The sequence below is a fragment of the Podarcis muralis genome, chromosome 10 (assembly GCF_964188315.1).
Source record: "Podarcis muralis chromosome 10, rPodMur119.hap1.1, whole genome shotgun sequence".
NCBI classification, from domain to species: domain Eukaryota; kingdom Metazoa; phylum Chordata; class Lepidosauria; order Squamata; family Lacertidae; genus Podarcis; species Podarcis muralis.
In genome coordinates this window covers 54,330,605-54,452,752 of record NC_135664.1, presented here as the reverse complement: position 1 = coordinate 54,452,752, position 122,148 = coordinate 54,330,605, and the positions used below count along the sequence as shown (strand labels likewise).

At 44.3% G+C, this 122,148-nt stretch overlaps 3 protein-coding genes across 6 annotated transcripts; 2 read left to right on the top strand and 1 right to left on the bottom strand.

Annotated features, from left to right (window-relative positions):
- Window positions 1-5,725: 5,725 nt before the first annotated feature.
- LOC114605619 (cystine/glutamate transporter-like) lies at window positions 5,726-30,126 on the top strand. Of its 2 annotated transcripts, none has more exons than XM_077935054.1 (14): window positions 5,726-5,882; window positions 8,056-8,132; window positions 13,979-14,282; window positions 18,916-19,042; window positions 19,514-19,629; window positions 19,790-19,915; window positions 20,383-20,482; window positions 20,571-20,615; window positions 21,166-21,289; window positions 22,840-22,943; window positions 23,233-23,329; window positions 23,767-23,916; window positions 25,767-25,941; window positions 27,134-30,126. In XM_077935054.1, exons 3-14 carry the CDS (start codon window positions 14,087-14,089, stop codon window positions 27,196-27,198), a joined length of 1,425 nt encoding a protein of 474 aa, XP_077791180.1. In that variant the 5' UTR covers window positions 5,726-5,882; window positions 8,056-8,132; window positions 13,979-14,086; the 3' UTR covers window positions 27,199-30,126. The 2 variants fall into 2 exon arrangements, with proteins under 2 accessions (XP_077791180.1, XP_028602878.2); XM_028747045.2 differs by lacking the exon at window positions 5,726-5,882 and adding an exon at window positions 7,292-7,440.
- A 2,009-nt stretch (window positions 30,127-32,135) lies between these two features.
- Window positions 32,136-42,402, top strand: LOC114605620 (protein mono-ADP-ribosyltransferase PARP12-like). 3 transcript variants are annotated; one of them, XM_028747048.2, is made up of 8 exons: window positions 32,136-32,433; window positions 35,101-35,321; window positions 35,670-35,790; window positions 37,109-37,205; window positions 37,911-37,989; window positions 38,560-38,690; window positions 41,139-41,290; window positions 41,966-42,402. In XM_028747048.2, exons 2-8 carry the CDS (start codon window positions 35,238-35,240, stop codon window positions 42,244-42,246), a joined length of 945 nt encoding a protein of 314 aa, XP_028602881.2. In that variant the 5' UTR covers window positions 32,136-32,433; window positions 35,101-35,237; the 3' UTR covers window positions 42,247-42,402. The 3 variants fall into 3 exon arrangements, with proteins under 3 accessions (XP_028602881.2, XP_077791181.1, XP_028602880.2); XM_077935055.1 differs by having other exon boundaries at window positions 37,908-37,989; window positions 38,560-38,679; window positions 41,143-41,290; XM_028747047.2 differs by having other exon boundaries at window positions 32,137-32,433; window positions 37,908-37,989.
- Window positions 42,403-43,142: 740 nt separating this feature from the next.
- On the bottom strand, window positions 43,143-86,734 carry AKR1D1 (aldo-keto reductase family 1 member D1). The gene is made up of 9 exons (XM_028746416.2): window positions 86,245-86,734; window positions 60,080-60,247; window positions 53,017-53,133; window positions 51,519-51,596; window positions 50,796-50,918; window positions 48,105-48,214; window positions 47,445-47,610; window positions 45,642-45,724; window positions 43,143-43,521 (listed from the first exon to the last, which is right to left on the bottom strand). The coding sequence occupies exons 1-9, from the start codon at window positions 86,341-86,343 to the stop codon at window positions 43,479-43,481; spliced, it is 987 nt and encodes a 328-aa protein (XP_028602249.1). The 5' UTR covers window positions 86,344-86,734; the 3' UTR covers window positions 43,143-43,478.
- Between the last annotated feature and the right edge of the window lie 35,414 nt (window positions 86,735-122,148).

The window sequence follows — 122,148 nt, the reverse complement described above, 5'->3', positions numbered from 1 at the left end:
TAGCATGCGTAGCCGCTAATGGGGTTATTGGTCCTCAAGCAATTTAATCCTTTATTAAACCCAATTAGCATCAGTGGCCTCCTGTGGCAGAAAATTCCACCGTCTGCATATCATGCAGGTTTCATGCCTGCGCCGTGTGCTCAAACAAAAAGCAACAAAGAAGGCTCGAAGTCCAGAGGCGGAGAAGGAGTCCCAAAATAAATACAGAGAGGGAGAGGGGCCTGCTGGGAATATGGATGTCTAAGCCCATCAGAGAACTGGGACACAGTTACTCTAGTTGCCAAGAGAGTGTTTACTCTCCCAAAGTTGACTCCTGAAACACGGCAAAGGCAGACAAAATGTCTGTCTCATCCATTGCCTCAGTGATAAAATGCAGGCCTTATGTACAAAGCAAGACAATAAAACAAAAACACATCAGGTCTAATAGGGCCGCGTTCATAGACCTTTTAGATGACTGGAGTTAAATGGGCCGGCCCTATCATTAGGCAGAGTGAGATGGTCAGATCAAGTAGCTGGCTCTGGGTGACATGAAGAGGCGGAAAAGCATTAGCTTTTCGATTTGTTGTTATCACATGGTGAAAATTAGTTGTACTCAGAGTGGACACACTGAAATGAATGAAGGTAAGCAACCACTCCTGTTCTTACTGCCAGAAATTCAGAGAGGTACTTGCAAAATGCTCTGATTCAGGCGCCAAAATAACACTATAATGATTGCTATATTATGAATTTTATACCAAGCAGAAAAAGACAAAATATCAAAACATTCCTGCATTGCAGGGAGTTGGACTTGATGACTGGGGTTCCTTCCAATTCCACGATTCTATGATAATAAAAAACCTCCTTGTTGCCTCCTATGCCAACCAGGTGAATGCAGCCAATTCAGAATACAGCCTTCTACAATTAACCACAATGGCTAAATGATGTCTGTTTTTAACTTTAGAATGGGTTTTATTGTATGGTTTTAAAGATTTATTGCTGTAAACCTCTTCGCTATGACACAGTGGTATGCAATTTTTAAAATATAAATAAATATACACAGATAATAGTTTGAAAGATAGACAAATAAACATGCAAAAGGTTCCAGACAGGTGCATAAAAAGCTGTTAGGTGTATATACCCCAGCATGTGAGCATCATTGCTGATGTGAGGCAGTATGTACAAACACTTTGGGCATCATGCCTTTGGGTGTGGGTAATGCATTTGTTCTACCACAGGCATGGAAAGGGCTGTAGCCTAGTGGCAGAGCATCTGCTTGGCATGCAGATGATCCCAGGTTCAATCCCCAGTATCTCCAGGTAGCCTGTCTGAAACTCTGGAAAAATACTGGCAGTCAGCATAGTAATAGTGAGCTGGATGGACTCAGTAAAAGGCAGCTTCTTCTCTCCCTGCGTTGGGCCAGTATTAAAAAAGGAAAGAGAATTTCCGGATGCCAAGATCCAAATTTGGGGCAAGTACTGTTAGGTGACTGTTGTCTTTGTCCATGGAAGTGAGAGCTGGACCATAAAGAAGGCTGATCGCCGAAGAATTGATGCTTTTGAATGGAGGAGACTCTTGAGAGTCCCATGGACTGCAAGAAGATCAAACCTCTCCATTCTTAAGGAAATCAGCCCTGAGTGCTCACTGGAAGGACAGGTCCTGAAGCTGAGGCTCCAATACTTTGGCCACCTCATGAGAAGAGAAGACTCCCTGGAAAAGACCCGGATGTGAGGGCGATCTGGCTGCGACATCTGTCACCCCATTGATCTCCAGGGTTGATTCGGCTGATCTGGCTGGCTAGGCGGGTGTCCCCTTCCTCCCTCACCGCTCCATGTGCGTCCCTCCCGAAGCTGCGCGCTTGGTGGAAGAGGACGACCATCCCAGATAGAAGGAGTGTACCATTCTTCGGTCAAGGGTATACGATAGCTGCGCTCCCCTGCTAGAACCTCCAAACGAGAAGAGAAGACTCCCTGGAAAAGACCCTGATGTTGGGAAAGATGGAGGGCACAAGGAGAAGGGGACGACAGAGGACGAGATGGCTGGACAGTGTTCTCGAAGCTACCAGCATGAGTTTGACCAAACTGGGGGAGGCAGTGGAAGACAGGAGTACCTGGCATGCTCTGGTCCATGGGGTCACGAAGAGTTGGACACGACTAAACGACTAAACAACAACAACACTCTTAGGTGAGAAAACCCCAGCAAAATGTTTAAAATCACAAGATATGTAGCAAAGCAAAGTGTGGAAATAAAAGTTGCTATACCTTTAAAAATGCCCTTCCAAGACCACATGTTTGTTAAGTTAAAAATGGTTTACTTACAAACTCTCCAAAGGTCATATTCATGTGCTTTGCCATGCAGCATTCAGAAAAAGTTGCACAGGTAGTAAAACTTAACTTAGTTCCTAGATTATTGGTACAGGAGCTCAAGAGTTGCTAGCAGGAGCCATGCAGTTGAGCTGGAGCTTTTCAGGCAGATTGGAGGGAACTATGGCCTTGATTACCTATTTTCAGGTAGATTGGAGGGAAGTGACATAGCTAAGCCTGGCTCGATAGTTTACTCTATTGTATTAACCCCTTCATGCATGAATTAGACTGCTTTATCCCTTAATTACTTTCCTCCTTTACCTTCTGTCTTTGTATCAGATTTCTTAATATAACAAACAGTTGGGACCATGTGAATTAGATACAGAAACAAATCTGGTTAATCAAATAATGATTTTTTTTCAGGTGATGAAACGGGGAGAATATTGTTAAGAACATAAAAAGAGCACTGCTGGATCAGACCAAAGGCCAGAATTTTGTTCCCACAGTGGTGAACCAGATGCCTATGGGAAGCCCACAAGAAGCAGATGAGGCTGTTGAGTATAATTTACTTAATTGACACTGAAATGAAAATGCATGTGTCTTGATGAAGGTTTAAAATGGAAAATGGCTAAATGTGTATTGCTATTACTGGGGGTTTTTCACAGTAGGTTTCTAAAGGACTCTGAGCTGTAACTAGTTAATGATTAGCTGTTTATTGTTTCCCTACTCTATGCTGAGAGTAAACCTTAGATCAGGTGACAAAGGTACTGAGTTGCAAACTCGCCATCTTGAAACCTGTGGTGTTTTTAAGTCTTCCTCGCCACAGGGAACAGAAAACGTACACATGGCTTTCAAGGAAAAGATCTCTAGAAAAATGGATGTAGTTGAAGAGAGAGAGAGACCTTTGCTTATTGGTTTGTTTGGATTATTTCATATTTTCTAAGATGCCGAGCCTGTGCTGGACAGCACAATACATTTTGGTTTTATCTTTGATGCTTATGTTCTGCTTTTAAAGAGTTCTGCAAGTAAAAGTCTGACTAATATTTTTATGGGCCCAAACAATGGTTTCTTCCCAAAGGAGTCAGTTCTTATGCTTCCAGTTGCTTCAAACTGTGCAGTACAGTGGTACCTCAGGTTACATACGCTTCAGGTTACATACGCTTCAGGTTACAGAGTCCGCTAACCCAGAAATATTACCTCAGGTTAAGAACTTTGCTTCAGGATGAGAACAGAAATCACGCGGCGGCAGTGTGAGGTCCCATTAGCTAAAGTGGTGCTTCAGGTTAAGTACAGTTTCAGGTTAAGAATGGACCTCCAGAATGAATTAAGTATTTAACCCGAGGTACCACTGTATTGATATCTGCAACATAGGCCAATACAGTTGTTGCTTTCCGGCAACTGATATCCAGAGCCATACCACCTCCAATACCGGAAGCAAGATTATAGAACAAACATTGAAATGTTTTCAGTTCATTTCATGCTGTTCTGTATTATATAAGATGTTTCTGCTTTGCAGATTTTATAACCCTCGGGGTGAAGGATTTGAGGAGAGGCCAGGGTTGAAATCTAAATAGAAAGGTGTTTTGTGTTTTTTTTATTAAAAAAAGTCCTTCTGACCTTCTGACCACGATCTAGTTATCTGGGGAAGGTTGTTTCCAGAATGGGAAAGACAACTCTTGCATTCTTTAAACAAAATTTAACTGAAGAGACCTTTCACATTTGCACACAAATACCCCAAATAGATGTGTTATTGATTTCCCCCTCCCCTCTTCTCGGTCCATGTCCCAAAGGCCTGAAACTTTGTTTGCCTTTTGGTAAAGAATCTGGACTTCCCCCAGAGAGTTTATTGGCAAATTATAAATCTGTCAGGCTCTTCTGCTCCAAATAATAATAATAAAAGGAATTGAGTCCAACTACATATTGCAGAGTTATGTGTGTCTTACCCCCATTTTAAAAAACTGAAAAGCAGTCTATTAGGCTACCATGGGGAGGGAGAAGGATTTTTTAAAAACAAAAACAAAAAACCATTGCCTTTTCTGCCATTTGTTTGCTTAAAATCACCCCACCCCACCCTCACAATCTGCTTTCCCACATGCATGGAACAGTTACGGGGTTCTCTGTATCTTTTTCCCTCACAAAGAGAAAAACTGTTGGGTGGAGGGGAAGGGGTTAAGCAGGACCTCGCTTCCCGCTCTTTTCCTTTCCAAAGCAGCCTTAGAGGCTGCTTTTCAATTTATTTATTTTTTAAAAAACCACATACAACAGAAACTTACAAAATTGTGTGTAGCAAGAAATAGCCATGGCATATATGTATACTGGCAAATCCTGCAACAAGAATTCCACCATGAAATTCCCTCTCTCTCCTATCCCCCAATTGCACAATGCACATAACAACAGTGTCTCATACAGAATGTAAACATGAATTGAAAGTGGAGACACAGTATGTACTTTTATGTGTTTGTTTGTTACACAAGGAAGCCTTTAATAAAAACTACGGTAATTAAAGTTTGGTACCACCCTTCATCCGTAGATCTCAGGGCAGTTCAAAACACCTTGACCACTGGCCAGGGCCGTCTTTACCCGGGGGTGCAGGGGGTGCTGTGTACCTGGGCGCTGAACTCGGGGGGGGGGGGGGCAAATGCATACTGGTCCCTCTTGATCTGTGGCCCCTCTCCTCTGTTGCTCTCGATTCCCCCTCCCCCAAAAAAGCTCAACAACTCCCCCCCCCCAAAGGGAGTGGATCTTTGCACCCTGGCAGCGCATATGCTAAAGACAGCTCTGCCACTGACCTAAGCAAAGACATCAAAACGGTGCACCTTACATGAGCTATTCCTCACAAATAAAAGCATGCACAGTGAGAGAAAAGAACATTGTCGTAGATGCTGTCCTAAGAAGTCAAAGCGACAGGTACTAAGAGCCATAATCATTGCAGAATCCAGCAAGGCAGGGCCAGACAGAGCTGAGGAGAGCAATCAAATGGGCATTAATTTGACAAGCAACTGACTTTCAACCCAGCCACCTCCGAAGCCAGGGCGGGAGAACCTCCAGCCTGTGGGCCATATTTAGCCTGCTAAGACTCTCCATTTGGCCTCCCAAATGGGACCTCAACATGTGCCATTCACAATAGCTGACCTTTGGTGACGAATGATTACAGTCCTCATACTGATCTGGTCTTCAGTTTTTTAGGTATTTTCTTCAGAAAATTAAAGAGATCGTTGTTTTCTTTTGAGATGAGATTGAGGCAGGGGGGGGAAAGTTAAGTCATTGTAGCAAGGCGACAGCAGAGGGAAATGATAGGTGCTAGAAGGGAATTATTCTAGACCCACGTAGCTGGCAACGCTGCTGCATGTTGCTAACTAATTTCATGGCTCTTTGCCTCAATTTCATCACCTATCAATCAAACGAGAAAATAGTATTTATCTATCCTTCACAAAGCTCCGTTCGTTAATGTTTGTGAAGTTCTCTGAAGGATGAATGCTCCGCAGTGCAGGGCAGAAAAGCGATAGTTTTCTGGGAAACAACGGGGACAAAGAACTTCATTAGTTTAAAAAACCAAGTGCGGGGGGGAAAACTGGTATTTTGGTTGTAACCTGGTGGTGTCAGGTAAGTGGAGGTGTTTTCAGTCTTGCTTTCTTTGGGGTTTCTCTTCCCGTTGCTGTGAATAATACAGCATGGACGCAGTTAGAGACAGTGTAACAGTGCTTGGTTAAACTATGGAACTCACTTCTTCAGGAGGAAGCAATAGCCATCAACTTGGGTGAGACAAAGTCAGGAAGGATGAGGTTGCCAATGGCTACTAGCCATGATGGCTGTGCTCTACATTATTATTATTATTATTATTATTATTATTATTATTATTATTAATAATAATAATACCCTGCCCATCTGGCTGAGTATCCCCAGCCACTCTGGGCGGCTTCCAAAAAAGTATTAAAATACAGTAGTCTGTTAAACATTAAAGGCTTCCCTAAAAAGGGCTGCCTTCAGGTGTCTTCTAAAAGTCTGGTTGTAGTTCTTCTCTTTGACATCTGGTGGGAGGGCATTCCACAGGGCAGGTGCCACTACTGAGAAGGCCCTCTGCCTGGTTCCCTGTAACCTGGCTTCTCGCAGTGAGGGAACCGCCAGAAGGCCCTCGGCGCTGGATCTCAGTGTCCGGGTAGAACAATGGGGGTGGAGATGCTCCTTCAGGTATACTGGACTGAGGCTGTTCAGGGCTTTAAAGGTCAGCACCAACACTTTGAATTGTGCTCGGACACGTACTGGGATACTAAATACCAGTTGCTGGAAATCACAGGAGAGGAAGGGTTCTCTTGTGATCAAATCCTTCTCCCTGGTTTCCCAAGGCATCTGGTGGACCATTGTGAAAACAGGCTGCTGGACTAGATGAGATGTGGGCCTGATCTGGCAGGCTTTTCTTATTTTCCTGTGTTCCCAGAACATGGCAATCGGAGATAGACTGCCTCTGAATATGGAGGCTGTATATAGAGCTTTCCTTTGTAAATTTCGCCAGTTCTCTCTTTAAAAAAAGGAAGGTAATTTATGCGAATGGACATCACACCTCTTGTAGGCATATGAATTCCTTGTGGCAAGCGTGATGTTTGAAGTAGGATGTCCTGGAAAAACCCCACAATTGTTATATAAACTGCTTTTAATAAAAAACTGAATAAATGAAAGGACTTTGCAAGCAACCTTTCAGCCCCTTGGAAATGTAAATGCATCTTTGCACATTGTACTCCGCGCTCAAAGCAAAACTGCATCAGTGCTACTTCTGCTGGTTTAAGGTTTTCTGATTTGAGGCCATGCCTTTGGTGAAGAGAAATGGCAGCAAGCTGATCAAAGCTGGGCATCGCATAACAACAGTCAGGGAGGTGCTAAAATAAATAAAAAACAGTGATAATAATTGTTACATAACTTTTCAGAGGGTCACAAAAGAAAATGTGTTCTCTCAACCACAATCTGTGCTTACGGCTTTATATAAAAAATAAAAAATGAATAGCAGCTGAGCTGAGAGACCAACAGCAGAAAGGCAGCCAGTAGTGATCTCTTCAGAGGAGGAGTTTTGCTCTGAGGGAGAATTAAGGGACTGAGCCAAGTGAGTTAGTGCCTCTCCGCTGGATGTTACTCATAGACACCTACCTTGGAGCTGGGTCTGCAGCAATATGTGAGTGGTTTAAAATATATCTGAGATTACTGAATAAATTACCTTCAGGTCCAAAGCAGTTAAGGGGAGCCACTATGCTGGAGTTGATAGAGAGCTGGAAAGAGACCAGGGTTGCCAACTTTTCCTCACTGGCTCCTGCTCCTCAACCTTTAATTTACCGCACAATAAATGTTTATATTCATACCACGAAGAGCTCCACATGCTGATTTCTGAAAATCAAGCTGCTGTAAAAAACAACAACAACAGAACAGGTTTGACAACATGCATTTAATTGCCTTATTATTAAATTTGGAATTGGGGGGGAAAAGCTGAGGAGCAAACTACTTTTCCCCCTCCCGGTCAGCTGGCAATCCTAGCCAGGAAAGTCATTCATCAGCACACATATTCACATGCGATATTACAAATGTACACTTCTAATTAAGCCTCTCTGTACTCAGTAGAGTTTTTACTTTTGAGTAAACATGCATGAGATCAGAATGTATGGGATTTTGCTTCGTTTCAAATACATCCTCTCAAAACATTGTGAATGCTGTATAGGAAGCTGATGAGATTTTTGGTGTGTGTTTTTAAGAAACATTGTTTTTAGTCAATATAGATTTCTCGTTTGCTTTACAGATGTGGAAAAAGCAAAAGCTGTTGAACTGTTATTTGTGAAAACTTCATGAAAGTCGCTGCAGACAGAACATTCCAGGGTAAGCAAGAAATCAAGTGAATGAAATACAGTATTTAAAACAAAGCAAGGGCAAGACAAAGTAAGTCAAGTTATTATCCGTTATCAAGTTAATAATAATAATAATAATAAATGACAATATATTTAAATGGTGACTTGTCCCTTCGTTTGAGGAGTCTCATGTAATAATGGCACCAAATATTATGGTCGATCATTATTTCAGTATTTCCACATCTTTCACAATCCAAGAATGAGTTAATAGGACAAACGTTAAAAATGAGCGCAAGTGCTTATCTATGCTGAAATCGGGACAAGAAATTTTATTTATTTACTCATTTATTGCAGTTGTATACCGCCCTATACCCGTAGGTCTCAGGGCAGTTCACAGAACAAAATCAAATTGTAAAACCACAAAATATATAATCAAAATAAAAACAACAACCCAATAACATCCCTGCCCCCCGGTAAAGAAATGCACTTTAAAGGGAAAGGTAGACAGCTGGTGAAGTGCGCAGAGCTTGCATGTCTAGATGACAGGGTGAAAATGAAGACTGCAAAATACTCATTGTTTGCAAATGCTTTACAAACTTGGCCTTGAAGGTGGCTGGCAGGGAGCTCACATGACTTCCTTTAGACTAACTCCACACCCAGCAATTGCTTTCATACAGACAGCATGCTTGCACCAAAGATTCATTGCTGCCACACTTGTGTTTTCCGCAACAAACACCCCCATTGTGAACGGCAGATACGTGACCTGTGTGCTCACCCCTGGGAGCTCAGGGGGATCACAGCTCCCCAAAATAGCCACAGAGGGATGTTTTAGGGGCTGCCTTTGCGGAGTCCAGGGAAGCATGGGCGCAGCTAGGGGGGGGCAATCCTGCCCGTGCAGGATTCACCAGAGCTGAAATGGTTAAAGGGACAAGAATTTCTGGGAAAGCTGTTGCCTGCTCAAACTTTGGAACCCTGCAGGGGGACGCTTTGCTTTATTTTTGTTTTCTCCGATCCAGCTAAGAAAACAGTTTGTGCGATGAGGCAAAGTCTCTCGTTTTGACCCCGGGACTTGTCCTAGCGAGTGAAAAGAACTCGCTCCCCACCCTCACCAGGTCACCAACAAAGAGGAAGGTCATGAGGTTCATCAGGGAATGGCGCAGCTCTTCTGGAACATCTGGAACATCTGCTCATAGCTTCTTGAAGAAGCGACGGTGCTAAGCTAGCAGAATGCCCAAGTTTTGCAGACTTCCGCAAACTTCAAGGAGTGACTGTCAGATATTTGGAGTATGAAGGCCAGGAGCTTGGGATTCCACAGTACCTTGAGTTAGGCTGCTTTCTTCCTAGAAAGAGGGAGCAGGTTGCTACAGTGCAGAGCTTTAGTAACCTCTTTGAGCCTTCTGGCTCCAGAATGCTGGTAGAAACCCTGTATGGCAAAGGGTAGCCAATGTGGGGCCCTCTAGATGTTGTTGGACTAGAACTCACATCATGCCTGACCACTGGTCATGTGTTGGCTGGAATGGATGGGGGTTGGGTTCAACCACATCTGGAAAGCGCCATTTTGGTTACTCTTGCTGTAGGGAGACTGATGGTGTGGGCAAAATATTCTCATTACAACCCGTCTCCCCAAGGAGAGTTGGGGCATGGCAGTGTATCTCCTTGATCATTTTGGATGCCCTTTTCTGAACCTTTTCCAACTCCTTTTTGAAGCGAGGCGACCAGAGCTCTACACAATATTCCAAATGCATGCAAGGCAGATGCTCTACCACTGAGTTATGGCCTTTCTTCTGTACTTATATGAGGGATCCCAGTGGTCACTCCCTTTTCTAGACCTCCCAGTATGTTTCCTGAGAAGCTTTCTTTGTCTTTAAGGAACACTTGTCCACCATTAATTATAATCTGAAGTGAGGAACTCCAGATAATCTTCAAGGTAACCCCAAACATAGAAACCACTGCACTATCCAGCTAGTCACAGAACTGTAGAGTTGGCAGGGACCACAAGGATCATCTAGTCGAACCCGCTGCAAATGCAGAAATCTTTTTGCCCAATGTGGGACTTGAACGCCCAACCCTGAGATCTCATGCTCTACCAACTGAGCTGCTCAATGATTGTTAGCGCGTCTGTTCTCAGCTACTCTTACTGTTCAACAGCTCTGGAATCTGACTTATCTGCAGGGCCTAAAGCTCTTGCATTCCTCACTTGCTTTTCTCGGAGAGATTTTTTTATTTCCCTTCGGTTCCTCGCTAAGTTTAAAGAAGGCTCAACTGCAACTTAGTGTTCTGCCTACCGTATTTTCACCAACAGGCATTTGGGGGTCTAAATGAGAAGATATTTTCAGTATCATTCCATGGGACCAATCCTGCTTCATCAACACATTATTATGGGGCTCCTTTAACTTTGGGGTAAGTTTCTTCTCATATTTATGCACGGTTGCCCATGGGTGCTGTGGGGGGCTCAAGCCATACTATGTCTTTTGCACTGGGACTTAGATCTCTTGCCTTTTCCTCTCCCCTTAAAAAAACAACAACGAAGAACTCTCTCAAAGCTTTTCACAGCCAGCTGGGTCTGCTGCAAAGCACAGAGCTGGTAAGATTCCAGCCACCCGCCATCTTGATTTGTGGAGGCCCAATCCAGATACAGTGGAGAGGCAAAGTCCCTCACCCCCGTCCCTCTGAAAGCCACCTAAAATTCACATAAAGCACACTATGTAAACTTTATGTAGATTTGTGTCACAGGCCTATGTCCTGAGTGTTTTAAGTACATACCATTGCTCCTGGCTGTTGCCATGTTTGGCAAGTGTTTGACACAAATAGTAGATGTTCATGAGATGTCAACAAACCATTAGAAGCTTCTTTTGTATTGTTGACAGAAATCGGATCACAATATCTGTGGAACGGGCACTTTTACATAGGGCTTTTTCCCCCAGCCAGAACTCATTGGAACTCTGTTCTGGCACCTCTCAGGTGGGCGCCATTGCCATTATAAGAAAAAAAGGGAGGGGGCCATGGTGAGTTCCAGCACCTCCTTTTCTAGAAAAATAGCACTGATTTCACAAGTGCCACATAACATTCATTCAGCACTTGTGAGAAATTGACGTTTCAGTGCAGCACTACCAAATCTCTGGAACTCCCTGCCTATTGATACTGCCTTTCAATGCCTGCTAAAACCTGTTTGGTCTCGGCAAACCTACCCAAACCTGTATTTTTATTGCAGATATTTGTTTTTGAAGCTGTTAACAGCAGTTTCCTTTCCTGAGGGCCCCTCCTCACCTGGAGCTGGCCCTGCCTGTGACTGCGTGTGTATTTAATAGCTCTGTTCACAGAAGTCAAAACTGACATATTTTCGGTTCCGTTTATGTCAGTGACCTAGAGTTCTATCAAATTCTGCCTTTTTGCTTATGCTTCAGACTTCAGCTTGGGCAATGGAACGTCTCCTCCTTCTCCACTGCAACTCCCCCACCCCAACACTCTCAAAATGTGCTCCAGGGGGCTGGGGGTCCCTTTGGATCAGGTTTGGGGGGGCAGGATAGGGGGAGTCCCATTGCATGAGCTGATCAGCCTTTGCGCAGTGTTGGATATAACTTCTAGTAAAGCCTGTGCTTAATCTTTCCCATTGCATACCCTCCAACATTTCTCCAATGAAAATAGGGGTGCCCTATTCAATAATAATATAATTATAATTATATGCCATTCATCTGACAGGGTTGCCCTAGCCACTGTAAGTGGCTGTCTTTAGATGTCTTCTAAAGGTTGTATGGTTACTTATCTCCTTGGCTCAGGGATCGCATAACTCTGTACCCTCCAACATTTCTGATCAAAATAGGGACGTCCTAAGGAAAAGTGGGACATTCTTCTTCTTCTTCTTCTTCTTCTTCTTCTTCTTCTTCTTCTTCTTCTTCTTCTTCTTCTTCTTCTTCTTCTTCTGTTTGAGTTTGATACACTCTCTGTTTCTGTCCCATCCACTCTGTAAGATTTCTCCATAACATATCTTTTTTGCCTATTAAAATTCCATCTGACTCTTCAACAAAAAGGGCAATTTCGTAGAATGAAAGAGATCTGAGTCAACAGTCAACACATTGTAGGAAACAAAAACGAGCTTTGTAAATATTTCCTTTATTCCAAACACATGCAGAGTGCAGCTGTGAGGATTAACATACTTGCACTTTAATCTGTTACGTAGAGCAACTCAGCTTCAAAGCCAAGATGCTTTACCTTCCCAGTGGACCGTGCTGTGACTAGAGGAGAGGTAACATTTCCCCCTAAGACACAAGGCTGTTTTGCACAACATGGTACGATTCCTTACCATTCATACAGTCTTGCTGAACCATAGTTCCGCTTCCTGTGTTGTGCGACCCAAGAAAACTCTTTGGATTACTTCCTGATTTCCAAACGTTTCTGGATGAGTGATGTTGAGACTAACCAGGACTGGTCCGAGTCATTTTGCTTCCTGGGCCAAAGGGCAAGATCCACAGATTGAGGAGCACACAGGGTAGGCTTGGAGTACCCCTCTGCCAAGATCTACACAAGCCTGGGGCTTATGTGGCTCTTCCAATGACGGAATTAGAGTCAACAGCAAAGCTCAACAACTTTCTTTTTAATAGTACTTTTTGTGTCTGGATTTTTACTTCTTGGAATATGGCGACCCTACATCAGAGCCCATATAGAACTGGAGTCAGAAGGCGCTTCCTCTTGGCTCAGGGAACCAAGTGCCTTCCTCCTATTACGAGTATGATTAGACTAATGTTCATGAAAATAGCAATAAGTGTTGAGGGGTTACTAGTATCAATTATTATTTTCTACCTCCAGGGGGTTGGACTAGATGACCCCTGGGTTCCCTCCCAACTCTACAATGCCATGATTATTTCATTTTGTTTTATTGCTGCAACAGTTGCAAGCATTAGGAAACACAGTGGTCCTAACCCAGCACAGAGCTGATTTCTATGGGCTTCAGTGTGCTGGACTGTGTCTCCAGAATGGCACTCATCAATTTATTGACTACAGCTATCATGCCTAATCTTACAAGTTACTTCATTATAAATGAAGGGGAGCAGAAAATCAACTTTTTTTAAAAAAAGAAAAAAGATAAATAGGCTTCCTTTATTACTTTCCGGAGTTCTATATACAGAGAGACTGAAAGAGGAAGCAATACTTCTTATTAACTGTGACATCCATTCAGCTTTGATGAATGGATATATTGGCTGCGTCCTTTCCTATTCATAGTGGTACATAATGAGAATGAATTACTGGCTGATAATTTGATGTATAAATATTGCATTTAAATGTGTTAATGTATTGAGTTGGTGTTGTTTTTTTTAAAGAATTGGCACACACACAAGATGTGAGCTGTAACATTTTAACCAACAATAAGCTAGAAACAAATACTTTACGTGTGCAATGGTCCCCCAGCCACCTGGTGCTCGGGTAGTTTACAAAGCACCATAAAAATGTTTGCGGTGCTTAATGTGCAGTAATTTTAAAAGCATATGCATGTGCTTAAACACATGTTTAAAGGGAAATGGGGCAGGGCGGAGAAGGAACACTAATGTTTAAAACACCCGGAGGATACAATTTGTTTCCAGGTGAGGAAGAAAGAGGGATAACTGGAGGGGAAGGGCTAGGACAGTCCCACGCCTGAGAGCCCGGCGAGCTGTTGCCAGTTAATGTAGACAATACTGAGCTAGGGAGGCTCATCATCCACTCATTTTTAGAACTGGGTGGGTGAAAGGGTTAAGCATCCTCCGTGGCAGATAATCCCCCTGAAAGTGGTGCTCTGCTCCCACATTAATACAAATATAGGTTTGAGAGCTGTGTGCTTGCTTCACAACATCCTGTCCCAACTTCTAAGGGTCTCTTTGAAAACCCTCTTCTTTCTTTTTAAAGATAGGGCTGATTTGAGGGATCAGGAAGAACCTCTACGGTGATTCAAGTCACACCTCCGCACCACAAATCTTTGACACCTGAAGGCTCTTCCAGAGGACCGCACAGGCCATGGGGAAATCTAAGAAGAACGAGGAGGCTGTCTTTCTGAGGAAGAAGATCACCCTCTTGAGAGCTTTCTCGCTCCTCATAGGGAGCATGGTAGGCAGCGGAATATTCATCTCTCCCCAAGGGGTGCTGAAGAACTCCGGCAACGTGGGCCTCTCCTTAGTCGTCTGGTTTGCCTGTGGGATCCTCTCTATGTTTGGTGCGTGGTGAGTTTCTTTCCTCTCTTTTTCAGCTCTCAGAGGATGAGAAATCCTATTGGGACTGTGTTTCACCCCATCACTTAAGGAATTGGTAGCTGCAGTAATGAAATCAGTATTGGCCCAGGATCCAGAACTGAGACAGCATTCTGACTCAATGTTGTTGTTTTTAATATACAGTGGTACCTCGGGTTACAGAAGCTTTAGGTTACAGATGCTTCAGGTTACAGACTCCACTAACCCTGAAATAGTACCTCAGGTTAAGAACTTTACCTCAGGATGAGAACAGAAATTGTGCAGCGGCAGCGGGAGGCCCCATTAGCTAAAGTGGTACCTCAGGTTAAGAACTGTTTCAGGTTAAGAATGGACCTCCAGAACGAATTAAGTTCTTAACCCAAGGTACCACTGTATATATAAAAAAGAATTTCTGTTATAGAAAATAAAGGAGCAAAAGAAAGAGAGAGAGAAAGTTGAAAAATATAATAAAAAGATATAGTACATTATATATAATCAGTAACATTTCCATACATTATTATACAGTAGAACCTTGGTTCCCAAACTTAATCCGTTCCTGGAGTCTGTTTGATTCCCGAAACAGTTTGGGAACCAAGGCACGGCTTGTGATTGGCTGCAGCAACTTCCTGCAGCCAATCAGAATCCATGCCAGGTGTTCGGTTTCCAAAGAACGTTTGAAAACTGGAACAATTACTTGCGGTTTTCATTTGTATGGGAGCCAGAACGTTCCGCTCCCAAGGCCAAGGTTCCACTGTATATGTAATATAAATAATAATATTGTCATAATACATATATGCAGTATAAACTCTTTCCAAATGTCAATATTATTGTCCAAACAAGGTCTGCATCAATAAGCAATTCGTTCATATGTTGCGAGTGTTGTCTTGTCACCAGCCCATCGATTAAAGGGGACCATATCTTTATTCTTCCAGTTCAGTGTTTCCCAAACTGGGGCCTCCAGCTGTTTTTGAACTACAACTCCCATCATCCCTAGCTAGCAAGAACAGTGGTCAGGGATGATGGAAGCTGTAGTCCAAAAACAGTCCAGAGACCCAAGTTTGGGAAGCTCTGTTCCAGTTCATCAGTACCAGTCTCTTGCCCATAGAATCCACTTTTGTTGCCCAGTTGCATCCTGACTCGTGGTTAAAGGAGGAGAGACAATAACATAAGAAGCTGCCTCATACTGAGCGAGACCAGTAGTCCATCCAGTTCAGTATTGTCCACACTGACTGGCAGCAACTCTCCAGGAATTCAGGCAGGGGTCTCTCCCAACCCTACCTGGAGCTGCCTGGGACTGAACCTGGGACCTTCTGTTGGCAAGGCAATTGCTCTGCCCCTGAGCTATGCCCTTTTCTGTACACACTCCAATCCTGTCCTATCTGTTTTCTGAGATGTACTTGGGCACCTGATGTAACTGAGCAGCCCCTGGTCCCGTGACACCTCCATTGCACCTGCAATGCTGTGAGCCTTTGTTTCTGCCTTGAACTTGGAGCAGGCGCTCCCAAAGCCACATGGGGTTAATGTGTAACTAATCCGAATTAGGATCTTATCAGAAGAACCCTGTGAAAGAGGCACCCCACCCCCATTGCATGATGAAACTGGGAAGGCCATTTCGAAGCCCTTGACCCATAAGATTCCCAAACAGCAGCCTTCCTAACAGGCTCTTGTATCTCAGGCTCCTAACATCCTGGATAGCTCAGTCGGTAGAGCATGAGACTCTTCATTTCAGGGTTGTGGGTTTGAGCCCCAGGTTGGGCAAAAGATTCCTTCATTGCAGGGGGTTGGACTAGATGAGCCTTGTGGACCCAACTCTACAGTTCTATGAATCTTACGTATTTCAGCGTAACTCTCCCACCTGGGAAGTCTAAGAGGGGCATGTACCCTCTCCACTTCAAGTCCCATAACCCATGTGATACTTACACAGCAAGGGGGAGGAAACTGTGATTCTCCAGCTATTGCCCGACAACAACTCCCATCAGCTCTGGACCTTTGGCCATGCTGGCTGGGCTGAGAGGAGTTTTAGTCCCACAACAACTGGAGGGCCATGGGTCCCCCATTCCTGCTACAGGGCAATGTCGTTTCTGTGGGATCTTTTAATTACATAACCACACCAGTCAGCTCAAATGTCCCTAGTATCTGCCACCTTAGCTGAAGATGCCAAGGACTGAACATAGGACCTCTGTCTTCAGAATGCGTGCCTGTGTACATACCATACATTTAAAGCATATTTAAATCACATGGCTTCCCCCCTCCCCCGAATCATGGGAACTTTCGTTCTGTGAGGGGATAAACAACAGTTCCGAGGATTTCTGTGGGGGGAGGGGATTGATGTGCTTTGAATGTGCTTTAAATACAGTGGTACCTCGGGTTAGGTACTTAATTCATTCCGGAGGTCTGTTCTTAACCTGAAACTGTTCTTAACCTGAAGCACCACTTTAGCTAATGGGGCCTCCTGCTGCTGCCCGCCGCTGCACGATTTCTGTTCTCAACCTGAAGCAAAGTTCTTAACCTGAGGTACTATTTCTGGGTTAGCAGAGTATGTAACCTGAAGCGTATGTAACCCGAGGTACCACTATATGATTTGTACACAGCCGTGGCCTCTCTCATAGCTGTCAACTTTTCCCTTTTCTTGCGAGGAATCCTATTCAGAATAAGGGAATTTCCCTTAAAAAAGGGGAAACGTTGACAGCTATGGCCCCTCTTCTGCAAAAGGGAATATAAATGGCCTCAGTCCTGTATACCTGAAGGAGTGTCTCCACCCCCATCGTTCTGCCCGGACACTGAGATCCAGCGCCGAGGGCCTTCTGGCAGTTCCCTCATTGTGAGAAGCCAGGTTACAGGAAACCAGGCAGAGGGCCTTCTCGGTAGTGGCGCCTGCCCTGTGGAACGCACTCCCATCAGATGTCAAGGAAATAAACAACTATTTGACTTTAAAAAGACAACTGAATGCAGCCCTGTTTAGGGAAATTTTTAATGTCTGATGCTGTGTTGTTTTTAGTATTCAGTTGGAAGCCGCCCAGAGTGGCTGGGGAAACCTAGCCAGATGGGCGGGGTATAAATAATAAATTATTATAATAAATTATTATTATTATAACATATTTATTTTACATTTTCACCCAACCCTTCCCAAATAACATATGCATATGGTTCTTATCCTGCCCATTCGATCCTCACAACAATTCTGTGAGGTAGTTTGACCTGAGACAGAGAGTGATTGGACCAAGTCACCCAGCAAACTTCTGGTAAAGCCAGTTCTAGTCCAACACACTAACCACGGCATCACACACAACCTGTGTGGAAAATTGCTCACAAAAAAAAAAAGAGAGTAGATAGTCATGCTGGTGTTTTGCAAAAAGAAACAAACAAACAAAAACAAAAAAACACCCTACCCAGTGGCTTTTTAACAGCACTTTTTCACCAAAGAGAACTGAGAGTAAACCATGAGAGCCAAAATGGAGCCCTCCTCCCATCTGCCCCACAAGAAATTGGAAGCGAAGGCTACAATCATATACTTAATTTCCAGGGTCTCAGTGGGGCTTACTTTTCAATAGACATATATAGAATTACCCTGTAAAAAATCCCAAAAACAATCAACTTTCAATGGAAGTGTTCTCCAATGATAAATACAGGGGCTTGTGATTCTGTCTGAATGGCCTCAAAACATGAGTTTGCCAGCTGAAGTTTAGGATAAAAATAACCCAGGCTAAAATCTAAGAAAGCTGTTTTTTGACCATATGGTTCCATTGTGGGTGCACATATGGAGTCATCATGGATTTTTCACAGCCTCCAGGTTCAAGTTCAGGTTGTCAATATGGATCATTCCTAATGTCATAATTTCCATGGGTGAGTGAAATGGTTGCACAAACACTTCATGCAGATATGGGTCATTCTGGTTCCCCTAGTTTCAGTAGCTCTCTGACACTCTGAAGGCTGCAATCCTTAGCAGATGTACTAGGGAGGGAAAATGCCAAAGAGTCTTGTGGCACCTTGAAGATGAACGGGTTTTTATGATTGCCTTTGCCAACTAATAATAATAATTTTATTATTACGGTCAAAGACCAGTTCAAAAATGTATGAGGAATGACTCTTCACCACTGCAGTAATTAGGGGTGACTAGGGAGCAAGGTCCTTTGAACTCAACAGAACTTACGTCTGAATAAAAAGGGTTTAGGGGCACTTGAAGTGAAACCTCAGAATGACAGCTCTCTCTGTGCATCTTCTACTGATACACAGAGATAGTGGTGGGAACATAGGAAGCGGTCTTAAACTGCGTCAGACCATTGGCCCATCTCGGGGCTGGATTAAGCATTAAGCAAAATAAGTCTGTGCTTAGGGCATCAAGGGAAGGGCTCACCACAGAAATCTTCCGTTTGCTGGATTTTTAACATTAACGGTCACAAATGAAGCAGGGACTTGAACCCCTGTTTAAAGTCTAGTGCCTTATCCACTACAGAAGGCTTTGCAATCTGGGTGACTCTAAGTGAGGATTTTCACGAGGGTCCTATTTTTCTCTGTCATGGACACAACCTCACAGGATACCAATAGCCCATCAATGCGTGAAGTGAAGGAAAACTCTTTAGGATGGTTTGCTTACACTCTTTCCTACCTGAACACTTCCAGGTGCTCTGTGTTATGCGGAACTTGGCACCCGGATCACAAAGTCTGGAGCCCATTACATCTATATCTTGGAGACCCTGGGCCCTCTGCCAGGGTTCTTGTTCCTATGGGCAGAATACTTTGCTATAAGGTAAGCTTTTCCATCTGCAACCTGCTATAAACTTAAAGGTGAGCTCGGAATGCTTCGAACCATGTGGCGCAGTTGTGTATATAATCTATGCCTTTAAATGTCAGTGAGAGAAACTGCGCATGTAAGAAGCAGATATTAAAGGCAGTCCAGGCAAATGGCCGTCTAATATTTCTGGGTGAATGGCAGCTGTTCATAAATAACTGAAGTCTGTGTCCTGCCTTTCTCTGAGTTGTGTCAGCTTGGCCCATCAGGAATAGCAGCCCAGATGAACTAGGCCAGGGGCAGATAACTCTTTTCAGCCCTAGAGACATATTCCCTCCTGAGCGATTTCCAGGGGACACAGAAAACAGTTTAAATAAGCCAACTGCCCAGTTTCCTTGACTTTGCAGGAATGTGGCATCTTTGCATGGAAAAAATAAGAGTTTTCGTGAGCTCTTGTCACAGAATGCATAAGCCAGTTTTCCTTTCCAGGCCAGCCAACAGTGCAGTTGTTGCACTGGCATTTGGACGCTACATCCTGGACCCCTTTTTCGCACCCTGTGGCGCTCCACTTCTGGCTGTGAAACTTGTTGCTCTTCTTGGCTACTGTAAGTACAAAGCAGGAACTGTGCCCCATTTATTTCCTTGGGATGCGATTCAGTCAAATCAATGGGAGTCTTATTATTAATTTCATATTCTGAATTCATCCGCTGAACTAGATAGTCCCAGCGTGCAGGTCAAATGCCTTTTTTACCCTCTCCAATCCAGACATTGTCCTAATCCTGAACTCTTGGAGTGTCAGCTGGAGTGCCAGGCTTCTGACCTTCTTGTCCATCGTCAAGTTGCTAGCTCTCACTCTCATCATCGTCCCAGGAATGATACTTTTAGCTCAAGGTAATGCATTATTCTCATTGTTATTAGCTATAAAACATCACCACCATCAAAATGCAAGGACTTGCCTCCAGAAAATATTATAGCCTCCATATATTCTGCCCTGAGGGCTGCCTCCCCCCACACTTGAGTGACAACAGTGGTCAGAGTCTGAAGTTGGGTGGGTGGGTATAAGAAACAGGGCCTTTCCATTTGTGGCACCTGCTTTGCAGAATGTCATCCCTAAGGAAGTCTGCTAAGAGCTCAGGCGGAATGTTTCCTGCCCCCTATTACATCCTAACTGATCTTTTAAAGTGGAAATTGCATGGGTTGAACGTGGAGACTTTTCTGCATCCAAAGTATATGATCTACTCTTGAACCATATCTCAAAGATGTATATGGTAAAACGAAGCCTGTTTACATGCTCATCTATCTTAGGAACGTGGCTATGTTTATCATACTTTGCTTTCTAACTGTATGGTTTTCTTTAGGCCATACAGAAAATTTCCAGGATGCTTTCAATGCTCAGACCCTCGCTTTGGACAAGCTTCCTTTGGCTTTTTATGCAGGGATGTTTGCCTATTCAGGATGGTATGCATAAACGACATACATTTTTAAGACAGTCACTTATAAACTGTTAGGGCCACTGAAATCTGTTCCATTCCCTCCCACGATGCAGGTTTCAAACTAGTTTTGTGCGAGAAGAACTAGTGAAGCCAGAGCGGTGAGTCAAAAGACCAGTTTAAAAAGATCTGTATTTGACCCTGCTTAATGATTTCTGTGCCTAGGACTTGCTGATCGTATGGTCGGCGGTTCGAATCCCCGCGGCGGGGTGAGCTCCCGTCGTTCGGTCCCAGCTCCTGCCCACCTAGCACTTTGAAAGCACCCCTAAGTGCAAGTAGATAAATAGGGACCGCTTTCTAGCAGGAAGGTAATGGCGTTTCTGTGCGCTGCGCTGGTGCTGGCTCACCAGAGCAGCTTCGTCACGCTGGCCACGTGACCCGGAAGTGTCTGCGGACAGCGCTGGCTCCTGGCCTCTTAAGCGAGATGGGCGTGCAACCCCAGAGTCGGTCACGACTGGCCCGTACGGGCAGGGGTACCTTTACCTTTAATGTTTTTCTGAAGTTGTTTTGAATAGGGATGGATTATTCCATAGGCTAACAAGGCACAGGCTTCATATATATAATAAAATAACAATACAATGAAATTTTGCATTTACATGGGAACAGTTGTCTGACGATCCTTTTCTCTCCCCCTCCCCATTTTGTTTGTAGAAATATCCCTCTGGCAGTGATTGTGTCTGTGATCACTGTGATTGTGGGTTATATGCTTACTAATGTTTCCTATTACACGGTACTGACAGCAGCAGATGTTCTGGCCTCCCAGGCAGTAGCTGTGGTGAGTCGAAAGCCAATGTTGTAGTTAATATCAGATTAATTTCCCTTCTTCCCCAAGAGGGTTCAGTTTTCAGTAGATGGAGGGGAGAGGATTGGAATGTAAGACAGTGGCAATTAAATTCAGCCTCTGCAGAATGAGGAGTTGTTTGGTCATCGAGATGTCTCAGAAGAGCAAACCATTGTATGTGTGCCACCCCAGTCTCTGAGCAGTGCGAGATTCCCAGGGTTCTAGGGTTCAGTTTCCTTGGAATGAGGGTCAGCAGAGACCGTGGTGTCTTTATGATAGAGAGTTTATTTACACATATAGACAACCTGAGACTATGATGGAGCAGCTCACAGCATTAACAGCCCAACATACAAACAGGCATTATTTTAGGGGGAATTGCTTTGCAGAAATGTATATATTAGGCAAAACTGCGAGGAACACATCTATTAGGAGAAATTTGCATTAAAATGCTGGTGAATTTCCAGGAGGACTTCTATATATATCTATAAAAGAATTCTCAAAGGAATGTGTAAATGTGGAGAGCTGAATGTGTAAATGTGGAGAGCTCAAGTTTCCTGCTTGGCAGGGGATTGGACTCGATGTCCCTTGTGGTCTATTCCAACTCTATGATTCTATGAATAAGAGACTGAAAATTTGAGAAACTGGAATGGACCGATTCACCCATCCCCAGTTCAGTCCTTCATAAGCTGGGAGAAGAAGAAGAAGAAGAGTTTGGATTTGATATCCCGCCTTTCACTCCCCTTCAGGAGTCTCAAAGCGGCTAACAATCTCCTTTCCCTTCCTCCCCCACAACAAACACTCTGTGAGGTGAGTGGGGCTGAGAGACTTCAAAGAAATGTGACTGGCCCAAGGTCACCCAGCAGCTGCATGTGGAGGAGCGGAGACGCGAACCCGGTTACCCAGATTACGTGACTACCGCTCTTAACCACTACACCACACTGGAATCTGTGGCCCTTCAGATGTTGTTGGACTTCAGCTCCCAGCAGCCTTGCCTATTGGTGGTGCTGATGCAAGTCCCCTCACAGATCTACAGTTCCCTGAGAGATTTAAGAGTCAACCCCTCTTCCCAGGGAGCTCTGGGAATTGTAGCTCTGTGAATGGAATTAGGGTCTCCTAACAACTTTCATTGCCCTTTACAAACTACAGTTTCCAAGACTCTTTGGGGGAAGCCATGACTATTTATAGTGGCATGGTGATGCTTTAAATGTATGTCTCCAGCTGCTTTGGGACTACAGTTTCCATCCTCCCTGACCACTGGTATGATGGGAGCTGGAGTACAAAAGCTGCTGGAGACCCAAGTTTGGGAAAACCATAGTGCTGTTAGGGCCTTGTAATAATGTCTCTAAGCCTTTTGTAAAATGAATAAGACAAGAGAAAATCAGGGATTTGGGAGGCATGGAGAACAACAAGTAAATATGAAATCAGAATGAAACAGAGCTCTGTAGCATATCACGCCTGCTTTCACTGAAGGCCACTCAGTGGTTTTCCTTCACCAGTAATTATAAACCTCACATTTCTGAACACAAACATGCCTTTTCTTCCAGAGCTTTGCACACAAAGCTTGCCGGAGTGTTATCTCAATGGTGCCTATCTTGGTTTCCTTGTCTTGCTTTGGGACGATGAATGGGGGAATCTTTACATTTTCAAGGTCAGTGTCCTCTTTTTTTAATCTTGTTGAAGGATGAACTACATGCTACATATCAGGGCTGGGGGATATGTGACCCTCCAGTTGGTGCTGGAGTATAGCTCCCATCCCCCCCTGACCATTTGCTGTTCTGGCTGGGGCTGATGGGCGTTGTAGTCCAATAACATCTGGAGGGCCAAAGCATGAAACTGAGGAAGAGAACCCCAGCGCTGAGCATCTCTACTAGAGGTTCCCCACCTATGCAGACTAATTCATTGCCTTATTTCACTGCTTATTTATTTTCTCCTTCTAGGACCTTGTTTGTGGCTTCACGAGAAGGACAATGGCCTCCCCTCTTCTCCATGATCCATATTCAAAGACATACACCCCTACCAGCAGTCATGTTGATGGTAAGAATATGGGTTGACTCCATCCTAGTCATTCTTAGAGTAGACCAACTGAAATGTTTAAGATACCCATGAGTAATTTAAGGACTGTCAGTCTCAATGGGCCTACTCTAAAAGGCTGTGTACACATTACTGGCTTAAAATGCAGCTAGGTCATTCTTTTTCTCAATTCAGATTGAAGCTGGTTTTGGGGGGCAGGGGGCAGTATTTCCTAAGAAATATGGATTCTGGCTAACGTTTTGTGCACACTGCTTCCCACACCAGGAGTGGAAGCACACTGGGTGCACAGAAAATGGGAGTGTGTACACAAACTTGCAGTCTAGCAACATCTGAAAGGCCACAAGTTCCCCATCCCTGTTCTAGGTTTTCAGCTACGTCTGTGTGTTCAGTCTGAGATGGTGGTTTACTAAATCTATTTCACCTCCTTCTACACCCCTCAGTTCCCTTTGGTCACAGCCATGATCTGTGTGGGAGATATCTACCACCTGCTCAACTTCTTCAGCTTCTCCCGGTGGCTCTTCATAGGATTAGCCACCCTTGGGCTGATAGTTCACCGCTGCCGTCATCCTGAGATAACAAGCCCATTCAAGGTAAGGGTTTGCTGGCCTGTTTTCTCCCATGATTCTCCCTCTGTCGCTCTTCATTTTAGACCAGGTATGTACTTAGACCCATCTCTCTGTGCTAATAAGTAACAGTAAGTAGTTAAGAACTGGAGCTGTGAGCCAAGTGCTTCAGATCCCACTTCAGAGTATGCCCAACAAATATCACACCCATCAACAACTGATCGGAAACTGTGTTAAGTGGTTAAAAAGAAATAGGTGGCCTATGTTCAGCCCCCCAACTCAGACATTTTAAAAGGCAATTCATATAGCACTCCATATTTCAAAGAAACCTCTGAGCAGTTTAGAGCATCATACGGCATCTCTGAGCTGTTTATAGCATCTTGTGATCTCAAGCCAGGCACACTCCCTCTCAGCCTGACTGGGGGTTGTTGTGAGGATAAAATGGGGGGGGGGGGGCAGAATAGGGATGGAAGGATCTGCCAATTTTGCATCTCTCGGTTTCTCATTTATACATTATTAAATTTAGTTTTCTGTGTTCTGCAGTAATTTGCATTAAAAAAACACACAAAACCTCATGAACATTCTTAGCATTTTAGGGCAATTTTCTCCTAAGAAGCCCATTTTTCGATGTACTTTTGCCTAATGTACACACTGTTGCAAGCTATTTCACATAATATAATGGATTTTTGTATGTCATTTCCCCCAATGTCTTCATTTAATGCGCACACTCCCCCAATATGTCCATTTCTGTACACATTGTTCGGAGAAAGTGTGAATTTGAGAGATTCTGCTTTAAATGCATACCGAACTGAATTTCTCCTCTGCCCCTGGGGAGGAGAGCTATGTATGCTGTCCTGTCTTCCTTGAAGGAAGGGTGGTGGGATACAAATAAACAACAAACATGAATTGCTTGTATGCTTAGAGAAGAAATATTCGCCCTACTTCCAAGGTGTCCCAGGGTGGATTTTCATTATCATTCTTTGGGTGACCAGATGAGAAAAGAGGACTCCTGTACCTTTAATAGCTGTATAGAAAAAGAAATGTCAGCAGGTGTCGCTTGCAAGAGAATCTACACCAGCTGAAGTTCCATCTTCTACGTCACTATTAAAGGTGCAAGAGCCCAGGATTCCTTTTTTCACCCGGCTACCTTATTTTCCATATTCAGGAATAACATGCTCTTGGTATGTCTTCATAGCCACTACCAAAAGCACTTCGGAAATGCGGGGTAATGCTTTGCTGTTTTTTTAGCCGCTCACAAAACTTGGAAGGAAAAAAACACCAAGAAGAAACCATACAAATTGAATTCGAGAAGACCAGTGCTTATAATATGTACATCTACTGCCGCCTTGTGGACATAAGCCAGAACCCTTATTTCCACACCTTTTAAAGCAAAAAGAATGCTTGCATGTCTCATTCATATGGAGCTTCTCTTCTCAAGACTTGGGTGCACAGATTAAGTACATGCAGCTTCTGTGCCCATCTGGAAATAATAATAATCCTTATGCAGATTATTATTAGGATGCATGGCAGAGGAGAGGAATTTTAAGCTTAAACTCCCAATTACCTTGTTTTCCTCTCAAGGATGTCCCTGTAGAACTCAGGACTTGGACCACACAGTGTGAGGGAAAGCTCTCAATCAGTGTGTTAGATTTCCCCCCACTCACCCAAAGAAACATTTTAATTAGAGTTCTAACAATTACATTCAGTCCTTTGCGTTGCGAATACCTCCAGGTTTATGCGTCTTTCTCTAGGAGCTTTCATTTCCCTCCAGTCCTCCTTTTGCTTCTCAAATGTTTTGAAACCTGCAAACTTCCTCAGCCTTTCAGGGCCCACTTGCAAAAGTAACTCCACTTTTGGAACTCTTTTTTCCTATCCAGGTTCCTCTCTTCGTTCCTGTCTCCTTTACAATCATTTGCCTTTTCACTGTAGCGATGTCTTTCTACTCGGACCCAATCAATATCAGCATTGGCTGTGCCATGGTCTTAAGTGGGTTTCCCGTTTACTATTTGTTCATCAACAGGCCAATGCCAAAGTGTTGCAGCGCCACATTCTGTGAGTAGAAACTGCTGGGTAATTTTGAATGATCATATTCAGTACGGTATTCTTTAAAGATCGCTGCATAGCCAGAGCTTGATCTGGCTGTCGAGAGCTGTATTCCCTCAGGAATGGGGGGGAGATTTATTATTGATTGGTTATCGATGCTTCTTGATTGTGTGTATTGGGGGGGGGGGGACGGACCCGCAAAGCAGCATACAGAAAAGAATAAAATATGAAACTATCAGTAAAAACAGTTACAGATATTTATAACATTCAAAAATAATTAAAAACAACGATAAGCTAAAAACAGATTAAAAGACACATCAACATTCTATAGCTGGGTAAACAAAAAATGTCATTCGGCAGGGAGTTCCAGTGTGTGGGTACTGACGCACTGAAATATGTGTCCTTACAAATGCGGAACGAGTATTATGGAGTACCCCTAACAGCTCCAGTTGTGTTTCCAATCCTTATTATGGAATGGAAAAACCCAATACTTTTTAAAAAATTCCAGTGGGGAAGGCATGGCTGCCGTGGTGTGTTTAATTTGCAGCTTCATTAATTATATTTTTGAGCTTTTTCAAGTTACCCAAGAAAATGCTCTGCTTTTTGAAGGGTTTTTTTTGTGTTTGTTTTTACAATGAAATCAATATTTTGAGTTCCTTTGATCAAAGGGGAATTGCAAGAAGCCCAAAGGGAAATGTTACTTGGGAAGGGGATGAGGAAAACCAAAGAGGAGCACCCTGTACAAGCAATTGAGATTCAAGCTACAAGCCTTATGGCAACTTCTAGAGAGGGAGAAATGGAATTGCAAACTTACCGTCCAATATTATGGAGGCATTTCCAAGTAGCCCTGTTTTGAGCAATCACATAATTATATTAATAATGATGCTAAGCATCCATAAAGTACTTCTGAGAGTTTAACATGCTTACATGTATTATGTCCTTGTAATCCTTACAATAACTTCTTAAGATAAGTCAGTATTAATATCCACGTGTTGCAGATAGGGGGCTGAGGAAGGGGTTCAAATCTGTCCATATTTAATTTGTGCCATTTTTGCTGCTTCTTTTTTTGTAACCCTAATTTCCATCCCATTCTGTTTCCACATTAATTTTTCCAATTTTGGAAGAAACATAATTCGTACTTTAGGAACACCAGAACATGAAAGACTTTTGCCCTTATACATCTAACCCCTTACTATTACAGATTCTCTTACACTGAAGCTTCAGATCCTCTTGAAGGTGGTGCAACAAGAAATCAGGACTTACTGAGAAGCATAACGAGAGCTGGAGGGGTGAACCAGAAGCCTGAACTTCAAAGCTCTGATTTTGCGGTGACTTCTCCTAGCTTATATTTAACGCCACCCTCACAACTCGGAGCGTGCCTGCATTGGAGCATCTTCTGCTTCCAGTTTGGTGTTTTCATACCAGATGGAGAGTTCCTGAAAAATCAAAGGCACAGGAAACCCTGTGCAGATGAGTCACACCTTTGACTGTGCAAGCAACAGCCCATGTGCATCCTGATATTGTCCTCATCTGCCATGCAGATGGGCACGAGAGCATCCGGTCCTTGAAGAAAGACTCCTAGAGATGTGTCTGTCTGAATGCATACGCAATCCCTAAATGCTGGCTGTGTAGAGGCAATAGCTATTTGTAGATGTTGAAGTGGTACTGCAGAGCTGTTAGTCATCAAGGTACACAGGCTCATTTTTAAAAATGTTTGATTTGAGCAGTGTGCCTTGACCAATGATAGTTTTTGATGTGCTCCAAGCACTCTGGAAAACTGAAATAAGCAGTGGCATAGCGTGGGTTGTCAGCACCCGGGGCAAGGCAAGTAATTTGCGCCCCCTAACCCGTGGATTTGCACCCCCTAACCCGTGGATTTGCGCCCCCTAACCTGTGGATTTGCCCTAACCCCAGATGTTGCGCCCGGTGCAGCCGCCTGCACCCCCCACGCTACGCCACTGGAAATAAGCCTTGCTGAAAAAGATGTGTGTGTGATTATAATGGGCATCTTTAGAATGGTAAAGAAGCCCTCCCCAAATCTGAAACTTCTTATTTTGTTTTGGGTATACACACACACACACACACACACACGTTATTACTGTTATTATTAATAGTGTGTAAAAGGACGGACACATATAATTCCAAGTGATCATATTGCCTGTTGCAAAGTGGGAGGGAGGAAATTTCCTTTTTGTGAAATTGACTAAACCAGATGCAGCTTTCAAGCCGCCAATTTCACACCTCTTTTGAAGTTCATAGTACTGGTAGAATTAAGAATATGGATATGATTACCGTATATTCTCACAGGTGATGCTTACTGCCTTCAGTTATCCTTGCTAATGTTTGATCAAGTCTAGTGCCATCACACCAGTTAGGGGGCTTTACCCCCATTGATCCTGAGAAATAATAGTCATTTGTGTATGGTGCATGTCTTTGCAAGATGGACTGAGAGCACGCTGTAAATGACACGTGCTTGTGTATTAACTAGTAACGGTAACATTAGTTTTGCAACACAGAATGCAACTTGAGAGGGTCACAAACCAAAACCCTGGATTCAGCAGCTGCAAGCATGAAAAATCAAAATCATATCAAATATAACACAGTCTGTACATGGATCCATGTAAAAGAGTGGAGGGGGAGGCTAAATAATGTATGTTTCAATTCATGTGATGCCATATACACCTATTTTATTGTCTTTAACATCCTCATCTCTTCTGCAACAATCCTGCCAAAAATTTGCTCCTCTTTATGCTTGCTATCAGCCATAGAAGGAAAGCCTTCATTGGCACCAATGGGAGCTTTCTTTCTTTCTTTCTGAAATATACTTGGAGTCGAGAGTGGATTTCATGCTCTTTATTCTGCTCATAGTGGTGAGGAGGAAAAATGGAAGTTCCCCCAGAATATCTGCTTTATAGACATTATTTACACAATGGGCCCCACGTGATTAGCTAATTCCGGGATTCACCTGTAGGCCAATCAGGTTGCAGATTCACTTCCACCTGAAGCTGGATTGGGTGGCTTCTGTGGACCAATCAGACTGCTGCATTCTGGACCCTATTGTTCTAGGACCAATCAGACTGCTGCATTCTGAATCCTATTGTTCTAGGACCAATCAGACTTCTGCCTTTTGAATCCTATTCAACTCAGTACATAACCCTTTCTTTCTTTCTTTCTTTCTTTCTTTCTTTCTTTCTTTCTTTCTTTCTTTCTTTCTTTCTTTCTTTTCCTTCCTTCCTTCCTTCCTTCCTTCCTTCCTTCCTTCCTTCCTTCCTTCCTTCCTTCCTTTCTTTCTTTCTTGTCTCCAGAACTTTTGAAGCAGATTTGAGGGCGCCCCAGGGTGCGGTTAGCTTGTGGGAGGAAAAGGAAGATGCAATCCCATTGCACTAGTGGAGGCCTCTTCTGTTTGTGCACTGGATAAAGCCCAGGTCACTTCCAGATGTCCTTTTCATTGGGCATTTTATCCTTATTTGTTTGCACAAAGTTTGCAGGGAGATCAGTCACCATTGGTTATTTATTGCACATTCATTCTGATTTGTGTGTGGGGAGGTTAGACGACATTGAATCAAGCAAATGTTATCCCTAGTGCATTTCCCCATCACATTCCTTATTGCAAAAAGTCTGATTTTGGGTGGGTTGGGGAGTGAGTTTGATGTCCAAGAACACCAAATAAGTTCTAACTGTGCAACCTGAATTAGCTGGTAGTGATGGAATCCCACCTGAAAAATGTTTCATACATATATGAAAATCTGACTGAGAGTGTTCCCAATGTGTATGATTGGCTGGTTTGAATGATTTAGCATCATGTAGCCAAATAGACAAGCAACTTTGAACTACTTTCTTATTTGTGGTTTTCTAAACTGTGTCTAGTAAGCTTCTTTCTATCAGCACTGAAGGCCTTAGCAGATAGTGATTAGGTAAACACTGACTGTACAGTCGTTGTTGAGATATAACATTTTGTATAAAATGGTAGACAATCACAGGAAATGTTGAACTTCCCATTTTAGTTTGCTAAAAGATGTGAAATGTTTTCTATGTTTTTGAGGGTAAAATTCCAACCTCATCCAAGTTCACAATGGAAACTTTCATATTAAAGTGACATTAGGTCCAAAATCTAAGGAGCATTTCTAAGCTTTTTATACACTCAGTGAACACCTAATTAAATGGTTTGAAATAAAGCACAGTTTTCAGAAGTTATTAATATATCTTTTTCTGGCCATCTTGCCTATATTATCATGGTAATGGAAGAGTTGAAGCGTTGGGTCAGAGCTGCTACCTTATGCATTATAACCAGACTTTAGGTGAAAGCGCTTGTAAATTGGAGGTAGACGTAGTTTGTACACCATCACTGTTGTCCAAACACACATACTTTTCTTTCTTGTGAAAGTTCAGGGTGGTGTGGGGAAGGGTTCTGCAAATATTTGATGTTCCAATTAGACTGGAGAAACCTAATTATAGGCTAATAATGTGACATCATTAACAAATAATAATAATAATAATAATTTATACCCCACCATCTAGCTGGGTTTCCCCAGCCACTCTGGGCGGCTCCCAATCGAATATTAAAAACACAATACCTCATTAAACATTAAAAACTTCCCTAAACATAACTCTGGGTTCAGCTGAGTCACAAGTTCCAAACCAAATTGGGGGAAACTGAGTGTTGGTTGAGTGAGATTGAGATGCTCTGCTGCTCTGCCTCAGGCAGCACAATATTTGGGGCTGTCCCTGGCATGGGAAGCAACTTTCCATTTCAGGGGGCAACATGTGACTATGTCTGCAAGCATATACACACTTTCCTGGGAGTAAGTCCCACTGAACTTAGTGGGGCTTGCTTATAAGTAGACATGTGTGGGACTTAGGGATGGGTGAATCTTGTCAGTAGGGCCGGGCAGTATCTAGTTTTCAACATTGTGATGTATCGCCAGGTAAACATCACAATATACCGAAACATCACAATGTCTGAAAGAAAAAGGGAGCTATGCAGAGGCATTGACTAGCTTCATGGTTTTCCCTGCATCGTGATTTTTGCCAGCGCCTGCTCTTGTAATTCGCTGCCCCTGCATGAGGCAGGAGAGAACTGAGCCGGCAGTTTTAACGGGGGCTGCAGGAATTGAGAGAAGCATTGGCTGACTTCACAGTTTCCCCCACATTCTGATTTTTGCATAGCACACACACATCATCATCACCATCATCATGATTCGTGATATATTGCCAGGTCAGAAATTATGAAACTGATATCATGATGTGGATTTCAAACCAGTTTAGGACAATATATTGATATATTGCCCAGCCCTGCATGACGGTTTTAATTTATCACTTTCCCAATCCTAAATTCTCACATTTCCACTTTGGTTTGCAAATTTTTATTTTATTTTTAAACCCTCATAAAAATCCATCAATGTCAATTTATCCTGCAATACACATTTTTATACTCAGTTTTGCCTATTATGCACACTTGTGCAAAGCAGTTTCCCTTGGCTTTAGCTCTGGAGGATACTGGGCAGATCTAGGATGCTGGAGAGGGGCGCTGGTGGCGCTGTGGTCTAAACCACTGAGCCTCTTGGGCTTGCTGATTGGAAGGTCGGCAGTTCGAATCCCCGCGACGGGGTGAGCTCCCGTTGCTCGGTCTCTGCTCCTGCCAACCTAGCAGTTCGAAAGTACGTCAAAGTGCAAGTAGATAAATAGGTACCGCTCCAGCGGGAAGGTAAACGGTGTTTCCGTGTGCTGCTCTGGTTTCGCCAGAAGCAGCTTAGTCATGACCTGGAAAAATTGTCTGTGGACAGACACCGGCTCCCTCAGCCAGTAAAGCGAGATGAGCGCCGCAACCCCAGAGTCGTCCGCGACTGGACTTAACTGTCAGGGGTCCTTTACCTTTAGGATGCTGGAGAGAGGACCCCAGCTGTAGAAATAGTAAAGGGTGTTCGATCCACTGCAACTCCAGACCACTACACCACGAACCTTCTCATTGGGAACTACAATTTCCTGGGAGAGGGGATGCCTGTTAACCCAGTTTAAGTGTAGGCTAGCCCTTCAAAACTGGCCACCCTAGCTGACAGCCCTGTTTGCCTGAGCCACATTTCTCAATGGCATTGGAAAGAGTTAACTGAGCCTTTGACTCAGAGACAGGTGATCCAGTTAATCATCTAGCCAGAAAAGCCAAGAGGCTGGAGGGTGGGGCTTGCAAGGCTGGGCTGATTAGAGGGCAGTTGAGTTGGAAGGCGTTCCATGGGAAGTCAAGGCTAGAAGAGTTTCTCCTGATTGAGATTTCTGCTGTTGTTCTCCTTTGTAGCTTTTTTTATTATTGCTCTTTTTAAAAAATATTACTCTGCCTTGAATCCTACCTGACTTGGTCTCCTGTTGAATTGGCTTTGGACTATAAATATGACTCGATTGTAACAGGATTGTTTTCACACAAGAGGGGCAAGGATAACAAGTGGTTTCCCCCCTGCTGGCTTTCCTGTGAGATGCGCAGCAGAACTTCTCTGGCAAAGAGTGAAAAAGGTAAGTGGACAGAGGAGGGCTGCCTCATTTTCTGAAGGGCTCTCAAAGCAGCAATGGGGAGTCTCTGGCCCTCCAGAAGTTGATGGACTGCTGAGCCTATTGGCACCAGCTTGTGTACGCAAAGGTCGGGGATGGTGGAAGCTGTGCTCCAACAATATAATAATAATAATAATAATAATAATAATAATAATAATAATAATAATATTTCTTTATACCCCGCCACTCTGGACAGCTTCCAACAAAGTATTAAAATACAGTGGTCTGTTAAACATTAAAAGCTTCCCTAAACAGGCCTGTCTTCAGATGTCTTCTAAAAGTCAGGTAGTTGTTTATTTCTTGACATCTGATGGGAGGGCGTTCCACAGGGCGGGTGCCACTACCGAGAAGGCCCTCTGCCTGGTTCCCTGTAACTTGGCTTCTCACAGTGAGAGAACTGCCAGAAGGCCCTCAGAGCTGGACCTCAGTGTCCGGGCTGAACGATGGGGGTGGAGACGCTCCTTCAGGTATACTGGGCCGAGGCCATTTAGGGCTTTAAAGGTCAGCACCAACACTCTTAATTGTGCTCAGAAACATACTGTCGGGCCACAGGTTACCCATCCCTGTCTAAAAAAGAACATGTTTTAAAGAATCATTTGTTTACTTCCGGGTATAGACTCATAGACTTGTAGAGTTGGAAGGGACACTGAGGGTCACCTAGTCCAAATTCCTGCAATGCAAGAATCTCAGCTCAAGCATCCATGACAGATGGCCACCCAATCTCTGCTTAAAATCCTCCAAGTAAGGAGAGTCCACAACCTCCTGAGGGAGACCGGTCCACTGTCAAACAGCTCTTACTGTCCAAAAGTTCTTCCTGATGTTCACTTAGAATCTCCTTTCTTGCAATGTGATGTGTATACCTCTAAGAGGTTTGGTGCAGTAAAAGTATATGTGGCTGGAAGGATTGTCAAATGCTCTTTTACCCCTAAGGTTACTGTTGAGTAAGCTTGTGAGCACAGAGATGGCAGGGGGACACTCACAGCCTGGACATTGGGAATAGAGAGAGCAATCTAGGCATTAAAAAATGGGGGAGGTATGCAAACTTCTTCAGTGTTAACTGCTGATTTGGTAGTCTTGAATTTTCTGTTGCAATGGGGGGAAAGCAGAACTCAAAATATGGTGTTAGTTTTGCAAGTGGGCCCTGAGGCGTTTTGGAAGTTTACAAGTCAGTCCCACTTCAAAACATTTGAGTGACGCTGCTGTAAGCAAAGGCCAGGTGGAAACCGAAAGCTGCTTGAGGAAGAGGCAAAGTCTGAAAGCATTTGCAACAAAAATAAAAGGCCTTTAACCTCTGGCGGTACTGGATAAGACAGGCATATTTTCCTGGAGTAGTTTGCGCTTGTTATAACTCTGGTTACTTTAAGGGGAATGTAACACACCAGAAAGCAAACTTTAAGCAACCATTAGGCTCAATTTACAAACCAATATATGGCTAGATGGGTCTTCCAATGGGGTGGCCATTGCTAAAAAGAGAGAGAGCATAACATGTAACATTTGCATATGCTAATTTACATGTATTGTTGTAAATTTAGAAATGGCTATAATTTGACATTGCGGGAAAGACTGTAACCTGGGTGTGCCTGCTACCCAAGGGCTCAGGGTTGCTGGGCAATGTGAAGGTGCCTTTTCTCTCTCCTTGAGGTTCTTTAGCCTGGATCCGGACTGGCTAGCCCTCCCAATAGACAGTGCCTTCCAATGGAGAACTGTCCTTTGACAGCTCGTAAAAAAGAGGACAGCCATTCTTAAAGTAGGGCACATGGCCACTCTAGTTTCTGGTTGATGTCTCATGACTGTGGTCAGTTCAGTTTGAGTGTAGCAAACCTTCTGTGCTCATAGTCATTCTACCTGGATCTACTAGGGCTAGTTCTCCTTATCTGAGGCATCTCTCCTCTCCTAAAATGCTCTATTGCCTCCTGATGCTTTAAAAAAAATCCTTCTGCAAAGGGACCATCATTCAGTGGGATGTCCTTATGCATGTGATGAGTAAGGTAAAGGTAAAGGGACCCCTGACCATTAGGTCCAGTCGTGACCGACTCTGGGGTTGCGGCGCTCATCTCGCTTTATTGGCCAAGGGAGCCAGTGTACAGCTTCTGGATCATGTGGCCAGCATGACTAAGCCACTTCTGGCGAACCAGAGCAGCGCACGGAAACGCCATTTACCTTCCCGCTGGAGCGGTACCTATTTATCTACTTGCACTTTGACGTGCTTTTGAACTGCTAGGTTGGCAGGAGCAGGGACCGAACAACGGGAGCTCACCCCGTCGTGCGGATTGGAACCGCCAACCTCCTGATCGGCAAGTCCTAGGCTCTGTGGTTTAACCCACAGCGCCACCCCTGTCACTTGATGAGTACATGCAATTAAAAAGGGAGCAGGGGATGGATGGGTAACTTCTGCTGGAGACCCTGGATAGTTGCTGCCGGTCAGAATAGGGCAGGGGTGGGCAACCTATAGACATCCAGATGTTGTTGGCTGACAACTCCCATCATGCCTGAACTTGGGCCGTACTGCCTAGGGCAGATGGATTTGGACTGACAACAATGGCCTAGAATGAGTTGGCATAAGGTAGCTTCCTGTATAAAGGCTAATCTCCTTGATGCGATGCTAATGAATGTCTTAACTTTACGTTTCAGGTTAAAGCTTGGAATCATTGTTCCCCAGCTGGTCCTTCTTTTTCCCTTGCTTATTGAAGTGGGGGAGGTCTTCCAAAGAGGACTAGCGCCAGATGAAACAACAGACCCATCCCTGAACACTCTTAGACTCCATTGTCATGCTCTTAGACTCCATTGTCAGAATAGAATTCATCTGGTATTGGTTGGATGAAGCTGACAGGTGGATTGAGTATGGGAAAAAGGTGAGGTACCCTTCTCCTGCTGAGCCAAATCTTAGTGACTCTCACTGAGTGGTGTCTTTTACTGCCCTTCGTAATAGCACAGCTACCCACCTCCCAGCAAGCAATAGTCCTGCTACTATTTTCACGGCCTTCTCCTCTGGGGAAGTCCCAACAACACCTGGAGGGGAAGACTGGCCTAGGGGCTGACAAAGACAAGTCACAGGAATTATGGGAGTTGTAGTCCAAAAGAATTTGGAGGGCATCTGATTGGGGAAGGCCAATTTCAAAGTTTGCTGAAGACTCTTGAAAATCAAAAAGCTCAAAGCCAATGGATACTCTGCTATCTCCCTTTCCAACACCTCTCTGTAGCATTTGGAGCACTGTGCTGCCACAGTATCATCAGAAGAATTGGAGGCTGCTTACCAGGCGGACCACAGAGGCATTGTCTTCTTCCATGCTGGTACTCAGCTGTACGAAGTAAATTTCCAAGGTAGTGTATCATCCTCATTAAGGTAGGGGGTGGTGTAATGCCCTTCCAATCTCTACATTCACAAAACCTGTTGCTGTTTTTGGTATTCTACCCATCCCAACACAAAAGCTTTGCCAGTTATGAGGCAGAACCTTATGAGGATATTATATTCTCCTGCGTATACCTTGTACTTGCAAAGCTGAAATGCAGTGGTTTTGCTTTCAGTATCTAGCAAGGTCTTGCTGGCGCTCTGAGGCCCAATCACTGCCAGGCACACAAAGGACAGAGTAAAGGGAGGAGGCAGCTGCAACAAATAGGAAGGCCAACACTTTAACAGAGGAACTGCCCACAACCAAATAAATAATGTTTTAAATTGTGCAGGATGATTCAGAACAGCAGCCTTTAGCAGGAGAGATTCCTCTGACATAACTCTTGACTCCCTCTCTTTTTACCACACTGAAGATGTTCCATGTAGATACCTCGCCATACAAAAATGGTGCTAGTTTCTGAGAAATTTAACATGTGCTAATGTAACAAATGACCCAGTCCTTGGTCCCATTCTTTATAGTAATGATTTCTAAGGCTTGAGAACAAGCTGTTTCATTACAATGTCTTCCTCTACATAGCCTTTGTCGAGTGAGGGTGAGGACAACCAGATTTTTGAATGTGGGCCTGCTGTAATGCATTGGCTGGATGCAAACCTGGTGAAGTCCACAGAGGACTCTATTGCTGTTCTGCACATAGGGATTTGCATTTGTTTGGATGTGCTTCTAGGCAGTCATTATTCTGTAGGAGAGATTCAAATGCATACTGGAAACTTAGGTTTGTACAATTAAAGTTGATTAAATGCACTGCCAAAATAGCAGAACAGATCCACTTCAACCAACCAACCAACCAACCAACCAACCAACCAACCAACCAACCAGCTAACCAACCTGGACTTTCTATAGTTAGGAAAGTGATGGGAGAATGTACTGAAAAGTGGGGTGAACAAATGATTAACAGGAAGATGTATAAAAGATGGTGCAAGCAAATCAGGGCTAGTGTTCATTGTTGTATAAATACCCTGCAAAAAATGGGTGGGGTGGGAACAAATGCTCAATAAAGACCTTTCCACAGGTTTTGTGCAAATAAATGGGGATGAATGGTCACTCAACAGGTCCTTTGGAGTAGCCCTGGTTTTTCTGAAGGTGCACAAAGAAAGTGAGAGGAGCTGTATTGTGATCATATCTTAGGGAGAAAGCAGGACCCTGTACTGCTCAGTAGTTCTCTGTAATTAAATTCTAAGCTGATGATGGGCATGAGATCTTTAACACTGACCACTACCGTTTCTTTCAAGAGATGGTCCAGAGAAACCTGTACTACCGAACCCGGAGAAGAGTCTGCAGGTGGCCCAAGCTTGTGCTCTTTGGAGGAGGACGTGACAATGAGATGGGGTATTGGATATGCTTTCATTCTCAGCCTAGCTTGGTCAATGTCTACTAAACTGTTTGTGTATATTTGAGGGGGGCAAGATATATTTGTTTGATATTTGACTATGAGACTTGGATTGGGCGTAGATTGCCTCGAATGTCTCCTAGAGGTGGGATAGAAATGTTTCAAATAAAACCTAAATCAAGGCATGCAAAGGATATGTGTAAAATAGACAGAGGATCCCTTTGGTTGAACCATGGCTGCAAGCAGCAGATGAGCAAGGTGATCTTGCTTCTCTTGTTTTCCAATTTTTAGATGATGGGGGGTATGGTTTGCAAGGTGGGTTGCCAAAAAGAAAACCAGGGCAAGGCCTCCAGGAGCTTCTAATAGAAGGGGCAGCAGTTGCTGCAGCTTGACATGGCAAACTGCACACTTCAGAAATTATGCGTCCATGCAAGCAAGCAAGCGATAGAACAATGCTCCTGTGCCTTTTATTTCTTAATCCTACATCTATCTTAAGAGATCAAACATAATCCAAAAGGTGCTTAATTGTATTGAAACTTGAGTTAGCTGCTGAGCAAGGCTGGGGATATATCTGTTGAATATTAGGAGGAAAGTCTTGAACCTCCAACAATGGAACAAATTGCCTAATAGTTCAACAATGGAACCAATTGCTACTTCCTCTTCTCCCGGCTTTTAATGATTGTTTTGTCTCTTGTCTGCAGCAGTCGTTTTGAGTCTTCTCTTCCCACCCCCTTGTTTCCTTCAAACTGGGACCGATCAGCATTGCCTAACGTAGGCTATAAGGTATTCACATTTTTCCCCTTACTGCTACACAGCTGACCAAAGGCCTATATTGGTCCATCTAGCTTGGTTCTGGAGAGCTAGCAGTGGCTCTCCAGGTTTTCAGATGGGGGACATCCCCTGTCTTACCTGGAGATTCCAGGAATTGAACCTAGAGGCTCTGGCATGCAAGCTGATGTTCTGCCACTGAGCTATGGTACTTATCAGCTGCTTCCTCTGTATGAAAAGGAGAGCGGCCCACTAGCACAAGGAGAATAAGAAATGGGTGGCAGTGTTGGAGCTGAGAGCTGAGAGGAGCTGAGTTAAGTACCTGCTTGAGTGAATGCATTGCCAGGTGGCAGACAGAATATAGAGACTCAAGTACTATGGGCTAGTGGTAAAGTCAACATTCTAAAGAAACAATTTTTTAAAGAAAAACATACCATAAACCATGAAAATGAACAATTTCAATCGGTGCAAAGCAATGTTAAACACAAAACAGGGTTTGTGTTGTTTCAGAAGAGTGATGTATAAATGTATTTATAGGCTGAAAACAAATATGGAATGGTTCATTTCACTATGATTTGTGCCTAGCTGGTGGAGATCTCTGATTCTGCTGAAGAATACAATGAAATTAAGGAACTCTTTCAGAAGACCATGGAGGGTTATGTTATCCACCGACTCCAAAGGATTCAGAACCCGTCTCTTTGGCAAGTCTTCCAGTGGTTCGTATTTGATTTTCTTCTCCCCCAAGGGATGGGAAACCATGGTATGAGAGCCTAGAAATGGTTTCCTTTGTCTCTTTTTGTGGTGAAGGGGGGATACTACTATAATTGGCTATGACTCCTTAAAGGTAAAAGGTAAAGGGACCCCTGACCGTTAGGTCCAGTTGTGACCGACTCTGGGGTTGCGGCACTCATCTCGCTTTATTGGCCGAGGGAGCTTCCGGGTCATGTGGCCAGCATGACTAAGCCACTTCTGGCGAACCAGAGCAGCACACGGAAACGCTGTTTACCTTCCCGCCGGAGCGGTACCTATTTATCTACTTGCACTTTGATGTGCTTTCGAACTTCTACGTGGGCAGGAGCAGGGACCGAGCAACGGGAGCTCACCCCGTCGTGGGGATTCGAACCGCTGACCTTCTGATCGGCAAGTCCTAGGCTCTGTGGTTTAACCCACAGCGCCACCCACGGCCCTTATGACTCCTTACTTGACTGCTATTCTTCTATCATTTGGTGGGAATTCAAGTCTTGCGGCCTGGTGTCACAAATATGTAGCTGGCCATGGATTATATTTTGAGGGAAGCACATTGATATTTCTTTGTTGTGTTTCAGTCAAACAGAGGTTGACTTGCCCCTACTGTATCCACCTGGGCATTCAAAGCAGCATCAGCACAGACCGGAGGATTATGGGGTACCATTATCCAAAGGGATTCCATCTCACTCACCAGGATACCCATCCATGCCAGTGTTGGAATTAGTGTTTGGGACACAGTGGCCACCCAACCTGCTGCCCAGTAGCATCCCTACATGGGTTGGCGGTGGTGGTCTCAGGTGTTGGGAGAACTCCTGGACAATTGTTCTGGAGGATTTATTAAAACATGTTACTAGTATCACATGTAGGTTGCCTCTGAAGTAATCTCTTACAGAATCTGACCACCATTCTTCCAAAGAATCCCAGCAAACAGCAGCCTTCCTCAACCTGATTCCTCTCCAGATGTTTGAGTCTACAGCTCCCATCTTCCCTGACCATTTGCCCTGTTGACTGGGGCTGATGGAAGCTGTAGTCCAAAATGTTTGGAGGGCACTAGGTTGGGGGAGTTTGCACTAAGTGGTCCAACATAAATTGGCCAGTGGCTGCCTAGTGACCATAATCTCTACCACTACCCAGTTCAGCTATAGGAGATAGAATGAGCAGTGTAAGTTGTACTCCTAAGGTGAGACTGTGCAATCTTGGCAAAGCCTTCAGTCCACAGCAGTCTGATGATTCCCTTGTCTAGTGGAGGTGCCCATAATAAATTATTATTATTAGCCCACCCATCTGTCTGGGTTTCCCGAGCCACTCTAGGTGGCTTCCAACAGAACACTAAAAACAGTATAAAACTTCAAACATTAAAAGCTTCCCTAAACAGGGCTGCCTTCAGATGTCTTCTAAAAGTCTGATGGTTGTTTGTTTCTTTGACATCTGATGGAAGGGCATTCCATAGGGCGGGTGCCACTACCGAGAAGGCCCTCTGCCTGGTTCCCAGTAACTTCACTTCTCATAGTGAGGGAACCACCAGAAGGCCCTCGGTGCTGGACCTCAGTGTCTGGGCTGAACGATGGGGGTGGGGACACTCCTTCAGGTATACTGGGCTGAGGCCATTTAGGGCTTTAAAGGTCAGCACCAACACTTTGAATTGTGCCCAGGAATGTACTGGGAACCAATGTAGGACCGGTGTTATGAGGTCTTGGCGGCCGCTCCCAGTCACCAGTCTAGCTGCCGCATTCAGGATTAGTTGTAGTTTCTGGGTCACTTTCAAAGGTAGCCCAACGTAGAGCGCATTGCAGTAGTCCAAGCGGGAGATAACCAGAGCATGCACCACTCTGGCAGGCAGATAGGGTCTCAGCCTGTGTACCAGGTGGAGCTGGTAGACAGCTGCCCTGGACACAGATTTGACCTGTGCCTCCATGGACAGCTGTGAGTCCAAAATGACTCCCAGGCTGCGCACCTGGTCCTTCAGGGGCACAGTTACCCATTCAGGACCAGAGAGTCCTCCACACCCACCCGCCCCCTGTCCCCCAGAAACAGTACTTCTGTCTTGTCAGGATTCAACCTCAATCTGTCCCCCAGAAACAGTACTTCTGTCTTGTCAGCATTCAACCTCAATCTGTTAGCCGCCATCCATCCTCCAAGACCTAAAGGTTTGCTTGATGTAGAATTTGGATTTTAATGTAGAGTATACATAGTTACAATATGGTAAGCTAGTAGTTCCTGGGAAAGTAATTATTTGACTACTCTGCTAGAAAAAAGTGTATAAAATTATGCTGGCAAATGTGTCAATGGACTTGCTGATCCTTTCATTGCATTGCCTGAGGGCTGGTTCAGGGAAAGGAGTTTTAATTCTTGCGTGCATTGAGTTTGACTCAGACTGTGTGTTTATTTTTTTATAAAGTAGATGCTTCTGTTTCTAGGCAGAAAGAGCAGATGAAGAAGATGAATGGGGGGGACAAGGTAGGCGAAAGGTTATTGTTCCATGGCACCAGCAAACGCCATTTGCATGACATCTGTGGGCAGAACTTTGACTGGAGAATCTGTGGGACCCATGGGACTCTCTATGGAAAAGGTACCAATTCAGAGCGGGCAGGAAATGTGCGTAGCTCTGCATGTATGTGCGTGCATGTTTTCTCCATCTAGTGTGCAATGAACCTGAGAGGAACACACACACAAATTGCAAGGACCATACCATACCATACCCTGTCTATAGTCTCATATTAAGTCCTCAGCAGAATTTAATCCTTTCCAACACCAATCAAGTACAAAAAAGTGTGTTTGTTGAAAGTCCGCAGCAACGTGGAAGGCTTAGGGGACCTTGGTGAGTCTTCTTCTGCCAACTGAATATCTGTGATTGAATGATCTCCTATATCCACTTGATTCCCCGCCCCTCCTCTTCAGAAGTCTACTCTCCACACCTTTGTGGTTGCCCTGTGCAAGTCCCCAAATGGGCTGGTATTGGAGGTAGGCAGAGAATGCAGCTGTGTGAGCACAAAGGCAAGAGAATATCACAGTGAGCAAAACACACGCCCTGCATCCAGAACAGCCTCAATGGGCTATTTGGAGGGTTCCCCCACACCAAGGGTTTCCATGTGCCTGTTGATACTCCCTGTTGGGTGTGGATGATGCTATTTTGGCTTCATGAGCAATGGCACGTCAAAAAGGAAGGGAGTGGTCTAAAATGTTCAAGATTGTGCAGCAAACTCGCATTGGCTTGCTTGGTTCTTACAGACATCTCTTCTTTCAGGAAGTTATTTTGCCAGAGACGCCAGTTACTCACATGCATATTGCCAGTCGGATACCCACATCAGGAGCATGTTTGTAGCTAAAGTTCTGGTTGGAGATTATGTTCAAGGAAATCCTGCTTACCTCCGCCCTCCATCGAGATCTAACCAATCGAACAACTTTTATGATAGCTGTGTGGACAACGTTCTTGATCCTTCTATTTTTGTCATCTTTGAGAAGTATCAGATTTACCCAGCGTACATATTTGAGTATCAGCCAGTGTCCCATTGTGTGGTCATGTAAAGGGCAGCAATCTTCCTCTCCTCCTCCTCCTCCTCCAAACATGGACTTGAAATCCTTTTTTATATATCTAAAACTTTAACAATTTCTTATTTAAAAGGCTACTGTGACTTATTTTACTTCTGCATATTAAAAACGTTACGTGTTACAAGTGAACAACCCATATTCTTAGCTGGATTGTTGGCATTGCTTAAAGGTTACTGGAGCTGAAAGGTTTTTGAGGGCCCCATGCTGACCACACCCAACTGGCACCACCCCTGAGCGCTTGTATAATTAACCATTGCCTTCACTCTAAAGCAGGAGTGGGAAAATTGTGGCCCTTCAAATGTCATTGGCAGCCCTGTTTAGGGAAGCTTTTAATGTTTGATGTATCACAGCATTTTAATATTCTTTTGGAAGCCGCCCAGAGTGGCTGGGGAAGCCCAGCCAGATGGGTGGGGTATAAATAATAAATTATTGCTGTTATTTATTTTTTTTTTTTTTTTATTATTATTATTATTATTACAATTCCCATCAGCTCCAGACTGCATAACCCAGAGTTTCCCAAACTTGGGTCTCCAGCTGTTTTTTGACTACAACTCCCATCATCCCTAGCTAGCAGGACCAGTGGTCAAGAATGATGAGAGCTGTAGTTGAGAAGTGACTGGAGGCCCATTGGTCCCCCAGCCCTGCTCTAAAGTGTAGCCAAAGGTGGCTTTGGTCCATAAGTCCTTTTATATTCACATAAGATGGGCACAAGTGCCAAAAAAACATACAATGAAGGAACATTCTGATCTAGAAGATTACTTTTTTTTATAAGTAAGCTACTCCAAATTTCACATCCAGTTTTGCTTTGAATGATTGCCACCATCATACTATGTTTCCTAACCTTGCATCCAACTGTTCAAGTTCATCAGAGATTTAATCGAAAATGTTCTTTAATGTTTGTTACACAAGGCAAAAATTTGAGACAGCAAGTCAAAGAGAGATCCTCCGTCTTATATGAAACAAAAACCACAACACCTTGGCTCTCCTCCATCGCAATAATAGTGGCAGTTGAACACTGACTTGAAACTACTCTTCTTGGTGGGCCTGGTTGTCCACATTTGTTTTGGACAAATTGTGGAGGGTTGGCATAGGAGAAATCGAGGGACTTGCAGAAAGATTACAATGATGCTGTTACTAAATTCAAAGCTAAAAGATAACAAGGAACAAAGATCACTAAAACCAAGCACACGGTAGTGGATGCACCATTTTCAGTATTCATCGTGAAAAGGATACTCTGGATGGTCCTGCCACCTGAAACAAATTGAAGTCACAGTTAATAGTGGCAGCTAACACCATAAATAACCACAACAGCAACATCCCTCCACCTTGACCTCAGGCTTGCTATTGGTATGATCTACTGAAGGGGTAATAGATGACCTTTTCAGATGTTTTGAGCGGCAACTCCCATCAGTCACAGCTGTGGTCTGTGGTAGAGTATTGTGGGAGCTGTCGTCCAAAACATCTGAAGTGATCATATTTTATGTACAGTGGTACCTCAGGTTAAGAACTTAATTTGTTCCGGAGGTCCGTTCTTAACCTGAAACGGTTCTTAACCTGAGCTAATGGGGCCTCCCGCTGCCGCGCGATTTCTGTTCTCATCCTGAAGCAAAGTTCTTAACCTGAGGTACTATTTCTGGGTTAGCGGAGTCTGTAACCTGAAGCATCTGTAACGCGAGGTACCACTGTATTTCAAGGGTTATTTCTTCAAGTATTGCAAGTAGGGCTGCCACCTGTTCTTTATAATAAGGGGTGGATCCTTATTTTAAGGGAAAGTGTGGGACTCGTCCCTTATTTTGGCTGACCAAAGGTGGCAACCCTAGTTGCAAGCAGTCTGGAATGTTTTCTTTTAACTGGAAGGTAGGTGGAGAACATTTTCAAATCCCTAGAGTATGGCAATTTGTTGCATCCAGAAAGAAGTCCCCACACAGAACTAAATACACCATTTTGAACAGAAAAGGTGATCTGTGCTTAATATGTATGCTTTAAAACTTGGTACAAACAGGCCTCCAGCAATATGAAGGATCCATTAGAGTAAGTATTCATATGTAAAAAGATGACCTTACTTAAAAAGCCCTCTCAGATTCAAAGATTGTGTCTTGATAAGCACAAGTGCTTGGCTTTTGGAGAAAACATGGGTCAGTTTGGGTTATTAAGATTAAACCTCTGATTTTCACTAATGATTCCCTGACTATATGTGGTACAAAGGGTAGCCAAACCCTGCATGTATCCCAACTCCTTGAGCCGGCAAAGGATAAACTTATCTGGCTCTCATTTCTGTTGCCTCTTTCTCCCTCCTCCACTATGAACTGGCAGGCAGCCCATTCAAACCTGGCTGCACCCTCTAATTGAACTGCTGGGACTCAAACCTGGATGAGTTCGGTTTGGTTATGTAAGGGGACATTAATGTCCTGACTGGCTTCCAGGAGTCTTGGGAGTTAAAGCTGGCATCTACTGGTGCATTTGTTTTGCCAAGGCTGTTTCGCTGCAGACTTCAGTCGTGCAAGTCCTTGGGCAAGAGCTAGCCAAATGTAATACAATACCATGGGCTCCTAAAGCTGCATTGCAAGTGACCAACTTTCCACATTTCCTAGAACACATGGAGGACGTTCTCATGTTTCAGGATCAACAGAATGGCCATGTTAGGAACCTGCCAGCAAACTGGAGCATAGCTGTGGTCCCCAGCTTACTTAAGGCAAGGAAGCACATTGTCTTGTGGAGGAGGACAATGCTTTGACTTAAGAGCTCCCAATCCATGTAATGAAGAAGACAGATCAGCTGCAGCTAGTCTGGACGGACCTAAGAGCATAAAGGAGCTGAGCTACCAGCACTGTCTGGTGAATGGTTTATGGCAGGGTGGGGAACCTAAGTCCTACCAGAAGTTTCTGGACTACAACTCCCATCATCCCGCAATGGGCCATGTTGAATAGGGCTGATGACAATTGGGAGTCCAAGACACCTGGAAGGTAGCAGGTGCCCCATCCCTGGGTTATAGGGAACACATTCCTGTAAGAATCCAAAGCAATTGGTTGATGTTTCTAGGACCAGGGACCGTCAACTTTCAGTGGCGCCTTGTGCAATGCAAAATACTTCATTTTGCAGAATGTTTTGGCGCCTCTTGTAGTGCAGCACCCTAAAACCACCTTTGCAGGGACTGAGAGAGAGAGAGAGTGGAAGTCATGCATGTGTGAGAAGCAGCCTATCAAAGGGAAAATCTTACCCAAAGCCAAAAAGGCCCTCCCTCCTTCCGTAGAGTGGATTTTTGGGTCCTGCACTGAAAACATCAGGAAAGGCCCCAGCCCACAGTTAAGCTGTGGTTATCACATCAGTACAACTCATGCGTCTACATGCTGCATATCTAGATTTATACTTACATTAACATCTCCACGTAGCGGATATTTTTGTTCAGCGCTTCAATCTCTTTCATTTCTTTGTCAGTAAGGGAAAAATCAAAGATCTTGGCAAAAGAGAGAGAGAGAGAGAGAGAAACATTTATGCAACTGATGGCTAAGCCTGTGTCTTAAGTGTGGGTTTGTCCACACTGACCTTTTGTCCTGCTCGTTCCGGACTTTAGCGCTCCATATCTGCCAATTTGGATTTTCTGCAGATTGATGTTTGCTCTGATTGAGCTTTAGAGAGCGTGTTTTTGTGGAGCAAAACAAAGGGTCTCAGACCCAGGGCTTTAAATTGGGAGCTGTGCCCTTAACCTCTCCTCTAGCCTAAAAGGCGACGGATGCTGGACAGCAGGCACACCCTCATTCTCACAGCCCCTGCAAAAGGATCACATGAGCAGCACATGATAGTAAAGTTTGTGGTGGAATGAGAGCAGCCATAAGGGCCATAGCTCAGTGGCAGAGCATCTGCTTTGCATGCAGAAGGTTCCAGGTTCAATCCCCAGCATCTCCAGGTATGGCTGGGAATGCCTTAAATCCTGGAGAGGCGCTTCCAGTCAATGCAGACAATACTGATTCAGGTGAGCCAATGGTCTGATTCAGTATAAGGTAAATTGCTTAAATAACCAGAATGGAGGACAAATTCATGCATGGGCACTCGATATTTGATGGCTTGCATGGGGATCATCTAGTCCAGTTCACAACTACGCTGCAAGGTAGGTTAGCCTGCAAGTTTGTGACTGACCAGATTTCAGCCAGTGAGCTTCAATCCCAAGAAAAGATCTGAATCTACAGCAAGCCAACCACTCTGTTCCCTACGCCAGAGTGGTGGGCTTGCTGTAGATTCAGATCATCAGATCCTTATCATTTTGGAATAAAGGCAGGTACGACTCCACGGAGGGCCGCAGGATGTGGAAGAAGGCATTATGGAGTTCCCCAGAACAGAAGGAGAATTACCCAAAGGAGAAAATCCATCTGTGGTCCCTCCAGTGTTTGCTGGTCTTTAAGAAGTGGGCTAAGATCCACTGCTGGGTTGCATCCTTGGCCAAGATTAAATGCCAATGGCAATACTATCATCACATAAATATAAGGTTAAAAAAAAAATTGAAAGTGGGTCCCAAGCACATGGCGGGTCCCTGGTTTGAAAAAGTTGAAGATGACGGAAGCTGACAATTAATGCACTGTATTTTTCGCTCCATAAGACGCACCTGGCCATAAAACACACCTAGTTTTTAGAGGGGGAATGGGGGGGGATTCTTTAGAGGGAGCGCTGAGCAGAGCTTGTATGCATCCCAGGCTCTGCTCAGCACTCCCTTTAAAGAGCCGCGTGAAGCGTGTTTGCAGCTCTTGGGGACTTTTCCCCAAGGAGGGAGAAGGGACTGACGGGCTGCCCTTCTCCCTCCTCGGGGATAAGCCCCCAAGAGCCACACACATGCTCCACACGGCTCTTTAAAGGGAGCGCTGAGCAGAGCCTCCCGCCTGCATTCGCTCCATAAGACGCACACACATTGCCCATTACTTTTTAGGAGGGGGAAAGTGCGTCTTATGGAACGAAAAATACAGTATTGGTTTTGTTTTTGTAACGGTGGAAGTTGTTTTTAAAAAATGGGGGGGGGGGAGAATTGAACGGGTTGAAGACTGCAGACATGGAGTGCTATTTCTGCCTTGTTGTCAAAGACCCTTTCGGAGGTTGCAAGGCTAGTGGGCTTTGCTACCTTCTAGTGAGGTGGGGAGAAAGAACAGCAGGTGCTTTGCCACACAGAGCAGGCTCTTTTGAAAGCTTACCTGGAAGTTCTCTCTAATGCGCTCTGCGGTGAAGCTCTTAGGGATGACCACCACCCCTCGCTGGATATTGAAGCGGAGCGCCACTTGGGCCGCCGTCTTGTTGTATTTTTCTCCAATGGCCTTTAACACAGGGTCCTCCAGCAGCGGAGGGGAAGACACATTCACCCTTGTTGTAGAAAGGGAAAGGAAATCAGCCTAGATTTGCCTTACATGGCAGTCTGGTGGCAGAAGAAGAACTACGAATGGGGGTGTGAAGGGACTGAAGCAAGACCAAATCAAGTTGTTATCCGGTTTTGAAAACCGCCCTGCTGAAGGCATCCGCAAGCAATATGGGTGCAATACAGCTGATTTTTAAACTGGGTGCCTTGCCTATGCAGGCAGTGTGAGAGTAGCATACCGGTGATCTTTGGACCAGGTGAGGACCATGCTAACAGATTTCAAACCAATTTAGCAACAGATGGAGCAGCAAGAGAACAATGTGACCCTGCAGCAGAGGAAAGAGGGTGAAGTTGTCTCCAGCAACAATTCCCATCATCCCTGACCACCGATCATGGTGGCCGGGTCTGATGGAGGTTGGAATCCAACCACATCTGGAGGTCTACAAGGTCTACAAGTCCCCCACCCCTGCTCTAATATTCCTAAACACAACATCTCACTCACCAGCTTTCATCTCTTGATGTTCCTAGAGGGCTGTATCCGACAAGGACAATGTCATGTTGTTTGCAAAATTCTAAAAGTTTGGGCTGGGTGAAATACGGGTGGCATTCAATCTGCAGAGACAGAATGCAGAAGGCTGGGTTAATGACCCAGTGGAAAAACTGCTGGAGGGGAAACACTTAGGTCCTCCTCCCCTCAACCTGCTTGGATAACTAAACTCTTCATACACCATACATCATACACCATGAAGCCATCCTGCTATAGCAAGGATGGGGAACCTCTGGCCCTCCAGGTGTTGTGGGGCTACAACTCCCATCATCCCCAATCAATGGTCATAATGGCCAACAAGCATGACCACCCATCAGGGATGATGGGAGTTGTAGTCCCACAACATCTGGAGGGTCAGAGGTCCCCAATCCCTGCTCTATATCTTTGCCACAAATACAGTCCCATTATAAAGCTGTGAAAGGTTTGGGGATAAAATTCTAAGAAAGGAAGGAGAAAACTGGCTTCTCTCAGGGTTCTGCAAACTTTTGTTGACCCTGGGAACCATCTACATGGGCCAATGTTTCATAGATTTAAAAGTATCTATTCCATGGAGCAGTCCCAATTTATCCCAGGACTGATTTATTGTTTGTGAAGTTTATTGCAAGGCTGGTCCCAGTAAAGAACGGCTTCTAGCCCATGCAAATCCTCCTTTGCTCAAACTGGAGCCTCTGGAAGTGGGGATGAGAAAAGGCTTCAATAAGGCTAGCTTATTCAACTGTAAGCTTATGTTGGTGGAACACACTGACCTCATCCAGTTGCCAAGAAAACTGTGTTCCAGCCCTCTCTCTCATTCTCTCAGTGGGTTTTGTCAAAAAAGTGCAGAGTGCTCAGAAATCCATTGTCTCCTAGATTATTCTTTTATAATCAGACCCACAATCTGCTTTTTTTGATGACACAGCTTTTGTAGCTCCAGAATGTCTCATGTACAGTTCTTATTCAACAAGAAATGGAGCCAAATGTACAGAGGAGTGGGCTGCAATGATTTACAGTCCTCCATTTTAAGGTGTCTTCTGTTTAGAGGGCTCTCCAAGTCCAGTTTAAAGAAAAAGATCCCTAAGAAGGGAGAACAGGATGGGCCTGGAAGTTGCCCACTCATAGGGAGCACCTCAGAGGCAAACTGAGCAGGTCACCTGGTCACAGTGACTCTCGGTACGTTGGCTGGGTGAGTTTGTATACACAGTGGTAAACGTGTGGTTGGGGAAGTTCATCCATGATTGGCTATGACCACTGTTGACATGTGGCACTTGGTGGATTGACCAACCTTGAGTGCAGCCCTCAGGTTAGCCACCCCTGTCCTAGAGACCGGCTGATTGACACATAGACCTGTTGCTTCCTGCAGTCTTCACTCTTGTGCCAGCCAATTCAGGTCTTTTAGCTCTTATTTTCTCCCTTCATGCAGTTTCCAAGTAGTTGCTCTTCTCACTTCTTTCTCCCACATAAAGATATTGTGTTCTTGTACTCAAAACAGACAGATTAGGCTAAGTGTCACTGCAGTTTATGAGTCCATGGAAAATGAACTGAGATTTAAACATTATGATCATCCTTCTAGCCTCTTTCCTTTCTCTGACCTTTTCCAAAGAGCTGATGGCAATTCACAAGATCAGTGATCATGTTATCCTTATTATTGTAATGGCATGTCAAATATTTTCACTGATGAATATAGGGACAAGTTGGAGAATACCTGGTTTGTGGGGAGGGGGGACAGAGAGGACTGGAGGTGTATGATTTGTGTGATATGGATGTGGGATGAAATGAGTGGGGGTGGGGAGAGAAAAATAAGCAAGGGTGTCTGAATGAATGAAGGTCTACCATGCCTCAAGTGGGAATCAAAGGTGGGCTGAAGGCTGCCACATTCAGATCCTATTTGTGAGCTTCTCATAGGGATCTGATTGTGAGAACCAGATGCTATACTAGGTGGGCTCTCATAGAGTCATATAATTGTAGAATTGGATAAGACATGCAACATATTTAGGTAGAGAAAGATGAGTGGAAGAAGAGACATGAGTGCATTTGTGAGAGAGGGGGAAGAAGTCTTGGGTAAGATGTATTTTAGGGGGGGGTTGGTGGGGGGGTGATTATAGGAGGAAGGAGAGGTGCTGAACGTGAGCCCAATGCTACTCTTGTTGCCCAAAGGGCCCCACAACAATCTGATACTGGCCTTGCATCTTATGATCTGGAGTGGGGCAGGTTTAAGATCGTTATGTCCCATGTCTGAAATTACTTAACCACTCATACACTAAGCCATCTGAAGCCATGAATATGCTCCCCACTGGGTAGTTCCCTCAGCATAAGACCATACGAAGAGCCTGCTGGACCAGGCTATTGGCCCATCTGGTCCAGCCGCCTGTTCTCACAACGCCCAACCAGATGCCTGTGGGAAACCCGCAAGCAGGACCTGAGCATCAGAGCACACTCTCCTCCTCTGGTTTGCAGCAGCTGGTATTCAGGAGCCTTACTGCCTCTGACTCTGGAAGCAGAGCACAGCCGTCATGGCGCAGCTACAAGATCGTAAGAATGGTCCATACAAGATGCTTTGGTACTCTGATACGTCACCCAAGTGCCAAACGCATACAGTGCATGTCAGATGATGTGAAAGCAACAAGATGCATGCTCATGTCACTGCCTCACTTTGCACGTCACCATTACCTGGTTGCTGACAGGCTTGTGCTTGAGTCCTGGTTTGTTGAGGATCATCTCCAGCTGCCTACGGTTGAAGTTGGACACCCCAATGGACTTCATTAGCCCTGCGTCTTTACATGCTTCCAAAGCCTGTCGGAATAAAACAGGCAAAACAGTGGGAAGGCAGCCGAGTAGAAGATTTATAGCAATTCCCCAAGGAGGGAGGGAAGGAGGGAGGGGACTCAGTAGCAACTAAGTGAGGAAAGAGCCAGGATGTAGAGGAGGACAGGAGAAGGCCAAGAAGCTTCTGGAGGGGGCAGACTTTGCTGAAGAAATAGCCTTTGTTCAAGAACTTAAATAAGGAAAGACAAGGAAGTGATTTATCTCCATAGCAGAAGGGGGAAAGGGGGAAAGGAAGAAGGAAAAAACTAATAGGCAGAAAAGTGAGATAGAGTGTTGATGGGAAGGTCAGATGAGAGGGGGAAAATAAGGCCCTATCTGGGGTAGTCTTCATGGAGCCACAATTCTCCAAAGCAAAGCTAGCTTGGGAGCACTGTGAGGAAGTAGAGCAGTGTCAAAATCCAGACCTACTTGACATTGTTCAGCAGCCTCAGGCCAGAAAAATGAAGATAAAGGTAACCAGGTAAGCTGGCCAGGATCTCTGACAGAGGAAGGGGCATGAAGTCTGCCCACACCTGGCTTTAGGAGATACAAAGATGATTGTTCCACAGCAGCTTCAGATCTACTCACCTCCCAAGTGGCACATAGGTCTGTCTCATGGTACATCCATTTCCCATTTTCATCTTTTGGGTAGATGCGCTCTCCAGGCTGAGGGGAAAAACACACACACAAATATGTTTGTGGAAGAGAAATCCACAATCCATAAGTATTCTGTTTTTTACTTTCCAGGGGAGAGGCAGTGGTTACCTTGGGACTTCTTGGAAAGATAGAAAGATATGTGTAGAAGAAGGTGGTAAGTGATTCAATTGGAAAGAAAGCACATATAAGAAGAAATGTGTACTTAGGTTAACAGAAAATGGACATGGAGGTTGAACTTTGTCATCTGAAGCTGAAATGTATCTCCATTGCTTGAACACATGTACCAAATTTCATTCTGAAATTCCAGTGGTCTTCAGAGATCTCACATTACAAAACAAACTGCCTTTTGCAAGTTTGCTTCCTTGATTCCCAAGAAGGGGCTTGGGCTTCAAGTGACGTCTGATTTATTTTAACAAGTTACACTCTGCCTTTTGATCAAAATTATATCCAAAGCAATTTACAATACAATACATTAAAACAACACACACACACAAAATAACAATAATAACAGCAATATCCTTTTTCTGGCCAGCAGCCGATGCCTGCATGCCTTTCCCTCTATGCTGATTCACACATTACTCTGAACACATGTACAAGCACACTGGTTTCTCTGTTATCCCACCTATACACATATACCTGGCTATGTGTCCCCATAGGTGCTGTTTACTACATAGCAGCCAGAGAGTTGTTTTTCAGCAGGAAACCAACACACACACACACACACACACACACACACACACACACACACACACTGATCTGCACTGGGTGTATGGCATTGAACTGGGATTTTCCATGAAAAGAAAAGTGTCAGCATGAAGCCTGCTTTTTAAAAAGAGTGAATTTAGTAATGTGTAGCGCGGCCCTTTGAAATGACTGTTGGAGCATTGTGGGATTTGCGGGAGGAGAGGGAAAGGACTGAAAAAAATTCCATGGAGTTGTCAAGATCTGAGGGTACAAACATGAAAGAATGATCTGCCTAAAGGAATTCCTGTTTGCCTCCCCTCATACCCTGCTTGTGTGTTTGCAAGGAATGCATATTCTACACAAAAGCTGTATGTTCTCCAGTCCTTGCTTGCCAACACTACAGACAGAATGTTGAACGAGCAAGTCGTTAAACCAAAGGTCTCGCTTTGCTTGGCAAATTAAAAAATTCATGGCAAATTTATGTTTTTATAAATTAGTGTGTGCAACTTACCCTATATGCAAATCTGCCTCCGTGTGTGTGTGTGTGTGTGTGTGTGTGTGTGTGAGAGAGAGAGAGAGAGAGAGAGAGAGAGAGAGAGAGAGAGAGAGAGAGAGATGCATTTTGGGTGGTGAGTCAGTGGCCTCTCTACCTGTAAATGTGAAGTTTACTCCAGGTATTCTTCCTAGTTCAGACTGGAACACACTAACACACTAGGAGGAGCTCTAACACAACTTTTCTCTTTACCTTAAAAGCCATCGGCAGCTCAATAATGTAGAGATCAACGTAGTCAAGCTGCAAGATCTTCAATGTCTTCTCCAGAGTTGGACGCACCAGCTCTGGTGGATGGCATGTGTTCCACAGCTTGAGGGAGAAGAGGAAGAAAACATAAATAAATGTGATAGAACCTTCACCGCAAGCTAAATGCTGAAACGAAGAAAATATGGCATTGCAAGAGCATGTTGACCGAAGTTAACCACAGGCAGATACACTTGGAGAACCATTATAAATAGCAAGGTTACAACAAAAACTGTTCTTTCAGAGGGTATGGAATTTTCCATGATCAATAATTGCAACGGCAGTAAGGAGTGCTTGATGTCAGATGATCCATTTTTCCTTTGCTTGAGCTCAGGATCCCGGCTGAAAGATGGCTTAATGTCATGGTGACTTCCTGTCTTGGCCAGGATTGGCTGCACTTGGGAGTTCCCAATTGGAGACCACACATTAAGTATCCTGATTGTTCCTTTGAACCCATGACTTTATCTGCGTGATCTCATATATGAAGGGACAGCTCTGGAGATAATTGCCTCACAGCCAAAATTAGACCTGCTGGGCCAAACTAAACCCCAACACTGATGTATCTAACAAAAGGAATTTTAGGTCACGAAAGTGTTTGCCATAATAAATTGTTAGCCTTTATGGTGCCACAAAACTCTTTGTTCTTCTTGCATGGCAGTCCAGAAGCAGCAGCCACTTCAACAGAAGTAAACTGTAATGCTGCAATCCTACACCCAGTTACCTGAGAGTAAATCCCACCTAACTAACCGAGGCTTACTTCTGAGGAGTTATGTATACGGTTCTGCTGCAGGAATAGGACCCAGTTCTTGGCTTCATTTGATCATTTTCATGGCAAGCAGCTCCAGAAAACAAAAACAAAAACCCTTTCTAGGAAAGGCTATGAACGCTGGGTTATTCTTTGCATTGTAAATATTAGCTTCTTGTTTCATCATGGGTCTTCTCTCTTCCCAACTCTCTTTTTACTATTTGTGTTCAAGAGGATCTTCTCAGTGTACATAGCAGTCATGTGTCAATAAGCGAGAGCACCAGGAAGCTGCCAAATTATTCTTTTGTCCCAGGACATCACTTTCTCTGCAAACATTGCTTTCAACTTAATGAAATAGAAGAACTATTGGGATGGGGGTGGGGAGGAGCAGCCAAACAACCAAAATTTCTGGCAGTGTAGGGAAATCGGGGGTGAGGTGGGGGTTGGACCTTCAAGTTCTTTGCATGCAATAAAATAAAATAATGCTTTGCTTTGAGAACTGTGCCAGAATACAGATGCTGCTGCTTTCAGCCAGCAAATAATTTTTGATTGTGCACAATTATCCTGGCACTTGCGAGTTTGGAATAATTTCTGATGAGTCAGTTGCCAAACTTCAGCTCAACCTTCTTCAAGCTGGCAGACTGCAGATGTTGTTGGACTACAACTCCCTTCATCCTCAGCCACTGGCTCAATTGAGTGAGGGTGATGGGAGCTGAAGTCCAAACCTTCTGGAGGGCAAGGCATTGTCGAAAGCTGCTGTAGAACTTCTACAGATTTCAGAGATCTAGCTGTTTTGAGTAAAGATAGTTAGAACTGGATTATCAAAGTGTCCTTTGCACTGCTTATCATCAAAACCTAAGAATTTTAGACAAAGCGCTTCCATAAATAGATGGTAACAATCGTAATTATGCAGAAGGAAAAGGAACAATCATATTATCTAGAAATATTCCAACAAACCAACACACCTGTCACTTATAATAGATTGTACAGTGGAACCTTGGTTCTCGAATGGCTCAGTTGACAAACAAATCGGCTCCCAAATGCCAAAAACCTGGAAGTAAGTGATCCGATTTTCGAACATCTTCCGGAAGCTGAACGTCCGATGGAGCTGTCGGCTATTGTTTCCGGGGTGCCTGCGCTAATCAGAAGCCATGCCTTGGTTTTCTAACGTTTCGGGAGTCGAACAGATTAAGTTCGAGAACCAAGGTTCCACTGTATTAGACCAATAATCAGCAACTTAATATATCCCTTTCCACATCCACACAATGCATTTAAAGCACTCTTATGCCACTTTCTGACTTAACAAACTATAGAGCGCTGACCTCACAGAGCTAAAATTTCCAGCACCTTTAACAAATTTCAGTTCCCAGGATTCTCCATGAATGCTGAGATGATATAAGGTGGGTTTTTTTAATGTATCTTGTGGGCGTAGCCAATGGTATCTCAAGGAAAATTCCCCACAGTATCTATGGAGCAGAATGAAAGCAAATTTTCATCAAGAACTGTGCCTCATGGGTTACGGCCCAATGTATTTCTTTAGGGCAGAAATCTCTCTCTGTGTGTCTAGATTTTGGAATCTGGCAAGCAGAATGGTCTGCAACAGGCATAGGCAAACTCGGCCCTCCAGATGTTTTGGGACTACAACTCCCATCATCCCTAGCTAACAGGACCAGTGACCAGGGATGATGGGAATTGTAGTCTCAAAATATCTGGAGTGCCGAGTTTGCCTATGCCTGGTCTGCAAGGTCTCAGATGAACTAAGGCAATGTTACCAGTGTGAAGGATATGCAAGATTTGTTGCTCCAAGCTGGCTAGCAGCACTAGGTGGACCCAGCGGTCGATCTGGATGCCCTATTTGAATGTCATGCTTCTTATCATCTATTTATTGTTATTTATTATGACATTTCTATCCCACCTTTCCTCTAAGGAGCTCAAGGCTGCATACACTGTTCTTCTCTGCTTCCGATTTTAATCTCACAACAACCCTTTGAGGTAGGCTCAGAGACAGTGACTAGCCCAAGGTCATTCCTGCGTGCTTCATGGCTGAGTGGAGATTTGAACCCTGGTCTCCTAGTCCAGCTCTCTGACCATTACAACCACACGGTCATATAAAAATGTAGCCACATTGTGACTTGGACAGTTTTTGACCATTTTCTCATGTTAGGAATTCTATAGCTCTCTTTTTCTCATTAGGCACCAACCAGCCACTCAGGATTTGTGAAATAACACTTCATCGGTGGCTTTGAGACCAACTTCTCCCTCATTCAAGAGGTTTACTTGACTGGAGATTAAGGCTTAAAGATTGCTGTCTAGATTTCAGCGGCCTCCTCTTCCTTTTCAAAAATATAAAAATCAAGACTTAGACACAAGAAATTAGCCATTTCCTGCAGTCCGGCACAGATCAATTAGCAGCTTCAGAGACGGAGCCTCAGCCTAAGGGATTCTGGCTTTTATTTTCAGCCCTTCCCTCCTTGAAAGCCAGCTGCTTAATGGGGCAGTCTCAAGGGTAATTGGAACCACATTTATACCAACCATTCTTCAATTTCAGAAGTCCTTGGGATTCTTAGGGAGTCTCCCCACCCCCCTTTTCCTACTCCGCAGCTCGCCTCCCAAACTGCATTGTCATGGCTCTGAATTTAAAAAATAAAAAGTAGCATGAAACAGGAACAGCTGGAATATTCCCTTTAGGTTAGTAAACAGCAGTGGAGGTAATAGAGACAAGGCTTTAGCAATGCTCTTAACCAGTGGTTTTCAACCAGCGTGCTGTGGAAGCCTGGGGTACCTTGAATGATGGCCAGGGGTACCACAGGCAACACCGGCCTCTGTCTCTTTTTCCTCCCACCCAGTTGTTTTTTGCTTCCCATCCAGATGGATGCTTGGGCACAACCTGGTGCATAACTAATGGTGAGCTTGTAAGAGAGAGCCAGGAAACATTCAAAAACATTGCTGGGTTAGGCAAAGGGGTGAGGGAAGGACAGATGTGCAACAGAGGAAATAGCACTTTTGCAACATCTTTGTTTATGATACACTGGCAAGAATACAGAAAACCAAACAGTTCTATTTAGATAGCAGTAGGCTTGTAGGAGAGCCAGTGTGGTGTAGTGGTTAAGAGCGGTGGACTTGTAATCTGGTGAACTGGGTTCGCTTCCCCACTCCTCCACATGCAGCTGCTGGGTGACCTTGGGCCAGTCGCACTTCTCTGAAGCCTCTCAGCCCCACTCACCTCACAGAGTGTTTATTGTGGGGGAGGAAGGGAAAGGAGAATGTTAGCCGCTTTGAGACTCCTTCAGGTAGTGATAAAGCGGGATATCAAATCCAAAACTCCTCTTCTCTTCTCTTCTCTTCTCCTTGTGTCTCTGCCTCCCAAAGGCTTGTACAGCTGTTTATTGCAGCATCCCTGGCTATAAGCTCCACAGGCGAATGGTCCTCTGAGAGGTACCTCTCTTTGGGGCAGAGGGGTCAGCTCAGAGACTGGGGGTGGCAGCAGTAGCTGCCTGGAGGACTCCCAATGAGAGGGAAGAAGAGAGGAGGCTGAGGGAACACTACACAAGGGAGGGTGTTCAAAAAAGGGTGAGAGGCTGCCAGCTCTGCAGGGAAGGGGTGACATAACTGGGCTCCTGAGCCCCACAGGGGTGCCACAGAAAGAATGTAGTTGGTCAAGGGAACTGTGGACTCAAAAAGGTTGAAAACCTCTGCCTTTCACTGTTCAGCCACACAGGGTCTTTTTGCTAGAGGACCTTGTGGAGTTGGCCTTAAATAAGAAGTCGAAAATGTTAGGCTTGGGGTCCAAATGTAGCCCTCCATGCCTCTCTCTCTGGGCCTGGGGGCTGTTCCCATGCCATGCTCCGCACTGCCCCTGTTCTGTGCCCTGTTATTTAGTCGTGTCCAACTCTTCGTGCCCCCATGGACCAGAGCACGCCAGGCACTCCTGTCTTCCACTGCCTCCCACAGTTTGGTCAAAATCATGCTGGTAGCTTCGAGAACACTGTCCAACCATCTCGTCCTCTGTTGTCCCCTTCTCCTTGTGCCCTCAATCTTTCCCAACATCAGGGTCTTTTCCAGGGAGTCTTCTCTTCTCATGAGGTGGCCAAAGTATTGGAGCCTCAGCTTCAGGATCTGTCCTTCCAGTGAGCACTCAGGGCTGATTTCCTTAAGAATGGATAGGTTTGATATTCTTGCAGTCCATGAGACTCTCAAGAGTCTCCTCCAGCACCATAATTCAAAAGCATCAATTCTTCGGCGATCAGCCTTCTCTATGGTCTAGCTCTCACTTCCATACATCACTACTGGGAAAACCATAGCTTTAACTATTCGGACCTTTGTTGGCAAGGTGATGTCTCTGCTTTTTAAGATGCTGTCTAGGTTTGTCATTGCTTTTCTCCCAAGAAGCAGGCGTCTTTTAATTTCACGACTGCTGTCACCACCTGCAGTGATCATGGAGCCCAAGAAAGTAAAATCTCTCAATGCCTCCATTTCTTCCCCTTCTTCTGTGCCCTACCTGAGTGCATTTGCATGGCTGTAATATTTCATTGAACTGTGATCATGCCTCTTGCTTACATATTATTTTTTTATATTGTAATTTTTTTGTTGTGAACCACTCTGAAATCTATGGATGAAGGGCAGTATACAAATTTAATAATAATAATAAATAGATGGAGGATGAAAGTGTGTGCATATGTTGAAGCCTCTATGTTACGTGTGTACAAAACTATAAATGGTATAGTCTCAACATTCCCCCATGGTGAGCAAGTGTCGCAGGTGAGCATGCTACACCTTGTCTTTAAAAGCTTGGCAGATGGGGTGTGTCAAGTTGTTGGGACATCTCTGTTGCTTCTGTCCAGTTCTGAACCTCTTGCCCTGCTCTTGAATTCTTGAATCATGACTTCTAAGCCTCTTGTCTGCTCCTGAATCTGTATCATTATTTGCCCTAAGAAATATCTCTATCTTACTTACAAGTAAGAGCCTCTGCTTGTATGTTTTGGGGGCAGGAGCTAGGACATCCCAATGGCTTAACAGGTATCCATGCCGTTTCTGACTGTGGAGATAGAATAGCCTTATCCTCCATGAATTTGTCTAATCTCATCACCTGTACATGTAATTTGAACCATAACATTGTTTGCTGAAATGCTTCTTCTATGATGTGCTGAGGCAAAGGTACTTGGGAAATACCGTATTTTTTGCTCCATAGGACGCACTTTTTTACTCTTAAAAAGTAAGGGGAAATGTCTGTGCGTCCTATGGAGCGAATGTGTGGTCCCTGGAGCCAAATTGCCGGAGTGCGGCATGCTCTTGGACTGCTCTTGGGGGGTGGGGGGTGGAGCCGCGCTCGTCTGCCGGCAGCCTCAGCTGCCCCCTGCAGCCCCGGGAAGCTTTGGAGCAAGGGGAGGGCTGTGCGCCCATGCCCCACACTCCTGGGCTGCTGAATGGGGGCGGGGGTGCTGCTCTGCCAGCTGCCTGCCCTTCCCCTCAAGGTTTGGAGCAGCGGGCAGGCTGTTAACCAATTAACCAACTCTTTCAAACAAGAACTTAGTATTTTTATTAGGAAATGTGTACTCTTCTGTGACCTACGGAACAGCTCTGTGTGCTTTAACAGCAAGGAAATTCTGTGTAGCAAAAAAAGAGGAAAGGATTAGTGTAGTGAGACCAGGAGATTCTTTAAAATCCTAAGTGGGTCTATTATCTTTGATTGCACTGGGATTTTTTTTATTATTATTACGTATATTGTTTTATATTATTGTAATTTTCAATATGGGAATTTTAAGAGGAAACTTGTCAAGGCCAATGGCAAAGACGTTAAGTTGCTGAAGAGCAGAATCTGAAGAAAGGCTTCTCATATCATTACAATATCTTTCTTGAGGGGTGGAGACAGTAAATTTATATATATATATATATTCTTTTTGAAGCTACATATAAAGCATTTGTGAGAAATGACCCTTGACACCAGTCCATCAGCCAAGCAAATAATTAATGATGGCACAGAGAGCAAGGAGAGATTTTCTTAGGAGATCGGGACTGTCCGTGACACCGTGAGAAGCCGGGATGGCTAAAGGATTTTGGGGACTGTCCCAGGAATTTCAGGATGGTTGGAGAGTGTGGCTTGTAGCTCCTTCCAATGTTGTTTGCCCTGCACACAATTTTCCTTTGATTCCTTACCTGCCAAAACCTCCCGCATTTCACCTTTGACTTGAAGAAAACAAAATGCAGGTTAAGGCCAACGAGATGTGTTCCTGACACTCCCCACCCTCACCAATAATTAGGATTTCTCACCTTGCCACAATAAAAGATGTCTTCACGCTTGACCTTTCCTTCAGAGATCTTCTCCCGGATGGCCTGTCCCACTTCATGTTCGTTGTAATACACAAAAGCACCGTCAATGTGGCGGTAACCTGCATCAATGGCGGTTTTCACAGATTCGGCACAAGTGCCTTTGGGGGTCTGCCAATCAGGAGAGAGAAGGGGGGGGAGAGCTTTATTTTTGTATTTATACCTCCTTTCAACCTCCACAGCCACCCGCCCCCTGCAAAAGAATGGCTAAAGCCACAAAAGGAACAAGTCACGGAAATGAACTTAGGATACCAATCAAGCCACATTTAAACGCAAGCCTGCTAAAAACAAAAGAAGAGCATACTGAAATATAGCTCTAGAGGCTTTACGGAACAGAAGTTTGGAGAACTTATATCTGGCCTATACATTTACTAAAGGTAAAGGTAAAGGTACCCCTGCCCATACGGGCCAGTCTTGTCAGACTCTAGGGTTGTGCGCTCATCTCACTCTATTTTTTTTTATATATATATATAAAATTTTTATTGATTTTCCAACATAAAATAAACACAATACACTTCACAATACAACAACAAACAAAACAAAAAACAAAACATATAAACACATATAGTTTCATAACCTCCTTTTCTTAAACTTGTTTCGCCGACTTCCCCATGCCTCCCTTTTCTGCATCCCTTTTTTAAAAAAAATTTCAGCAACCCCCTCGCTTCATTAACATGTTTGTGCACTTTCTTTGATCTTACCTCCTTTACCCAATCATTTACAGCTGTAATTCTATTTTTTCCAATACCCTTGACATTTTAACACTCATTAATTTTATAACAGTTCTTGAGATAGACTTTAAATTTCTTCCAATCTTCTTCCACCGTCTCTTTTCCTTGGTCACGGATTCTGCCAGTCATCTCAGCCAGTCCCATGTAATCAATCACCTTCATCTGCCATTCTTCCAGCATGGGTAGTTCTTGTGTCTTCCAATACTTTGCTAAGAGAATCCTTGCTGCTGTGGTAGCATACATAAAAAACGTCCTATCCTTCCTTGACACCAATTGGCCAACCATGCCCAGGAGAAAGGCCTCTGGTTTCTTGTGAAAGGTACATTTAAGGACCTTCTTAATTTCATTATAAATCATTTCCCAGAAAGCCTTAATCCTCGGGCACGTCCACCAAAGGTGATAAAAGGTACCTTCAGTCTCATTACATTTCCAGCATTTATTATTGGGCAAGTGATAGATTTTTGCAAGCTTGACTGGGGTCATGTACCACCTATAAATCATTTTCATAATATTCTCTCTTAAGGCATTACATGCCGTAAACTTTATACCGGTGGTCCATAACTGTTCCCAGTCAGCAAACATAATGTCCTGACCAATATCTTGTGCCCACTTAATCATAGCTGATTTAACTGTTTCATCCTGTGTATTCCACTTCAACAGCAAGTTATACATTCTTGACAAATTCTTGGTATTGGGTTCTAACAATTCCGTTTCTAATTTTGATCTCTCCACCTGGAAGCCAATTTTCCTGTCCTGTTTGAATACCTCATTTATCTGAAGGTAATGAAGCCAATCTCTTACTTTAAACTTCAAATTCTCATAACTCCGTAATTTCACTTTTCCTCCTTCTTGTTCTAGAATTTCGGAGTATTTTGGCCATTTAGAATCCATATTAAGTTTTTTTACTTCCTTAGCCTCCATTGGTGACAACCACCTAGGGGTTTTGTTTTCCAGCAAGTCTTTATATCGAATCCAAACATTGTATAGTGCTTTCCTAACAATATGGCTTTTAAAACCTTTATGAGATTTTACCTTGTTATACCATATATATGCATGCCAACCAAACCTGTTCTTGAAACCTTCCAAGTCTAAAATGTCCGTGTTCTCAAGAAGTAGCCAATCTTTCAACCAGCAGAAAGCCGCTGATTCATAATATAGTTTTAAGTCCGGCAGGGCAAACCCCCCTCTTTCTTTTGCATCAGTTAATATCTTTAATTTTATTCTGGGCTTTTTGCCCTGCCAGACAAATTTAGATATATCTTTCTGCCACCTCTTGAAACAGTCCATTTTATCCAGAATCTGTAATGTTTGAAATAAAAACAGCATTCTTGGCAACACATTCATCTTGATAACAGCAATTCGGCCTAACAAGGAAAGTCTTAGATTTGACCATATTTCTAAATCTTTCTTAATTTCTGTCCAACCTTTCTCATAGTTGTCTTTGAATAAATTCACATTCTTAGACGTCAAGTTAACCCCCAGGTATTTCACTTTCTTTGCTACCATTAAACCAGTTTCACTATGAAACCTCTCTCTTTCAGGAACTGTTAAATTTTTCTCCAATACTTTCGTTTTCTGCTTGTTCAGCCTAAAGCCTGCTACTTGACCAAATATTTGAATTAATTCTAAAACTCTTTTCGTGCTAGTGTCTGGCTCCTGTAAAGTCAATACCAGGTCATCTGCAAATGCTCTCAGTTTGTACTGTTTGGCTCCGACCTAAATCCCTTTAACCAGCTGGTCCCCTCTGATAATGTTTAACAAAACCTCCAAGACAGATATAAAAAGTAATGGGGATATTGGGCACCCCTGTCGTGTCCCTTTTTCAATATTAAATTCTTCAGTTACCACATTATTTACAATTAACTTTGCTTTTTGCTCAGAGTAAATTGCACCTATACCATTCTCAAAACCTTGGCCTACCCCCATCCCTTGTAGATTCTTCTTCATAAAGCTCCAAGAAATATTGTCAAAGGCTTTCTCCGCATCCACAAATATTAATACTGCTTTGGTATTAATATTGGTTTCTAATAATTTCATAATGTCTATTATGTTTCTCACGTTATCTGACAAATGTCTACCTGGGAGAAAGCCTGCTTGCTCCTTATGAATCTCTCCAACCAATACCCTTTTCAATCTTTTTGCCAAAATGTCTGCAAAAATTTTGTAATCCACATTGAGTAGTGATATAGGGCGGTAGTTCTTAACCTGGTTCTTCTCAGTCTCAGTTTTTGGTATAAGTGTAATATACGCTTCCTTCCACGATTCGGGTGCCTTCTTCCCTTCCAAAATTTCATTACAGACTTCCTTCAATGGTTGTACCAACCATTCTTTCAAAGCTTTGTAGTATCTGGAAGTCAATCCATCCGGTCCCGGAGATTTTCCCAATTGCATGTTTTGAATGGCTCCCTCTATTTCTTGTTCTGTTATTTTCTGGTTCAAAATCACTTTACTTTGGTCTGAAATTTTTGGTAATCCATATTTCTTAATGAACTCTTCTATTTCTTCTTCATTCACCGGCCCTTGTGCATATAATTTCCTGAAATAACTCTGAAAGCAGTTTCTGATCTCGTTTGGCTTATAAATATTCCTTCCTTCAACCTCTAAATTTGTGACTGTATTCAATTTCTGTCTCTTCCTCAGTTGCCATGCCAAGAGTTTCCCACATTTGTCTGCCAATTCAAATGTTTTTTGTCTCATTTGCTTTATTTTCCATTCTATCTCCTGGTTCATCAGTTCCATGTATTGCCTCTGATACAACTTAATTTCTCTCAAAATTTCATGAGACTTTGGCTTTGATCTCAATTTTTTTTCTCCTTCTTTTATTTTTTCCATGATCTTATCCTTCTTCTCATTCTGTCTCTTCCTTTTTATAGTATTCTGTTGTATTAGGAATCCTCGCATGACGGCTTTGCTTGCGTCCCAAATTATTCTTTTCTCCACCTCTGTCCTCAGATTTATCTCAAAGTAATCCTTCACAGTTTTCTGGGCCTTTTTATAAACCTCTTCGTCTCTAAATAGAGAGTCATTCATCCTCCACCTAAAGGAGTCAGCTGTTGTTAATTTCATCTCCATCTTTACGGCATTATGGTCGGAGCAAGTCTTTGGGCAGATTTCCACTTTCTTAATCTTTGGTGCCATTCCACTAGTCACCCAAATTTGGTCGATTCTTGTCCAAGTCATTTTTGCTTCAGAGAAAAAAGTTCCCTCTCTCTCGAGAGGGTTCCTTGTTCTCCAAATGTCAATCAAGTCCATATTGTCTGTCATTTCGAAGAAAGTCTTTGGTAGTCTCCCATCCTTAGAAACCACCTGTCTTTGTGCTTTGTCCATATTTGTGGAGACAACTCCATTCATGTCTCCCATCATGATTACATTGTAATCCATATAGTCCATTAAGGTCTCATGCAATTTCTTGAAAAATTCTGACTTCCCTTCATTCGGTGCATAAATCCCTAGAATCAATAGTTTTTTCTCCTTGGACTTGAATTTCAATTGCCAAATATCTTCCTTGCTCATCTTTAAAGATTAATTTTGGGGCCAACCTTTCCTTTGCGTAGATGACCACCCCTCTTTTCTTTACTTTGTCTGATGAAATAAATTCTTGGCCTAGTCTTTTATTAATAAGTAATTTTCTATGTACCCTAGTCACGTGGGTTTCTTGCAAGCAAATCAAGTCCAATTGTTCTTTTTTCAAAATATGAAAGACCTCGCGTCTTTTCCTGGGAAGGTTCAGTCCATTACAATTCCAGCTTAGAAATTGCAGAGCCATCTTGTAGTTTATTTAGTTGCTCCTCCAACTGCTCCAAGCAGTTCTTCTTCCTGTGTAGGTGATTTAAGCTCAAATGTTAAGTTCGAAATTTCTGATATCCCTTTTACTTCTGTAGTCTGTTCCACTACTTCCTTCAGAAGGTCCTCTTCATTTCTTTCTAGAAAATGCTCTTTATCTTGCACTGTTTTTATTTTAACTTTCTTTCCTTTGTAGCTAAAGGACAGGCCTTGTGGATACTCCCACCTGAATGGTATATTGTTCTTTCTCAACAGGTTGACCAAGTCCTTATAGTGTGTTCTCACCTCCAGAATGTATTTAGGGATATCCTTGTAGATCTGCACGAAGACATCCTCAATCTCTAAAGTTTTTTGAAAATGTAGGCTTAATATTCTGTCTCTTTCCTCTTTAGATCTTAAAAGTTATCAAACAGTCCCTTGGTTTCTTTATATTTTGTCTCCGACCCAGTCTGAACGCTGTTACTATCTTGAATTCTTCCTCCTTCAAGTTTACTTGCCAAAATTCTGAAAGCTCTTTTGTGAGGAAATCCACCAAATTATCTTTTTCGCTTTCAGGAACAAGTCTCAGTCTCAAATTCCTCTCCTTCCTCTGTAGTTCCAATAGTGACAAGGCCGCCTCATGTTCATCCAACTTTTTACAAACAGGCACTAGTTTTTCCTGTGTAGTTTCTGCAGAGGTTTTTGCTTCTTCAGCAATTTTTCGGATTGTAGAATTCTCTTCAATTAATTTATTTATAGTCTCTGCATTAGACGTGATGCTTTTAGTATTCAGATCTAGTTTTGTTGAAAGATCTGTCAACTGCCTGGAATTTTCTGTACTCTGCTTAGTCAAAGCTTCTAATGCTTCATTTATTTTAACCAGTGCCTGTGTCACTGTATCCATGGGTAAATTTGTCACTTTTTCCTGCCCGGCTGCACCTGCTGGTGCTGAGCCAGATATTGAGCCCCTTTTCTTTTGTGCAGCTTTGCTTTTAGATCTTGTTGCTATCTCTTCTGCCGTGCCACTCATATCCCAAGGTCGTTCCCACAGGAACAGCTTTTAAGAGGAAAATTCCACTGACTTATTATTTACAGTCTATTTTGTTACTGTTTCCCCACAGTCCTCTAGAGGGAGTAATCCAAGTAATCCAAAGTATCCCAGAGACAAAGAAACCAAAAGTCCCCGCAAAGAAGAGAGAGAAAGTTCATAGTATCTGTTTCTGTATCTGTTTTTTGGTATATTTCCAGCAGCAAAGCTGTCAATTAGTAACTTCAACTGGAGTCCAACTTATAACAGATAAAGTCACAACTTTGTAACAAGCAGATAAAGTCCCCACCTTGTAACAAATCTCCGACGACAGTTCTCAATCCCGGTGGCTAATTTAGGCAGTCCTTTCCCAAGAGATCAAAACGGCAGAAATCTTTTTCCCCTTCTCACTTTTTTCATGCAGGTTCAATAAGTCAATTCTTCCCCGCTGCCCCTGCCTGCTAGGGGGGAGGTTCAAGTTCAATGTCTGGGTTAAACAATTTCCAAATTATTTTCCATTCAGTTGCAGCTCTGTATTTTCGTTGCTTTGGTTATCATGCAGTCCGGGAAGGCAGACTTCCTTAATTTAACCTTTCCTGTTTTCAGCCGAAATTTAAAGATTTTTTAAGTCCCAGGAGCTTTCCAATCTTACTCACGGGTATCCTGCTTGAGTTTCAAATTTCAGGAAGGAATCGGCGCTCTCCGTTCATGGCGACGCGGCTTCTCTCCACAGGCTGGGTAGCGACTCTCAGCACCGCGCTCACCCCCGATGCCACTCCGGAGCCTTTAAAAAGGCTCCTTTGCAGTAAAGGGGGGCGCAAAGGGTGCCCGCCGAGTCTCCTTGTCCACAGGCTTCTGCACCTGTGATTTTAGGGGTCCCCGCTTTGTGCGCTCATCTCACTCTAGAGGCCAGGAGCCGGAGCCGTCCGCAGACACTTCCGGGTCACGTGGCCAGTGTGACATCGCTGCTCTGGCGAGCCAGCGCAGCACACGGAACGCCATTTACCTTCCCACTATAAAGCGGTACCTATTTATCTACTTGCACTTTAAGGGTGCTTTCAAACTGCTAGGTGGGCAGGAGCTGGGACCAAAAGACGGGAGCTCACCCCACCGCGGGGATTCTAACTGCCAACCATGCAATCGGCAAGTCCTAGGCGCTGAGGTTTTACCCACAGCACCACCCGTGTCCCCCATACATTTATTACTTTACTATATATCCTACTTTTCCTCCAAGGAACTCAAGCGGGTATAGATGGTGCTTCTCTTCCTCATCTCATGCTCACCACAACTCTGCAAGATAGTTTAGGTCGAGAGAGGGTGACCTGCCTGAAGTGTAGGTGGGTTCCCACGAGGCAAAACACAGTGATAACAGCACGAACCTTTATTGCAGTGTTTCCCAACCGGTGTTCCGCAGCACACTAGTGTGCCGCGAGACGTTGCCTGGTGTGCCGCGGGAAAAATTAAAAACTTCGAAAGATATCCGGAGAGGCGGCCTTCAGGCGAGTTTTAATTTTAATTTTCCTTCTCCCACTTAATGCCCCACGCTCTCCCGAGCAGCTTGCAGTCCTCGGTAACCACGGCGACCCGAGGGAGGGGAGGGAACAGGGAAGTCGAGGGTGGCGGCGAGCCGCAATGACGTCAGTGGGCCGCGCCGCCTCGCCCTGGCACGGTGTGAGAGCCCCGGCTAGTGGCGCGAGCTTCGGAATAAGTGGGATCCGCGTGCGCGAGACCGAGATCGCGGGTAAGGAGCTCAGCCCTGGGCAGGAGGAAGCGGGGCCGCGCGTGCGGGCCACATCCCCACAGAGAGCGAGCCTCCCCCGGCCCACCACTCCGGGCAGGTCCACTCGCATGAGGGGGCGGCGATGGCGACGGCCGGCAGCTTGCCTGCAATGCCATCCCTCGAGCAGGCGAGGAGCCCGGAGGCTACCAGATGCGAGTCCTCTTTCCCACCCTGCTCGGGAGTCCAGAGCACTTGGTCGCATTCAGGATCTAGAGTGGGGAAGCGGGGCTTGTGTCTGGGCTGGACACATTGGGCTGCCTGTGCCGCTCGACCTGCGGGGAGAAATCAGGGTGGGAGTCACGACCGTGAGGCAGGGCTGCCAAGTGTGGCAGAAGAGGACACGGCCGTCGCACCTGTCCTTAGGTAGGAGCTTCTTCCGTGTCGACCTGCTGCCCTAAAGTCTTGGCTTTTTTCTTGGCTTTTTGGCGGTTGGCACAGAAGGAAGGCAAGGGGGAGGGGGGGAAATTGAAACTTACACTTTCGTGTGTCCCTCCCGGCGTGACGCTGCGCGCTGACGTCACGGGGCTGTAATGGTGGTGTGCCTCGAGATTTTTTTCATGAAACAAGTGTGCCTTTGCCCAAAAAAGGTTGGGAAACACTGCTTTATTGAACTACATAACTGGGAAACAGAAGCAAAGCAACTACATATCCCACAATTGGCAGTATAGTGGTACCTTGGAAGCCGAACGGAATCTGTTCCAGAAGTTCGTTTGACTTCCAAAACATTCAGAAAGCAAGGCGCGGCTTCTGATTGGCTACATGAAGCTCCTGCAGCCAATCGGAAGCCACACCGCACGTTCGGGTTCCAAAAGAACCTTCACAAACTGGAACACTCGCTTCCGGGTTTGCGGTGTTTGGGAGTCAAAATGTCCGAGTGACAAAGTGTTCGGCTTCCAAGGTACGACTGTAGTTGGGGCTGGGTTTGTTTGTTTTGTTTTGTTTTGTTTTGTTTATTTGATTGTCCTGTGAACGGGGAAATCCAAATTAAAGAGGGTGGGGGGAAATATATTGGCATTTCGATGCCAACGATCCAGCATTCACCTTAAGAATGTTTCAATCTGCAGACATCCTGTGTTTATCATCATCTCATTTTCCCTTAACATTCTAGCCTGATTACCAGCTCTGGAGAAACTCAAAGGCTTGCTCACTATTTTGTGACATTTTCACTGGAATCCTGCACACCACAACCAGCAGGAGCCACTATAGCTATCAAGGAGTTTTACAATGAAATCCTATAATGTCTCCTCCTCAAAGTGTTACTTGGAAATTATTATTCTCAATAACTATTATTATTATTCCACCACATTTATAAATGAAGTTTATAGAAGGTGAACTTTCATTATTCTTAATTATAATAATGACAATTGATTAATGAATGGTTCTAAAGTGTGCCTTTAAAGTAGGCTACACCACCTCCATAAAATACAGACATTAAAACCCAAGATTGAAAATAGCAATAAACACACTTAACATTCAAATGCATCAGGAGAGAAGACAGTTCCCAAACACCGTCATAACGGCCAAATGCAGACTGGAATAAATAAATGGGCAAACCACTTAACACCAGAACCAAAATCTGAGGAGTATAAGAGCAGGTCACAGAAAGTGCCTAAAGCGTTTTGAAATGTTCCAGACGAGGCAGCTCAGGTTTTATTTTTTAGCAGAACTCTGAAGATGCAAGTTACACGAGGGAGCATTCCCAGAATTTCCATCTGGCAAAAGGTGAGATGTTGTATTTCCTAGAAAACACCAAAGCACCAGAACACACCCAGCTTTTAAGGAGAGGGAGGGAATAATAATGCTGGCAGCCTTCCTTAAGTAATGTAGGCATCAAGAAACGAGCAAAAATAAATCTAAGGAAAGAAGGAACTCAGAAACAGCAGATAAAAGAGGTAACTGGGGTGATGAGTATATAATATAAACCATCTATCTAGGACACACATTGCTGTGCCTTCCAAGATGACGTCTTCCTTCAGAGCTAGGATGCAGCCCAGTGGTGCCCCTTAAGGTAGGAAACATATGAACCTGGATTATATTGAGTTTATTACATTGATACACTGTTCTCCCTCCAAGGTGACAGAGGCATTGCCCATGGTTCTCTTCCTGCCCCAATGTAACCCTCACAACCTCCTTGTGAGGTAGCTTAGGTGGAGATATAATGTCTGGACCAAGGTCACAAAGCAAGCTTCATGGCTGAGTGGGGATTTGAACCTGCTTCTGCCCACTCTCCACTGCAATGGCTTCACTGTTTCCTGAGACTGACCATTGGTCGGACAGGCATAGCAGCTGACTTGCTCTGATTGGCTGTGGCTCTCCAGGGTCTCAAGAGAGAACTTTGCTAAGTATCTGCTGACTCTTGAACTTTCCATATGCAATGTTCCCATGCTATGGCCCCTTCTGTTGGGAAGGGGCCACGTCACCCAAAAATTAAAAGTGGTACTCAGGGGAAGAGTTCTCTGGGTCAAAGGTCAATCTAGGTAGGGGTGGTCCAGGAGGGTCTATGAGTGGAGCTCAGAGCAAATGCTATCTGCTCATACCAGAGATGGGGAATCTTTGGAGAAGCTGGTGATCCACAGCTTGCATCATCTGACTATTAGGCTCTGCTGCCTTGGGCTGATGGGAGTTGGCATCCAAAAACAGCCTTTAGGAGAAGTGACATAGCTCCACAGAAGAGCATCCGCTTTGTACACAGAAGGTCCCAGGGTAAAATCTGTGAATCTCCAGGAAAGGCCGGGAAAGACCCCCATCTGAAATCCTGAGAGCAAGTATAGACCAGTGTTTCCCAAATTTGGGTCTCCAGCTGTTTTTGGACAACTCCCATCACCCCTAGCTAACAGGTCAGGGATTATGGGAACTGTAGTCCAAAAACAGCTGGAGACCCAAGTTTGGGAACTCCTGGGGTGCCAGATTAGATGGCCCAATGGTCTGGTTGAGTATATGGCAACTTCCTTCCTAGCCTTGCCTTTCTGATCCAAAAACAGAAACAAAAGAAGAAACCCAGACAGGCCTTTATAGCTTTAAAAGCTAACCATAGGAAAAGACAACAATGCATCTTGTCTTCTGTCCAGCGCTGTGATTGGGTGAAGAGAGAAAAGGACCGTTTCCTTTGGTGAATGAGTAGCACCAGTATGTAGATTTTGAACCATGTGCACCTTGATTATTCCCATAATATCAACTTAGTTTGCATAACCAAAGATATAGTGCCATCCATTTATGTGGCTTTGTAGAATTTGGCTAAGGCAAAGTAAGCCTTTGGCTGTTGTTGGCTAAGTGCGACATGGCTATTTCCCCGAGACTCATACAAAATTGCAGGGTTGGCGGTTCCAAGGACTCTCTAACTTTTCAGAAAAGATATACCAATTTAAAAGAGAGATACCGTATTTTTTGCTCCATAAGACGCACTTTTTTTCTTCCTAAAAAGTAAGGGGAAATGTCTGTGCATCTTATGGTACGAATGTGTGGTCCCTGGAGCCAAATTGCCTAGGGGCAAAAAGCAGATAATGCTCCTCTTTTTTCTTTTCTTTTTTCTTTTCTTTTTTTTGAAAGAGGGAAGTGAGTGTTGAAACAAAGCTGCTGATCGTTTGCGGGGAGAGAGATAAGGGACTCTAGAGATAAAGGAGGTTGCCTGGGAGGGGGGAGGTAAAGATAGCAAACTTGCAAAGGGGGGGAAACAGGAAGACTAAAGCAATAAGGAGAGAAATTAGAAGAAAAGGAGGAGCAAAAAACTGCTCCAGCTAAGGAAAAGACACTAAGGCAAACAAGAGGGAAGGGAGTGGTGGGATCCGAAGAGAGATAAGGGACGCTAGCGGAGGCTGCCTGGGAGAGGGAGGTAAAAGCCCATGGATCCTCAGGATTTTTACATTGAGTCACCCCAAAATCACCATCAGATCACATAGCATGTCCATGGCTACAGCCTGCACCAAAAAAATCACGCATCCACTGTTTCCTGGGGCTGCAATGGTGCAAAAATGTGATTACAAAGCACGGATCCACATGGATCCTCAGGATTTTTGCATTGGGTCACCCCAAATTCACCATCAGATCCTCCTCCAAAAACTAGGTGCGTCTTGCAGCCTTCCTTTTGAAGGTCTGCAGGTTACTGCTGCAAAACCCAGTCTTCTAGAGAGAAAATTAAGGGGGGAAAGGGCACTCCTCGTTTTGTACTTCAAAGACTTGCTGACAGCTTGGATGTACAGAGCACTCTAAATCTGAAACATTTTGGAGCCTGTATGTGTCCAAATTGATTAAAAGCAAACAAAAACTGGAAATATTTCTGGGTGTAATTTTTCTATTGTTTTCTATAACTGAGTGGCAGACCATCTGCTTTGTACGCAGGAGGTTCCCACTTCAAACCTCAGCACCTCTCGGTAGGGCTGGGAGAGACTCGCATCATCTGAAACCCTGGAGAGCTGCTGCCTGTCAAAGAGAACAGTCAGTTTTGGGTTTGGGAAACACCCATTCCTTCATTAGCAGGCAATATTGAGCTAGATGGAGCAAAGGCCTGATTTGGTGTTAGGCAACTTCCTAGTTTCCGATGCTTGTTTGGATCCAGTAGCTCTCTTCCTAAGTTTTCGTGCCAAAACGGTGGCAGGTCCACCGTGTCGCAATTGTACATGGAAAGGGTCATTCCGTCCTGCTTAAGGGCAGAACAACTAATGCGCCTAAAGACAAGGGAATGCGCATACGTGACAATGACACCAATTGTCCGTTGTGCACATGGGTCTATTTGTTTGGTTACTTAATGGCACCAATTAGCCAGTTTAAAATTGACCATTTTAAGCTGTGGATCTGAAGGTTTTGGCGTTCTCTAGGAAACATTCTCTTAAAAGTGTGACTCCTTAAATAGAAGGGGAAATGTTATTTTGCAACATTTTACCACTCTGTAATCCTGTACTTTCCAACCTCACAGTTTATAGCTTATTACCAACATTTCTTTCATGAAAGAAGTTGCCTTAGCCTTTTTTATTCTTATAATACCCCACCTGAAGCCATGAGCCTTTGACTTGGAGGCCTAACAGCTGGGGCTGATTAGCACAAAATGATGCCCAGATCCCCCCCAAAACCTCCTGAGATTCCAAGTTAGACTTTCATCCCCCTTCATTTCTTACAGTTATAAATGCTTTGATCTCCTTCCTGAGCAAATACCAGACGACTGGTGGGTTTTGTTTTGTTTTGTTAGCGGTTCTGCGAGTATATCTGGTGAATTCGGGTGGAAATGTGGACAAAAGAAAATGCCCAACCCTTGGAACGGGTGCATCTTTTCAGATGATGGGGAGGAAGTGAAGGCATCTGCTGTTGGATACTTTCCAGCATTTGTTTTTAAAGTGCAAACAGTGCATTTCAGAGCAAACATACACTTTAAAATACATGGAACACAGGAAATACAGAAGCAATAAAGTGGTATATACAGCAAGTGAATTGGCCAGGTATAATAAGCCCCTTAAAGGGACGCGGGTGGCGCTGTGGGTAAAAGCCTCAGCGCCTAGGGCTTGCCGATTGAAAGGTCGGCGGTTTGAATCCCCGCGGCGGGGTGCGCTCCCGTCACTCGGTCCCAGCGCCTGCCAACCTAGCAGTTCGAAAGCACCCCTGGGTGCAAGTAGATATATAGGGACCGCTTACCAGCGGGAAGGTAAACGGCGTTTCCGTGTGCGGCTCTGGCTTGCCAGAGCAGCGATGTCACGCTGGCCACGTGACCCGGAAGTGTCTCTGGACAGCGCTGGCCCCCGGCCTCTTGAGTGAGATGGGCGCACAACCCTAGAGTCTGTCAAGACTGGCCCGTACGGGCAGGGGTACCTTTACCTTTAAAAAGCCCCTTCCGGTAGAGATGGGTGAATATGGCAATTTCAGTTTCTCAGTTTTACATTCTTAAATTTGGTTTCCACATCAGTTTGGGGGTTTTTAAGCCATTGGTATTTTAGTGCAAATTTCTCCTAACATATACAGTGGTACCTCATGTTAAGTACTTAATTCGTTCCGGAGGTCCATTCTTAACCTGAAACTGTTCTTAACCTGAAGCACCACTTTAGCTAATGGGGCCTCCTGCTGCTGCCGCGCCACCGCTGCACAATTTCTGTTCTCATCCTGAAGCAAAGTTCTTAACCCGAGGTACTATTTCTGGGTTAGCGGAGTCTGTAACCTGAAGCGTATGTAACCTGAAGCGTATGTAACCCGAGGTACCACTGTATATGCTTGTATGCAATTGCAGAAGAAGTAGAAGAAGAAGAAGAGGAGGAGGAGGAGGAGGAGGAGGAGGAGGAGTTTGGATTTGATATCCTACTTTATCACTACCCTAAGGAGTCTCAAAGCGGCTAACAATCTCCTTTCCCTTCCTCCCCCACAACAAACAGTCTGTGAGGTGAGTGGGGCTGAGAGACTTCAGAGAAGTGTGACTAGCCCAAGGTCACCCAGCAGCTGCATGTGGAGGAGCGGGGAATTGAACCCAGTTCACCAGATTATGAGTCCCCCGCTCTTAACCACTACACCACACTGGCAAAGCACTTTCCCCCAATATAATGCATTTTTCCATGTTGTGTATTTGTGTATATGTATTTTTATGCACACTTTATCCCAGCATATACATTTGTGTAAACACTACTTGGCTGAAAAACTGTCTTGGAAAATTCAGAGAACTGTACATTTTAAAGGACCTAACTTTGCATCTAAAGCACACGTATACTACTTTAAAACAGGAATGGCTTCTCCCAAAAGAATTCTGGGAACTGTAGGTTTTTTTAAGTGTGCTGAGAGTTGTTAGGAGACTCTCATAGTCCTCGGGACCCTTAACAAACTAGTTGATGTGACCACTCTTTCAGAGTTTGTCCCGAAAGAGAAGAAAAGAAGTTAGAGAGGAGGTGAGTGGGCAGGATGTCAAGGCCTCCTGAAATTTTCTCTGAAGTAATTGAATCAAGAATCCCTTTTTTTATAAAATAAAAAATAAAATAAAAATGTCTTGTATCATCAGTCTTGAATAATGAACTACCTGAAGTCCAGATGTTGTGTCAGTGTTTCTTAAATAATTAGTTTTCACTAAAACAAGGCATTTGAATTCAAATCAGGTGGGAGTTGCCTACCTGTGACCTGCAATAAAACTGCACTGGAGCTGCAAATACCGTATTTTTCAGTCTATAAGACAACCCCCATGTATAAGACACCCCCTATTTTTGAGGCAACAACCAATCGCCAGTCCACCCTCGGCAATATCCGTGCATAAGACACCCCCTAATTTTTGACATTGTTTTTTAGGGGGGAAACCTAGTCTTATACATGGGAAAATACTGTATATTCTACATGCCATGCTAGCAAGCAATATTGAGAAAACTAGCTGAACCAAATCCCTTCCCTATTCAAAATCTGTTTTGACTCTCCCAGAGATAAGAATGCAACAAGTGAAATGCAAATGAACAAATATCTCAAATATTGATTAAAAAAAATACTGAGCTTAAAAGAGGAAAACGGTAGCTGAAGAATGCAAAACTCCAAGGCCTTACAGTTAAGGCCCGTAGTTTTTGCATGTTTACCATTCCTAAGGAAATCAGCCCTGAGTGCTCACTGGAAGGACAGATCGTGAAGCTGAGGCTCCAATACTTTGGCCACCTCATGAGAAGAGAAGACTCCCTGGAAAAGACCCTGATGTTGGGAAAGATGGAGGGCACAAGGAGAAGGGGACGACAGAGGACGAGATGGTTGGATAGTGTTCTCAAAGCTACCAGCATGAGTTTGACCAAGCTGCAGAAGGCAGTGGAAGACAGGAGTGCCTGGCGTGCTCTGGTCCATGGGGTCATGAAGAGTCGGACACAACTAAACGACTAAACAACAACAACAAAGCTTTGTAAAAGGCTAAAATGCCACGTTTTGGCCACAATGGCTGTTCAACAGTGGAGGTAGGAGACAATATGCCTCTGAATACCGGTTGCTGAAATCTATAGGAAGGGAGAGTGCTGTAATGCTCAGGAGGCCTCACTTCAAATATGGCAAATTTCCTCCCCCCCCCCCCTTTGAAAATATTGAGTATCTCAGTCTTCAATACCACATTGCCAATCTCATTAAAAACAGTTGCATGGTCTTTGAACCTGAAGGAGACAGGAATTTTAATTTCAGAAATAAGTTTTCGCCATGTGCAGTTGTGCCAAAGACCACAATTCACTTGCCAGGAAGAACTACTGCAGATACAACATAGCTAGGGCTTAACTATGGATTGCACACTTTCATCCGACCTGCCAGTTCTGAACCAGAATTCCAGCCCCGCCCCCTGCCCCCCAAAAACCAACAACCTGTGCTTAGTTGGCTTGACTGATAACCACACTGAAATTAACCTCTGTTAGGGACATCCTCTTAAAAATCTGAATTTTGAACAACTATTCCACAAAGATTAGTTCTCAAAAAAAGAAGTCTATTTTCACAGCCAGGTCTAATTCTTAATTCTGTGTATTTGGAATTAAGTCCCATTGTTTTCACCCAGATTTACCTCCTAAGCAAGCATGCTTCAAACTGAGTCTTAAATTGTGTGGTATGGAAATGCAATGGTGGAATCACAGTGGGGAACACATAGGAATTGAGTCCTGAAGCATCTCTTGCAAAGGTGGAACAAGGATGCCATCGCCAAATGCAAGCAAGTCTTGTTCCCTCTGAGCTAAATAGAGCTGCCTTGATTAGGAGACCTTACGATTAAGCCTTGCTCCCTTGCAATGTCAATCACAGCCATGAAAATGGGATCGATGTCTTCTAAGTCAGGGGTCACCAACATGGTGCTCAGGGGTGCATATGTACCAGCAAGAGCCTTCCCTGGTACCCGCAGGGTTCCCTTCCCTCTGCTGAAATTAGATTAAGCATACTGTTGTAGCCAATAGAGTAGGTTGTGGTGCATGCTTGGATGTAGTTTGGGGGTGGGTGTATATGTGGTGTCCATGACCGTTTTTCCAGTTTGCAGATGAGCCCAAAAAGACTGGTGACCACCCCCCTTCCAACCTGTGTAAATGTAATGTGATTCATATGTCCAAATAGGTCTCTAACCGAGATACATAATTGTAAGATATACAATCAAATGTAGAAAGGGCAGTAAGATCTTCAGACCACTGAGGAAAGGGTGTGGTGCTTGTTCTTCAACTTGGAAAATTAAGGTTGTGTTTGCATTGCTGTTTACTGTGGCTCTAGCACACTCCCTCAGCCACAGTTTTTTTTAACAAAACGTTCAAAAGTTGCAGAAAGAAGAAATGGGTTCAATACTATGAAGACGCTTATAAATGCCATACTTGGTGCTTGTTTAAACAAATAGTTTTAAGGTAGATGGGGGGAAATCAATTTTAGCTTTTGAAGAGGTGGGTAGATAAACATCTGTCAAGAATGATTAATCTATAATAATAAAGTCCTTCTCAGTTCAGGGGGCTGGTTTAGACTATTCTAAGATCTTTCCCAGGTTCCAGTGCTTTGATTCTATTATTCCTGTTCATATGCAAAAAGGCAGGCTTAACTTTCCATTAGGCATTCTTGTGTGACATTTCCAGTATAAGGAGGACAAGAAACATTCTTCAAAACAGTTCCCTTTCCTTCGATTTCACGTCCTGGTCTCTTCTTTTCCCAATAATGATTGCTAGAAGAAAAATTCCCCTTCTCGAACTCGGGTTCCTAATGAAAACCACTACCCAACTCTCTCCAGTCCATGGTCAAGGGGACCGATCAATATCTCATGGCACACATCTTTGTTACTTTCAGATTGGAATTGTGTTTATTGCAGTGTGATCTACATGTGGCAACCAAATGGAAAATCTGATTGGTCCAAACCCAGGCAGCAAGAATGCGAGTGCTAGCTCACCCATGGGTGAGCATATTATACCCAATTTGCAACAGCTGCATTGGCTGCAAGTTCATTTCTGCGCAACCATTCAAAAGTGTTGGTGATCCCATTTAAATAGTCAGGATACTCAAAGGACCACCTATACCCATCTGTACCCACCTGAACCTTAAAATTTGCAACAAACGGCCCATAATTTGGTGAGAGCTATTGGGTTAGTGAGTTCCAGGGCCTTCTCCTTGGTGGCTCCTCATCTGCAGTGGCGTAGCGTGGGTTGTCAGCACCCGGGGCAAGGCAAGTAATTTGCGCCCCCAACCCGTGGATTTGCGCCCCCTAACCCGTGGATTTGCGCCCCCTAACCTGTGGATTTGCCCTAACCCCAGATGTTGCGGCCGGTGCGGCCGGCCCCCCCTGCACCCCCCACGCTACGCCACTGCTCATCTGTGTCCGTTCCAAATATATATGTATCTCTGGAATATATGTATCTCTTAGTTGGCTTTCAGAAGAGCCCTAAATACTTTGTTTCATTCTAGTCGGCTTATGTTTTAATAATAGTTTTCTCTACTGGCGTTATATTAGTGCTACTTAATGTTGCTGTTGGTTTTGCTTTATTGTTTCAAAAGCTAACTAAATAACAAAATAAATAAAATATTTGTTTCACTGGTTGCTTTGTGTGCCACCTTTGGAGGCTACAAAGCCTAGAAGATGGAATAAACAAAAATATATTCAATCCCAATAAAAGTAAGTGAAGCTGACCACAGTGGGGGCTGGGGCCCATTAGGGCTGGGAGGTGGAAGGAACGGAAGTCAAGAGCAGATGGAGTCAAGAATCAATGACGGGCACAGCCAACTTACTCTAGTTTTCTCCCTATCCACAGCAGCAATGCAGAGATTAAGGCAGAAGAAACTGACAGCCAGGGCCCACCCCCCTGGACTGGGCGTAAGCAATAATAGGGCAAGGCAAGGGAGGGTTGACCAAGGTTGGTGGGGCAGCACCCCGTTTGCCCTAATGAACCGCCACCCACGGCCCATCTCCTCCCCACAATATCTGCTGTGAAGACTCCTCTTTGTGTCTTGACAGTGCCTGAGGCAGGACTGGCTGGGCCGTGGGAAAGGGCCTTCTCTCTGTGGCTAAGCCTAGATGGTGGAATGTCACAGAGACCACCACAGAGATTTCTATTGCGCCCAAATTCTTTAAGGCCACTCCCTTGTTTTTAGATAAGGGCAGCAGACAAATGCCTAAAATTGTTGTTGGCTGTTTGAATTTTATTAGTCCCCACCCTGCCTCCCCAAAAAACCTTGCTGTAATCCACTCTAGACACTGCAAACAGAGGCATGCCTAGGGGTTGGTGAAACCAGTTCCTGCCAGGGGCACAAACCCAGGGTTTTGTTTTTGCAAAAATCGCCTATTACACTATGAGGTGTATGAAGTATACGTGTGGGGCAACAAAACCACCACTGTTGTGGCAAGATAAAATGTCGGAGAGGTTTCCCAATCTGCCCACACAAAGGCATGCATTATTTTATGTTTTTTGCTCTTCATTCTTACCCTGGGTGCTTCAAGTACTTGGGACACGTAAAATGTAGTGATTTCTAATATGGCTATTGTGGCAAAGGAATTTTTATTGGGTGGAGCGGCAATACAGCTCCTTGCCAAGGGCGTGAGGGGCCCTAGTGATGCATCTGGCTGCTTAAAGAAGAAGAGTTTGGATTTGCTATCCCGCTTTATCACTACCTGAAGGAGTCTCAAAGCGGCTAACATTCTCCTTTCCCTTCCTCCCCCACAACAAACACTCTGTGAGGTGAGTGGGGCTGAGAGGCTTCATAGAAGTGTGACTAGCCCAAGGTCACCCAGCAGCTGCATGTGGAGGAGCGGAGACGCAAACCCGGTTCACCGGATTACGAGTCCACCGCTCTTAACCACTACACCACACTGGCTCTACACCACTAAAGCAGAGGTAGGGTGGGATGGAAATATTTATTACTGATAATAATAATGGAGGAACAAGTGAACTTGATCTGAAGACACACCCACACACCCTTTTAAAGCTGCCAACCTTCCACCTTCTTATAACAGTTGTGGTTGGTGTCTCTTGAGGCAGGTCAGGACTCCTATGTAGGAACTGGAGCCAAAGGCAGGCACAGACTCAGCTTTGAGTTTTATCCCGATAACCTCCCTCACAAGTTCATGTTCTTATATAGCTACATTGTTTTATACTTTCTGGTTGTCCTACAATCACATTATAAAGCAGTTGTTGTTCTATGTTATAAATCAAGAACGGCTAGGAGTTGCTTCTGTTTGTTTTCCAATGTAGTTCTTACCAACAGAAAAAAAATCAGTGGGATGCGTGGTTCAGAGAAAAAAATGTTTGAGAACCATGGCTGTAGGTGGAGTGTTTCCCGCTGAGGCTGGGTGAGTGGTAACCCAGCTAGGATCACCCCCCCCCCTGCCCCTTGCCCCCCTGTTCAGCTTCCAAGCAGGAACGCGGACTTATAAAAAATATTGGGGGGGCCCAGGAAAGCTCATGAATAATAAATAAGCTCATGAATATGCAAATAAAGTGGCGCCGCCTCCTCGTGAGCGAATAGGGGAGAGCGTGCTGCGCCTATTAATCAGCTCCAAAGGAAATTGGGTGGAGCTTTTGCTCGGGAGGGAGGGCAGGAGGCATGCAGCCCGCCCCTCCCTGTGCATTTTGGGCTGGGGGAGGGGCGGCGATGGCGCTCTGCTGGAGGGGCGCCGGAGATTATTGGGGGGGCAGAGCCCCCCCAAACGAATTTTTGAGGGGGCTCGGGCCCCCTCAAGCCCCATGGAGTCGGCGCCTATGCTTCCAAGGTATGTATTCCAATGACCTTCTTGCCTTTGGTCTTACTTATTGAGCCATTATTTCAGAACACACGCCTTATTGCTGACATAGAGGACAGTGATTTTTCACTCGGAGTATCCCTGGTTCATATATAAGGATCCGGCATTTAAATTGGCCTTACCCTCCCACTGCCCCCAGGCTTTTAGTCTGAAGCTCAATATTGTGGGTACCCCCCCCCCTCACTTTGGTCTTGCCTGTTTTGCCAAGAGATTGTGATAGGTTATAATAAAATGAATTTCAATAGGGACAAATATAAGGTTCTTTACTTAGGCAGGAAGAACCAGATGCACATATAAGATGGGGAACACCTGGCTTACTAGTAGGACTAAAGAGTGGAATAAAGAGTGTGGTGCAGCAGCAAAAAAAGTGAATGCTATTCTAGGCTGCATCAACAGAAGTATAGTGTCCAGATCAAGGGAAGTCATAGTACCACTCTATTCTGTCTTAGTCAGACCATACCTGGAGTACTGTGTTTGGTTCTGGGCACCACAATTTAAGAAGGATGTTGACAAGCTGGAACATGTGCAGAGGAGGGCACCCAAGATGATCAAGGGTCTGGAAACCAAGCCTTATGGTGAGCACTTGAAGGAGCTGTGTATGTATAGCCTGGAAAAGTAGAGACTAAGAGGAGATATCATAGCCATCTTCAAAAATCTCAAGGGTTGTCATATGGAAGAGGGAGCAAGCTTGTAGGGCTCAAAGCAATGGCTTCAAGTTGCAAGAAAAGAGATTCTAAACACCAGGAACAACTTTCTGTTCAACAGTGGAATGGTCTCCCTCGGGAGATTGTGGACTCCCGTCCTTGGAGGTTTTAAGCAGAGGTTGGATGGTCATCTCTCATGGATGCTTTGGCTGAGATTCCTGTGTTGCAGGTGGTTGAGTTAGAAGACCCTGGGTGTCCCTTCCAACTCTGCAATTCCATGATTTTATATATAAACAAGAAATGCAAGTTGATGGGGTAACTTGCTGATTCACACCATTACAGAAATAGAGCTACAATGGTCTGCAAGTTTAACTTGCCCACAGGCCCCAAGAACAGATTATTTATGACGTGTTTACTGCAAACACTGAACAACTGATAAGGGTAGCCAGCGGTATGGAAAACATGTCCTATGAAGATCAAGTGAAGGAACTGGCTATGTTTAGCCTGAGAAAGCAGGCCCAGGGAGAGGGGTGGCTTGGGGAGACTTTTGAGGGCCAGATAGAGAGGCCCAGGGGGCCATGTTTGGCCCCAGGGCCAGAGTTTCCCCACCACTGATGTAGTACCATCAGAGTGCATAATATCTTAGGAAAACGCTGCTGGGCAAGCCCCTGGGCCAAGGAGCTTCGCGGTCGAAACTGCAACATGAAAAGTCACAAGGGAAAGGGTTTGCATGGGGAGAATATGCATTCATTTCAGGCACATGGAGGGGCAGCATCTCCCGTCCAGGTGGTGCTAGACTCCAGTTCCCATCATCCCTGACTGTTGGCCATGCTGGCTGGGGCTGATGGGATTTGGAGTCCAACAACCTCTGGAGCGTGCCCAGTTTTTTTGGGGGGGAGAGCTGCGCAACATTACTGGGACGAAATATCATGCAAAATATGGCATCACCCAGATGTTCTGCAAACCTGAAGCATTTTTGAAGGCTCCCTTTCATTATTATTTTTTAAAAAGAGTCTTCCGAAAATAGGAAACGAGAATAATGGTGAAACAGATGTTGGTTTGTCATTATCCACAGGAAGGTTTTAATGCATAAAGTAGGAGAGCATTCAGAAAATTAGTAGCTCCTCCTGCAGCCGAGAGTAGTACAGACCATCCTATCCACTCTCCCCCCCCCCCCCCCGTTTTGAATGGGTATGACCCACCTTAGTGCTAAGCAAACATGGGCTGAAAGAATCAGCCTGTGAGCATCAGGTATGCTTTGGTAGATATTAAGGCTGTCCAAAGATGAAGATAAACTCTAATGCCCAGTGCACCACATCAAGAGGCACACCCAGATGCCTTGGCGTCTTCCGACAGTTGGTTTTGGCACTCAGTTTGAGGAGCCCCAGCAATTGGGGTGATGGAATCTGGGCTTTTGTTCCAGGGGCATTCCTTTGAATGCATCAGAGCCAGCTGCGAGAGGCTCCGGCACATTTCTTCATCTTTTATATTTGTTCAGTGCAGCAGGATTGGCAGGCAGCAAACCTTAGAAAGCACTTCTAGGGCTAGCGAGTCTCACAATCTCATTCGGTTCCCACTGAGTTCACTTTGTGACCTCGGGTTAGCGAGTGCGTCCTTGGGCTGGCGTGCCAATCGAGGCAATTTCCACACCTATTTCTCTTACCAACGGAATTCTCAGCCATCCTTATTCACTTATCTCTCTCACATTTACCACTTAAAGAGTTTGAAACTATGAAGCTGCTTATAAATGCTTTGGGGGGGGGGGATGACAAAGAAATAAATACATTTTGTAGCCTGCCTTTCCTGCAAAGAGATCAAGGGATTATCTACATTGTTCTCCCCCTCTCCATTTTTATCTTCACAACAGCTCTGTCATCAAATGCTGCATGAGTAGTCAAGGGATAAAAAAAGTACCGGACTGTACTAAGAGAGATGAGCTGGCCTTGAAAAATATTAAAAAGTAAAAAGTTTGTAACCATGCAGAACTGAATCACCTTATTGTCTGGACACGTATAAGCCCTTCACCTGACAAAGCTCCTTCTTTCAAGTTGTATTGCACATGCATGATGGAACACCAGCCGGCAAACAAAAGGATTCCCTTTCCCTCCTTTGGAGAAAAATTCCAAGGCTGAACAAACATGTGCCGCCTGATCCTTCATATATTTACTCAGAATTAAGCTTTGCTTCCTGCCATGGGACTTGCTTCCATGCATATATGGAATTTATTTAGCTATTTTGAAGAGTTAGACCCCCACATTGCAATCAAATCATTGTCAAGGCCGCGATAATATGCACATCAGCAGGCCTCTGGCTTTGTTCCTCCAGATGTTGGTGAACTGCAAGTCAGCATAGCCAACAGCCAGGGATGTGGGGAAGTTGTACTCCAGCTCTTGGAGGGAACCATATTGGCTCCCCTTGCAATCAGGGGCTGGCCTAAGACATTCTGGCGCCTGAGGCGGAAAACAAAATGGCGCCCCCCCCCCTTCTCACCAGGGAAGAAGGGGTGAGTGAAGATCAGTGGCGTAGTGTGGGGGGTGCAGGGGGGGCCGGCCGCACCGGGCGCAACATCTGGGGTTAGGGCAAATCCATGGGTTAGGGGGCGCAAATCCACAGGTTAGGGGGCGCAAATCCACAGGTTAGGGGGCACAAATTACTTGCCTTGCCCCGGGTGCTGACAACCCACGCTACGCCGCTGGTGAAGATCTACATCAGGAATGGTTGGCTGGGTGGAATAAAGATCTACACCGGGATCAGCTGTCCCTGTGGATCCTTGCTGCCTGAGCTGGTCCTCTCACCTTGCCTTGTGCCTGAATGCAGGCTTCCTTTGGATTCTGGAGTCCTAGGACAGGCATTCCCAACCTGCAGCCCTCCAGATGTTTTGGACTACAATTCCCATCATCCTTGACCACTGGTCCTGTTAGCTAGGGATCATGGGAGTTGTAGGCCAAAACATCTGGAGGGCCGCAGGTTGGGGGTGCCTGTTCTAGGACATCTAGCAGTAGAAACAGAGCATTCCTAATTTCATTGATGTACTTCATTACATTTCTGTGTCCCCATCCTTTTCTGCAAGAAGCTCAAGGTGGCATACATGGTTCTTCTCCTCCTCCCCATTCTCTGCAGGTAGGCTCGGCTGAAAGACTATAAGTGGCCCAGGGTCAGCTGCATATTCCTGCATTACAGGGGTGTTGGACCAGGTGGTCCTGGGGGTCCCTTCCAACTCTGCAATTCTATGATTCTTTGAATTGCCTCGACATGCAGAAAAAACTGGTCCACCAGGACCATCAGCAGTTTTCAAGTGGTCCATGGTAGGACTGGGAGGGAGGTTGCATTAGGACTGGGAGGGAGGTTGCATTGGAGGGAAGTATTGGGAACTACTGGTCTACGCTGGCTGGCAGGGGCTCTCTGGGGTTCAGGCAACCTCCCTCCCAGTCCTACCTGGAGACACCAGGAATTGAACCTGCGACCTTCTGCATACATAGCAACTGCTCTTGCATTGCCCTTCCCTTAAATAAGTCTGCAAGGAAAACCAGGTGGGGACTTTCGAGGGAGTGCAGATCAGTCCCGGGAACTGGGGGCAGGTGGGGAGGGAAGCTCCTGGGCTCAGCCCCTACTTATACGCACCCTGCTCTTTAATTCTATCCGTGTGTGTGTGTGTGTGTGTGTGTGTGTGTGTGTTGTATCTGGCTCCAACTTATAGCTCTTGAGTTTCAAGTTTTTATCAAGCTAAAATCTGCCTACCCCTGATCTACAGCAGGAGTGAATGGGTGGAATTTGTTGGGAGGCAAGAATACAAGGAGAATTGATGCTTTTGAATTATGGTGCTGGAGGAGACTCTTGAGAGTCCCATGGACTGCAAGAAGATCAAACCTCTCCATTCTTAAGGAAATCAGCCCTGAGTGCTCACTGGAAGGACAGATCCTGAAGCTGAGGCTCCAATACTTTGGCCACATCATGAGAAGAGAAGACTCCCTGGAAAAGACCCTGATGTTGGGAAAGATGGAGGGCACAAGGAGAAGGGGACGACAAAGGACGAGATGGTTGGATAGTGTTCTTGAAGCTACAAACATGAGTTTGACTAAACTGCGGGAGGCAGTGGAAGACAGGAGTGCCTGGCGTGCTCTGGTCCATGGGGTCACGAAGAGTCGGACATGACTAAACAACAACAAGAAGAAGAATACAAGGAGAGCCCCTGGATCAGGCCAGTGGCCCATCTAGTCCAGCATCCTGTCGCCTCGCAGTGACCACCCAGATGCCTGCGGGAAGCTTGCAAGCAGGACCAGAGCACTAGCAGAAAGGAGGGGGGGAATCGCACTCCCCTTCTGCAGTTTCCAAGTATCGGAATGGTATGCATCCAACAATGGAAGCAGAATGTAGCCATCAGAGGTTAGCAGTGGCCACAGAGTGTGGTCTTCCCCATAGATTTGCCCCCTCTTTTTAAAAACCATGTAAGTGTGTGTGATTGCTAGCAGAGTCCTGCTAGAAACACCTAAGAGAGGCTGGTGAGAGCTATCCCACCCCCAGTCTTTTGTGTGAGCTCTGTTGAGTTCTGGCGATGGAAACAAAGCCCTGAGCTCAGCATGGGCTTGGGGGGGGCAGGGCTTTCGTGCTAACTGTATGTATGTCTTTCACCCCAAGCTCTGACTGGCGGATCTTGGGGTCCCAGTGAGAGACAGGGTCGATCCTACAAGTCTGAAGCCAGCCCCTGCTCTGCCATCTATCAGCACAATGGATCCAACCAACATTGAGCACTTATCCATCGCCCTGATTTATGTAGGTGAGAGATGAGTACTTTCCTTAACTCACAATTCTTTATCAACGACACTTGAGCAGAGCGCGACTCTATAAACGGGCTTGCAGCCAAATCTCTTGCACAATTAAACTCAGAAGAAAAGTCCCACTATCAGCGTCCAATCCTAGGCAGGTTTACTCAGAAGTAAACCCCACTGGGTGACATCTGACTAAATCACACTCGCTGAAATCACTGGGTTTAGAATCTAGGACTAATTTCTTTCAGTGGGAGTGTGGCTGAGTTAGATATCACGCACAAAGCTTTCACTGGGGTTTATTCCCAGGTAAGTGAGCATTTAGCATTGCTGCCTCAGGGTGCTTAACCCTCAAGTCTGCATGTGTAAGAATGTAGCCTTAAGAGTCACTTGAATTACATCAGAGTCAACAACAAACACCCACAACCAAGTTTAAATACACATGATGTTCTGGCTTGTTTGATTTGTGCTGATTGAATTTTGCAAAAGAGGCCCCAGAGATTGGCTTACTGGTTCACCGTATTTCACTCTTCAAGGCTGATCACATCTCTGCAAGATAAATTTTAACGAGTTCAGGGGGGTGGAAGCATGCATGGGGTCGAAATGCGAGGGGAGAATCTAAAGTCCAAACAAGTTTCAAAAGAAGCTGGGGAGACAGAGACGCTTCCTTTCAAGAAAAAGAACCGTAACAATGATCCGCTGTGGTGAGTTCACATTCATGCGAGGGGGAGAAAAGTAATAAATGCTCTTACCGTTTTAGGGTCTGAGTATGTCCCAAGTCCAATCACAGGGATGCTGTTTCCATCACTCAGCATCAAACGGTGATTTTTGGCGGTGAGATTAGTCGTCATGGTGCAAAATAAAAAATTCGATTTTATTATTATTATTATTAAAGAGACCACCAAGAATTCGGATGCACGAGACTCTTCGGAGGAATTCCTGCCTTTTGTGTGCTTCGGGGTGCTTTGGGCTGCGGCCCAGTCCTAGCGGCAGAGGGCGCAAGAGAGCAGAGAAGAGAGCCGGCCACCATCTGCTGCTCGACCTGCACTGGGGCCCGCGATCAACTCGCCATCTGTTAAATACGAGCCGGCGGCGCGCGAGCTGCGGGATTTTGTGGGAGGAAGGCCTTGGCAGCTGCTCCCCGGGGGATCTGGATCCCCGAGCTGCTGGAAAGGGCTTCTGGCTGGCTGGTTGGTTGGATCAGAGGAGATCCTTTGCTCCTGAGTCCCGTCCCCCCCGTGCGCAATCGAAACGGCGGCGGCGGAGTGGGGTGAGGAGGGTGCCCCATGGCAAACCCAGGAAACACAAAGCAACCTTTGTACCGCTGCCCTGCGGCTCTTCGCAAGCTCTTATTGCCCCGCGTCATTGCTTTACAAGGCAACCCTAAGCGCTCGGGGGAGGCCAAGCCCTAAGTGCAAGGAGAAAGGCTTCTTGAGACGCGTTCACACGTGACGCTGAGGAATCCTTGTTGGGGGCTCTGCACCCTCGCCTAAACGCCAGCAGCCGGGCAGCCAGCTGCAAAGCGGATCGGGGCTCCTCTGCCTTTCCTGCACGGGCATAGGAGAGGGAAGGGGGCCAGCTAGGAGTCCAGCTGCACCTGCCGAACTCCTGGCTGCTGCTGCTGCTACACGCCTATCATAGGAATAAAGCCAATTATGTGTACCGGTAATTTATTTAATGCATTTACAGTGGTACCTCGGGTTACAGATGCTTCAAGTTACAGACTCAGTTAACCCAGAAATAGTACCTCGGGTTAAGAACTTTGCTTCAGGATGAGGACAGAAATCATGTGGCGGCAGCAGGAGGCACCATAAGCTAAAGTGGTGCTTCAGGTTAAGAATAGTTTCAGGTTAAGTACGGACCTCCGGAACGAATTAAGTTCTTAACCCGAGGTACCACTGTATAGGCCACCTCTTTCTCCATGGATCTCAAAGTGGTATACATGGTTCTCCCCCTCATTTAATCTCCACAACAACCCTACCAGGTAGGTTAGGTTGAGAGGCAGCAGCTGGCTCAAGTTCACCCAGTGAGGTCGAGTGGGTATTTGAACCTTGGTTTCCCAAGTCCTGGTCTGATGTTGGAACCAACTACACCACATAATAAGTTTACATGTTAAAAGTTACATGCCTGTGTAGGCTTACTGGTAAAATAATATTTTTTAGCATGCACCAAATGCAGTACAGTGAAGGCACCTTCCAAATATGAATGGGCAGGGAGGGTCAGTGCTGCCACACTGCAGCATCGTTTTTGCACTTTTCACAGTGTTATAAGAAAAAAAACCAGCTCCTTTTTCCCTTATGGGGTATCCAAGAGCCAGTATAGAGTCCTTATGTAGGTTCTCTATTGGTAGGAGAAAATATCAGAGGCCAACCTGAGGCTATTGAGAAGCAATGCAGCTAGTCAGCATGATCTTTATTAACCTATTGCAACAGAGTCCCCCACTCATCCCATGCAGGGAGGGAGAAGAGGAACCCAGAACATTGCTGTGCAAGCACTTGTATAGACTTTTGAAATTGCCTACCCTGTAGCTCAAGACCACCCCCCAAAACATCATACATACATCACAGAAAGAGGTGTTCCCAGCAGAAATTTGAGTATGTTGCTTCTCTCCTGTCTGCCAGGATACCTGATAATGCCTTATTTGATTGCCTTTTCTGAGTAGTCTGGCCATTCCTTTGAGATGGTAAATACTTATTTCCTGAATCTCTTATGCATACTGATAGTTTGCTCAGCTTAACAGATACTTGCTAGACTGTATATATATATAGGGACTGTGTTGACCACAGCAAACTATGGCAAATTCTTAAAGAAATGGGAGTGCCTGATCACCTCAATTGTCCCCTGAGAAACCTCTATATGGGACAAGAAGCTACAGTTAGAACTGGATATGGAACAACTGATTGGTTCAAAATTGGGAAAGGAGTATGACAAGGCTGTATACTGTCTCCCTGCTTATTTAACTTGTATACAGAATTCATCATGCGAAAGGCTGGACTGGATGAATCCCAAGCCAGAATTAAGATTACTGGAAGAAATATCAACAACCTCAGATATGCAGATGACACAAATTTGATGGCAGAAAGTGAGGAGGAATTAAAGAGCCTTTAAATGAGGGTGAAAGAGGAGAGCGCAAAATATGGTCTGAAGCTCAACATCAAAAAAACTAGGATCATGGCCACTGGTCCCATCACCTCCTGGCAAATAGAAGGGGAGGAAATGGAGGCAGTGAGAGATTTTACTTTCTTGGGTTCCATGATCACTGCAGATGGTGACAGCAGTCACGAAATTAAAAGACGCCTACTTCTTGGGAGAAAAGCAATGACAAACCTAGACAGCATCTTAAAAAGCAGAGACATCACCTTGCCGACAAAGGTCTGTATAGTTAAAGCTATGGTTTTCCCAGTAGTGATGTATGGAAGTGAAAGCTGGACCATAAGGAAGGCTGATTGCCGAAGAATTGATGCTTTTGAATTATGGTGCTGGAGGAGACTCTTGAGAGTCCCATGGACTGCAAGAAGATCAAACCTCTCCATTCTTAAGGAAATCAGCCCTGAGTGCTCATTGGAAGGATAGATCTGAAACTGAGGCTCCAATACTTTGGCCACTTCATGAGAAGATAAGACTCCCTGGAAAAGACCCTGATGTTGGGAAAAATTGAGGGCACCAGGAGAAGGGGACGACAGAGGATGAGATGGTTGGACAGTGTTCTCAAAGCTACCAGCATGAATTTGACCAAACTGTGGGAGGCAGTGGAAGACAGGAGTGCTTGGCATGCTCTGGTCCATGGGGTCACGAAGAGTCGGACATGACTAAACAACTAAACAACAACAAGAAGCCCTGCAGCCCAAAGACAACTGGAAAGCTTTTCCCATTTCCTTCTTCCTTGCAGAGAAATATTTGAGGTCAATTTGGGGGAGTCAAAATGGCTTCAGGGTTGCTCTCCTGTACTGTTTCAGACACTATACTTATGCATGTGTGTTTGCCTTGTACATTTATGAACATTTATTTTATCTATGTAAGACCTTAGAATCCCTATAACAATAGGAATGTGATCTGTGGAAACCAGCAAGTGAAGCCTTTTGCAGCTCATTTTCACCTGCTATTGTTTGCAGAGCAAGCTGGTGTTAAAGGTACAGCTGCGAGGGCTGAAAGGCTTAGTAAAAAGATCAAGCTTTCCCTTGCCTTCTGTTTCTTCCTAACAACTTGCTAGGGAATGATACCTATTTAACCAAGACCACAAATGCATTTCACATTTTTAGGAGCAAACCTGATGCAATGCTGAGCTGGGGGGACGAAAAGAAGCTTATATATCCAATTCTTAAGTGCCCACGCATCAAACCTCTGAGGTATATGGGAGAACGGTCAATTAGGGTGTGGTGGAAAAACTCTCTTTCACAGATAAAGTTTCTGCTGGAGGGGTGTGGATCATTTATTGCTGAACAGTGATCTCTCCCAAGTCATCACCATCAACTCTCGGTCACAGGACCGAAGGTGCCTCCTTCATAGGGTACGGGGAGAAGGCTTCCGTCAATCAAGTGCCCTTTGTTCAAGCGTTTAAATGTATGCACATTTTAAATTGCCCTTTGTCTGCCAGGAGAGGGAGCTAAAGAAACCCAGCTGTGCAACAAGTAAAAATGTCAAGCTGATTTAAAGAGAGCCCGATGACACAGTCCTTGCATTCCATGGGACTGTGGTATTGCACATTAAGGGACTAAAGTCTGGGGCGAGGGTGGTGTGTCCTTCTTTTGCCCCCCCCCCCCCATTCCTCATCGCCATCCCTCCTTGTTTTGTGTCATCTTTTTTTCTGGAACAAATGAGCAGCGCTGACCACTGTTATCAGGGAGTAAACCCCGCTGAATTCAGTTAGTCATGACAGCTATGCCCTGCCTCCACAGTTTAAGGCAACAATGCTTCTGAATACCACTTGCTGGAAACCACAGGAAGGGAGGGGGCTCTTGGGTTCAAATCCTGCTTGCAGGTTTCCCATAGGCAGATCTGGTTGGCCACTGTGAGAGCAGGATGTTGGACTAGATCTAGCAGGCTCTTCTTATGTTCTTCTTCTTGTTGTTGTTTAGTCATGTCCAACTCTTCGTGACCCCATGGAGACAGGCGCTCCTGTCTTCCACTGCCTCCCGCAGTTTAGTCAAACTCATGTTCGTAGCTTCGAGAACACTGTCCAACCATCTCGTCCTCTGTCGTCCCCTTCTCCTTGTGCCCTCCATCTTTCCCAACATCAGGGTCTTTTCCAGGGAGTCTTCTCTTCTCATGAGGTGGCCAAAGTATTGGAGCCTCAGCTTCACGATCTGTCCTTCCAGTGAGCACTCAGGGCTGATTTCCTTAAGAATGGATAGGTTTGTTCTTCTTGCAGTCCATGGGACTCTCAAGAGTCTCCTCCAGCACCATAATTCAAAAGCATCAATTCTTCGGCGATCAGCCTTCTTTATGGTCCAGCTCTCACTTCCATACAGCACTACAGTGGTACCTCTGGATGTGAACGGGATCCATTCCAGAGCCCTATTTGCATCATGAACAGAACACAACCCACGTCTACACGTGCGCAGGTCACAATTCGCCGCGTCTTCGCATGCGCGTGACGTCATTCTGAGTGCGTGCGCGAAAGGCGAAATCCGGAAGTAACCCATTCCGTTACTTCCGGGTCACCGTGGGACGCAACCTGAAAAGATTTAACCTGAAGCGCCTTTAACCCGAGGTATGACTGTACTCGGAAAACCATAGCTTTAACTATACAGACCTTTGTTGGCAAGGTGATCGCTCTGCTTTTTAAGATGCTGTCTAGGTTTGTCATTGCTTTTCATCCAAGAAGCAGGCATCTTTTAATTTCGTGATTGCTGTCATCATCTGCAGTGATCATGGAACCCAAGAAAGTTCTTAATATGGCTTTATTCTGAGTAGACGGTTAGATTTTGCACTATTAGACCCTTCGTGATACTGCTTCCCATCCCTTCTGGGTCAAATCTGGCCTGTTCATTCTTTCTGGCCCACATCTTGGAGCATTTATGTCTCTACATGCTCAGACAACATAACACCCACTGCTAAAAACAGGAGGATATGAACCCATACACTCAAAAACAGCATTTGCTGGGTAGTAGCGGGACTTGCTGTTCATTACTAATCTCTAGGTCACAATCATGCGAATGATGTGATCATCATTAAGACATATACACCATATCTTTAAAGCGCGCGCACACACACACACACACACACACACACACACACACACAATCTTAGGAACTGTAGTTTACCTCCACAGAGCACCGTTCCCAGCGACCTTAAACTACAGTTCTCAAAATTCTTTTTTTGGGGGGGAGAGGGGCTTTGAATGTCCTTTAAAGGCATGGTTTGTACATGGACAATCTTACAGGCCTCCTTCTCATGGCTGCAGGTAGGTACAGCATTTCCTCTCCGTTCCATTATTCTTTATTTGTCTAATGCATGTCATAAGAAACCGTGTGCAGAAAAGTCGTGCTGCAGGAGTTATGAAGAAAGGGCCTGAGCTGCCCACCATTTCTGTAAGTGAGGCTGCCCTGTATCTCCCGCCAGCCCTCCTAAAATGCAAAAAAGCTCAGTGTGTTGTACTAGCAAGTTTCTTAGGAACTCTCCCTGGAACCAGAAAGAGGAAAGTTAATGAACTGTATTAAGGACTTAAAAAAAGGGAGACTGGGATACATTGCTTTCTTGCTTGCTTGTTAAAGAGCAACGGTGTATTATGTCACGTTTATCTGCAACTATTTTATGACTGTTCTGTGGCAAAGCTTTGAAACTCATTATTGTGGTGACTGATTTCTACGCAACACAAGGTCCAGATCAGGGATTCGGTTTACAACAACTGTAACCCAAAGTACCCCTGCTGTTACATTGCTGGGTGCTTGCGCACTGTGTGCACAAATAAATGATGCAGAGTCATGACCAGGCTTCCTCAGGCTCGACCCTCCAGATGTTTTGAGACTACAATTCCCATCATCCCTGACCACTGGTCCTGCTAGCTAGGGATCATGGGAATTGTAGGCCAAAAACATCTGGAGGGCCGAGGTTGAGGAAGCCTGGTCATGAGTGAGCAGTGGTGTGGTGTTTGAGGACAGCACCACACATCCACCCCAGGCCCATTAACCTAGCCAGTTGCAGTGGAGAGCAGCAGTGTTGAGGTAAGATTCACCTGCCATTCTGCTCAGCATATGTACAAGGAAGGCAGTAGCATGTCCTCTGCCCGAGGCAGAAAACTCTACAGTGGTACCTCGGGTTAAGTACTTAATTCCTTCCGTAGGTCCATTCTTAACCTGAAACTTTTCTTAACTTGAAGCACCACTTTAGCTAATGGGGCCTCCTGCTGCCACCGCGCCGCTGGAGCACGATTTCTATTCTCATCCTTAAGCAAAGTTCTTAACCTGAAGCACTATTTCTGAGTCAGTGGAGTCTGTAACCTGAAGCGTATGTAACCCGAGGTACCACTGTATTTTGTGGAACTTCCAGGTAGTCAGTACACATTTTGAAGGAGGGATTCAAACACAGAGGGAATTTAGGTTTTCAAAATTAAAGTGAACGCAGCCACTCTGTTTCTGTAGCACAACAAATCCACATCAAAAACAAAGGAATCACACTTTTTACAGATTAGGAAAGTGTTTAAGGGAAAGATGTGTAAGCACCACATACACTCAAATCAAGATGAATCCAGGACAAATGCTCGTTCTCACAGGACCTCTTGTCTGACCAATCCGAATTAATGCTGAATAAAGATAGGGAATAGTCTAACCTCTGCAGGAGCTTTGTGGAAGCAAATCGGGATGAATGCTCAATGAACAGGCCCTCTTGCAGGAGATCTTCAGGGTTTCCTTGGTAGATGCTGACACTGGAAGGTTTCTCTGTGGCCATGAAGTTTAAGAACAATGCCCTATATGATCATGGAGCCTTGATGCTGGCTAAATTGCTCAGAACAAGCTCTCTGAGAGGATCAGTTTACCCACAATTCCCTGGGTCAGCTAGAGAAGGTTGCTCAAAGCAACAGGAGTCTGCTGTAGATGCCAAGGGGAGCTGCCAGCTGCAACCACTCGCTTGTCATTACCTAGCTCACAATCACAGGCTCCTGCAATATGCTTTAAATTACTGTGCTCAACCCCCCCCCCCCATACCTGTATCATTTAGAGTGTTATTAAAAAATAAATAAATCTCAGGGTAAATGCACTCTAGAACTTTGCCCCTTTGAAAGTTTCACATCCTTTGTGTATTATTTTATGGGCTGTAAATATTGGCACGACGTGTGTTTTTTTTTAAAGTCATGTCATGTAAGGGCGATGGCCAATTGAGCAATACATTGTACCTCTAACAGTAGCAATTATACAGCCCATTCCAAGTGTTCAAAGACCTTTAAATACTTTATCTCATGGCCAAATGAGATGTGATGTTTGTCATGTGGTTTGAGCTGGGATTTTTTACTTTTTTAAAAAAGCAATCATTATTTTTATTTAATTTTCTATAAACAAATAGGAACATACGCATATTTGTATCTGAAAGAAAACAATAAAATCTGGGGGTGGGAATCAATGACTACCTTGTCAGGGAAACAATATGCAGTTGTCTCAATTAAAACTATTTTTAATTTTTGCAAGCTGTCTAGGACCCAAAATTCCACAACTAAACAGCAGTGTTTGTTGGCAGTTATCAATCATTCCAAATGCTGGTATATGTATCTTGCTGAAACAGTCTGAATATTATTAGCATCGTTTATATATTTAAAACAAAACAAAAACAAAAAAACCTTTGCAAAACATTTTGGGGCCCCAAACAGACCAAAAGAATGGATGGACGCAGTATGTTTTCAAGCCCCCTAGGATATGAGCAGTCAATACATTTGTGGGAATGAATGCCATATGAAGTAGCATGATGGAAAGAAGTTACCTTTTAGGGTTTCCAGTGTGGTGCAATGGTTAAAGTATCAAGACTAGGACCCAGGAGACCTGGATTCAGGTCTGCTATGATACTGACTGTCTTTGTCCATGGAGTTTTCTCGGCAGGGATACTGGAGTGGCTTCCTGCTCCAGGTGGATCACGTTTGGTCAAAACTCTCCACTATGACCTGTCCATCTTGGGTGGCCCTGCACGGCATAGCTCATAGCTTCTCTGAGTTATTCAAGCCCCTTCGCCACGGCAAGGCAGTGATCCAAGAAAGGGGAGACAGTCAGTATGCTATGATACTGACTCAAGATGGTTGGACAGTGTTCTCGAAGCTACCAACATGAGTCTGACCAAACTGTAGGAGGCAGTGGAAGACAGGAGTGCCTGGCGTGCTCTGGTCCATGGGGTCACAAAGAGTCGGACACGACTAAATGACTAAACAACAACAACAACATGATACTGACTGTTACACTCTCTCTAGATTTTGGGACACGATGGGATCTCTTTTATGAAAGGTATTTAAGCAACAACTGGACAACAATCTGTGAGCAATGCTTGCTGCAGCTGCAACTTTGCTATTGTTCCCCAAGAGCTCTTCCAACTCTTCTGTGATCTGTAAAACCATACCCCCACCAAATCTGCTACTAGTCTGGCTGGGAGTGAAAAGGGGAGGCATGTTTCAGATGCTGTGTCTTCCTGCCCCCAGCCCAGGGGAGCTAAGAACAGCTTTAGGGAGGTGGTTCTGAGTGAGAAAACAGTGAAAAGAGAAAGGAATTAAACCCAGGGGATTTCCATTTTTTGATGGGATTCAATCACATACTAGCCAATTCAGGTTGTGCGATGGTAGTTGAATGGGAAGTCTTCTTGCGCAACAACCCCACTTCACCAAAGATCGGACTTTTTGAGATAAGGAAAGTGACTCCAAGTTTCCTGGAGAGTGTGAGGTGAGACTGACCCTACTATGATTTCACACCACATAATCTCCCTGCAAATAAACCAGAAGGAGTGCTCACTAAAATAGCCTACTTTGTCTGCTCTCTTGGGTGCCCAAACTTTTTTCAAAGAGGGCCAGATTTGAGGAAGTGAACATGTGTCAGGGCGACCACAGTTGTTGTGCTTTTTTTACAGTTTACAATTTTACCCCAAAGTTGTTGAACGTTTTTTAGGAATGGAGTTGCTGGCGGGGGCCGGATTAAATCGGATTAGGCCCCTGGAACGGATTTTGGACATATCTGCAAACAATCAGCAGGCTACTTGGAAGCATCCCCTATCTCCCCAGCCCAGGTGATGTGATCCAATCTCCACCACCACTGGGCTGTTGTTTGAAAACATTGCAAGATCAGTGAGCCCCTGTGAGGTCTCCTATTCTCTGCGTTTCTGAGACTGATTCCCTTCTCCCCCTTTCTTTCTAGAGAGAAAACACACCTCCAAACTGTCTGTTCACCTTGGACTGCTAACCCTGAACTAACAGTGTTATCAGGCAATAAACGAAACTATCAAAGGGAAAAGTTCATGTACTCTGAAGGGGCTGAATATGCAACACAATATGTTATCTATTTATTTTTTGGGGCATGAGCTTGGGAGCATCTTGTGTGTTAGGGTGGTGGGATTGCAGTGGAGGAAAGTAGCAAGTGGAGAAAGGGGTATTCATTTAAGTATTTTATGCTTTTCTATTCTTTAGTTTGGGCAGTTTATATGTATTGGTGATGCACATTTACAATCAAAGGCAATGGATGAAATCCCACACTGAATGGGTGGTTTCTGCTCAGGCAGTTGGATTTCCCTTGCTCTCCTGCAGTCCCCAGTGCTCCCCCAAATCTTAGTGGAGGGTGGTCTTTTAGGGCAAATAGGACACTGCCCCAATAACCTCATTCTGCTCTCAGTCAGCCCCCCCCCGCCGCCTTCTTACTTATCCCCACTGTAGGAGTGGCACTGCCTGTCAGCTTCCCCCTCCTTAATCTCAGTATTCTCCTTGCAGAATTCAGCAGTCAGGAGAATGGGGACAAAGGTAGAACTAGTAGGCTATGCCTATAGTTGGCTCTGGCTCCACCTATTGTTGGTCTCCCGTCTTTCCACCCTACCAACCCCACTGTTCACCAGCCACCACTCCCAAATCTGTTTTGGAGGATTCTTGCCAAATGAGAACAAAAAGAAACACTTAACTTTGGCAAAAGAAATGCAAGCAGACAAGAAGGGTTGCTAAAAAAGAATTTGAGGACTGTTATGAGAATTATAAGGTCTAAGATATAAAATAAATGTACCAAGCAAACACATGAATGAATGAACTGCATGTCTGAAACAGTACAGGTAAAAGTCCTGAAACCATTTTGTCTCTCCCAAATTGACCTCAAAGGTTTCTCTGCAAAGAGGGAAGAAATGAGAAAAACCTCCCCATTGTCTCTTTGCTCACAAATCCTGCCTTAAGGGCACATTTAAGATATGAATAGGGGGAGCCTGTGACCTGGACTCAGGAATTAAGTATTTATCATAACAAAAGAATAGCTAGGCTGTCCAAGTAAACCCATTAACAGCCAGGTAAACAAGCACTGCTAATAACAAGGCCAGTGGAAGTGATGATATTCCAGCTGAACTATTTAAAATTTTAAAAGTTGATGCTGTTAAGGTGCTACACTCAATATGTCAGCAAGTTTGGAAAACTCAGCAGTGGCCAGAGGATTGGAGAAGACCAGTCTACATCCCAATCCCAAAGAAGGGCAGTGCCAAAGAATGCTCCAACTACCACACAATTGCACTCATTTCACACGCTAGCAAGGTTATGCTTAAAAATTCTACAAGGAAGGCTTAAGCAGTATGTGGAGTGAGAATTCGCAGAAGTGCAAGCTGGATTTCGAAGGGGCAGAGGAACCAGAGACCAAATTGCAAACATGCGCTGGATAACGGAGACAGCTAGAGAGTTCCAGAAAAACATCTATTTCTGCTTCATTGACTATGCAAAAGCTTTTGACTGTGTCGACCACAGCAAACTATGGCAAGTTCTTAAAGAAATGGGAGTGCCTGATCACCTCATCTTTCTCCTGAGAAATCTCTATGTGGGACAAGAAGCTACAGTTAGAACTGGATATGGAACAACTGATTGGTTCAAAATTGGGAAAGGAGTATGACAAGGCTGTATATTGTCCCCCTGCTTATTTAAATTATATGCAAAATTCATCATGCGAAAGGCTGGGCTGGATGAATCCCAAGCTGGAATTAAGATTGCCGGAAGAAATATCAACAACCTCAGATATGCAGATGACACAACCTTGATGGCAGAAAGTGAGGAGGAATTAAAGAGCCTTTTAATGAGGGTGAAAGAGGAGAGCGCAAAATATGGTCTGAAGCTCAACATCAAAAAAACTAAGATCATGGCCACTGGTCCCATCACCTCCTGGCAAATAGAGCCAGTGTGGTGTAGTGGTTTAGAGCGGTAGTCTCGTAATCTGGGGAACTGGGTTCGCGTCGCCGCTCCTCCACATGCAGCTGCTGGGTGACCTTGGGCCAGTCACACTTCTTTGAAGTCTCTCAGCCCCACTCATCTGACAGAGTGTTTGTTGTGGGGGAGGAAGGGAAAGGAGAATGTTAGCCGCTTTGAGACTCCTTAAAGGGAGTGAAAGGCGGGATATCAAATCCAAACTCCTCTTCTTCTTCTAGAAGGGGAAGAAATAGAGGCAGTGAGAGATTTTACTTTCTTAGGTTCCATGGTCACTGCAGATGGTGACAGCAGTCACGAAATTAAAAGAAGCCTGCTTCTTGGGAGAAAAGCAATGACAAACCTAGACAGCATCTTAAAAAGCAGAGACATCACCTTGCCGACAAACGTCCGTATAGTTAAAGCTATGGTTTTCCCAGTAGTGATGTATGGAAGTGAGAGCTGGACCATAAGGAAGGCTGATCACCGAAGAATTGATGCTTTTGAATTATGGTGCTGGAGGAGACTCTTGAGAGTCCCATGGACTGCAAGAAGATCAAACCTATCCATTCTTAAGGAAATCAGCCCTGAGTGCTCACTGGAAGAAGTGCCTGGCGTGCTCTGGTCCATGGGGTCACGAAGACTCGGACACGACTAAACAACTAAACAACAACAACAAAAACCAATCAACAGGTTTTGTGTCAGACAGGATTGTGTTGTAGACTGCCCCTTCTCTGATGTATGTATGACATGGGTAGGCAAACTAAGGCCCGGGGGCTGAATCCGGCCCAATTGCTTTCTAAATCCGGCCCGTGGACAGTCCGGGAATCAGTGTGTTTTTACATGAGTAGAATGTGCCCTTTTATTTAAAATGCATCTCTGGGTTATTTGTGGGGCATAGGAATTCATTCATTCCCCCCCCCCAAAAAAAATATAGTCTGGTCCCCCACAATGTCTGAGGGACAGTGAACTGGCCCTCTGCTGAAAAAGTTTGCTGACCCCTGAGTATGATGTATTGGGGGGTGGTCTTGGGCTCCAGGGTGGACAATTTCAAATTTCTATACAATATAAGGGCTTGCACACCATTGTTTGGGGTCCCTCCTGCCTCCTGCGTGTGGTTGTGAGCACCCTGTTGCAACAGTTAACAAAGATCAGGATTACTAGCTGCTTTGCTTCTCAATATTCTCTGGTTGGCCTCTGTTATTTTCTCCTACCGATAGAGAACCTACAAAAGGACTCTATATGGGCTCTTGGGTACCCCATAAGGGAAAAGGAGCAGTTTTTTCTTATAACAAGGACCACCACCAACAAATTATTTAGATACATTAGTAGGAGGAGACCAGCTAGGGAAACAATTGGGCCTTTGGAAGACAAGGGAGTCAAAAGTGTGCTAAAGGATAAGGAGATTGCAGAGAAACTGAATGACTTACAGTACCTGCATCTGTCTTCAAATGACAGAGGGCAGATCTCTGCGCCTCAACTTACTTTTGGAGGAAGGGAGTCTGAGGAGCTAAGGTTAATAGGGGTGATGTGAGATGAACTTCAGGGCAAAATAAAAATTGACAAATTGCTAGACCCAGATGATATCCACCCAAGAGTTCTCAAAGAACACAAATGTGAATTTGCTGATCTTCCAACAAAAATATGTAGTGTATCCCTCAGATCAGCCTCTATACCTGAGGACTGGAAGGTGACCAACCTAACACCAATTTGTAAAAAGGGACCAAAGGGGGGACCCTGGACATTACAGCCTGTTCTGGGAAAACTAGTGGAAAGTACTATTAAAGAAAAAACAATCTAGTATATAGAAGAACAAACCTTGCTGAAGCAGAACCAGCATCACTTCTGCAAGGGCAAGTCCTGTCCCACTAACCTATTAGAGTTCTCTTTTCTTAATTTGTCCTTGGTTGTTTTGTGGTTTTATTTTATGATTTTAATGTAAATAGTTTTTGTTTTAATTGCAATATTTTTGTAACTCACCTTGCAGAAGGGTAGGTAAATAAATACAGTATAACATTTCTGTTATGTATTTTGGAAAGTTATTTGTCTCTTTGTTCTCTATGCATTTCGACACCTCTTGAGAGATCGTAACCAATTTTTGCATGATGGTTTCTGAGATCAAGGAGCATGTTTTGTCTTTCTTTGGCTACAATCAGATAGTATTTTGAGTCAAACTGGTAGACTGAGCCTTTCAAAACTGCACCGATTTAAGTTACCAGTTTCAAAACCGCACTGACCAAGTTGGTTTCTCAGAGTTCCTGAGCAATGCTGGGCAATATCTGCTGGAAAGTAAGTAAATGATACAGTGACAATATCTACACAATGTGCAAAGAATTGCAGTCACAGTTTTTGGAGAAGGAGCTAGGCTAAAAAAAGGCACGGTGAAGCCAATTTCTGCAAGGAGCTTCAGGAGTTTTCCCAGAGACCACTCTAGCCTTCCTTCCTGAGCTTCCTCCATTGTGGAAGCAGTAGCATCTCACCTTCCTAAAGTATGTCTGCAGTCAGCTAGTCTGTTTGACTAATACAGTTGAATAAGCAAAGGGGGCTGTGTGTGCCTGTAGCTCCCTGGAGAATTCTCTTTTCGTGCTCCCTAACCTTAGATACCCCTGAGCAACATGCTTCAACAGTTCATTATCCTTAGACATAGGAGGCCAAAGGAAGTGTTGCAAAAGCCGAGAGGCAAAGTGTGTCCTTACTTACTCCTATGTTCACCTACCTTGCATCAACAATGACATTTCTTGGGAAAGCTTTGTTTCTGCTTCTCTTTGCACTTCCCCAATACAAAAACAACCACCATCATCACAAACACGTAATATAGTCTCCACTTGTGGCTCCTCATGTACTATAGATCTTTAACAATGGCGGACTTGGGTACTAGGGCACCCTGTGTGAGGCCAAAATTAGGCACCCCCCACAGTCTTTGAGCTGCCTTCCCAAATGTCCCAAAGTTACATATCAGTAACCTCTTTATGATATTTCCGGGTCACTTTTGAGTTCGGTGCTGTGCATGTAGGCCTGATCATGCACATATTGGTTGTGCCTAAAACAGGAGTTGCCTGTATTCCCTTCATATCTCACACAATCAAAATCCTATCGTTTATTAATTTCTAGGTTTTAGCGGGGTCCTACCCTGAAACCTATAACAAAATGAATGGACATGGCTAATGTAGGCTTCCCCATCATGGATCACTGCCTTGCCGTGGTGAAGGAGCTTAAATAACTCAGAGAAGCTATGAACTATGCCGAGCAGGGCACCCAAGATGAACAGGTCATAGTGGAGAGGTTTGACCAAACGTGAGCCACCTGTGTGCAAAATATGGTCTGAAGCTCAACATCAAAAAAACGAAGACCATGGCCACTGGTCCCATTACCTCCTGGCAAATAGAAGGGGAAGAAATGGAGGCAGTGAGAGATTTTACTTTCTTGGGTTCCATGATCACTGCAGATGGTGACAGCAGTCACAAAATTAAAAGACGCCTGCTTCTTGGGAGACAGGCGATGACAAACCTAGACAGCATCTTAAAAAGTAGAGACATCACCTTGCCAACAAAGGTCCGTATAGCAAAAGCTATGGTTTTCCCAGTAGTGATATATGGAAGTGAGAGCTGGACCATAAAGAAGGCTGATCGCCGAAGAATTGATGCTTTTGAATTATGGTGCTGGAGGAGACTCTTGAGAGTCCCATGGACTGCAAGAAGAACAAACCTATCCATTCTTAAGGAAATCAGCCCTGAGTGGAAGGACAGATCGTGAAGCTGAGGCTCCAATACTTTGGCCACCTCATGAGAAGAGAAGACTCCCTGGAAAAGACCGTGATGTTGGGAAAGATGGAGGCACAAGGAGAAGGGGACGACAGAGGACGAGATGGTTGGATAGTGTTTTCGAAGCTACCAGAATGAGTCTGACCAAACTGCGGGAGGCAGTGGAAGACAGGAGTGCCTGGCGTGCTCTGGTCCATGGGGTCACGAAGAGTCGGACATGACTAAATGACTAAACAACAACAACAGCAATGTAGGCTTGGTAATTTCAATGGGTCTTCTCAGTGTGGAATTTAGTTTGATATAAACCCAATACCGAGCTCGGTGTTCTTCTACAGAACTGTGTCCTCTTTGAGAATGGAGGTGTGTGCAATGTATAAGTGACCACTTTCCCCAGAAGCATGAGTTGTCAAGTTTGCATTTCTTGGTGCAGAAAGTATTGGTCTGATGTTTCCTATTCTAATTAATTCAAGAGGGCTCTGGAAGCTTCTCTGTGTGAAAGGAACACGCACAAGGTTCCTGATGTTTGGGTTATTCCTTCAGAGAAGCTGAGTAAACTGGCTTAATCTGGTTCTGTTATCTCTTCTTCAAGAGGAGAGCCTGAGTTTCACTTTCTCTTTTCCTTCTGGTGTGGTGTTCTGTACAGAGTATGCTTAGTCTAGTGTTAAGATTTTAGAATTATTATAAATTATTGTAAGTTTAAGTTAAATCTGCTGCAACTGGATTTCTTATGGACATTGCTAATCCTGAATGTATTGGATTTGTGACCATTCTGCTCATTTGCCTTCAGTAGCAGTAAAGCTCTGCTGGATGAAATATTAATTGCCTCTGGTCTATTTTTTGGGAATCCTGCAACGTGTTTAAGTTTTTACTTTGCTAACTATACATTGGAGTTCTACTCTGGATCGATATTGAGTAGAATTCCATGACATGCTTTACCTTCACCTCGTGGTAAGAGCCCTACCTCAGTCATAAGGAGAGGGAAGCTCACCCTGGTGCCAACAGGAGTTATTTGTTATTAGTGATTTGCTACTAGGGGAGCGGGTGGCGCTGTGGTCTAAACCACAGAGCCTCCTGGGCTTGCCGATCGAAAGGTGGGCGGTTCAAATCCCCAAGACGGAGTGAGCTCCCGTTGCTCTCTCCCAGGTTCTGCCAACCTAGTACAGTCATACCTTGGGTTGAAGTAGCTTCAGGATAAGTATTTTTGGGTTGCGCGCTGCGGCGACCCGGAGGTAACAGAGCGCGTTACTTCCGGGTTTCGCCACTCGCGCATGTGCAGACAGTCAGAATGACGTCACGCGCATGCGCGGAAGCAGCAAATCGAGACCCGCGCACGCGCAGACATGGGTTGCATTCACTTCTGGATGCGAACGGGGCTCCGGAACGGATCCCGTTCGCATCCAGAGGTACCACTGTAGTTCAAAAGCATACCATTGCCAGTAGTTAAATAGGTATGGCTGTGGCGGGAAAGTGTAAGCGGAGTTTCGGTCGCTCTGGTTTCTGTCACGGTGTTCCGTTGTGCCATAAGCAGTTTAGTCATGCTGGCCACATGACCCGGAAAGCTGTCTGTGGACAAAGACCGTCTCCCTTGGCCTGAAGTGAGATGAGCGCTGCAACCCCATAGTCACCTTGACTGGACTTAACTGTCTAGGGGTCCTTTACCTTTTACCTTACCTTATTTGCTCATTGCAAAAAGCAAGGGTATGTGGTGGGGCAGGGAGGGGAGATGCGACCTCTAATCGCATCGGCTGTAGGGCAAAGGGCTACAACTCCCTTTCACAAACAGGCCATGTTTCAATTGAGCTCATACAAACAACTCCACTGCCAAACTGGCTATTCATTAAAGAAGAATCGTTTGTGTAGCACTAGATGCCAAATGTCTAATCTGACCCATACAATTTCATGTATGGGGTAGAAGCCAGATGCTGTGCTTGGAGGGAGGGGGTGAAAGGTGGGAGGAAGGGGCCAGAAATGTCATTTACGGACCCTGCTGGTGAGCAGAGATTCTCTTCAATGTCTCTATTAGTGAAGAACAGGGGTTGGGGTTGATGTTTTTTACTGGTACAGTGGTACCTCGGGTTACAAACACTTCGGGTTAGACTCTGCTAACCCGGAAGTAGTACCTCAGGTTAAGAACTTTACCTCAGGATGAGAACAGAAATTGTGTGGCGGCAGCGGGAGGCCCCATTAGCTAAAGTGGTATCTCAGGTTAAGAATGGTTTCAGGTTAAGAACGGACCTCCGGAATGGATTAAGTTCATAACCAGAGGTACCACTGTATAACTAACCAGCAATATATTCCAAATCATGATGGGGTCAGTAAACTCTTTGTCTGGGGGAGACCTTCACCCTTTTGATGTTTAGAATGGAAAGCTCTGGTCAAACGTATGGGTATTGAGAAACAGTAATAGGTGAGTGACGGGTGAGGACTTTATCCTGATATTTCTTTGGAGGGGGCAGGAACTTGAAAAAACCATCAAGGACAATTTGTTTAAATGAACAAATAAGGGAGAGAGAAAATGAAAACTCAAAGATAATATTTATTTTCTTATCTAAAGATAACCAGTATCATATCTGGAAACGGTACTAAAGGGTTTTTTTATTATTATTGTGAACTGCCCTGAGACCTGCGGGTATAGGGCAATTTAAAAATTAATAAATAATGGTCGAAAGAAATAAAAAAATTAAAAAATTGTCCAGTAGCACCTTAGAGACCAACTAAGTTTGTTCTGGGTATAAGCTTCCGTGTGCCTGCACACTTATTCAGATACACTGAAACAGAAGTCACCAGACCCTTATATATGGTGGGAGGGTGGGGTGGGGTTTTTCTCAGAAGGAGATGGGTGATTGACTCAATGGGTATGGTAAACCTGTTGACAACTCAAAATTAAAAAATTCCTTCCAGTAGCACCTTAGAGACCAACTAAGCTCATACAGTGGTACCTCAGGTTACAGACGCTTCAGGTTACAGACTCTGCAAACCCAGGAATAGTACCTCGAGTTAAGAACTTTGCTTCAGGATGAGAACAGAAATCGTGCTCCAGCGGCGCAGCAGCAGCAGGAGGCCCCATTAGCTAAAGTGGTACCTCAGGTTAAGAACAGTTTCAGGTTAAGAACAGACCTCCAGAACGAATTAAGTTCTTAATCAAGGTACCACTGTACCAATAGCAAACTTAGTTGGTCTCTAAGGTGCTACTGGAAGGAATATTTTTATTTTGTTTGGACTACGGCAGACCAACATGGCTACCTACCTGTATCTGTTAACAACTATTAACGACTGCAATTGGTCCTACAGGAAAAAGCAAGGGATAGTATGCAGAGGAACAAAAATAGCTTTAGCATATGTAATGAGACAAGTATCTAATATCTATTCAGACCAGGTCTCTCCATAGTTTTCAGTTTAGTAATAAGTTGTAATTCAGCAACATCTCTTTCAAGTCTATTTCTGAAATTCTTTTGTAATAAGACATTAATAAATAATAGTAATAATAAATAAAGAATAAAGAATAGTAATACATTTAATTAATAAATAATAATAGTAATAATATTTTATTTTATGCTACTGAGAGTCTTGGGTAAAGCTGCTATGTGGCTGGAGGCAGATTTGAGTTTTCACAGAGAGTTGAACATATCAAACTGTTTCATTCTTTATCAAGCCATTATAAAAAGGTAAAGGGTAAAGGGACCCCTGACCGTTAGGTCCAGTCGTGGACGACTCTGGGGTTGCAGCGCTCATCTCTCTTTATTGGCCGAGGGAGCTGGTGTACATGTCATGTGGCCAGCATGACTAAGCTGCTTCTGGTGAACCAGAGCAGCACACGGAAACGCCGTTTTACCTTCCCGCCAGAGGTATTTATCTACTTGCACTTTGACGTGCTTTCTAACTGCTAGGTTGGCAGGAGCAGAGACCGAGCAATGGGAACTCACCCCATCTCGGGGATTCAAACCACCGACCTTCTGATTGACAAGCCCTAGGCTCTGTGGTTTAACCCACAGCGCCACCCACGTCCATATCAAACCATTATAGCGCAATCCTAAATATGCCTACTAAGAGGTAACACCTGGTGAATTTAATGGGGCTTATTCACAAGGAAGTATGCACAGAACCGAAGCCTTATTTGTGCAGTTCCATGTGTCTTTATTCAGAGTGTGCTATAAAAAGCATTCTCCCCTGTTGTGGTTTCCAGCAACTGGTATTCAGAACCATTGCTGTCTCCAACAGTGGAGGCAGAGTGTAGCCATCATGGCTACTAGCCATTGATAGTCTTGTTCTCAATGAATTTGTCCAATCTTCCTTTGAAGCCATCCAAAATGGTGGTCATCCCTGCCTCCTGTAGGAGTGAGTTCCACAGTTAACTAGGTACTGGCTGAAGAAGTACTTTCTTTGGTCAGCCCTGAACCTTCTGTGATGGCCTGGGACTTGGGCTCGGACTCGGAACCAGAGGAGACTCAGTCTGCACTGGATCCTTTGCCTCAGGCATCATCTGAACCAAGTCTGGGGCCTAATCCTGAAGAGTCCCAGTCTGCACAGGTTCCCCTGCAACAAACACCAGCTGGGCCGAGTCAGGGGCCTGAGCCTGCCCTGGCTCCAGATGCGGGGATTACCTCGTTGCCTTCAGCTGGGGCATCACTTACAGCTGCTCCACTACCAGTTTGGTCAGGGGAGGCTGAGGTGGGCCCTGGGTCTAGTAACCCACCAGCGTCTCCCGAGCTGCAGAGACTAAGGTCTGAGAGAAGGAGAGACCTGAGTACTTGCAGGAGGAGTGCTTGCCTTTGGGCGAAACAGGTAGTTGAGTCGCCGGGGGATCAGGACCAGCCGCTACCCCAACAAAGATAAAAGGCTGTCGGACCCCGCCCTAGGTTGTGGGAGCAACATTGCTGTATGCTAGATCCTGCCTGAGATCCTGTACCTGTCCTTGCCTGGTATCCTGCCTTGGTCCTGTCAGACTGACTCCCAACAGAAGCTTTGGATTCTGGACCGGACCTGGACCGCACTTCACGGGTTACCCCTGGGCCCAGCACACCTTCTAACATTCATGGTAGTCCATGAGCTCTAGTGTTCGGAGGGGGGGGGGGCTTTTCTCTATCCAGTGCCATGCACACCTCCTATTCACCTTTTCGCTAAATGGAAAAGTCCCAAACGCTTTCCTAACTCTATGATATCCTTGTACTGTGACTGGAACAGCACACACTCTGTTTAGCTCAGTCATGCAGCTGCTTTCAAGCTTCAAGTTGAGACCTTCCTCTATCCTGCTAGCCAGGACCGTTTTAACTGGAAATCATAGAACTGCAGAGTTGGAAGGGACCCCCCAGGGTCATCTAGCCTGACCCCTTGTACTGCAGGAATCTCAGCTGGATCGTACATGGCAAGTGGCCATCCAACCTGTGCTTAAAAACCTCCAAGGAAGGAGAGTCCACCACCTCTTCAGTTGAAATGCTGGCAACTGAACCTGGGATTGATTTTTTACATGCACCGTATCACTCAACTAGGGGTAGGCTGAAGCTCCCATTATCCCTGAATGTTTTGGCCTTGCTGGCTGAGGCTGATGAGGGCCGTAGTCTAACAGCATACTAGGAGGCGCCATGTTGGCTAGGTCATGGATTTGCTTTAGAAATCCTTTTCCCACTAACGTTTCAAAAAGCCTTTATGTACTTCTATAAATCTGAGGTCCCCCTGAGCCTGCTGACACCTCCCTCTTGTGCACGAGCATTGCTATTTTGGTCACATAAGCCAAAGGCATTTTGGTTCTAGAGATGATTATTATTAATAATAATAATAATAATAATTTATTATTTACAGTGGTGCCCCGCAAGACGAATGCCTCGCAAGACGAAAAACTCGCTATACGAAAGGGTTTTCCGTTTTTTGAGTCGTTCCGCAAGACGAATTTCCCTATGGGCTTGCTTCGCAAGACGAAACGTCTTGCAAGTTCTTGCGAGTTTGTTTCCTTTTTCTTAAAGCTGCTAAGCCATTAATAGCCGCTAAGCCGCTAAGCCGCTAATAGCCGTGCTTCGCAAGACGAAAAAACCGCAAGACGAAGAGACTCTCGGAATGGATTAATTTCGTCTTGCGAGGCACCACTGTATACCCCACCCATCTGGCTGGGCTTCCCCAGCCACTCTGGGTGGCTTCCAGCAAAATATTAAAATACAGTAATGCATCAAACATTAAAAGCTTCCCTAAACAGGGCTGCCTTCAGATGTCTTCTAAAAGTCTGGTAGTTGTTGTTCTCTTTGACATCTGGTGGGAGGGTATTCCACCGGGCGGGTGCCACTACCGAGAAGGCACCTTACCACTACAGTGGTACCTCTGGTTACTAACTTAATTCGTGCCGGAGGTCCATTCTTAACGTGAAACTATTCTTAACCTGAGGTACCACTTTAGCTAATGGAGCCTCCCACTGCCGTCACCACACAATTTCTGTTCTCATCCTGAGGTAAAGTTCTTAACCTGAGGTACTACTTCTGGGTTAGCGGAGTCTGTAACCCGAAGTGTTTGTAACCCAAGGTGTAACCCAAGGTACCACTGTATTCCATTCGCAGAAGCCAAAAAACTGGCTTACTTCAACACTGGAGACGGGGCAGTATCCTCTACCACATCTTATGGCAACAGACCAGTTTAGGGAACACAGAGCAGGCAATGTGGCAGACACAGCTGTTGCCTAACATCTCACAACTGCTCCTTGCCTAATGGTAGAGCTGGTCCTGTTGGTTACTGTGTCAGTCTGAACCCAGAAGTCAAGATGCAACAGGCAAACACTCCTGATCCCTCGAGAGTTCTTCTGTCTGAAGGCTGACTTTCTTTGAGATTCAGCTTTTGGATATCTAAATAAATCTGAGTGTGGAAAATGAGCTAAGGAACTAATCCCGGGAGAAGCAATTGTGTTAGATCAGCAAGAGGTCAACCCAGGTTGACCAACAAAGAGTGCTGCTGAAGATGGATTCACATGGAAGAGTCCTAGTGAAACATGTGGATTGGTATAAAGGGAATATTATAGTCATGGGGCACAAGTTCACGATGAAAAGAAACTCCAGTTTTGAGTGGTGAAATGCCTGCCTAGTTTGGAGCTGATAATGAACTTGGGAGTCTCTAGAATGGGGAATTTGCTGAGCTGCTTGGCACCCTAATGGGAAGCTAACCCTTTTACAAGAACATAAGGTACTAAATCATCAATTAGCACAGTAAGATAAAGGGTGTCATCGGACATCCACCAAAGGATGTTCTTCCAGAATTGCTCGTTTACATGTACCAAACCTGGCACCAAACAGCCCCTCTTGATTCTTCTCATTTTGTGAATACATCTCACAAATGAAAATCCTTTATTATTTCTGGCTCCCTTTCTTGCCAATAGATTGCAGTGGGACAGTCCTGGTAGTGGATCATTGATGGATCATTAGGGGTATAGATGGCTGGGTTTGTGACAGGTGTGCCGATCTGCCTGGTGCAAAGATTGTGTATGTCACATGCTGCGATCCTATACGCGCTTACCTGGAATAAAGCCCCACTGAACTTACTTCTGATTAGAAATGTATAGGTTTTCACAATAAATGCTCCGAAATTAAGTTCGTTGGGAGCCTGAAACTTTGAAATCTCAAGCTGTGCACACACCATACATTTGAAGCGCATTTAAAGTACACAGAGAGAAAGAGAGAGAATCGTGAGAACTATAGTTTGCCCCTCACAGAGCTACGATTCCAGTACCCTTAGCAAGCTACATTTCCCAGGATTCATAGGGGTGCTTTAAATGGGCTGTAAAGTGTCCAGTCAGCCTTAGTTTCTTCTAGAATCTATGCTTTAACTATTGGTGGCTAGAGCGAAATCTACTGAAATAAACCTTGGCATTTCTGCAACCTCATACATAAGAAAACTAAAAACAACCACTAGATGGCTCTTCAAAACCAACTAATAAAAATGTTACAAGCCACTTAGAAATACCATTTCCCCCAACATATTCTTTTATACACAATATTTGACTAAATATAACCAATATTGATAACAGACTAAAGGTAGTTGCAATCAAGGAGTTGACTGTTCCTTAGATTATTTTCCTGAGCATCTGTAGAATTATATATCTCTGTGTTCATTGTGGTGTTGTGAGGGGGGAGAATTTAGGGTTTCATAATTGATTATTGTGGATGAACCCTTTTAGAGTGGCTATTCTTAAATGACATACAGTGGTACCTTGGTTCTCAAACGTAATCCATTCTCGAAGTCCGTTCGACTTCCAAAAACGTTCGAAAACCAAGGCGTGGCTTCTGATTGGCACAGGCGCCCTAGAAACAATAGCCGACAACCACATCAGGTGTTCGGCTTCCAAAAAACGTTCGCAAACCGGAACACTTACTTCCGGGTTTGCAGCGTTCGGGTTCCAATTTGTTCGTCAGCTAAGCTGTTTGAGAACCAAAGTTCCACTGTACAATGTTAGTGTGTATATTTGTTTTTTACAACTGTTGACTTTATCTATATGTACATATTTTGAAATTTTTATTATGTTTTCTTACTTTTTTAAAGTTTGTTTGATCACTATTTTAAAATTTAATACCTTATGCTATTTTATGTAAACCACTTTAGAGATTTTTTGAATGCACTATATAAAACTTGCTAAATAAATATTTGTATTACTCCCCCCCCCCTTTTTTAAAAGATGTTTCAGTAGCTGTTTTTGTAGAAAGTGGCTGAGTGATACAACTGAGAGATATTAAAAGATTTAAAAGAAAGTTAAATAAAACAGGAGAAACATTGTTTTAAAAGATGAAAAGAATTAAAGTGGAAAAAATTAAAATAAAATAACTTGATTGTAATATGCTCTTGCAGTGTGCTCTATATGGAGATACCCTTGAACTGGCCAGAAGTTCTACAGCAGTCCTTTTTAGCTGAGAACCTTGACCTATGAACTGTTGTTATTATATGTGTATGCTGTGCTTGTGAAGCCTATATTCACCTTAGGATTTATGACCCTATTAATCTCCTTCAGTGCCCTCAAACCACCACCCCCACCCCCATTACTTGATGCCTGATTAATGAGGATATCAAAGTAACGCTCCACTGATGTTCATTATTCAACAGGCCATTCCACACAATTTTATTCCTCACCGGGTAAACAGCTCTGGTGGTAGCAAATGAATTTATTTGCCCAGTGTTTGCCGTGTGTCTGTGTATCCCACTTACAATTAATAGCATTAGTGCCTCATGGAGATAGTGGAGAAATCCAATTCAGTTCACATTTAAAAGCGAACCCACCTGATTTGCATTTTCCAAAAGAATCTGGGGACTGAAACACAGCCTGTGAAATTTGCACTTTCCACATTTTGCAGTTCTCCAACCAAGTAATGTGTACAAAAATGGATATACGTACATGTACAAAAATGCATGTGTAATGCGTACATACAAATGCAGATCTTCGTGAAAATAACATGCAGATCATTTTATGTTTGGGGAAGTTGCTTGTCAAATTTGTCTGTATTAGGCAAAGCTGTGTAGAAAAATGTGTATATTAGGAGAAATTTGTACAGTATTAAAATGCTGGTGATGTTTCATGAGGACTTTTTTAATTAAAAAAAACCCACAACCTGATATGGAAATGCGGAGAACTGAAGACTGGGAAAATGAGAAACTGAAACGGACAGATTCACCAATCCCTACCACATCACCAGCAACCACTATAGCTAATAGATTAAATATGATGGTGAGGAAATTGCTTGCCGATGGGCTTCACCGAAAAGCATTAAGTATTTCTGGCAGGTTAGAACACACAATCCATTTGAGAGATAACTTGTCTATCTCTAGGCAGAATATGTGTCTGCTTACTACAAGTTACTGGGCAACATATATTTGTCAGTTTGCATTTCTTAGTGCAGAAAGTATTGATCTGGTGTGTAGAGATCTTTCCTATTCTAACTAGTTCAGGAGGGTGCTGGAAACTTCTCTGTGTGAAAGAAGCAAGCAAGATGGTTCATGAGTTGTTTGGGTTATACCTTCCGGGAAGCTGAGTACAGCTGGTTGAAACTGGTTCTGTTATCTTTCTGTCAAAGTCATGCTGACTATAACAAGAGGCCAGAAGGAGCCTGGGTTTCACTCACTTACTTTCTCTTTCTATCTCTTTTCCCTCTGGTGTGGTGTTCTGTACATAGTATGCTTAGTGTTAAGGTTTATTATAAGTATTTTAAGTTAGTTAAGTCTGCTGCAACTGGATTCTTATGGACTGTGCCAATCCTGAAAGTATTGGATTTGTGACCATTCTGCTCATTTGCCTTCAGTTCAGTAAAGCACTGCTGGATGAAATACAATTGCCTCTGGTCTACTTTTTGGGAGCTCTGCAACGTGTTTCAGTTTTTCCTCCACAGGTATGACACATGTGACGCTGGAAACTACAAGAACCTACGAGAGTTTTTTGTTCTCCATGTGCACATTTAACATAAATTACTGTGAACCCCAAAGCAGGGGTTGACAGGTCAGAGGAAGGGCTGTAGCTCAGTAGTAGTGCTCTGTATGTGGAATGTTCCAGACTGAATTCCTGGCATCTCCTGCGAGACCTGGAAATGTCCTCTGTCTGAAAATCTGGCCACTGCCAATCACTGCAGGTAATACTGACCTAGATGGATCTATGGGGCAGACTTTGGTCTTTCAGATTTCATTGACGTCCTGTACTAGGCCAAAATTTGCTGTACGCCTTGCTTCTTGCCTTCTGTCCTGCTCGGTTCACAACGTCATACTGTATTTACTCAAGTCTAATGCACCACCGAATTTATGGCACACCTCAATTTTCAGAACCTTGAAACCAAAAACGTATTTGCTGGGGAATGTTAATGTGCCATCGAATCTAATGTGCACTTTAATTTTTGCAACATAATTTAGCCAAAAAAGGTGAGCGTTAGATTTGAGTAAGTATGGTAGTTATGACGACCTGCAGCGCCCCCTAGGCTACCCATCCAGTGTGGCAGAACTGGTTGAGCTACCCTAAATAACAAACAACAACAACAACTATTATTATTATTATTATTATTATTATTATTATTATTATTATTATTATTATTTAGGGCAGCTCAACCAAGTTCTGCCACACTGGTTGGTATTACTACCACTACTATTACTATTGTTGTTGTTGTTGTTGTTGTTGTTGTTGTTATTCTTATACCCCATCCATCTGACTGGGTTTAATAAAATATCAAGCATTTAAAACTTCCCTGTACAGGGATGACTTCAGTTGTCTTCTAAAAGTTGACTAGATAGTTATCTCCTTGACATCTGATGGGAGGGTGTTCCACAGGGCAGGCGCCACTACTGAGAAGGCCCTCTGCCTGGTTCCCTGTAACTTCACTTCTCGCAGTGAGGGATCCACCAGAAGGCCCTCAGAGCTGGACTTCATTATCCGGGCTGGTTCGCCTCTGCTCAGGAAAAGGCAGCTTCCCATGGAACAGAGTCTAGTAAAGCTTTTGCACATCAAAAGGAAAGGTGTGGCGAGTTTGGCATGTCAGAAGGCACAGCCGGTAGGTTTTGACACAACAGGAAACAGCCTGGTTGATCAGAGTATGGTGTCAACAGGAAGAGGATTCTAACCACCACCACCTCCAGTTCGAAACAGCTGGCTTATTCAATGAAATGCTGGATATGGTGGTATTAAAAGGCTAGCCATTTTATACATTCACTTGAAGTCTTCCCGCACACCCCCTGCCCCCGCCAAAAGTAATTCAAATGGTGTGAATTTGATATGAAAACTAGCAGTGGATGAAAAAGAGAAACCTAACTAGCATACACAATTTACTTTTGGCCCTTTAACATGGAAAACACTTTCTTTGCTGAGAAACCCATGGCCACACACTAATTATAAATGCATTGAAGTGCATGTTCAAGACACATCTGTGGTGGATTTCCCATTCTTTCAAGTGTGAATGAATTCTCCCCTTCCCCTTCCAGTATCTTGCAAAAAGAAGAAGAAGAAGAAGAAAGGGGGATTCATTGTATTTTGATTAATCCATGCTCGGTCCACCTCAAATGTTTCCATGGAGACTAGATTCCTCTCCCCTCCCCCCTTGAAGGCAGCTGTTAGCTTCAGGAAGGTTAGCTCAGTCCTTTACACAAGCTCACTTGAGCTCCTAAAGAACCCCTTATTTGAGCTCTTGTGTGCATCAACAAAACTCCCAAATTCCTCTGAGTATCATTGGTGTCAATGCTAATAGAGCAGTGTTTGCTTAATGACTTTTCAGTTCAGTGGTGAATCGGAGAATAATCTCACCATTCAAAATAACTATTTCCTCTGAGCAAGGAGAGAGAATCCATAACGTGAGCAAATTTTTAAGGAACTGGAAATAAATCTTAATATATTTTCTTATATTAAGAGACCAACCAAACCACTCAGTTACCAGTACAGATCTAGGAGATGACCCAGTAATAGAATGCTAACATTATAAATTCAAATCCAAATTATTCTCCATTTCAAAACAGGTTCTTGCAATTTCACAATATATTTTAACTAGATCAAGTAATATAATGTATTGGTGTTCTGTACTCTTCTGATTAGTTTCAGCTGTACGCTTCAGAAAGGGCCAAGTTGGGATATAAGAATTGGCAGTGCTTTTTTCCTAGGGGGACACAGGGGGATGCATACCCCTAAACATTTTGTGAATCTAAGTTTGGCCTCATTGAGGGGCAGTATTTCAATATGAGTAGGAAAATGAGAGTACCCCTAAACATTTTTCTAGAAAAAAAGCACTGAGAATTGGTATTATTAACCTGACAGTGCCCTCAAATCAGGGATAGGCAACATGGTGCCCTCTGGTTGTTGTTGATGCCAACTCCTGTTAGCCCCTGCCAGCATGGCCGATGGTCAAGGATGATGGGAACTGTAGTCCAACAACATTTTGAGGACAAAATGTTGGCTACCCCCGCCCTGAATTACTGTAGCAATTTTGCCAGCGTTCAAACAGTTTTTGATTGTGCAAGCTATTTCTTCTACTCGGTGTGGTCTAGTCTAATAGGCCCTAGGGCTGCTCTTTGTGTCTTTTCCATTGTCTGTTCTTTCTCGCCACTTCCCTACCATAAAATTTGACGTCACTTCCTTTTACTGCTTGAGTTTGCTATTTGAAAGTATACCAATTTACAGCCAAGGAAGTAAGGTCCTGGACTTACATCTGAGAAAACAAGCTGTTGTACAACAAGCTGTTGTTGACATCTGTCCGTCTCGAGAGACAATGGAGTGCACCTCCGGGGGTGAAGTCAAACTGTGTTGTTAGCAGCACCAAAGTGACCTCCCTGGAACACAGGCCTGGGCAGTGTGTGTGGAGGTCCTGGGTTGCTGATATGGTCCAAAGGAAAGCAGAGCAATACGTTTGGCACCAGCTTGGCTGCAGGAGTTGCTGGAAGGAGGCATACAAGGTGTCATTCAAACACCTTCCCAGGTTGACAAGCCCCATCTGCCCCTTGCTTCCCTCGACAACATATGCAGAAACCACCTTTCCCCCCCCTTTTTTTTTTATTTAAGGGTACCATCTACTGTATTGCTAATCTTCTGTTTAAGCCCGACTGAAATTAATGGGAGCTTCACACAAGCTTATGGCCCACTTGCTGGTGGATTGCAACCCAACTGTGCATCCAGAAAGGGGGGGCGGATGTGCTTTCTCACTGCATTTGATCCCCACAAACCACATTCTACCTCTGGGCTGATTCCATTTTTTGGCCTCCCTGTGCAACAGGGACAAGGTCAGCACATACTGCCTCATCCAAAATGACTCAAGAGGAAAGACCAGTATGAGGTTCTTCTCCACTCCATCGCTGCCTTCCTCTCCAAGCAACATCTGTAGCATGTGTTGCAATTTGAGCAGAAACCACCTTCTTGACTGTTGGACCCACTATTGGTCTTGTCTGCTCTCTCCACCAGAGCCTGTCTTCACACTCAAGGGAAGTCCCTAACTCACTGTCAACCCTTTGGCTACCTTCACCTGGTTTAGCTGCAAGAGGCTGTGGGGTTTTTCACCACTGAATGCAATAGTAATGCATTTTACTGCACGCACTGAGCAACAATAAGAAAAATCAGCTCCAGTATACCGGGGACCGGAAAGGTGGTTGTTGTAGTAAATGCACATTGGATTTTATCAAAACAAACTAGCAAAGGCTTTATTGTATCATTGTATCAAGCACTGATGCTTGAGTTACTGAATGTATTTTCACAAAACACCAGGCCAGAAAGAACTCCATTGTGGTATTGTAGTATGTAACTGCAAACCACATTTGACAAGGCTTAGTACTGGGTATGCTGCTTGTTCTACTCTGTTTTTCTAAGAGAGGGGCATTATCCTGATTGTACACCTGCGGCATAAAACGTCCTAGACCCAGTCAATGTTAGCGGATTAGGGGAATAAAAACACCCCATTGTTTTCTTCGTAGGAAAATGGCCAGGAGCAGGCCACCAAAGAGCACTGGAGTCAAGCAAACTTGCAGTCTCGTGACAAAGAAGTAAACAAGCTTGTAATCACACCCTCAAGGACCACCTTTCTTTGCCCAGGCTATTTCCCCCACTCCCACCCTTCATCTGACACCGTAGAAACAAACGTTATCTGGGGTTCAACTTCTACCTCACCATACGGTAGAAATCTCCTGGAGTAGAAAATATGCCTCAAAAACTGTGGTTTTTTAAAAAAATTAGGTCCAACACTAGATGAGGATTAAGGACCACCTGAGCACTTATATCTCAGCATTATCACTGGAGGAATGCCATGTTGCAGACTGAAGCAGCTGCCTTGGGTGATGGAATCCCAATGGGGTGGAAACCCCACCAACCACCACTGGAAAAACCAGGAGAAGCAGCAGCAGGCTCCATCAAGATCTTGTGAGAGCCCTGTGAAATCTCACGAGATCTCAAGCAGCTCTTGCAAGCTCTCATAGGGCTCTGTGTGAGTTATTGCTGCTGCCGCCACTTCTCACTTTTCTGGTGCCGTCGCAGGTGCCTCTCACTCACCATCCACCACCAGAGAAGCAAGGAAAAGTGACTCTAGCACCACCCTCCAGGTTCCAGCAAAAGACCAGGTTGGTTGTGGCAGCGGCATCTTACTGTTTCACCTCAGGCGGCAAAACAGAATGGGCCTCCCCTGCCCGTGTGAATGAGGTCATGATCGCTATGAGAAATTAAGCGTTGAGTATACAATGAGGAATGTTCTCCTGATGGAAATCTGCCAAGGCACCTCATTTCTTATTTTCAGAAGCCTTTTGAAGCCTTTCTTGCATCAATAGGCCTTTTTATTTGGATAAATGATATGTGTTTGGCAAGTTCCTTGTGATGTTTTCTGCTTTTATATTTTTCTCACATTCTAATTTGATATTTGTTGTATACCGCTTAGATGTTTTCTATATGAGTTAACATTGTAGAAAGATTTTTTAAAAAAGAATAAGTAAATATTTTTAGCAAGTAAGTACAAAAGAACAGCTAAATAAATAATTCCTTATCCACCCCTGGTTTTTAACTTCCTTTCTAATAGCTTGATTTAAGTAGCTTTATGGTTACCATCTGGGGTTAAATGCAACAATAATTCTTGTTTGTCAAGGATGTTAAAATATATTCATGCAAGGGAACAGTTCCATTTCCTGTCAGTCAGAGGCACATATTGTTAGAACTTCCTTTCAGACTTCCTCATATTTGTGCAAATACGTAATAAATTAGCTTACACCTAAAGCTGATATGCACTATGCACAAATATTTCCCCCTGCAAAAAACAGACGAAACCACAGAAGCTTCTGCATTGCATGTTTTATTAGTAATCTATGGAGGGAAAATGAAATGGTTAGGATTTATTAATTAATTAATTCTTTGGCCCCAAAGAAATATATGAAGTGAATGAAGGCAAAAAGGCATGAAGGAACAATCTGAATGTAAAAGAAATATTTTTGTGGCCATGGTGAATTTTAAGACCAATCATCAGGGTTTTTTTTCTGAAACAAAGGTTAGTAGATCATAGAATCCTAGAACATAGAGCTGGAATGGACTCTGAGAGCCAGCTAATCCAAATCCCTGATATAATAAAACTATTAGTAAAGTGGGACTTTGGTTTACGAACTTAATCCATTCCAGAAGTCCCTTCTTAAACCAAAGCGTTCTTAAACCAAGGTGTGCTTTCCCATAGCAGCAAGTTACAAATGGAACACACTCAACAGGAAGCAGAACATGTTCTGCTTCCAAGGCAAAGTTCGCAACCCAAACACCTACTTCCGGGTTTGCAGTGTTCTTAATCGAAGTTGTTCATAAACTAAGCTGTTCTTAAACCAAAGAACCACTGTACATGTTTCCGGGGGGGGGGGGGGGGGAATCAGCCATACTAATGGAATATCAGACCCTGCAAGTCCAAATGGGATGGTGATAGTATCTTGTCTCTAATGCCTGTGTGTGTCGACAGTGGCGTAGCGTGGGGGGTGCAGGGGGGGCCGGCCGCACCGGGCGCAACATATGGGGGGACGCGCTCCACGGGTTAGGGGGCGCAAAATCCACAGGTTAGGGGGCGCAAATTACTTGCAAATTACAACCCACGCTACGCTACGTCGACACAGTAAATATTAAGGTGCCATTCCATCTGTTGCTTTACATGTTGGTTAGGCTTGTTTTGAACTGTTGAGAACATATTGTAGTTATGTTTTTCTAGCAACAAATATTCACTTTCTTTGCCTTTAAATTGATGGGAGGAGTAAATGAAATGAGTGGAGGATTCAGCTGGAGGAGAAGGGTCATTATAACCATATGTAGTGGACTGCAATCCTTGGGATGAGAATAGGCAAGGCTTTTCCTAGTTTCATATTTAAAGGTATTGGAAGCTATGTCATCACAGTGAGCTACTGGGATGTCACTGGCCCCAAGAAATGTCACACGGTTTATGTCAATTATATGAAAGTTGTAAGAGCAAGAAAGCAAGGGCAGATAAAAGGGGTGCAAAACCAAGAAGCAAAGGAAAAAGAATAGTTTCTTGATCACGTTGTTTGATCTGCCTGTGTTGTCGGCAGTTGAGATCTCTACTATTTCTGTATGCAGAAAGACATACAGTTCAGTATTCCTTCAATGCAGAGTAAAGTATAAATAAAGCACGATACTATAAAAGGATACAGCTGAATATTAATGCTTCTTCTTCCTTTGGGAAATCAGATAGCAAAACTATTGAATTGTCTGGAGCTCAGGAAGACAGCAGTAGGCTAGCCACTGGAATTTCTCTCTTTCCAAAAGGGTTTTGATTAAAACAATCCATGCTGAGCTTTGTTCAATGGAGATTTCCATTACTACGCCACACCAGAGCCACTTATTCCCTGAGGCAAATAAAACAAAGAAGTGTTAGGAGGAGAACTATAATGATACCATATTTCCCAGAAGTCAACCAATTGCCAATATTTAACTTTTTGTAAGACTCCAGGCCCGCAATGCTAATTATTTGATAACATCCCAAAATTATACCACCTTATTTAAAAGAGGGAGAGGAATCCCTTTAAGGCTGCAGTCCAATTAATACTTATCTGTAAGAAAAGCCCATAGATGTTAGTGGGAATTCCTTTTGAGTAATCTTGCATAGCATAGGATTGCAATATATCTGTTATATATCACTATCATCTTCAAGGTTTAGATGTTAAATTGCTGTGTTAATTGCTGTTAGTAACCTTGGGGGTCCTAAGACCAAAAGGTGAGATACAAATGTTTTTAATAAAAATGAACTAAAAATTGAATTGGAACAATAATTTAAATAGGAGTATTTGTTAGTTCAGGAGGAAAAATATAGGTATAAAATGAGAATTCCTGAACGCCAAGAATCAAGTTTGGGGCAAGTACCCTTTGGTGAAAGGGCAGAGATTTTTAAATCACAAAACATGCAGCAAAGTAAAGCTTGGAAATAAAGGCTCTTAGACCTTTAAAATATACCCTTGTGAGTTCCAAAACTTCCCTCTTCCCCAGTGTAGACCACGTTTGGTAAATTAAAAACAGGTTTACTTACAAACACTTCAAAGGTCAGATTTATGTGCTTTCCCATGCATCAGTCAGAAAATTTGCACAGGCAGTAAAACTTGGCCTAGTTGCAAAGTGGTGAAAGTTCCTAAGTTATTAGTATAGGAATTCAAGAGAGCCTTGTTAGAACCATGTGACGTAGCTGGAACAACCAGCTTAGGGGAAGAAATCTTCATTACCAAGCCCCTGCCAAGGTGAGCTAAACCTGGCAGGACAGCTTACTCTATGGTTTTAACCCCTTCATGCATTAATTAGACTTAAGCATGCTGGTTATATGAGGCTGCTTTTCCCATAGCATTAACAGAATAAGCCTATACAAGTCAACTTGGAAAAAGCCTCACTGACTTAAATGGGACTTAATTGCAGGTATAGAAGACATGTTTGTTCTGACAGACTTTCCCACCTAGATCATTGTGTCTTTACCATGAGTGTTAACTTGTTAAGGTTTTAGTTACGTTTTAAATGTATTTCTTGTGTTTTTCACTGTTTTTAATTGTCATCTATGTAAATTGCCTTGAGATGGTGGTTTAGAAGGGGAATAATAATATGATTTATGGCCTATGAAGTACAGAGCTGTCTCCCAACTATAGAAAGGGGTATGAAAACGCATTTAAATAGGCCTGCTATATGGGATGAGGTCTCTGTGAGGAAAGATGCTCTCAAATCTGCTGCTCAAGTGTACTGTTCGTGCTAGTGGTCACAGAAGCAGTGTTAAGTACTTTGAAATTAGGGAAGTATCCATGGGGTTTCAACATTTAACTTTAAAACTAAACTGTATGCTTTTAAGGGGTATGAGTGTGTTTTGATATTGAAAATGGAGTTCATTGAACTATAAACCTAAAAATGGGGTGTGTGAATATTGTTCTGTCCCAATTTAAGTCCTCAGCTCTCTCCTGTAAAAATGAGACCTGACACTCCTGAGTCCCACAGAACAGCAGGCCAGGTTGCAGATGAGAGGCATTAATAAGCCCTCTGATCACGGAGTGTTTTTTCTTTAAGTGGTTCTATCCTACTGTGCAAAATGGTAATGAAGCAATCAATTTAATTCAGGGCATGAGAGAGAGCGAGAGACTGAGAAAGACTCTCTGGAGGACTTGCTTTCTTTTTGAGCTGCTGTCCCCTTCCCAACCCTGCAGCTTCTGTCGGTGTCTCAAGAAGGAATGGCGTCTCCAGTTTCCACTTCTCCTGACCCACTGGCAACGTGGCCACATTTTGTGCGGTGGCCTTGATAATATGTGTGGTATTGTGGGAAAGATGGGTGACAGACAAAGCTCTTTTAAGCAACAGCTCTTCATTACAGCAGTTAGCACTGCTTTAAGTCTCTCTGAACAACAGCAAAGCTGGCTGCCTTATATAATGCTCAATACCTTGTAACAGTAACAAATTCCAACTAACTACCCAATCGGTGAAAACAACTCTCAATACGTCATTTGCATACTGGTGGCCCAGAGTGAGAACTGCAGCCATTCTGAATACATAACACCCCTCTCCACCTAGATAGGGTGTTAGGTCCCAATCCATAATAGCTACAACCATGCACCATAATTGAATGTTGCATCTCTCTGAAACTCTGATTTATATGTGCATCTGAGGGAGCATTCATTGAAAACAATGCAGGTAGACCATTCGCCCTGAGATGCACATTGAATGAGCATACTAATCCTCCTGTATCTCTTGTCAGGAGGAGTTGGATTATGAAGTCACAAATCTTGTGGCAGCTTAAAAGACTAACAATTTTATTGAGGCATAAACTTTTAGGTGCATGAAGTATTATCCTGAGTTGCCCATACATGGTTGGGGTAGAATTGCAAACAGTGACGTCAGAAGGAAATGAAGGGCAGGGAAGTGCAGTCAGTAATATTGTACACCTGTTGCGTATGTTGGAATATTCCAGAAGAAACGTGAAAAATGGTCTTGAACAAGTTGCTAGGCAACAGAAAATTCCCCCAGCAACAGGTGCCTTTATTAAGGGCATGTGGCCAATAAAGGTCAGTCAGTATGTAAATGAACAGAGTCAGCAATTGAGTCTCAGAGCCGGATGGCTAGAGGAGAAGGAATTATGTTTTATTTGTTTTATTTGACCAGTGTAAATTTTTGTATATAATAAAGATTCTCTGTAAAAAAGAAACTCTGCTGCAAGCCTGAAAAAGAATACAACTCAAGAGTAGATGATCACGTCTCAACAGTGTATATATGTAGATAGATGCGTATACTGTATATGTGTTCAAATTTATGAAGAATGCCAGTGGGTTTGTAGCTACCTATACTAGTTTGAAACTGAGGCACAGAATGCTTGACAAAAAGCCTGACAGAAGATTCTAATCGTGATGATCTTCTGATTCTCCAAACTGAATCCATTGCAAGTGGCGTGTTGAGAACAGACATTTTGGCATTGGTAAGCCAATTAGCATGTGTAGTGCAATAAACATTCACTGTATCAAATCGGTCCATAAATTAGAGAGCAGCGAACCCTTTGCTGAATTGTAATTTGGTGGTTTTGTGTTGAAGTCTCCCTTTGAGGTATCTCTCTTTCAGTACAGCCACCTCGGAAGATGAGCACTGCTGGTGATTCCTTACCTCTGGATGGGCTTGCTGTTGGATGGGCTGTTTTGATTGGCTA

Excerpts from the sequence above, each read along its gene's own strand:
- LOC114605620 (XM_028747047.2), top strand. The coding sequence starts at position 35,238 with ATGCTCTTAGACTCCATTGTCAGAATAGAATTCATCTGGTATTGGTTG. Across the intron at positions 35,791-37,108 it reads GTACGAAGTAAATTTCCAAG|AGATGGTCCAGAGAAACCTG; the intron begins GTAGTGTATCAT and ends GTTTCTTTCAAG. Across the intron at positions 37,990-38,559 it reads TGCCTAACGTAGGCTATAAG|CTGGTGGAGATCTCTGATTC; the intron begins GTATTCACATTT and ends ATTTGTGCCTAG.
- AKR1D1 (XM_028746416.2), bottom strand. The coding sequence starts at position 86,343 with ATGACGACTAATCTCACCGCCAAAAATCACCGTTTGATGCTGAGTGAT. Across the intron at positions 53,134-60,079 it reads ACATCTTTTATTGTGGCAAG|CTGTGGAACACATGCCATCC; the intron begins GTGAGAAATCCT and ends TTCTCCCTCAAG. Across the intron at positions 48,215-50,795 it reads ACAAGCCTGTCAGCAACCAG|ATTGAATGCCACCCGTATTT; the intron begins GTAATGGTGACG and ends CTGTCTCTGCAG.
- LOC114605619 (XM_077935054.1), top strand. The coding sequence starts at position 14,087 with ATGGGGAAATCTAAGAAGAACGAGGAGGCTGTCTTTCTGAGGAAGAAG. Across the intron at positions 21,290-22,839 it reads CCTCCCAGGCAGTAGCTGTG|AGCTTTGCACACAAAGCTTG; the intron begins GTGAGTCGAAAG and ends CTTTTCTTCCAG. Across the intron at positions 25,942-27,133 it reads GTGTTGCAGCGCCACATTCT|ATTCTCTTACACTGAAGCTT; the intron begins GTGAGTAGAAAC and ends TTACTATTACAG.